The 143,775-nt window shown below is 38.2% G+C and overlaps 9 protein-coding genes and 1 long non-coding RNA gene across 13 annotated transcripts; 4 read left to right on the top strand and 6 right to left on the bottom strand.

Moving 5' to 3' along the window:
* The first annotated feature begins 13,469 nt into the window (after positions 1 to 13,469).
* LOC110866971 (microtubule-associated protein RP/EB family member 1-like) lies at positions 13,470 to 15,803 on the top strand. Its single transcript, XM_022116114.1, has 2 exons — positions 13,470 to 14,767; positions 15,104 to 15,803. The coding sequence occupies exons 1-2, from the start codon at positions 13,470 to 13,472 to the stop codon at positions 15,801 to 15,803; spliced, it is 1,998 nt and encodes a 665-aa protein (XP_021971806.1).
* Positions 15,804 to 40,243: 24,440 nt separating this feature from the next.
* On the bottom strand, positions 40,244 to 41,309 carry LOC110867344 (BAG family molecular chaperone regulator 2). The gene is made up of 2 exons (XM_022116419.2): positions 41,024 to 41,309; positions 40,244 to 40,589 (listed from the first exon to the last, which is right to left on the bottom strand). The coding sequence occupies exons 1-2, from the start codon at positions 41,283 to 41,285 to the stop codon at positions 40,360 to 40,362; spliced, it is 492 nt and encodes a 163-aa protein (XP_021972111.1). The 5' UTR covers positions 41,286 to 41,309; the 3' UTR covers positions 40,244 to 40,359.
* A 3,913-nt stretch (positions 41,310 to 45,222) lies between these two features.
* Positions 45,223 to 49,938, bottom strand: LOC110868672 (mitochondrial inner membrane protease ATP23). 4 transcript variants are annotated; one of them, XM_022117905.2, is made up of 7 exons: positions 49,235 to 49,511; positions 48,649 to 48,672; positions 48,497 to 48,609; positions 48,297 to 48,418; positions 47,096 to 47,233; positions 46,912 to 46,995; positions 45,223 to 45,490 (listed from the first exon to the last, which is right to left on the bottom strand). In XM_022117905.2, the coding sequence occupies exons 3-7, from the start codon at positions 48,591 to 48,593 to the stop codon at positions 45,356 to 45,358; spliced, it is 576 nt and encodes a 191-aa protein (XP_021973597.1). In that variant the 5' UTR covers positions 48,594 to 48,609; positions 48,649 to 48,672; positions 49,235 to 49,511; the 3' UTR covers positions 45,223 to 45,355. The 4 variants fall into 4 exon arrangements, with proteins under 4 accessions (XP_021973597.1, XP_035831186.1, XP_021973596.1 ...); XM_035975293.1 differs by lacking the exons at positions 48,649 to 48,672; positions 49,235 to 49,511 and adding an exon at positions 49,708 to 49,938 and having other exon boundaries at positions 48,497 to 48,607; XM_022117904.2 differs by having other exon boundaries at positions 48,497 to 48,672; positions 49,235 to 49,512.
* Positions 49,939 to 50,556: 618 nt separating this feature from the next.
* On the top strand, positions 50,557 to 53,297 carry LOC110866973 (protein LOW PHOTOSYNTHETIC EFFICIENCY 1, chloroplastic). Its single transcript, XM_035975291.1, has 2 exons — positions 50,557 to 51,938; positions 52,315 to 53,297. The coding sequence occupies exons 1-2, from the start codon at positions 50,815 to 50,817 to the stop codon at positions 53,261 to 53,263; spliced, it is 2,073 nt and encodes a 690-aa protein (XP_035831184.1). The 5' UTR covers positions 50,557 to 50,814; the 3' UTR covers positions 53,264 to 53,297.
* A 744-nt stretch (positions 53,298 to 54,041) lies between these two features.
* On the bottom strand, positions 54,042 to 74,641 carry LOC118480440. The gene is made up of 2 exons (XM_035975290.1): positions 74,082 to 74,641; positions 54,042 to 54,144 (listed from the first exon to the last, which is right to left on the bottom strand). Exons 1-2 carry the CDS (start codon positions 74,566 to 74,568, stop codon positions 54,107 to 54,109), a joined length of 525 nt encoding a protein of 174 aa, XP_035831183.1. The 5' UTR covers positions 74,569 to 74,641; the 3' UTR covers positions 54,042 to 54,106.
* Positions 57,861 to 71,464, bottom strand: LOC118480438. Its single transcript, XM_035975288.1, has 3 exons — positions 70,437 to 71,464; positions 58,807 to 59,022; positions 57,861 to 58,169 (listed from the first exon to the last, which is right to left on the bottom strand). The coding sequence occupies exons 1-3, from the start codon at positions 71,347 to 71,349 to the stop codon at positions 58,132 to 58,134; spliced, it is 1,167 nt and encodes a 388-aa protein (XP_035831181.1). The 5' UTR covers positions 71,350 to 71,464; the 3' UTR covers positions 57,861 to 58,131.
* LOC118480439 (protein LOW PHOTOSYNTHETIC EFFICIENCY 1, chloroplastic-like) lies at positions 72,157 to 73,177 on the top strand. The gene has a single exon (XM_035975289.1). The coding sequence runs from the start codon at positions 72,331 to 72,333 to the stop codon at positions 73,141 to 73,143; it is 813 nt and encodes a 270-aa protein (XP_035831182.1). The 5' UTR covers positions 72,157 to 72,330; the 3' UTR covers positions 73,144 to 73,177.
* Positions 74,642 to 75,842: 1,201 nt separating the features above from the next.
* LOC110867346 lies at positions 75,843 to 76,496 on the top strand. The gene is made up of 3 exons (XR_002551535.2): positions 75,843 to 75,914; positions 76,033 to 76,209; positions 76,281 to 76,496. It is a non-coding gene; the product is annotated as an uncharacterized LOC110867346 (long non-coding RNA).
* Positions 76,497 to 79,702: 3,206 nt separating this feature from the next.
* On the bottom strand, positions 79,703 to 83,669 carry LOC110868674 (serine/threonine protein phosphatase 2A 57 kDa regulatory subunit B' theta isoform). The gene is made up of 3 exons (XM_022117909.2): positions 83,498 to 83,669; positions 81,585 to 83,029; positions 79,703 to 80,412 (listed from the first exon to the last, which is right to left on the bottom strand). The coding sequence occupies exons 2-3, from the start codon at positions 82,812 to 82,814 to the stop codon at positions 80,059 to 80,061; spliced, it is 1,584 nt and encodes a 527-aa protein (XP_021973601.1). The 5' UTR covers positions 82,815 to 83,029; positions 83,498 to 83,669; the 3' UTR covers positions 79,703 to 80,058.
* Positions 83,670 to 86,412: 2,743 nt separating this feature from the next.
* Positions 86,413 to 97,086, bottom strand: LOC110868675 (AUGMIN subunit 6). Its single transcript, XM_022117910.2, has 13 exons — positions 96,750 to 97,086; positions 96,593 to 96,649; positions 96,410 to 96,504; positions 95,508 to 95,658; positions 93,364 to 93,489; positions 93,087 to 93,243; positions 92,204 to 92,264; positions 91,868 to 92,108; positions 91,636 to 91,761; positions 90,786 to 90,947; positions 90,425 to 90,674; positions 89,333 to 89,782; positions 86,413 to 86,980 (listed from the first exon to the last, which is right to left on the bottom strand). Exons 1-13 carry the CDS (start codon positions 96,948 to 96,950, stop codon positions 86,940 to 86,942), a joined length of 2,118 nt encoding a protein of 705 aa, XP_021973602.1. The 5' UTR covers positions 96,951 to 97,086; the 3' UTR covers positions 86,413 to 86,939.
* Positions 97,087 to 143,775: the final 46,689 nt, after the last annotated feature.

The following is a 143,775-nucleotide window of genomic DNA, read 5'->3' as shown; positions in this document are numbered from 1 at the left end:
CAATAAACTATAGTAATTAAATGCTATTGCTTGCTAATTGTCATTCTTATGGATTACCAATATCCTATTACATTATACTTAGTTATACTTATATAAGTAATTTTATCTTGAAGCTTATATTAGGACAAAATTCTTAAGTTCGAGTCTAAATATCATTCAGAGTGCTATCAGATAATATTAAGTTTCTAATTCTCTGTTTAAACTTAGGTATTATTATAACACCTAATTGCGTAAACAAGTGGCTTAGCTTATACTAAGGCATCTTTCTTATGTTCAAGTCTAACTGCTATCGGCTGTGCTACCATTCAACAACAATCTCCTAACTGTTTTTTTTATTTAAGCTTAAGTATTATTATCACAACACTTATAGGCTTAAAGTAGTGGCTTAGCTCTGATACCACCTTCTGTCACGACCACCGACCCACCCTGGCCGGAATCGGTGCCGTGAGCAGTCCAGTGGTACCGGTGATTATTTTGAAAAAAACATTGCAGCGGAAATTTCATCAGGACCGTGAGTTAGGAAAAATATCATAGTTTAGACACCGGATTTTATTTAAATAGATGGAATAAATTCCATGTTTTACAAAAGGTAGCTTTTAATAAAAACAATATTTCTTAAGTTGATTTAATTAATAAAATAAGCCACTTCTTGAAGTCCTTGAGTGTCGGATCCAATCCTTACTCCAATCTACTGTAATTACCTGAAACGCGTTTTAAAAAGGTTTTGTCAGCGGGGAAATACTGAGTGAGTTCATTCAGTTTGCACAAAAACATATTTGTTATAATTTACAGTATTAAGAGTGATTACAATGTTTCTGACATCAACCAACTACCCACAGTATTTGTCACTCGACCGGATCTGTGACTGTGGTCATATCACCATTGGCTACCCCAATGAATGACGTATATCACTGTTAGGGCTTATTTGCCTAACCTGTTTTAGGGCTTATTAGCCTAACCCTGTGATACTTCACTGTTAGGGCTTATTTGCCTAACCTATGTTAGGGCTTATTTGCCTAACCCCGTGAGAAATTAATATTGTGCACAATACCCCACATACCGGCTGTAATTTGGTGATTACAAAGACTTAATCCCTGTAATTATAACCTTGAAACTAAACATGATTTTGAAAGTAATTTGATAAAAAGAGAATGACTCACAGTATTAGCATGCAGAATTGAGTTAACAAACTTCTTTGATTCTATTTCTTCCGATAATTAAGCATGCACTTTATTATTCTGGATCTTCTGATGATTTATTAGTTTGTTTGATTGTGAGTGTGTAGTGGGAAGTATTTTCGGTAGTTAAACATATAGTTTAACAGAATGGAATACGTATTTGTGTAAAACCCAAATCAAACCTTAACGGTAGTCACGAGATTCGAACCTTAACGAATTTCACAAAGTGTAACACTTTGGATTCCGTTTACCGAAATCACAAGGTATAGTACTTTGGCATCCGTTTAACGAACTCACAAAGTATAGTACTTTGGCATCCGTTTAACGAACTCTCAAAGTATAGCACTTTGGCATCCATTAGTTGGTTCCTGAATCGATCGGACAGAACTTCGTTTTGGTGATTATTGGTTATAACACCAACGTATAGAGTAAAGAAGAAGAGAAATGAGCAAAGGAAAATGAATTCCTAAGCTTCTATTTATAGGTAGGAAAAGGAAATTTCTAGGAAGTTTCCCTTGTATTTCTAGGAAGTTTCCTATAGCTTTTCTAGGAAGTTACTTATGCATTTTCTAGGAAGCTTCCTATACACAGATATCTATCCTCTTACACCTTCCTAGCACCTTCCTTTGATATTATCCATTTATATTTATATATATATATTTCTATTTAGGTGATTAGTAGATCTTACTTTGCTTAATTAATCTTGCTTAACTTAATTAATCGTACTTAGCTTAATTAATCTGGTTTAGCTTAATTAATCCCACTTAATTAATACTAAACTTAATTAATAGATTAATTAACCTACTCAGTTAACCTAGCTGCTAGGTTTATTTAACTATTAAGTTTACTTAGCTACTAAGTACTCTACCAGTTTCCTGATTACGAGTTCTAATTTCTAGACACAATGGAACTCGTATTAGTGTACTAACTCAATTCAACTTTAACGACAATCACGAGATAAAATCCTCACAATGATTTACAAGTGCAATACTTAACAATTCTGCGGATTCACAACGAATGACAGAGTATAGCCCGAGTTCGGACAGCACTCAAACATTCAAGTCGAAATCACGATGAATAAAAAAGTATAACTCAATTTGAGCAGCACTCCGACAATCGTTGGATAGTTATAATCGATCGGATAAAGTATCGTACCAGTGATTAGAGTTATTACCCTAATAACGGGCAGAGTTTAGGGATTTAGAGGGCAAAATCCCGAGCTATTATTTACAAAAATAAAAGCTGACGGAAAGAAAAGAATTGAACAGCGATCGAGTTAATACCCGGCATCGTAGCAGCACCCCGCTACACTAATTAGTGATTTGTGTGTTTATTGTGGACTGTTTTCGAAATAACTCAACGTTCACAGAAGGTTTGTGCAACGTTTTAACACCAGAGTTCTAATGCCAAGGTCGGCTATTTATAGTCAAAATTTAGCCTCGCTTACGGACCGTATGCGCTAACCCTTACGGTCCGTAAGGCTGGCCGGTATGCTTACGGTCCGTAAGGCTTACCCTTTACGGTCCGTAAGCTAAGCAGTCTAATTCATAGGCTGCCTAGACTCGGGACTAGCCTTGGTGATTCAACAAATTAACCAATCAGAGCATAGCAACGTTTAAATTTAGATAATTATCAACTAGGGTTTGTCCCCCTCGAGTTTTAGGGGCCCTGATCCTGATTCCGATTGTTCCGGAAATTTCAGGGTTTATGCCAAATCACTTGGGTGTCTCAATTAGGGTTTCCTTATTGAGTAATTATCATCCTAATTATTGATTTTTGTGAGAGTTGTTACATCCTCCCCACCTTAATAAAAATCTCGTCCTCGAGATTTGGACTATGATATTTTTCTTGGGGTCATGCTTCTTCTTTTAATGTATCGTGGAATGGAATCAAAAGATATTTTGAGGGGTTATGAATTTTTTAAAAGTAAAAATGATTTATGGAAACAATTGGATTCAATATCCGAAATTATCTTACTTTGATCAATTGAGGGAGATTCCGAATTGGTAAGTATCTATTTGTGAATGGAAGTATGGAAAATAATTTGTTAATGATTATCCGAAAATCAATATCGTTTACTTAAATGGTACTGGACAATAGAATTTAGTGTATCGTAATCTGAGTACATAATTGTACCAAGAATATGACAAATCAAACGAATGGCGTATGAAGAGGGTTTAGCACAGGCTACGAATTTATTCGGATGCTACAAAGTGTTTGTAATGATTGAAAGAATTCAATAATTATGATGACCGAATAAATTTACCGTTTTTGAAATTGAGAGTTTCAAGGAAGTGAATCTGGATATTTCAAAAGATGAGACATTCCGATGAAATGATATAGTTTCCAAGGTGATTATGTTTTAAGCCAAAAGATATATGATCTTTAGATTTTTAGAATGAATGTGAAGAACTTTTTGGAATTAGTAAAATTCTTTGTCAGAAGAAAACTTACTTGATTGGTACCTAAGGAAGACTTAAGATTGACAGGTTTAAAATGAAATAAAAGCATGGGAGTGATTTGTCACATTATGATATGAGAAAATCAATATACTGAGATGGGTGATTTGTAAGAATACATGAGAAGACAATAAAGTTAGTGTATTTTTGTCTTAATACATAATTGTATTCAGATGACTTTAATCAAATGTTTAAAGATAGGTGATATTTTAATTTATTAAATACCTTTTCCTTTTATGTTATCATAAAGTAGAATAATAAATATAGATAGGTTTAAAATATCAAAACCCGTGGTAATAATGATATATGTTTTATAAATAGGTTTACCCAATATCGTAGAACTCATGATTATCATTTTTTTTTTAAATCAAGTATGTTTAACTATAAGATTTTATAATAGGGTATAAAAGTAAAATAATAAATGTTTATTTTAATATCAATCATACTTAAATATTGGTTGGCGTAAATAACATTTGATATTCTAATATATATATATATATTATAAAAGAATTTTTTTTTATAAGTATTTAATAGTTTGTGAAATATTGATCAAGATGACATTTATTTATAATATGTCTTGTTTATGAATACTTAGACGATTATTTAGATAATTTTATTCGTCCCTTTAATTGTTTTATGAAAATATGTTTTTTCTTTACAGTACGAAGTATATATATATTTCTATATATATAACATATAATTGAAATTTACTAAATAAGTATGATGACTTAATTTATATATATTAATTAGTTATTATCATGGTTGGATATTGGTTAGTGCTGCCTTGTTTAAGCATAGGTGATCAGTCCATGCCTAACTAAGGCTACGCTATCCAATACCTGTCTTGATAATAACCTTAATACCTAAAATAATATTAATACCTACTATTATTAATATTTTATTACAAATATTTACCAAAAATAAATAATTTAAACGAGATTAGCGAAATTTTTCAAATTTTGTGAAAAATGTCACCACAAGGTGATCGTAATCAAAGAAATGATTTGATGAATTCGAAGACTAAACAAGCATGCTATGGTTAAAGAGAATTGAAGTGCTTGTTGGGACTATTTTGAATATGATGGCTTCAATCCATCATATGGGACTTTGAATTGAATACAAAATGCGAGCAAGTTCAAACAATTGAACTTGGTGTAAACAAAATGAGTTCAAGAAAGTTCTGACATGGTTACAACAAAACCATGTATACCATTAAAAGGAAATCGAGTTTTTCAAAAAAAAAATTTATCGATCAAATATCAAAGAGTAATCATTTTGCAAAACGCGGTAATGCAAAGATCAAGTATAACGAAATGATATTTGAGGTTGGATAAAACAATAATTTGGAATGAAGCCTTCCTAGGGTCTTATAACTCAAATGAACCACATGCGCAACAAATAGTGTATGGATTTACCAAGAAACGAAATAGATCACTATTTGCTATTATGAAAGAATTCTTTATGGTATGATGACCATTAAAAGAACACGAAAGTCAACTTATTATCTGCACATACTTTCAGAAATGGCAGTTTTGGTCCCTGTTGCGTATTTAAGCCATTTCCGACACTTCTAAGGCCCGTAAAGCCAACTTTAAGGCCCTAAAATGATGCCTAAACATTGTGGACATGAAACATGCTCAAAAATATGCCGGATGTTGGTTCGTTTGGCCGTACGATCGCGATGTTCGCTTAATTACGACGAAATGCGCATAAGCGCGAAAGACGATCCAAATGACGCGACGAACGGATTTTTCTCATGCCAAACACTAAGGCATAATATAAGGATGCTTACATAAATTTTTGGATGTCCGGATGTATTCAGAACGTAAGTTATGCGCGAAAGTGCAAACTTATGCACTTTTTGACACTTTTAGTCCCTGAATGATCCAAAAGTTTATTTTAGCATACCAAACCCTTCAAAGCCTATTTCTAAGCTATGTAAAGGATATTTATGGTATGTTTAACTTATGGACATGTTCCGGAATGTTCGTTACAGTTCAAATTGGCATACTTTCGCAGTTTGTCAAGTTTAGTCCCTGTAAGCGAATTAACTTGTTTTTGCCATACCAAAGCCTTCAAAACTTATTTCTAAGTTATGTAAAGGTTATTTAAGGTATGTTAAGTATATGTTGATGTCCCGGAGTATTTTTCGCATTAAACTGAGTACGTTTACGCACCAGTTTGCGTATAATTCTCCAGAAAGCGATGTAAAGTTTGAAATTGAACAATAATTGATATGTGCAAAAGATACACATATTTATACAAGATCCCAAGTATGAAATACGATATTTCATCGGCTTGGTATTTGTTTGATGGTCGCGGTGACAAAGGTGTCACAAGTGGTGTGCATAAACAAAGAAACCCACTTCCTATTTATAGTGTTTGGGTTTTCGTAGGATCGTGACAAGTGTCGGGATGATATAACTAGATCAAAACAGATGTCAAGCGGTTTATTAAATCAGGTAGCAGCCCCTAGTATCTGTTATGTGAGTATGGCAGCTGGTTTTAACAAAACCAGCAGCAAACATACTTCTAGAATTTACAGAATTGGTCCCTGTGAGCATATAACTGCATATAACAGCCCTTTATAAACCCGTATATCTTATAAAAAACATATTTAGTCCCTATGACCTCTGAATCAGATGGTTACAGGTTTAAAACAACTTTTGAAGGCTGTTAAGATGAGAAACAGTTTGCTGAATTACAGTTTCAGTCCCTGCATATGTTAAATGTAATTTCTGACACATTTAAAGCCCGTTAAGCCATCTTCAAGGCTCTACAATGATGCTTAAACATAGGGGACATGAAACATGCTCAAAAATATGCCGGATGTCGGTTCGTTTGGTCGTACGGTCACGTTGTTCGGCTAATTACGACGAAACACGGACGGACGCGAAAAACGAACCAAATTACGCGACGAATGGAATTTTATCATCCCAAACACTAAAATATAATATTTTAGTGCTTACATAAATTTTTGGGTGTCCGGATATATTCAAAATGTGAGATATGCGCGAAAATGCAAACTTGTGCACTTTTTGACACTTTTAGTCCCTGCATGACATAAAAGTTTATTTTTGCGCACAAAACACCTCTAAGCCTATATCTAAGCTATATAAAAGATAAATAGGGCATGTTTAACTCATGGGCATATTCCGGAAGGTCCGTTACCATACGAATCGACATACTTTTGCAGTTTGACGCAATTAGTCCCTTAATTGCGCAAAGTAGCGCGAAATGTCGTTTAATAATATCCAAGCCTTCCATGGCCCATAATGGGCATTCCCAAGCATATACTTAAATATTACTATGCTCCCGTTCACTTAAATGGTCACCGAAAGGCGTAGATTCAAAAGTTGACGCTTTAGGCCCCTCTATTGCGCAAACTTGCGCATCTCATCATTTAATAGCATTGAAGCCTTATTTAATCCATATTAGGCATTCTTGAAAGTATTATTAAACATAACGATGCTTCGGGTTCGCTAAAAGGTCATTCAGAGGTATAATTAAACATATTGACACTTTTAGTCCCTCTAACTTGCAAAGTTGTGCGTAACTTTACTTATAGGCATAAAAACCTTAGTCGGCCAATAATTGGCATTCCGGAGAGTATAATCAAATATCATGAAGCTCCCGGTTTGTTAAAAGGTCACTCAGAGGTAAGAATTAACATGTTGACGCTTTTAACCCTTCATTGCGCAAACTTTCAATTAATTCCGCAAACGGCTACACTCGATCGCCAAGTGGCTCATTTGTGAATATAAATATCGTGAGAGGTTATTTAGAAACTTATTTTAGGTATGCTAACACTTCCAGTCCTTTCATAATCAAAGTTTTCGATTTTTCGAAAAATTAGTCCCTAAATTTCAATATTGGACTTTAGTAGGGTTCATTACACGTGTCAATACATCATTGGACGTGATTTTCCGAGGTGTTACACAGATGTTGCAACGACAGAAGCTGAGGATCACACCGGTGATCAAGACATCACGAACTTGCAATCGGAATTTAATGTGCCTGACACCGCAATGCCAAGAACTTTGTCTTATCATCCTTCAAAACAGATAATGGGTGATCTTCAGAGCGAAGTAAAGACGAGAGATCAGATCAACATAGCACTTACTTGTTTTTATACATCTGTTGCTCCTTTACAGGAAGAATTCTCACTTAAATGTTTTATCTCGCAGATTGAATCCAGAACTTATAAGGAAGCTTTAACTGAGGAAAGCTGGGTGAACGCTATGCAGGAAGAGCTGCAGCTGTTTGAGAAGCTGGGAGTATGGAGATTGGTTGACCTTCCTGAAAATCAGAAGCTAATAAAGACGAAGTGGGTTTTTAAATGTAAGAGGGATGATAGGGGAGTGATTGTAAAAAAATGATGAAACACTGCAAAAATGCTAATCATGTGTTGTTGTAAAAAAGATTCTCTAAAGGGAACTCAACGAAAGTCGAGCCATCATCTCTCTGCTGAACGGAAGTTCTGACCTGAGCTCTCATGGCCTCGCACTTAACCCTATACAGATATCATTAGTGTGCACTCACCTGTAAGACTGAATATAGTGATCTGGATACGGGAGTATATTCTGAGGTGGTACACACGTAAAAGTCAAGATCTTAAAAACACTAAATCAGTATCCCGAATAGATTGAACTTTGTGTGTGAATTTAAGAGGAACAGTATATCGACAATCAAAGCAAATTGTTTAATGTCTGTATGAAATAAAAGCTTAACGGTACTCGTATCTTGTCGACAGCTGGTATGATCCCCTAACACGCTCACAAAAATATTGTGTGTACAGTTTATTGCTTATCAAAAACCCAAAAAGATTGTCTGTTTGTTTAGCATTTTATAAAGAACAAAAAGATTTGCATTTCATCTTATTTTCGACAACGGACGTTGGGGATCAGATGATAAAAGTCTGATGTGCTGAATATGTCTGGATCATGAGGGTTGGGTAAGCAGAAGTTTGAAAAAGCGATTGGTAATTGCTTGAAAGTTCAAAAGTTCATTAACTTGAACTTAAAATTGTTTCAAAAAAACAGCATCTTTATAAACTGGTCAGCCTATGTCATTAACTTGGACTTGGCAGACTAAAGAGTTGACCAAGGTCATTAGCTTGGACTTGGTTAACTGGGTGTGTCGGTAAAATCTCAAAAATGTAAAAAATTGAAAAATGTTGAAAATAATTTCGCTTGAAAAGGTAATTTCGCTTGAAATCATAATTCCGCTTGAACATGCAATTCCACTTGAAAGGTAATTTCGTTCGAACACGTAATTTCGCTTGAACCGGGTTTCCGCTTGAAGAAGTGATTCCGCTTGAAATACATCAGTGCTTATTCCACACGGAATTACCCCGTCTATAAATAGGGGTATAATTTCGTTTGAACATATCATTTCTATAATTTCGTTTCAAAGGTTTGTTCAAGGCAATTTCAAACGAAATTCCAAATTCATCAATTTCAAGCCGTTATTCTGTCCGATTATTGATTGAATCTTGATTATAGTTGGTTTACTCAACTATTATCATGGGAAAGGTGAGAGTTTTTGGTCGATTTAGCATAGATCTGACCTAATTTTGTTAGGTTGGCGATGAACAGAACTTAAAACATAGATCTAGGGTTTATTAGTGATGTTTATTGACTGATTAATACACCATTGGACTCGAATATGTTGTAGACATAAGTTAGGGTTTCAATTTGATGTGAACATCTGATTTCGTTTGAAGTCGGTAAACCTGTATGTTTGGACTTAGATCTAGGGAGTTTATGTGGTCAAAAATGAACAAAAAACATACCATGGTGTTCGGAATTCACTAAAGAACAAACCCAGATCATTAATGTAACACCCCGTGTTTTCGAATGTCAAAGTCCAAGTCAACTTTGACTTCTTTGACTGTTAATGGTTTTTTCTTATTTTTGTATTATGTGGAGTAAGTGTTGTCTAAATAAAATGACCGAATGTTTAATCAATGCGACCGATTTACGGCTGTGAATAGCAGCAAGTAACAATGCGATAAAGTTAATCAATCGATAATCAAGTAATCAAATCAATCACCGAACTCGAACCTCGAATTATGTGAATTTTGGTATTGTTATGTGTGTGTGTGTGCTTTATGTGTTACTTGTTAATGTTTACTTTATGTTTTGTGTGGTATTCAATCGAATCAATCGAAACTCAAATCGAAACTCGAAAAGCAATCAAACTCAATCGAAACCGACATCGAAACGTGACTTATAGATGATTGTATGTTAGATATAGTAGTTGGGACTGAAAGTAATTTGACTAGGAACTCTATCGTATCGTTGTCCATCAAAATCGAAATATCAAAAATCGTCGCGAAACACTCGAAAAGGGGGTTCCTGATCGAACAGGAATCACTGATCGAACAGGCTAGCCGATCGAACATGCTGTTCGATCGAGCAGCCCAGCCGATCGGCTATCACTTTCCTCTTTTAGAGCCTATAAATAGCCCTGTCATTGTCACTCTTTCTACTTTTGGAAAGCTCTGACCGAACCAGCCCTTATTCTTCACCTTTTCTCAGATTCCTCTCAACTCCGGTAAGTTTTCACTCTAATCCTTGTACATTTTTTATCATTACACGATTCTACACCTTTCTATCTTTCAAAACTTGAAGTCTAACCGTGAAATCACCAAGATCTAAGTGTTCTTGGATGATGTCATCATGGTGGTCTTGAAGAACATCATACTTTGGCCTCATTCAACCGTGAATAACTTAGATCTGACCGATTTCCACATAAACAAACTAGGATTTGTAAGAATCTTAACATTTTCGTGGAAGGATTTCCAACTTCCTTTCAACTCTTTTACACTCAAAACCTTAAAATCGATAGAAACGGACCTTGAACCAACTAACTAATCATTCTAACAGTCAAGAGGTTCAAGATTCGGATTCTATCTACGAGGTTCACCGATTTCGGGTTAAACATCAAACTACCGTTCTGAACAGTTCACCGGCCGGACTTGGGTGATTCCTGTCCGAACCGGTGAAGCAAGTAAGAACCCACGTTCTACGGTTTAACTCGCTGTCAAAATACCTTAAAATCATGACAAATAATCAAACAGCCAAGTGTTAGACGAAAGGCCGACCAGGTCAGAATTGCTGGCCGAACGACTAGGTTGTTCGAACGAACAGCCCAGCCGATCGGACATACCAGCCGATCGGTCGGGCCAGCCGATCGGCTAGCACATGGTTCCACACTTTTCAAACTTCATGAAGTATGCTATTGACGAGGTGATGTTCGATCGAATATATTAATCGATTGGTAAACATTACTCTTCGGATCATGAGATACTATGCTTCAGCACTTAATCGATTTTGCAACTCGTTCGTAGTATGGAGTGCCAGCCGATCGAACAGGCTGTTCGATCGAGTGACATCCTGCTGAGAACTACCTCTGAAGTTCCTAGCCGATCGGTTAAGCCGGCCGATCGAACAGACCGTTCGATCAATCGACCTGAAAGGTAAGAACACTTCAGTGTTCTCAAACACTACAACGAAAACTTCAAAAGTTCAAACCATCATACACAAACACATCAGAGGAAGAAACAATCCACTCGAATGGCCCAGTCGATCGAGCCTACCAGCCGATCGAACAGGACTGTTCAAACGGACTTTCAAGCCGATCGAACAGCCCGTTCGATTGAACCTGCTGTTCGATCGACCATGCTATTCGATCCATTCACACTTGTTTACATTTCCGCGTTACTCATCAATATACTATCGAACTATTCAGGCTAACCCTACTCTCAGCGCTCCCTTCAATCCATAATCAATCACTGTGAGTATACTCGAATCCCTTTTTGCTTTAGCACTTTTGGTGTTACATACGTATCAAAATCACAATCGAACACACTATTTAAACTATTTGGACGCTAACCAATTGCATGTATTACGTGACTAAATGTATGCTTGTTGTTATGTTTACACGTGGAATGCTGTCTACCTGCCTAGCAACGTAGTACTATAGTTTGGACTCAGCACCTGTTCACTCGGGGGTTGTTAAGGACAATTACTTGCATGGATTACGGTGGTAATCATGTATTGCGAACTGTCTCGGACAGTCAACCCGCAGTCGTTGGTATCGATAGGTCCATGTCGATAATTAACATGCATCATTTTCCCTCTGTGTACGTGCTGGTTATGCGTAAACTATTCAAACTCTATATGCTATGATTAAACTTGTATGCTCACCTTTACATCTTATGTATTGACTTTATTTTAACGTATGTGACAGGTGTTTAAGATATTTGCTTGCTAGGGAAGTGAAGCTAGAATAAAGCTTTAGAGGCCCCCAACAAATAGTTGTCTGTCAGGAACAAGCAACTAGGGCATAGTTGTCTGTAGATCTTGTCAGGCTGGGTCTTTAGGAGCATTTGAACTATACTAATGTTTGTAATAACTTAAATCTGAGTTGTCGGAACAGAACTACTTGTTTGGATGTTATCTGTAATAATGTATTTGTTTATTCGGGATACGGTATGGGAGGTATCTTTAACTGGATTATATAGATAGTTGTTATGGAAACTTATGAACAATCTGTTTCGCTCAGTGCCATGCCCCGATGATTCCGCCATCGGTTGGGGTGTGACAATTAATTTGATCATCAGTTCTTGAAAATTTGTTGTTGGTTAATTTCGTTTCAAACTGACAATTCCGCTTGAAATGGATATTTCGTTTCAACTGAGATTTCGTTTGTAATGTGATAATCAGTTGAAATGTGATTCCGTTTTAAAGTGTAATTTCGTTTGAACTATGATTCCGCATGAACTATGATTTCGTGTAAATGGTTGATTTCGTTTGAACAGTGATTCCGTTTGAGATGTAATTCAGTTTGAGATGTTATTTCGTATGAGACTTGAATTCGTTTGAAATTGTGATTCCGCATGAAATGTTTTTTCGTTTGATGAGTAATTTCGTTTAAATGTGTTGTGAATTGAAAAATTTTCTAAGTGTTTGATTTGTTTGTATGTTGGTGTTTTTCAGGCTTCGAATGTGCTGTTTGATCCATTGCACAACACTTGTTGTGTTTATGATAAAGAGATTCCGAAGATGGCTGGATTCACAGGAATTCTGGAGTTCATGGAAAGATTGTCGATTCAGAAAGCATTGACGAACCAACACTTGGTATTCAGATCTCACATTAAACATTTTTGGGAGAATGCAAAATATGATGAAGCAAACAAGACAATAAATTCGATTGTGAGCGTAAATGGCAAAGATAAACCAATCATTATCATTGAACAGCTTGTACGTGAAGTGATTAACTTTCCAGATGAGCAGAATTCTCCTACGAAGTTTCCGGAAAGGATGGTGAAGGGATGCATGTTGAGGTTGGGCTACAATGGTCCACTAAACAAGGCAAACTATTTGAAAGCGTGTTTTCCAAGGCGTTACAAGTTTCTTATCCATTCAGGGGTGAATGCTCTCAGTCACAGGAAGGGAGGTTATGATGCTATGTGCGATTATTAAATGAATATGGTGACTGCTCTTGTATTAAACAAAAAGTACAACTTTTCACACATTGTGTTTCATTACATGGTTGAAAATATCACGTCGAAAAGCAAGACTTGGGTTTATCCACGTTTTATTCAGATGATATTGGACCATGCATATCCTGAGTTGGAGAGAGATGAAAATAATGATCTGTTGGTGCAGTATCACATGGATAATGAGTCTTTGAAACAATTGGCTAGATATCATCCAAAACATCCAGAACCGAAGACAAAAGTAGAATTCTCTGGTTTCATCAAAGACAAGAATTATCAAGATCCAGATCCAATCAATCATTAGAACTGGAGGAATGGGAAGAAATGAAAGAAAAGAGTTACGCTGATGAGTTGAAAATTCTTGAAAGTTTCAAAGATACAAGGAATGAACGGTTTGTGAAAGAGGAGAAAAAGAAAAAGAGCAGAAAAGCAACTCCGAAAGTTCAAACTGAGGAGGGTTCGTCATCTCAGCCAAAGAAAAAGCGTCAAAAGAGAAGTGTTGAGACTATGCTTGTTGACGAATCTGAAGAAGAAGCTGAAGCTGAAGATGAAGCTGAAGCTGAAACTGAGGTTTATGTTGAAAGAGATGCTCGTTTATCTCCTAATTCTGCAGAGTTTTTGAAATCTCTTAATGCTTATAATGCTGAGAAAGAAAAGGCAGCTGGTGAGGAAGAAGGTGACGATGCAGAGAAAAGTTCGTCAAGCTCGTCTGATGAAGAAATTGATGAAACAGAGCGTATGAGGAGAATTCAAGCTGAAGTTGCAAAAGAAAAACAGCTTAAAAGAAAGAGGAGAGAGGAGAAGGATGATGATGTGTATGTTCCATCTCCTGAACATGTGATAGAATCTCACACGCCTCCATCTGGTGGTAGAAAGAAAGTCAGTGCCAGAAAGAGTGTAGTTTCTCCAAGAGCAGCAAGGAAGAAATTGATTGCGAGGTTGCCTAAACGCACACTGAAAACAAAATCTAGTCAACCACCATCACCACCACCTGAACCATCACCACCTAAATCACCACATAAATCTCCACCAAAACAACCTACACCACCACCATCACCTCCACCACATCTTTCACCATTACATCTTTCACCACTACATCAATCACCACCACATTTATCACCACCACACCAAACACCAATCCAAGAACAACCTGTCCTTACTTCACAACAAATTTTCCAAACACCACCACTCACACAACCACCTATCCAAACTACACCAGGTTCTTCAGGTTACAAAACCTTTCCAAATATTCCAGAAGGTATTACTCTTGAAGAAATAGGTGATTTCAACTTTGCAAGTGATGTTCAAGTAAAGAGTTTGGAAAAGAAAGTAGAAGAGGTTTTGGTTGAAAACAAGAAGTTGTTGGATAGAGAAAAGAAGTTAGAGAAGCGTGTAAAGTCTGTGGAAGCTGAGAATACTTCATTATTAAAGAAAATTGAAGCTGATCAGACAGAAATTGATATTCTGAAAGTCAAAGTTGCAGAATTAGAAGAAGAGAAAGCACGCCGAGATGAGCGGAATAAGTACTTTGAATTGAAAAACAAAGAATTGGAAGCTGCCAAAGCTATGAAAGAACAAGAGATTTATATGATGAATAAAGTGCTAGAAAATATGCTTGGAAAGTCTGTAGAGTAGAGGTTTGAAGAGATAGAAGTAGAAGAGGTTAGAGCGAAACGTCAAGCTGAAATTGATGCTGAAATGAAGTTTAAAGGCAAAGGTGTTGAAGGTTCTGAGGTCACAGAAAGATCAATTGTTCCATCCACTGTACCTGAATCTCCTATTTAGAATCCTCGTCCTATTTCAGCAGTGTCTGCTATTTTTGAGGAAGACGTGTTGATAGATGATGTTATAAATGATGAGGAAGATGTTGATACGGATAATGATGATGAGGAAGATGACGAAGAGGATGATGATGAAGAAAAAGTTGATGATGCACATGATGTATTTTCTGCAAGCAGTCACAGTGATGATGATGACGATGGTCAAGGCGGTGCTGGTATTAAAGTCACTAAAGCGTCAAATGAACAGAATGTCGATGATTATATGCATGATGATGCGAATGAAGAACATGAAAGTGCTGAAGGTGAGGGGGAGCACGTGGATGATCAAAATGTTGATAAATTTGAAAAGTTGATTCTACGTCTGGAGCCTGAGGTAGAGGAAAGGGAGTTCAGGCATACGTATACAATGGCTGATATTAAAGAGATGACGCGTATTGTTGATCCAGATTTCAAGTTTGACTTTGAAGAAGAGTTGAACGCACTTGATATCAACCAACAGCCTGAATATGAGTACAAGTATGTGGATGAAGCCGATAATTATGATCGGGTTGAGGTTGAAGATTGTACTGATGAAGAAAGTGTGAATGAAGACACTTCAAACTTTCCAACTCTGGTTGAGTTCTTCAGTCAAGAGAACAGAGATGAACTGAGGGGAAAAGTTGCTGAATGTTTGAAAGATAAGAATTTTGATGGTACTACAAAAGATCCACAGCGAGAAGAACGCAAGAAATGGTTCTGTAAAGACACTGAAAGAAAGTTCAAGCGTCCTTTGAAGTTTTACAAGAGAGATAGAGATGTATCACTTGGTGACATCATCAGCTGGGGTTTCTTGCCACAAGTGAATGCATATGCGATCAGAAGGGAATATGGTGTGTAATATTTTGCATATCTTTATGATGTCATGTCATTACCCTGGTGGGATGTGGAAGAATTGTCGAAAGTTAGAACGCTGGATTATCCTGTTAGAAAGCTTGATGTACCCATGTGGGGTCTGATAAAATTTGAAGCCTTAAAGGGATTCAAACACTGGAAGCCTCACTACTCGAAGAAAGTGAAGAGGGTAGATCCAGTGACTGGAGTTGAAGAGACAATCCTGCATGTGAAGAAACCAAGAGTGATGAAGAATATTCCGGTGCCAAAGATGGAACAAGAGTTCTATAAAGGTTTTATGTGTTGGGTATACAGCTGTATATCGACTGAAGCTGTGATTACTTACAGAGCAGAGAATGAAATTAGAGAAATCTTTGTATATGATCCGCTATGGTTGGTGAACTGCTCTGCTAAAGACATAGAATGTTTGTTTGTAAACAAAATCTGGTTCAAAGCTGAAGATAGAGATCAGGCGATGCAATTTCAGAGAGTTGTTTCTATCTGCTTTCAAAAAGTTATCAATGCTGAAAGCAAATGGTCATCAAAGTGGCGAAAGATAGAGAAAGAAGAAAAGTTGAAAGCTGAGAAGAAAGATAGAGAAAGAAGAAAAGTTGAAAGCTGAGAAAGATCGAAAGGCTCGTGAAGATAAAGATAACATGCTGAGGCATACAGTTAATCAAAGAATGGCTGCTGAAGACAAGAAAAGGGTTGACGAGAACGAGAAGCTTAGGAAGCTGCTGTTGAAAAAGCCAAAGCCGAGGAAAGAGAAATTCAAGTCGCTGTGAAGAAAGCGCTGAAGACCAGACTGAAGACTCCGGCAATATCCAAGGGGGAGTTTGTTGGTGCACGATGTCTATAGCCTACGTCTTATGTCTAGGTCATGATGTATAGGGGTCAAAAGTGTCAAATATGTAAAGTTTAGGAGTGTTTAATGTAATTCCGCTTGAAATGGTCTTGTGTAATTCCGCACGGAATTACATTAGGTAATTCCGTTTGAACTGTCATGTTATGTTTCAAGCGGAATTAGGTTGCCTATATATAGGTGTGTTTAGCTTCTCATTTGGCACGGAATTAGCTAGTGTGTCACGAAGTGCTGCTGAAATTCCACTGTGTAATCAAGTCTATTTTGAATGAGAAGCTTGTTTTAAAGTGAAATACTCTATTTCTACTCAATTCTTCACTGATTCTAAGCTGTTTGTTTGATTCCACCTCTCAAACAGTTGTGTATTGCCTCTGATTGACTCATTTGGTCGGTAAAACGATCCTACAGATGGCAATCTGTTGATACTGAAAATGTTGGAAATTGTTTAACTATTGAAATCTGAACATTACATGGTCGAGCAGTAGTCCGATCGGGTGGTAATCCGATCGGGCAGTACTTCGTTCAATGTTTTATCCTTCAAAGTTAGAAAAATAGGAGTTAAGTGTGGGGCCAGGGTGCAAGTCGATCGGGTGACAACTCGATCGGGTGGCGTTCCGATCGGACAGTAATCCGATCGGGCAACACTCCAACCTGGTCGGCCTGATCGTCTTCTTCCTTGATCATTTTGGTAGTTTGTTTTATTGAGATGTTTTGATATCGTGTTAAGCAACAGAAACCTCGTCAATACTTGGTACTCCTAATCGGACAGGAATCACCCAAATCCGACCAGTAAACTGTTCGAGACGGTGTTCCATGTTTAACCCGAAATTGGTAATCTCGTGGATAGAATCCAGATCTTGAACCGACACAGCCACAAGAATGAGTAGAAAGTTGGTACAAGCTTCGATTCTATCGGTTTTGAGTGCATTGAGTGTAAAAGAGTTGAAAGAAAGTTGGAAACCATCTTTCAATCCCTTTCACCGTGAATATGTTTAGATCTATGAAAGATCTTTATTTATTTGTGTGGAAATCGTTCAGATCTAAGTTGTTCTTGGTGGATTGAGGCCAAAACATGAAGTTCTCAAGAACACCATGATGACATCATCCTAGAACACCTCAAATCTAGTGATTTCACGGTTAAAATTTAAGATTCGAAAGATAGAAAGGTGTAGAATCAAGTGTTGATCATAGAAGTACAAGGATTAGGTTGAAAACTTACAAGATTTGAGAGAAATCGGAGAAAAGAAGCTTGAGTGCGGCTGGTTTGAGCAGAGAGATGTCACTACCAAAAGTAGTAACAAGTGAGGTATTTATAGGGTTTCTGTCACACCCCGATTTCCACGTGTCTCACCGGTGGGCCCGGTGGGGGATTACCGTGACGATGTTGGCAACAATATAGTCAAACCACACAATTATATAATGCACAGCGGAAGCATAATTTAAATATATAATTTCAACCTCTGATTGTAATATCAAAATGTATTACGGAAGTTGAATATCCACAGTGGATCGTAAATACAGATAAAGTATTGTTCCATTAGATACTGCAATCAAGCTTGCGAGGCTTATCCCGACGCTAGGGAGCTAATACCAGCCAATTACGTTTAGGTACCTGCACTTAATCTTTTTGGGGAAAATACGTCAGTTTACACTGGTAAATACATTCAACTGACACATTTGAAAATGTTTATTAAAATTGATTTGAATGCACAAGGCACAAACTCTTTTATAACTTGGGAAAATTCATAATGATCTTGTGAACGTTTTACATGTTCTTTTATGCGTTCAGTAGCCCGGGTCGTGCCGGGTTAAAGATTTATAGACACACCACGTTTGCGTAAAACCGTAGTATAAAAACCAACGGCTACGTCTTTTAATTTTAATGTCGACACTTTATACCGGGTGTACGCCTACACCGGGATGTCGAAGGTCGTGGCCATTTCGTAAAATGATGTCAGGGATATCCGGGACAACGGTCATTAAACCCCCCAAAGGCTTATAAGCAACAAAACTGTTTAAATGAGCCGATCATATTTAATCAATTAACCACCTCAGCGATGGAATTATATAATGCTCAATCAAGCGGTATTAATATACCGTAACCCAAGCCCATATAGGGGAAATAAGTCAAAAGTATTTACCTTTGCAAGTATTAATCCTTATTTTAGATCAAGTCACCGATAGCTTTTACTGGGGCTCCTAATCTGGAACGAAGGTTTTAATTAACCTCTTAGAATCCTAACGGTCCTTGTATTAGCCGTAGCTTAAACCGGTTGATTCCGATATATAGATATGGTTAATTCGCATGAACAGGCGAAAACCGAGAATGGAGTACGATTTGGACCCAACAAGTTCAGTGACTTGTTTTATATGGGTTTATGGTTCATACTCTGGATTTTGGGGTTCAAATAATATAATTTGACCCATATCGGCTATTGCACGAAAACTAGTTCCATGAGCCGTACCGTGTGCGCAAATAGGCGAAACGGTTAATCATAAGAGTCGTACGCTTATTTCCTAAGTCAATATGCCTTAAAAGTATTTTGGTATCAGTAGGATACCTTCCGTAATGCCCGTAACGAGTTTAAGTTTATATTATGCCCCGTAGGGGCTTTTTGGTCATTTTAAAGACTTTAAAAGGGATTTTCGAGTTCTACAGGAAATCTGAGTTTCCCGAACAGCTTATAAAGCTTAAAATACATTATTTATTATTTAAAACCAGTAGCAACTGGAATCGGGTCAAAAGACCTTGTAGAACTCTCGTTTTGGCCAAAAAGGGCGTATTCGGTATTTACCGAACCGTAGCCATAACCGCAGGTTATGAGCAAGGTAAAAATTATTAAAAATCTTTAAAATTCCCAAAATATTATTTTACCCCAGTGGGTAAAAGTTTTGGTGACGAAAACTTGGGTTAGATGGGCGTTATGCTAATTGCGCCGTTAATTACAAAACTTTCTTAAAAGTGCGCCTTTTAGCATAACTCTCATTCTAGACCTCGGATTGACGTGAAACTTTAGGGACATGCTTATAATTTAATAAGCAAGGTTTTGGTCCGTTCACGCGTCCGAAATACTCGTTTTAATTTTAAAAGGCCGTTACGGTCAACTTTTAGGCGAATGACGGAAATACGTAAAAGACTCGGATAACTCATGAACCGACCACAGAGGCGTATACCAACATGTGACCTGGTCCTAAGAGAGTCCTAAGGTATATTTATACCTCACTAAAACGGGTCAGAACTGAAGTCAAAGCAAAAGTCAAACTTTTGCGACTTTCGGCTCCGAACCGGTTCAATATAGTAAATGATCGATTCAAACGAGCGCAAACATGTTTATATACTTATTATCATGTTTTATGATTATCAAAACAGGTTCCATAACATATATATTACAGATTATGCATAAATCGCCAAAATAGCTTTCTGTTGACTTTTTAACCGCACGTTTGACTCGACATTTGACATAGTTAGAGTGGTGATCAGGGGGAACCATTTTAGAGGTTTAATACCCACATAAATACCAACTCATAACCACTTTTGATTCGTCATAAGACTGAACCATTTGCAAGATATTGTAATGACAACCGTTAGTTACGACGGTTGCGTTTATGAGCTATAACTATGGAAAAGTGAAACCAAAATGGTTATCAACGACTTACAGAAGTTGCTTCTTGATTATAGAGCAGAAGAGAAGGCTTGGGAGCACTTAGAATGATCAGTAGTTGTGTGTTTTGATTGTGTGAATGGTTATGCACACAAAGGTGCTATTTATAGCCAAAAACAAGCTCCTATGATCATTACAACTACCACAACAGGTCAGGGGTGATGGGTAGATGTCCCCTAAGTGTTATGGGTCAAATGTAGGGTGCCCATGCTCCATTAAGTGGTGTTTGATCGTTCAAAGGTTCCAAAAGCCAAGTAGTTACTACATTTCTGCATCTGGGCACTTTACGCGGCCCGCATGGGAGTTTCCATGCTTTTTAACGCGGGTCGCCTAAAGGTGAAGAAATCAGGCGAATTAGTGAGGAGGCTCGCGGCCCGCCTCAACTAATCCTTAACCTTTACGCGGGTCGCCTAAGGTTAAGAAATCAGGATTTTTAAATCTTTTTGTAATTATTACAGAATCTGGCCATTAATAACGAAATCTTTCGTAATGATTTGCCTGACCTTTCGGTTTTGAAGGGGTAACTTTGCGGTTTGGCCCTCGGTTATTTACCGATAGGGGCCTCGTGTTAATTACCCGCATTATTAAGTCCCCGGTTTATTTATTTATTATATTGGAAAGCCTTAACTTTCACTGTTGACGCTTTTAACCCTTCTTCTACGAATTTGATCGTAACTTTCTCGTTTCATATCGAAACTTCGCGAAATTTATATATATTATTTTAGTGAGGGTATAATACCGTTACAAAGTCTTTGGAACGTTAAAGGGTCACTCAGAGGTATTATTAAACATGTTGACACAGTTAACCCCTGTAGTTTGTAATCTCTCACTTTCTTCCGCGTTTTATTTTTGTACGATCTATAATTTATTCGTTTGAAGGTTTAAGCATTATTTAGGGATACTATACAGTATATTTACCCTTGTTGACATTTATAACCCTCGAATTTATATACTTTCAAGGTTTGTCAAAATTAGTCCTTTATTTATTATAGATGCCACGTGTAAACAAATGACACGTGTTAACACATCATTGGACACAAAATTTCGAGGTGTTACATCCTCACCCCCTTAAAATAAATCTCGACCCGAGATTTACTCAAATAAATAGGGGTATTTTTCTTTCATTGTAGCTTCGACTTCCCACGTATATTCAGGACCTCTACGAGCATCCCATTTGACTTTTACAATCGGTACGTGCTTTCTGCGAAGCTTCTTTACCTGTCGATCTTCAATCGACAAGGGTTTTTCTATAAACTTTAAGCTCTCATCTATATGCACATCTGTGTGTGGGATCACCAACGACTCGTCGGCGAAGCACTTTTTGAGATTGCAGATGTGGAACACATTGTGAATTCCATTGAGCTCTTCAGGCAAGTTTAGTTTATAGGCAACTGATCCGACTCGTTCAATGACCTCAAAAGGCCCTATGTATCTCGGACTCAGCTTGCCTTTCTTGCCGAAACGCATCACCCCCTTCCAGGGCGATACCTTAAGTAATACCTTTTCACCCACTTCAAAGTGAAAATCCTTACGCTTTGGATCAGCGTAGCTCTTCTGCCTATCGCGGGCAGCCTTGAGACGTTCCCGGATCTGGACAATCTTGTCCGTTGTCTGGAAAACAATCTCTGGTCCCGATAATTGGACCTCTCCTACTGCCGCCCAACAAACAGGCGATCTGCATTTCCTACCATATAATGCCTCAAAAGGCGCAGCCTTTATGCTGGTGTGGTAGCTATTATTGTAGGAGAATTCGATCAGGGGTAGGTTTTTATCCCAGTTACCACCTAAATCGATTGCACATGCACGTAGCATGTCTTCCAGCGTTTGGATAGTACGCTCACTTTGACCGTCCGTCTGTGGATGGTAAGCCGTACTAAAATTTAAACGCGTGCCCAAAGATTGCTGGAAACTTTTCCAGAAGTGAGATGTGTATCTAGTATCCCTGTCGGAGATAATAGACACAGGTATGCCGTGTAAGGCTACAATCTTATCAACATAAAGTTGGGCTAACATATCGGAGCTATACGTCTCCTTGATGGGTAGAAAGTGAGCTGATTTAGTCAGCCTATCAACTATGACCCATATTGTATCGTTTCCTTTCCTGGTCTTGGGTAACTTGGTTATGAAGTCCATAGTTACACATTCCCACTTCCACTCGGGAAGCTCAGGCTGTTGTAGCAAGCCAGACGGCTTTTGGTGCTCGGCTTTAACTTGAGCACAAGTTAAGCACTTTACTACATGGGCGGCAACAGACTTCTTCAAGCCTATCCACCAATAATTTGCCTTTAAGTCTTGGTACATTTTGTCAGCACCAGGATGGACTGAGTATTTGGAACTATGGGCTTCCTGGAGAACAACATCTCGTAGTCCCCCATAAATCGGAACCCATATACGTTCATTCAGCCTAAGAATTCCATCCTTGCTAAGAGTCAACTGCTCCGCAGTTACTCCCAGCTTTTCATTAGGATAATTAGCTTCCAACACAGCCTCTCGCTGTGCAGCCAAAATCCTTTCCATCAAATTATTTTTAACTTCAATGCTCTTGGCATTGATTCGAATGGGTTTTACCCTTTCTTTCCTGCTCAATGCATCGGCGACTACATTCGCCTTGCCGGGATGGTACCTGATTTCACAGTCATAATCATTCAGGGTTTCCATCCAACGGCGCTGTCTCATGTTCAACTCCTTCTGGTTGAACAGGTGCTGAAGGCTTTTGTGATCTGAATAAATCACAAATTTAATACCATAAAGGTAGTGCCTCCACAACTTCAGTGCAAATACAACGGCACCCAACTCCAAATCATGGGTGGTGTAGTTCTTTTCATGCACCTTTAATTGCCTTGAAGCATAGGCAATTACCTTGCCCTTCTGCATAAGCACACACCCCATGCCCGTGTGTGATGCATCGCAGTAAACCACGAATTCATCAGTACCCTCCGGTAGTGTCAACACAGGTGCGTTGCTTAGCTTCTGCTTCAGAATTTCAAAGGACTCTTGCTGCTTCGGGCCCCAAATGTACTTTTCTTTCTTCTTGGTCAAGGAAGTCAAGGGCGCAGCAATCCTCGAAAAATTTTCAATAAATCTCCGGTAGTATCCTGCTAACCCCAGGAAACTACGTATTTCGGTAGGCGTCTTTGGCTCTTGCCAGTTCATGACTGCCTCCACCTTAGCGGGATCCACTTGGATACCACGCTCACTCACAACGTGTCCTAAAAACTGAACTTCTCGTAGCCAGAATTCACATTTCGAGAATTTGGCGTAGAGTTTCTCACGTTGTAGTAATTCGAGAATGCAACGGAGATGCTTCTCGTGGTCATCTTGGCTTTTAGAATAGATCAGGATATCGTCTATGAAGACTATGACGAATTTATCCAAGTATGGCTTGCAAACGCGGTTCATGAGATCCATGAACGCAGCCGGTGCATTTGTGAGCCCAAAAGGCATCACTAGGAACTCGTAATGACCATAGCGAGTCCTAAATGCAGTCTTGTGTACATCTTCATCTCTGACCCTTAGTTGATGATAACCCGACCTTAAGTCGATTTTGGAGAAGTAGCTTGCTCCTTGCAGCTGATCGAATAGGTCATCGATCCTTGGTAAAGGATATCTATTCTTTATGGTAACTTTATTCAGTTCTCGATAGTCGATGCACAACCGCATCGATCCGTCCTTCTTCTTTACAAATAGGACAGGAGCTCCCCAGGGGGATGAACTAGGTCTGATAAAACCTTTCGCCAGCAGTTCATCCAACTGGGTCCTCAGTTCTTTCATTTCTGTTGGAGCTAATCTGTAAGGTGCTCTTGCTATCGGAGCTGCTCCAGGAATGATGTCAATTCTGAACTCCACTTGTCTATCTGGTGGCAAACCAGGTAGTTCTTCAGGAAAAACCTCGGGGTATTCAGAAATGACTGGAAGATCCTCGATCTTCGGCTTTGGTTCTTCAATTATCACTTGAGCCATGTAAATTACACAGCCTCTGTTCAAACACCTTGAAGCTTTCAGCATAGATACGTCTTCGGGCAATCCGTAACGCGTATCACCTCGAATGGTAAGAGATTCACCACTCGGAGTTTTTAAAACTATTTGCCTTTTACCGCAAATGATTTGGGCCTGGTTATGGGATAACCAGTCCATGCCTAGCACGATATCAAAACCCGCCAATTTGAAAGGAAGTAGAGATAAAGGAAAAGAATGGTTCCTAATGGATATTTCACATCCTTCTAGAACAGTAGAGACGGTTTCTATCGTGCCGTCTGCTAACTCTACTTCGTATTTTACGCCAAGGGTTTTGATTGGCATATTTAGTAGTTGGCAAAATTTCTGGTCTACAAAGGACTTATCAGCGCCAGAATCGAACAGTTCTCTTGCAAATATATTATTTATGAGAAAAGTACCTGTAAGCACAGTGTCGTCCTTAACCGCTTCCTTTGCATCCAAGCGAAAAACTCTCGCATTCGACTTCTTCGTCTCTTCCGCCTTCTTGGCATACTTCGGGCAATTACTCTTTATGTGCCCCTTCTCGTTACAATTATAGCAGGTTGCGTCCTTTATCTTTTTGCACTCCACTGTCTTATGATCCTTGGACTTGCATAGCCCACAGGGTGGAGTCTTTTGTTGCGACTGTGAACCAGACGCAAACCTACACTTCCCGGAGTGAGGTTTCTTGCAGACCTTGCAGTGAGGTCTTCCATCAGCTTGCCCCTCCTTCTTTGCCTCCGACCCTCTCTTGCCCTCACCGTTTCCACGGTGCTTTTTCCCGGACTTTCGTGAGGTATCATCCTCACGCTTTCGCTTTTCAGCCTCCTTGCTCCTTTGTGCCCTCAGACGGACAGCATCAAGTGTAAGAGACAAGGAGAGGTCAGTAACTGACCTGAAGGTCGTTGGCCTAGAGGCCTTTACACTGGCCTTAATCGCCGGTTCTAAGCCCCCAATGAATCGGGCAATTCTTCGTGGTTCTGGTGTCACAAGATATGGCACCAGGCGTGACATAGTGTTAAAGCTTGTCAGATAAGCTTGACAATCCAGGTTTGTCATCACTAGTGAGACAAAATCAGCCTCAATCTTCTCAACCTCGTGCTGAGGGCAGTAGTTTTCTTTTATGAGGGTAATAAACTCCCCCCATGACATTTTGTACAAGGCAGACTTACCTGAAGCCTGCACCAGAGCTCTCCACCACGCCAGGGCCTCGCCCTTGAATGACTGGGACACAAACTTAACCACGTCCCTCTCAGCGCACCCGCTGATGTCCACAATCGTGTCCATCTCGTCCAGCCAGGTGATACAGTCAACCGCACCTTTCTCCCCTGTAAATTCACGGGGCTTACATGATACAAAGTATTTGTAGGTGCAACCCTTAGCACTGGACGCATCAGTATATTCTCTATCGCGGTGAACGCTGTGCTCAGTAGACGAATGCTTGTCGTCATCTTTCTTGGGTTCAGAGGGTGGTTTGGAGTGTGTCTTTGGTTTAGAGGGTGGTTTTGACACAGATCTGCCTTGAGACTCAGTATGTTGACGATCAATAGCTGCCTGGACAGCATTGTTGATCAGAGCCTTTAGCTGTGCGCCTGTCAAATGTACTGACGCATTGTCATAGTCATCTTCATTCGTGTGGCTGTTCTCTCCATTGGGATCCGCCATTGTAACTTGAATCTGTTACAGAAGATAACAAAATTTTAATTTAGGAGATTATTATATGATTGTCTTTTATGACAATTTGTCAACCATGGTACGGAGACCATATTCGGTTAACTTATTAACTCATTACATTAAATATTAGGATTTGAATAGATCCTATTTTAACTATAAAAATAGTATTGGCGGCATAAGGCCTAATCACGATGATGTTTTATGATACTGGCCGAGATTCCAGAGAATCAAAGGCATAGAGAATTGAACCGTAGTTCTTTTATCTCCTTCTGACAGAGAGTCATAGACTACCACTGCCTTTTGCCTTTATAAGACAATTATTATGGCCCATAGGCACTACACCTCTAATGGATGTTTCAATATGATTAGCCCGTAGGCACTACATCTCAAATGGATGTTTTTAATAATATTGGCCCGTAGGCAACGCATCACTAATGGATGTTTTAATAATTCTGGCCCGTAGGCACTGCATCACTAATGGATGTTTTAATAATACTGGCCCGTAGGCACTACATCACTAATGGATGTTTTAATAATACTGGCCCGTAGGCACTACATCACTAATGGATGTTTTAATAATTCTGGCCCGTAGGCACTGCATCACTAATGGATGTTTTAATAATACTGGCCCGTAGGCATTGCATCACTAATGGATGTCTTTATAATACTGGCCCGTAGGCATTGCATCACTAATGGATGTCTTTATAATATTGATCACCTTCATTGGTGATTTAACCCACGATTTATAAATCATTTAGTTGGGTTTTGAAATCCTTAAAGGATTATTGTATAAGAATGACGTGCGTGATTATAACGAATCACATCTGCCATGAATGTTAACATGCGTACAGAGGTTAACAGGGAATCAGAATCCCTTTCAGTTAGGTCGTACCATCTTGACTAGATCTTAACAGACCCCAAGCTAGGTTTCACCTTAATTTAGGCAGATTAATATAAAAGGAATGGTTTTGATTCATTTTCATATATATTAAAACAAAACTCACAACTTACATTCCAAAATCTCAAATACAATTACATATTGCCCTAAACGGGTCTTTCAAATAGTACATACCTCCAGAGAGGTTTTAAAATAAGTGACAAGTCCACGTAGGGACTAATATAAGATAGGTGTCCATGCAAGGACTAAAGATAAGTCCACGTAGGGACTGAAATATGATAAGTTGTCCACGCAGGGACTTATTTCAAAATAGAAATTACATTCATGCTACTATTAAGGGCTAGTGGTCACGTTTCTTCTTTTTGCCCTTTAGTAGGTTCGCCAAGCCCTTAAGAAATCCTCGGTGGCTTTTCTTCTCTTCCTCGAACTCTCTCTCCACACGATCTAGTCGATGGAGTATTTCTTCCTGTTCAGGAGGAGAAAATCGTGGTTGTGGCGCGTGATGCGGAACTGGAGGTCTGGGAGGTATTGGATACCCATGAGCTGAGTAGTCCGGTGGTCCCATGTTTCCATGTGCTCCGTCAGGGTAGCGCGCATTATATCTAGCCGACACCACATATGGGTCGCGCTCATAGCCATAGTTGTATTGTGCTTGTGACGGTTCAAACGGGTTGTAAGCCGTCGGACCCGTATAAGCAGGTATGGGTTGGTCATACCCAAATGGTGGCGAATTTCGTGCAGTAGGTGCGGAGTTCGCCTCCTGTATAGGACTTGAAGGTCCTTCTTCTTGTAGCGGCGGATAGTGGCTGCTACTTGAATGTCGGGGAGTGCTGAAGTGGTTACCCCCTCCTCCTCGTGTAGACATACGAGCATTGGTCCTCCTACGCCTCGGCGGATCAGGTATTACTGGTTGTGCCGGTGGCGGAGGTGGTGGCGTAACTGCCTCAAAGCGTGAATCCTCAGAGGGATCCTGTGGATGTCTCGGTTGTTGTGTCTGATGAGATGGTGTGTTGTACCACTCATGTCGGTCAAACAAGGCCATAAAGCTATCTGGGCCTTGATACTGCGGACCATGATATGAAGATCCATCAGATACTTCTATCGGATGCGTGGGCGTACCACGAGCTGGTTCAGTTGGATCCTCATCTTCCTCCATGGGATCTTCAGAAAAGTGGTCTTGTGGCCCTAGTGGAACAAAACCTGAAGGTTCCTGTATGTAGTCCGCCGGATTAAACTGAGCTACGTAGTATGGACTAGGGTCGTCATAATTCCGGTGCGAAACCGAACGTTGTAGAGGTATGAAGGAAGGTTGTGGGTTGTTGGGATTATTTTCTGAATCTGGCCCAAAGGAGTGCCGGTAGGATGGCGTCGAGCTGTGCGAAGTGGAATGCCTCGCGGGTTCGTAAAGATCTCTTCGTCGTTGTGGCTCTTCGCTTCGCGTCATCGAAGGATGTCTTGTACCAGATGGTCCAGCTTCTTGATCGTGATGTGTCACGATTTCTCCTCGGCCTCTTCGTCCCCTTCCTCTTCCTCGGAATATAACAGGTGGCATTTTCCTGCTCCAAAACTTATTAAAAATCAAATTGAAAAATAAAGACAAAAGGAGTATTAATCCGAATTTGTCCTAAGTTCTTGTCTAGACTCAAGTATGTGCAATTGTGTCACTGAGATTAAACACAATAGGATAGTGTTTAATTCACTCAATGTTGGCTCTGATACCAACCTGTCACACCCCGATTTCCACGTGTCTCACCGGTGGGCCCGGTGGGGGATTACCGTGACGATGTTGGCAACAATATAGTCAAACCACACAATTATATAATGCACAGCGGAAGCATAATTTAAATATATAATTTCAACCTCTGATTGTAATATCAAAATGTATTACGGAAGTTGAATATCCACAGTGGATCGTAAATACAGATAAAGTATTGTTCCATTAGATACTGCAATCAAGCTTGCGAGGCTTATCCCGACGCTAGGGAGCTAATACCAGCCAATTACGTTTAGGTACCTGCACTTAATCTTTTTGGGGAAAATACGTCAGTTTACACTGGTAAATACATTCAACTGACACATTTGAAAATGTTTATTAAAATTGATTTGAATGCACAAGGCACAAACTCTTTTATAACTTGGGAAAATTCATAATGATCTTGTGAACGTTTTACATGTTCTTTTATGCGTTCAGTAGCCCGGGTCGTGCCGGGTTAAAGATTTATAGACACACCACGTTTGCGTAAAACCGTAGTATAAAAACCAACGGCTACGTCTTTTAATTTTAATGTCGACACTTTATACCGGGTGTACGCCTACACCGGGATGTCGAAGGTCGTGGCCATTTCGTAAAATGATGTCAGGGATATCCGGGACAACGGTCATTAAACCCCCCAAAGGCTTATAAGCAACAAAACTGTTTAAATGAGCCGATCATATTTAATCAATTAACCACCTCAGCGATGGAATTATATAATGCTCAATCAAGCGGTATTAATATACCGTAACCCAAGCCCATATAGGGGAAATAAGTCAAAAGTATTTACCTTTGCAAGTATTAATCCTTATTTTAGATCAAGTCACCGATAGCTTTTACTGGGGCTCCTAATCTGGAACGAAGGTTTTAATTAACCTCTTAGAATCCTAACGGTCCTTGTATTAGCCGTAGCTTAAACCGGTTGATTCCGATATATAGATATGGTTAATTCGCATGAACAGGCGAAAACCGAGAATGGAGTACGATTTGGACCCAACAAGTTCAGTGACTTGTTTTATATGGGTTTATGGTTCATACTCTGGATTTTGGGGTTCAAATAATATAATTTGACCCATATCGGCTATTGCACGAAAACTAGTTCCATGAGCCGTACCGTGTGCGCAAATAGGCGAAACGGTTAATCATAAGAGTCGTACGCTTATTTCCTAAGTCAATATGCCTTAAAAGTATTTTGGTATCAGTAGGATACCTTCCGTAATGCCCGTAACGAGTTTAAGTTTATATTATGCCCCGTAGGGGCTTTTTGGTCATTTTAAAGACTTTAAAAGGGATTTTCGAGTTCTACAGGAAATCTGAGTTTCCCGAACAGCTTATAAAGCTTAAAATACATTATTTATTATTTAAAACCAGTAGCAACTGGAATCGGGTCAAAAGACCTTGTAGAACTCTCGTTTTGGCCAAAAAGGGCGTATTCGGTATTTACCGAACCGTAGCCATAACCGCAGGTTATGAGCAAGGTAAAAATTATTAAAAATCTTTAAAATTCCCAAAATATTATTTTACCCCAGTGGGTAAAAGTTTTGGTGACGAAAACTTGGGTTAGATGGGCGTTATGCTAATTGCGCCGTTAATTACAAAACTTTCTTAAAAGTGCGCCTTTTAGCATAACTCTCATTCTAGACCTCGGATTGACGTGAAACTTTAGGGACATGCTTATAATTTAATAAGAAAGGTTTTGGTCCGTTCACGCATCCGAAATACTCGTTTTAATTTTAAAAGGCCGTTACGGTCAACTTTTAGGCGAATGACGGAAATACGTAAAAGACTCGGATAACTCATGAACCGACCACAGAGGCGTATACCAACATGTGACCTGGTCCTAAGAGAGTCCTAAGGTATATTTATACCTCACTAAAACGGGTCAGAACTGAAGTCAAAGCAAAAGTCAAACTTTTGCGACTTTCGGCTCCGAACCGGTTCAATATAGTAAATGATCGATTCAAACGAGCGCAAACATGTTTATATACTTATTATCATGTTTTATGATTATCAAAACAGGTTCCATAACATATATATTACAGATTATGCATAAATCGCCAAAATAGCTTTCTGTTGACTTTTTAACCGCACGTTTGACTCGACATTTGACATAGTTAGAGTGGTGATCAGGGGGAACCATTTTAGAGGTTTAATACCCACATAAATACCAACTCATAACCACTTTTGATTCGTCATAAGACTGAACCATTTGCAAGATATTGTAATGACAACCGTTAGTTACGACGGTTGCGTTTATGAGCTATAACTATGGAAAAGTGAAACCAAAATGGTTATCAACGACTTACAGAAGTTGCTTCTTGATTATAGAGCAGAAGAGAAGGCTTGGGAGCACTTAGAATGATCAGTAGTTGTGTGTTTTGATTGTGTGAATGGTTATGCACACAAAGGTGCTATTTATAGCCAAAAACAAGCTCCTATGATCATTACAACTACCACAACAGGTCAGGGGTGATGGGTAGATGTCCCCTAAGTGTTATGGGTCAAATGTAGGGTGCCCATGCTCCATTAAGTGGTGTTTGATCGTTCAAAGGTTCCAAAAGCCAAGTAGTTACTACATTTCTGCATCTGGGCACTTTACGCGGCCCGCATGGGAGTTTCCATGCTTTTTAACGCGGGTCGCCTAAAGGTGAAGAAATCAGGCGAATTAGTGAGGAGGCTCGCGGCCCGCCTCAACTAATCCTTAACCTTTACGCGGGTCGCCTAAGGTTAAGAAATCAGGATTTTTAAATCTTTTTGTAATTATTACAGAATCTGGCCATTAATAACGAAATCTTTCGTAATGATTTGCCTGACCTTTCGGTTTTGAAGGGGTAACTTTGCGGTTTGGCCCTCGGTTATTTACCGATAGGGGCCTCGTGTTAATTACCCGCATTATTAAGTCCCCGGTTTATTTATTTATTATATTGGAAAGCCTTAACTTTCACTGTTGACGCTTTTAACCCTTCTTCTACGAATTTGATCGTAACTTTCTCGTTTCATATCGAAACTTCGCGAAATTTATATATATTATTTTAGTGAGGGTATAATACCGTTACAAAGTCTTTGGAACGTTAAAGGGTCACTCAGAGGTATTATTAAACATGTTGACACAGTTAACCCCTGTAGTTTGTAATCTCTCACTTTCTTCCGCGTTTTATTTTTGTACGATCTATAATTTATTCGTTTGAAGGTTTAAGCATTATTTAGGGATACTATACAGTATATTTACCCTTGTTGACATTTATAACCCTCGAATTTATATACTTTCAAGGTTTGTCAAAATTAGTCCTTTATTTATTATAGATGCCACGTGTAAACAAATGACACGTGTTAACACATCATTGGACACAAAATTTCGAGGTGTTACAGTTTCCCAAAGTGGAAAGGGCTAGCCGATCGAGTGGCAGCCTGATCGACTGGCTGGTCGATCGGCTGGTCACTTGGTTGGTTCGCCACTTGGTTCAAGTGTTTGGTGCGACGAGTTTTGCCATTTCGATTGCGATTGCGAGCGTTGCGATGTGATAGAGTTTCCTATTCAAATTACTTTTAATCCCAACTACTATATCAACATACAATCATCCTTAATTCACTTGCGTTTAGTGTTTGGGTTTCGATTGCGATTCGAGCTTCGATTGCGTTTCGATTAATCACCACAACATAAACATAAATAAACATGCACAAGTAACACATAAGGCACACACACACGTAAAACAATATCCAGAACACGTAATTCGAGTTGCGATTGCGATAAGCGATAAAGCGATCAAACATGCGATAATCATCGAATAAACCTCGATTATTAATAGATACTCCACATAATACAACTATCGTAAAGCATAAAATAGACTAACTACAAGTCAAAGAAGTCAAAACAGGAATTGAACAATGAGTGACAGATCGCAATTAGAAATCTTGTCTTCCTTTGACTTCAATCTTGCCTTTGACTTTGACTTTCGAAACACGGGGTGTTACAGAAATAACCTCCTATCTCACCGGAAATAACCATCGACAACCCTTTTCTTACACTTACATCCTCAGCCGCTGCTCACCATCACCATTCCCTAATCCCCACCATAACCTTGGACCACCGAACCACCACATCACCGCTCAAACAACCAAACAATCGCTCAGCCCACCACTATTACCACCATGGAACCGTCCACCAACAACAACCACCGCCGGGGAATCAAATCCATGAACAACTGAACCAAAACTAGTCGTGATGTCGGAACCATCACTCTCAATTGTAACGAAATCAGCGGCTATAGATTAAGATCCGATACCACATTCTTCAACTCTAGATGGTGCCACCGCATACTTCATTAACTTCCTTTTGTTAGTTCCCCTTCAAACAACGACACTGTTTAATCTAATCCAAAAATTTCGAATTATCTGAACAGAATCGCCGCCTTCAACTGTTGAAATTAAAGGGGGAAAACATTACAGAGGTGTGCGACAATGGCCATGGGTATGTTCGAGGAGAGATTTGGGATCCTGCGAAGAACGATGCTAGAGTGTGGTTAGGAAACTTTTCATACGAAAAAGATGAAGACTTTCTGGGTTCCAAATTCCAATTTAGGGGGTTTCTAAAAAGGGGTTTAAAATGAAAATAAATAAATAAATATGGAAAAGGTCAAAATTACCCCTGAGTTAACGTTGTTTTTAAATGAAGTTAGTGCATAGGATGAAAATGGTAAAAAATGAAAAACTCAGGGATCTAGAGGAGAAAAAAATTATTTGGACTAAAATGGCAATTTGGGATAAACATAAAGGACTAAAATGACAATTTGCTCAATCTATAAATTTACATACCCTGCAAAAAAAATATTTTCATACATGTAAATGTATTTTTAATACAAATTTGCATTTCATACAACAAAAAAGTCTCTAAATTTCCACTCGCCAACAGATCTACAAATTTATATTGATGTAAGTCACCAAAGAATGTCCTGAAAAAGTAAATGCACCAAATTCGCCTTTATTTCTTGTTCGTTATCCTCGTCTTTGAACATAAAAGCTCCAGCACCTGCGAAAATCAAATAAAAAATATGGTTGTTTTTCCAACATTAGTACTAAAAAGGGTTGTTTTTATACCGTATTTGATACAATTTATATGTTGCATTTTGCGCATATCAGTAATCTTGTCGTAGCAACGACAAGACTGTTTTCTTTAACTTAACATGATCTCAAGAATACAGGCGGTGCGTTAATCCTATAGCACTATACATGTTAAGGGAGGCTTGATCGAAGTTAATGACATAGCATAGTGCAGATAAGTTCTAGCATGTATGAGTTCCTAGCATAACGTATTAAACATGTATAACGGATTGTTTGTTTGTGTTTTAAGCATAAAGTATGTGATTGTGTGAGTTTCATAAAGTATACGTATTGCACCCAAAGTGACGAAAAGTAAAAAGGGGTCATGTACACTCAAGGTTTTGCAAAGCTTTCTGATTAACCGCAAGATTGACGAGCGTTGAGAGTTGGAACACCGAAGTTACCCTACATTGGGGAAATGAAGGTGTGTGAGTATTCGGATTTGGCGAAGGATCCGGATTTGGAATTTAAGTATATAAAAAGTATGTACACGAAAGTATTTATCTTGTCTTAAACACTCGTTTTGACACTAAGATTTAAGTGATTTCATGGGTCCTAACTTGCCCGTTACAATCATAAATGAGGAATTTAGAGCAAAGATAAAATAATCTAAGTTCATAACAACCATAAACCGATTAGTGTCATGAATTCGATTAAATATACGTTATATATGATAAGTTATTTATTTGTCCATCATGTATAATCGTAATTTAAGTGGTGTGGATGACAACAGGGACACTCATATCAGCATTGAAAGGCAAGTAGTCCTAGAGAAAACAAAGTTTACGTATTTAGGATCGTTTGTACAGAGGGATGGGGAGTTAGATAGTGACGTATAGCCCACCGCGTCCAAGTTGGATGGTGAAGGTGGAGAGCAGCCACCGGTATATTGCGCGACAAGAGATTCCCAACTAAATTAAAGGGAAATTTTACAAGGTTGCAGTTAGACCTGCTATGTTATACGGAACAGAGTGTTGGGACATCAAGAAGACACAAACGCGTAAGCTAGAGGTAGCAGAGATGAGGATGCTGAGGTGGATGTGTGGGTACACTAGGTTGGATAGGATAAGAAATGAGGTTTTTAGGGAGAAGTTAGGGGTAGCTAGTATATTAGATAAGATAAGGGAGGGAAGGTTAAAATGGTTTGGGCATGTCAGGAGAAGACAAGCGACATCCGCGGTTAGAACAATAGAAAGTCTCATTGTGGAGGGGCGAAGAAGTAGAGGTAGGCCGAAACTGACTTAGAAGGAGTGAATTAGAAAGGATTTGTTACATTTACACCTCTCTGAGGACCAAGGGCGGACCTAGAGTGATAGAAGGGGTAACCTCCGTTGCCCCTTGATGCTCTGGTGACACTCCGACGGCAGTGTAAATTTTGGAAAAATTTGACGTTTTTTTCGATTTCGTTACCCCTTTTTATTGAAACGTTACTCCTATGCGGATCTTCTAGATCCGCCACTGCTGAGGACATGATTGAGGATATGAGTTCATGGAGACGTAGGATTAAGATCAAAGACTTTTAGTGGGTATTACCTCTTTGTATTAGTTTATTGTCCTAGGAGCTTAGTAGGTTTTGTCAGTGTCTTAAAAGGATTGTGCATGCTATCTCCTGTCTAATGTGTTATGAGTGTGTTAATTTTCTGATAGTTTACTAAGATATTTATTAGTACAATACAATTTTTTTGCGCTACCTTTTGTCTAGTTGTGTGCAATTGTAGGTTTGCTATGGCTCTTATATATGGAATCGTCATTGGAGCCAAGGGTCTCAACGGAAGCAGCCTCTCTGTCCCTTGGGATAGAGGTAAGGTGTGCCTACATCGCACCCTCCCCAGACCCTACTAATAGCTGTTATGGCTATGGGTGGGATTATACAGTATATGATTGATTGATTGATTAATCATGTATAATCGTAGAAGTCATGTATGTCAGGCATGGAGGTAGGATGATTAACATCCATTAAATCTCTTTGTATGAATTCACCAACGCAGAAAGTTTACCAACATAGTTGGTAAACCCGGTTGGTCATGAAGGATAAGAACACAAACTAATCTACTAAGATACTAAGTAGCCAAATAAGAATAACCTGGGCGTGTCATATCCAACATGGAAAATGTTGGAGGCGAGGCGGGGTTAATTTACTTTGGGTCTAGGAAACTACTTAGTTGAATATGAACAAAACATCAAGTGAGGTGGTGGAACAAGTTTGGAAAGCCAAGGCTTCCATGTTTCACACCTTTACCAAAACACAAGTCGTGCCATATGAACTATGGTAAACTTAAATGGTCTTAACACTTGTAGGTTGTTTAAACCTTGTCAAAACAGAAAGTTTAGAGGGTGTACGCACCTCTAAACTCATAAAAATCAACCTTATACAAGTCCCATAACCATAGATGGGTTTAGGCAAGATAGACACAAGATTCATGCAAGAAAGTTAAGTTTGTAAAGAGTTTGCAATATAAATCTTCAAACAGAAAGTTTGGTCCTCAAAATGGTGGTTTTCCACCTTAGTTTACCATGGTAAACTTGTGGTAACACTCCTAGAGGTGTTCTAAGCTTTCAAGTAGAAGAAAAGATGAAGAAAACATGAAGAAATATGAGTTTGGGCTCACTTAGAACTTAGAATAAATCTGCCTTTTAGTGTGTTTGCAACCGATTTGCGAGTGTTTTGAGAGTGTAAAGGGGTTGGGAAAGTGAAAATGGGGTAATTGAGGCTTGGTTTTATAATGGCGAGGTAGCATTTTGTGTTAAAGAAGGTTTAAAGGTGATTGGGGAAGGAGAAAGGTGACCAATGCAAGAGCTGAAAACAACTCACTGCGGATTCAGCCCCATGGGCGTCACACGAAGGTAAAGGGGGTTGGCTTCGCGTGACGTGACGCCCCCTTTGACCAGCAAGTTTGTTTTTGTTGCACTTTGGCCCCTGAACTTTGGTTCGCTTATCATTTTATGCTAAAGCTATGCAATTTGATATGTTTTCAAGTATGGAATGCGCATGTATGTATAATTCGTGTATCGTGAATGTATGTATGAGTATTTGCACGTATAACAAGTGTCGCTTTGCAAGTAAACACGTATTTGATGATTGATTGTATGTTAACACGTATGTATAAAGCATGAAATTCATTATGATCAAAGCCTCGGATTACAAAGTTGGAAACGAAATACGAATACAAGATGATTACAAGAAGTGGCGGACCCAGAAATTTTTTCATGGGGGTGCGGAACATTTTTAAAAATTTTAGGCCCCAAGGTATATAAGTAAAAAAAATTGGTTCGTATCGGGTCGGTTCGAGTCGGGTCAGGTCATGTAAAACAAAAGAACATCAAACTAAATTTATATAATCATCAAAACATGTCAAACCTTGTTATAAACATAATTAAAACGTCGCCCTACGGATTTTCAGTAGTTTTTGAAATCTATCCAAAACATCATCTAAACCTACTTTCTTAAGCACACTAAAAATCATCTAAACATCATATACATCATTAAAAAAATCAGGTCTGATCGTATATAACGCACCTAAAAAATACAAAATATCATCATCATCATCGCTAACAAAATATACATATATAACCCACCACAAAATAACATATCATCACTAACAAGAAGCACACATGTCTCCTGCCATAAAAAATTCACTTCCGGTGGCTACCGGTTCCGTCCCACCCCACCAAAAATCAACCAAAAAATCATCAAAAAATCAACCAAAAATCATCAAAAATAACAAAGAAACGTACCCGTGTTCGATCGGCGGTGGTATGATGGCTGATTACGGAGGTATGCGGCTGCTGTTGTCATTGATGTTCTAATCGCTGGCGTGCATGCAGGGATGATATAGAGCGGCAGAGAATATGTAAGGGTTTTGGGCTTGTTTATTTTATTTTAGTTTGAAATATTGTTGATTTGTTGGGTTTGTTTATTGGGCTAAGACTTAGTGGTGGTCTAGTTAAAGGTATTGGGTATTTGGGTTTAGTTATTTAGGTATTAAAAGTTATATAATTTAGGTAGTGTTTTAAAAAAAAATAAGAGTTTACTAAAAAAAATTTAAAATATAAATTGATAACACTTTTTACCTAAGGGGTGCGGACGGAAAATTCCAAGGGGTGCGGACGGAAAATTTCAAGGGGTGCGGACGGGATTTTCGACGGAACTTAACACTAAATTTTTTTTCCCGGGGGTGCGCCCGCCCACCTTGGGCTAGCCTTAAGTCCGTCCCTGATTACAAGTTTCCAAAAATAGAAGTACGATTACATCTTTCTAAATAAGAAAAGTACAAAATGCGGAGCGTTACAAAAATACCCGATGAGCACAAATTTATGCCTTCAAAGATAACAACATAGAATACCCGGCAATCAGAATCTCGTGAGTTTTCCATCTAGATAGCCTCTTCTAAAATCGATCTATAGTCACATGCCGCCCTGAATTCGAGCCATGTTTAACCAAACCGTAAGTCACAAATAAAGAAATGGCAACTTTTCGTGTCATCAAGCCACTTGTGACATATTTAAGATTGGCTCGTTAAATGAGCTAGAGCTAGTTCTAGCCTCTACTGTAGCTCATCTGATAAATGAGTTTGGGCACATGTTTCATATATTAAGCTCAATTAAACTCGTCTATATAATTTCTTAATGAGTTTTGAGTACAACTTAAATGTGCTAGAATTAGTTCTCTTAATTTAAACAAGCTAAATTCATGATTACTCAATAAACCAGGTTTTAAGATATTGAATATTTTTTTTTTCGTTTTAATTAAGAGAGTGTTGGTGTTATGTCTTCACAATGATTAAAATGAAACAATAATAATATATCCACTTGGATACCCTATTTTGTAATGATTTTGTTAAACTCGCTTAAAGGGCAAGATCTTATTGGTTTACACCTAACATTCAATTCTAAGCAAATCGTTCATTATTCTATGTTGAAAACGTTGCACGAATTTAATATTTGTATTGTCTCAAAGTTTGTAAGGTTTTGAGTTTTTTCTTTTTTGTACGTTAAATTAGCTCAAATTTGATGTTGGTTATACGACCTTGTAATTTGCTCTTTTACATAGCATGGCTCTAATCGCTGCATAGATAACGTGTGTAATATTTGAGAAGGTAAAAAATGTCTCTTTTTAAATTTATATGGTGAAGTCTATTTCTTTTAGAGAAAATAATATAATTATAATTAATAAACACATAAAACTGCTTTGCTCTACTTCATACTCACGTGTTTTTACTGAATATATTGGTGATTTTTATTTTATTTTTTTTTTATTTATTTTTTTTTTATTTATTTATTTTTTTTTTTGCAAAACTATTTGTAAATGAAGTTATTGTAGGCTTGTAGCATTTTAGAATATGTTTTGTTTTTCATACAAACGATCAAAATTTAAATGATTATTAGAAGGCAAACCATTTGCTCAATATTCTGTTTAATCAGTTTGATTATTAGAAGGCAAATCATATGGTCTTTTGCTTCTCAATTGAGGTTGTACAAAAGGACATCATCATTTTTTACAAGAAATTTGCTTTAAAAGGAAGCATTTTATTGAGAAAATAATATAAGTGTATTAATTTTTTATAAGCACATAACATAATAATCACGTCTATAGGCATGATCTACACGACGTATTAACCTTTTACTCGTGTATCTGCAAGATTATTCGTCGTATAGATGGTGTGTTGTGTTTGCATTAGAGGGAATATAGTCTAATACGTGAATGAAAGGTTAATACACGACTAGGTGTCGCATATTTCATTTCTATAGACGTAACTTTGATTTGACAAAAGTATTCCGTGTACATGGGACTAACTCACTTGGTAGAGGTACTTGACTCGTAGAGGGAAGGTCACATGTTCAAACATAAACAAGAGAAGTATTTTGTATTATTTGATGTAACGTAAAGTTGGGTAACAATTACCTTAAAAAAATAATATTAGTATTAAATTTAAATTTAATAATTGTATCATCTTGGTGTTGGTTGTGGTGTGCTATCAACTTCTAACAGCAATGGTTTTCTTAAAATAAATAAAAATCCATATCCAGAATTGTGGGCCTTTGTTAGGGCTTTAGACGAAGCATGCGCGTTGGGGCTTTATGTAATCACAACTTGGGAGTACTCATAGTTAGATTCGTTTGCAAATTTCCCTTTAATTTATTACTTCATGCACTTTTTATTTTGTTAGATATTAACTATTGTATTTATTAAACAATATAAACACGACCTAGTAAATCATTTTCATGAGTGAATGCAAAAGAGCATCCAAGTTGTGGTCCTTGGAAATACTCTAAGATTAGTATGTTATTTGAATAATTGTTTATTTAGAGAAATAAACGAGTTGAAAAATGTACTTCTTTTTATGTAATTGTTTTTCGTCCGAGTTAGGGTTTTGCTAACCGTGTGTGTGGCTTTATAAAGTTAGCTTTCGAAAAAAAAAAAAGAAGAGTTATTGAATGTATTCATGACATTACAAGTACTAAAACGATATTTATGGTAATAGTAAGCTCTAACATATTAAAGTATCGTAGCACGATAACTCATCACTTGTATTGATTTAGATTGACCAAATGAATACCAAAAAACAACTTCGATCAATCATCAACATGACATTAGTATCACCCTTAACTAGGGTTTTGTTTTTTTTTTATTAATTAGTGGTATTACACACTAATTGCATGATTAGAAGCTCCACTGTCATTTGTGGTAGCTAATAATCCATGAAGTTTCCTATCCTTGATGGATGGATCTTCCAACATTAGAACCTTGTCTTTGTCTCCAACTCCAACCATGTGTAGGTGTTCCACATCCTCTCTCTCCTTCCCTTTGAACAATACCCTTTGCTCCTTTGGCTCCATGCCGGTCACCATTGATAATATAATCTTCATTTCTCCTATTTCAAAGCAAACAATTACATATGCAAGCATGCAAAAATGGAAGGTGAATGTTTGTGTATATAGAGTTAAAACGAAAGAGTTTTTGGCGTTTGCTTAAAAAGAATGTTTCTTTAAACGCTTTGTTTCTTCGAATGCTTCTAGTATGTAATTTTATGTTTGCTAAGAGCCATTAGTTTAACATTTAACTTGAAGTACGTATTATGACATGTATAATTCAAAATTGGGTAATTTTATGTTTGCCAAGAGCGATTAGTTTAACATTTAACTTGAAGTATGTATTATGATATTAATTCAAAATTGCGAAAGGGAACATGGAAATCCATGCATGTAGTGCGTTTTTTGACCTTCCACATTAAATATTGTTTACTCGAATGATTTAGCCATAAATGGCATCACGCAAGACTACATGCCTTTTCGCAAGCCAACGTACCAAATGTTGACGTTGATTGAATGGATATGTCATGCCATCGTGAACCTGCCGCAACTCTAACCAATATAAATCCTTCTTTTTCAATGTTTTGGCCCTCCATCTCTCTCTTTTGGACAAGCATCCCACCAGGCCTCAATTCCCAGTTGATTTCTCTAACGATGGTGCCACCACGCTCTTTGTTATCATTGTTGCTACTGTCATCGCCACCACCAAGAAACTTGGAAAGAGTCCTGTGGAGTCTCTTTGACTTCAATTTCATCATCTTTAGTTTGTAGTCCTTGGGTGGTCTTTCTAATAGAGAGACAATGGACAATAGAGTTGGAGGTGCTTATATAGTGAATGGGGGTTTAGGTTTGGAGCCTTCATTTTGGCAAAAGGTTACTATCAATTGATTTTTGAATAACTTTATGTATTTACCAATACTCAAATGATAGTTTAGACAAGTATTTTAGGTTACTTTTATTTATTTTTTTAATTTTTAGCATTTTAATAGTATTATTTTTTAGTAAACACTTGATAACTAATATATGTTGATCAAATTTTATACGGTTTTCAACTCGTGGATATTTAGAAAACAAACCTTGAGAACGAGAAACGAAATATTATATTTCTCTCTTTAATTTAACCCTCACATAAAAAGTAAAAGTAATATCTCTAATAATAAACGATTCATCATCATCATCATACTCAGTAAATCCCGTCAATAGCAAAGTTAAGGTAAGATCTGAGAAGGGGAAGATGTAGATAGTCTTACCTCTACTTCATAGAAATAGAGAGGCTGCTTCCAGCGAGACCCTCGGCTCAATAGTAGTTTTGCATCAAGCCTTGGACATAAGGCACATAACACGCAGCAATTAAGACAAAGGTCGATTAGTGCATGTACTCCCTTGTCTTTCGGCTATCAACACCACCACATGATACATGATTAACCATCCCCTTCTTTTAACGTTATTTTCACGAAACTAGTAAAATAACGTTAAAATTCGTGCACTTTCACTTTTGTCATCAGCGCCCACACATATATTATATGCACAATCCATACTTCCTTCTAATATTTGTATATTATCTTGTTTTGTTTTAATCTTTAATATATACACAATACTATTTATTATGGTATTATGTACACAATACTATTTATTATGGTACTATATATATTATTATACATTTATACTATACAAATACAAATGTTATTACATTCATTTCAGTAACAATCTTCTTAGGAGTTGTAAGCCTAATTAAACATGGTATATAAAGATCAAGGGCAAACTGGTTAACCTTGTTTTTTTTTTAAGGATAACTTCCTTAAAACAACTACAGCCAGCTCGAAACTGAGCGGCCGACCACGAACCACAACCCCAATTACATATTAACAAATCTACACCAATCCTTCTAATCTATACATCTATCTTTCGATCTATTCTTATAAAAAACAAAACTCAACGACCTAATTTCGCTGAAAACCTCTTCAATTTTAAACGGCTTCCCCGAAAAAACCAAACTATTCCTAGCTTTCCAGATACTCCAACAGGTCAGGATGGCAAAGCCGTGGAACACTTCCTTCTTCTAACTACCGAAGCCGACCCAATTATGCATCTCTAAAATACCCCTCATCGAGAAGACAAACAGATTTGAAGTTTTGCACCGTGCCTGAATTTTCTGCCAAATAACCGAGGAGACCCCACACGAAGTAAACAGGTGTTCCACCGTCTCGACACCCAAATTACATAGAGGGCGGCTCCCGTCTTCGATATGAATGCCCCTCCTTTGCAACACCTCCCTAGTCAGGATCCTATCCTGCTCGGCTCTCCAAACGAAAAGGTTGCACTTCTTCGAAAGGAAGACAGACTGCAACAAGGTACATAACCGGCTCCATTCAGCAAGCTCTTCGTTCGAATTAGGAGCCGACCTCCACACCCATTTGCCGATCGGGTTCGACACAGGTCTAACGAGCCGTTCCATAACCTTGCACTTCTTATTAGATTCTAACCGGAACAAGCACGTCATCTCCTCTTTCAGTGGCTTCGAAAGCAACCATGGATCCAACCAAAACATAATCTCCCTCCCATCGCCCACATTACCACGCATTAAACTTCGAAGAGAGATATTATCCTCCACAAGATTCGAACAAACCTTGGCAATGTTTCGCCAAACCCCATTAAGAGAAGACCGGATAGGCAAGAAATCCCAGCACAACTTTTGTCGATGAACCGCATTGATCATTTTAACCCAAAAACTGTTATTCTCGATCTTAAATCTCCATCCCCACTTAGCAAGAAGAGCTTTATTGATATTCCCAAGACTACATAAACCCAACCCCCCGGCCCAAGTCGGCGAGGCCATACGATCCCACGCAACCCAATGTAATTTGGCGCCATCATTAGAACCTCCCCAAAGAAACCTTCTAATTAATTTTTCTAGGTCCTTAATAACTCTCACCGGGGCTTTATAAAGGAAAAAGAAATAATTCGGAAGACTTTTCAAAACCGCCTTTAACTTAAATTAAAGTTTTTAACAAACCAATTTTGAATAGCCAACTAACGATTAGATTCGTTTACACTCTATAAATAGATAATATGTAAAAGGTTTTATATATAATGCTTGAAATGTAAGCTTATTATTGACTTTGAAAGTTATGAGTTGGGTAGGCAAGTTGGTCAATTGTAGTTGGATAATTATTAACTTCTCATATCAAATCATACATAAATCTTTACTTCTATTTTTTAATTATAATTATGTAAATGATTAAAGTGGTTTGAACAAAATTAGAGATTTGATTTCTCGTTAAACTATTTATGGGTTTTGTCTTAATTCTCATGTTTTCTTACTCATATCGTTACTAGGGTGTTTATGGTTCAATTTGGCCAATTTTAACGAAATTTTTGGGCCGTACGCTAGGAAGTACAGTTTTTGGAAAAACTAATCCTAACCGAGTTGGTTGGTTGGTTGAGTCGGCCTCGCCGCCAAAACAGTTGGATTTTGCCAATCTGGGCCTTTTTTCACGATCATACCGCTAGATCTTCAATAATTCAATAAAATTGTAGGTTTGAAAAATATCAATTCGAGCATTAAAGGGTTTAGGAAAAAAATAAAACAAAAAGTTAATAGCATGAAATCTAATTAAGATCAAATGCGTAGTGGTAAGGGTGAATAATACCCCACTTATGGACGTTTTTCGTCACGTGTCATCCTAGTCAGCAAAGACTCAAAGAGGCGTTTTCCACAAAAGGGCACAGAGGTGATAATGCCAATAATGCCCCATCAATCATTAAACAATTATTAATTTTTTTAATTAAAACTAATAAAATTCATTAAATAAAAACATTACATTCTTTAAAAAAAATAGAAACCCAAAATAAGAAAAAAAAAATCCTAAAAAAATAAAAAAACCAAAACAAATAAATAAAAAATATTAAGCTAGAGTTCGTATTTTTGAAAGTATGGTTGCGAACTGCCCGATGCTAGTATTTGGGCGTACGCAAATACATTAGGATCCATGTCTTGTAGGTTGAAGCTCGGTTGCGGTTGCGTGGTGTTCGGCCGATATGCATTGAGGTTACCGGGTCTCGACGGCACACCGAATGGGGGTCAGAAGGGATTCATGATTGTGAGTGAAAAGTGGAGAAATTTTTAAAAAAAATAGAGAATGCGGGTGAAAAGTTTATAAAATATGAGGTGAAAAGTAAGATTTAAATAGGGTAAAAGGGAAATAAAAAAAATATTTTTTAATGAATTATACCGTTGTTCAACGGTAAAGTTTTGAAATTCGTGCGGGCTCGAGCGTTTTTAAAACAACGCTTTTCATTTTTTTTTTTTTTTGGTTTAAAAACGCCCCGGGGTGGTTGGGTGGGCGTGCTTGGGGATGGATTTGTAAAAAACGTCCGAAACTTGATGATCTTAATAATATACGTATGTGTGTGTATTATAATAGAAAGATACTTATACCTATCATATCTGATTGATTCATATAGAAGAAAAAATATCATATTATTATGAAAACTATATCGATTAATAATAATATATTTATTCACCATTTCGGCCAAAATCGTTTTGACGGTTAGTCCCAAACCGTAAACCAAAGCGTTTCACTTCTAACTTGGCCAAATCGGCTTATTTATCTCAGTTTATACGGTTTAAATGGTTTTAGCTTTCAATGATTTTTGAACATCCTGCACAAATTACTCTTTGCAGTTATTTAAATATAGGGAAAGAAAGATTATTGGGTTTTTATTAGGGGTTGATGCTTCAGTTGTCTCAGAACTAACTTGTTTTGAATAAAAATGGTAAAGTTTATGAGCCGGAAATTATGTTGCTCAAAAGCATAGAATTCTCTCGTTAAGGGGCTCTGTCGAATGGTTTCGTATCATTATAACACGTGTCCCAAACGGCTTCCATTGCATCTTTAGCGGCTGCTTGTGAACAGTAAGGGTTGCACGCCAATGACTTCATTACTCTTCTTCTCACACAGTCCTATATTAAAAACACACAGAATCGGTAATTTGTGAACTTAAAAAGAATTGATTTGATAAAAATAAGATGAGGCAAATGAATCCAGCCTACCATTTATTCAAGAAATAGGAACAAGATACGTTGGGTCGGGTCGACACAAAACACCTTTTGTCCAAAAATTTTACATCCTTTCAATTATGAACTTTTTGAATAAGATGATTAGGGAGGTTTCATGAAGTAAAGATACACTTTAAAGTTTAAAGTTGGGCAAATACCATAATAAAACCAATATACTTTCTCATTTTTCTCACAAAAGTCCCTCAACAATTTTTTCACCTAAAAAACCAACATACTTTATGTTTTGTCTCACAAACGTCCCTCAACAATTTTTTTGAACATTAAAGTCCCTTCACATGTTAAATTTGACCAAAGTTATGACAAAAACTTTTTTAAAACTTGCTACATGAAGTTATGTTTCAACTTTCAACCTAAGACATGTTTGAAAACTCATTGGTCATTGCTAAAGAACCGAAAACAGTCAAAAACGAAAATTGAACAAAAAACGATTAAACCCGAACTGAATAAAATGAATTCGGTTTATATGTAGCCCAATAAACCGAGTAATCAAAGTAAACTATACTTTATATCTAGTCGAATGAACCCAATTGGCCAATTATATGAATTTGTTGTATTCGGTTGAAACCGAAAACCAAACCAAATTCGAATGCGGTTTGTGATTTAGTTTTGATTAAAGTACTTAAATTCCGTTTAGTTTGGTTCAAATTTGGTTTAACCCAAAAAAATTCAAACCGAATAAAAGAAACCAAATAATTGAAAAGAACCAATGGACACCTCTAACAGTTCCAAGTTGTTTAAATTATTTTGTCATAATTTTGTTTAAATTTAACATGTGAAGGGGGACTTTAATGTTCAAAAAATTGTTAAGGGAACTTTTGTGATACAAAACAGAAAGTATGTTGGTTTTTCATATGCGAAAACTGTTGAGAGACTTTTATGAGAAAAATGAGAAAGTATGTTGGTTTTTTATGATGTTTCCCCTTTAAAGTTTAAACCCATTTGACATGTTTACCTTTTAGCTACTTTTTTATAATACTAATTTGACCTATATAGAGATTAACCATAACCTTAATCCACTCATTCATAAGTAACTGGGTCGAAATTACTAACTCAAATTAAAACATAATTAGCATCATTGTTATTGCAGTTTAGGCGAGCTCAGTCTTGGCTTGGCTCGGCTCATTTAGACCCCTACAAATGATAACCAATCAGATAGTTTTTGAGGCTGCTTCGAGATAGTTTAGCTTGCCTTTCATACAAATAAAGCATGAACTACAAGTTTCTCTTAAGTAGTTTAACGTGCAGCAAAAGATAAAACTAACCGGGCTAGATAACTGATCGTAAGGCATTAAAAACAGACTTACTTGTTCATGGCCTCTTATTTTGACGAAACCCCGCAACAGTTCCCTCTTATAGTGGCAGTCACCACTAAGATGTCCAGCACGGATCTGTTTCAGATAAAAACAATTAAAACCGGAGGCCGTTCAAAGATCATGATCTTCAACACACAGATTAACAAACAACATAACAAGGTGAGTAAATTCGGACCTCACTACAGGCATGATGAGCACAGTTAGTCCAATCCAAGTTTGCGGCGCGACAGTCATCATACGCATGAATCAACTCATGGATAACCACTTGAGTGACCTCATCTTGAATAGTCAAATGATTACTACACACCACTATCTACAACATTCAAAGATTGAAAGAATTCCGATCAACACGACCACATTTATACGTGTTCAAATTGCTTATATCAGCTCTATATTAAACAAAATCATACTTTAGATGGGAAAATTGTATGTTGAGAGTTTTAACTAGTGGGGTTTGCCCGCTCAATTCGACTAAAAGTTATATCGAAAGTCAAAACAACATGTCTCAACGGTCTAATCGGAACTTTAAAAGCATTAGGTCGTTGTGGAATAAACTAAAACTATATTACATATGACTCGTTGGTTTTTGCGGGGGCTCAGTTTTGAATATAATTTATACCGAAACTAGGTACAAAATAATCACGTTGCAGCAGTCAGACTTTAGGAAAAAAAACATTAAACTGTTCCATAGTTGTTAAAAGCCATCGCCTCTTGCGCCTAGGCCCATTTTTCAGGCGAGGCGAGGCAGTTGCGCTTTAAGTTGAGGAATTTGCGCTTTAATTCTCCAGGTGATGGTTCAGGCGCACAAGATTTTAGCCAAATTTCTACTTTTTATTCAAGGAAACCTACTTTTCTACACTAATACTTTGGTACTAATTAGATGATATAAAGTGTTACATAATAGACTTTTATTATTTTATTTGAAGAATAGTATTCTTTTCTAATACATAATAAATATATTTTTTTCATTATGCCCTTCATTTTTCTCAGGCCCAGGCGAGGCCTATGCGCCTTGAGTGCGCCTGGCGCCTTTAATAACTATGCACTATTCAATATATTATATTTGCCGGTACCAAAATTCAGCAGAAACCAAAACCAAATCTCGTACCGTATATGTACGGTTTGGTACGCGTTTATAAGTCTTGACCCTGTGTTGTACCGACTGCATAGTACCCATACCGAAACTGAGCTAATTTCAAAACCGTATATGTTCAGTCCGTAGTGTTTTTGGTACAGTATCAATAGTTGAATACCGGTCTAAAATTTCTGATCCCTAGTACGATTGTCTAAGTATAAAGCAATCAAATATCAACCATTGATATTTAGTAGTCATAGATAACAAAAACAATCAAACAATAAGAAAAGAAGTTACCCACCCCTTCTCCACGAGAATATCCACCACTCATCCGCTGGCTGCAGTTAACAGCCCTGATGAAATTGGGGGCAATACCGCAACCACTTTTCTCCAAATGCTCCCGTAAAAACTTCACAGTTGGAGCTGAAACAATTGAGATGAATAATAATTTATATATAAACCCTAAACCCTATGAATAATATAAAAAGGTTAGGTAATTACTTCTGAGGCTTCCTTGGATCATGTTTTCGCACTCCTCCACCGTCATGCCGGCGTTAGCGGCGGAGAAGCTCTTGCCGGAGGCGGATCCGGCTGACATTTTGATACCTCAAGGCAGTGGCGGATCTAGAAATTTTTTTCACTGGGTTCACTTTTTTAGGTACTCCAATTTCATATGACTGAACATAAAAAATTTCGGGTCGGTTCGACAGTTCGGATCGGATAAGGTTCATCACATAATAAAAGTACGATACAATAACGAAAAGAAAATCGTTTTTAGAAATTTAAAAACACATAATATAAAATACGATAGTCTTTACAAATAAAAAAAAAACTATCTAAAGTTGTTGACGACGAAAGCTGATCATTCTCAACCCAATAAAACATCAAAAGCTGATTTAAAACAAACGGATGGTTAACCGAACTGTAATCATTGATGTAATCAAACCAATTTTCACAGATTAGGCAAAAAGACTATAATCAAATATTAGTTTTTACTATTAAAACAAACAGATGGTTAACAAGCACTTGGTAATCAAACCCAATTTAAAACAAACAGATGGTTAACAAGCACTCGGTAGGTTGATGTTTTTACTATTACAGCCATCCGATTAAATAACAAACCAAAGTGTAAAATTTTGTGAATCAAAGATGAAAAAATTATAGGTAAATCTATCAATTTATATAACAAACAGATGATTAACCGAACAAATGAAATGATGATAATCGTATAAAACTAACCTTAATCGCTGATGATAATCGTGAACCAAACTGAAGCCTTTCGGCGGAGGCGGAGCTGCGGAGGAGGACGGCGGTGTCGGCAATCGGCGGAGGTGACTGGTCGCAGCCTGAAGGTGGAGACGCCTCTGCAGTTTTGCTGATGTGGTTTCACTTCGTCACTTGTTCGACTGTGGAGGCTATTTGCTTTGTTATAACCCTAAATGGGTTTTACATTAAAGAAAAAAATAAAAAGAAAAATTAAAAAAAAAAAACAGAACAAAAAGTAATAATTGTGTCTCATACGGGAATCGAACCCGGGTGTCTAATGGGGAATAATGCGGATATAACCGGTGGAGATCCAAGGCTTTTTGTTTATGGTTCCCTTTATATTTTACTTATGGGTTCCTTTTCAGTTTGTTATATATACTTACACTAAAAATTAAAAACCGACTGGGTTCCTGGAAACTCGTACTTTCTTAATAGGTCCGCCCCTGCCTCAAGGAATGAAATGGTGACTGCTTATTGGGTGGGTGTTGATGGTATGTAGATGTCGGGTATAAAATTCGTAATAGGTTTAAATCTGGTGGTCAAAACTATCGTTTATGAATGATGAAATTGCAAACTGTTCTTTGCAAATCTGAACCATAACTTCATATGGTGGCGGTAGATGGCTTATGGTGTGGCGGAGGTGGTTGTAGTTGTCGGCCAGAGACGACGTTTGGGGACAATCTAAAGAGAATGGGTCAGTGGATAGACGGAAGGGCTTTAAGGATTTATATATATTTCTAATATTCTTTAAATACTTTTTGTTTATTTTCTTATCTTTTATAAATAAATGCGTATGAGCATTCACAATGGATCCTCCATGTTATTATGAGTGTAACCTCTATATTTTTTAGAGTATTTGTAAATGGTTGTGAGTATGGGGGAGAGAAAAAAAAGAAAAAGTTATTATTTACTAGTAAATTTGGAGAAGATACTATTCACCTCTATATTATTATTTAATTGAAAATGAGAGAGAAAATGTAGTGTTTTTTAGTATAATTATAAAGATGTAGAAGAAGACTCAATTGTGAATGCTCTAATATGACTAAAGTGTCCTCATGTGCAAGACACATAATCAAAATTAACTAAAATTTTTAACTGGGTTAGCGTTAAAGGACGCCCGATGCAAGATTTTTAAAATGTAAAGATGATTCTTGTAATTTCGAACGGTAAATGGCATCTACTACAAATTGGTGTAAACATAAAAATACAGAAAGCATATTTTTTTTGTTTTTTTTTTATTTAATGATGCTATTTAAGCCATAAAAAGTAATTTGCATTCGAATTTTGTCTACTCCCCAATTGTAAGGCCCTGAAACTGCCAGCAAACACCACACAACACAACCAAACAACATCTCCAACAATCTCACATCAAACTAAACTCTTCATTCTTCAACACTTTCAACACCAATCCGCCATTGTTATCCTCTGCTCAATCCCCCAGGTACAATTCTTCAATCTTTTCATTCAACAAAACACTTTGATTCATACCCACTTGTGTAAACCATGATCTCCACCTCAATCCCCATATTTTCAGCTTCAAATCTGTAAAAAACATGCAAACTCTGAGTGTATGCCCATCAAAATCTAATCATATATTAAACTTAGAATCTATACCTCATTTAGTGAAGAAAAAAAGTAGAAACCATAAGGTTTTAACAAGTTTGAGAGGTGAATATGTTTGCAGATACTCTAGGGTAAATGCTTATGCATTTTGGGGACTCAATAACAACTCATTTGCTTCATCTGTTGGTTCATCTGTTGTACCTTTAGCTTTAGCATTTGAAGAACAAGTAGTTGTAGGCAAAAGTTTGAATTCGGTAGATGATATTGATACAGATAGAGAAAAATTAGATGAAAATTCGCATCCGAAATCGACGAAAACGTCGAAAATTGAAGGCGAAAACAGGGGGAAACGGGTGGATACCCGCGCGTTAGCGTCGAGCTTACGGGGTGCGAAAACCGCAGACGATGTAGAACTCGTGTTAGGTGACAAAGGGGATCTTCCGCTACAGGTTTACGTTACGATAATTCGGGCTTTTGGGAAGGATAAACGGGTGGATTCGGCTGTTGCGGTTGTAGAATGGCTGAAACGGAAGAGACCCGGGCCGAATTTGTTTGTGTATAACAGTCTTTTGGGCGCGATTAAGCAAGCCGAAGAGTTTGATCACGTGGAAAACGTTATGAATGATATGGTTAGCAGTGGTGTGTGTCCGAATGTGGTGACTTACAACACATTGATGGGGATTTCGTTAGCGCAAGGGGACGAAACCAAGGCTCTCCAGGTTTTTAACGAGATTAAAACGAAGGGTTTGTCTCCGTCTCCAGCTTCGTATTCGACAGCATTGTTGGCTTACAGACGAATGGAAGACGGGTTTGGAGCGCTTGAGTTTTATGTTGGGTTTAAAAACAGTTACCGGAATGGTGAAATCGGGAAGAATAATAAGAGTGAAGATTGGGAAACCGAGGCGAAGAAGTTGGAGGACTTTGTGGTTCGAATTTGCTACCAGGTTATGCGAAGATGGCTGGTGAACAGCGAGGATTCGAGCCAGAAAGTGTTGAGACTTTTAACTTGTATGGACCAGGCTGGGCTGCAGACGGGCCGGTCTGAACACGAAAAGCTCATATGGGCTTGCACCCGTGTGGATCATTACACAGTTGCTAAAGAATTGTATAACAGGTAGGGGCGTGCATTCGGTTTTCAGTTTTTCGTATGAGTTCGGTTCGGTTACGAGTTGGTTTTCAGTTTTACATATGGGCTTAAAGTGAAATTGGCCTAAAATTTTTGTTAACCACCTATTAATGAATTTTTGTATTAAATTTTTGGCTCAAAATAATAATATGGGTAACAAATCTACAGATATTCAAACAAGTTCGGTGCGGTTTGGTTTTATAGTTCGGTACGGTTCGGTTATGAAGCGAGACATAACTGAAACCGAACTGTAACTTTCGGTTTCAAAGAAAACAAAACCGAAACCATCGAATTCAATTATTAGTATTGGTCGGTTATTTCGGTTCGGTTAATCCGTTTGTTGCTCACTTCTAATTATTAACAGGATACGAGAAAGCGGTTCAGAAATCAGCTTATCGGTCTGCAACCATGTGATTTGGTTACTTGGTAAAGCTAAGAAATGGTGGGCCGGTCTCGAAATATACGAAGATTTGCTCGATAAAGGACCGAAACCGAACAACATGTCGTATGAACTCATCGTCTCTCATTTCAATTTCTTACTAACTGCCGCTAGAAAGAAGGGGATTTGGAAATGGGGAATTCGATTACTCAACAAAATGCAAGAAAAGGGGTTAAAACCGGGAAGCAAAGAATGGAATTCGGTCCTGATCGCATGCTCGAAAGCTTCCGAGCCGTCAGCCGCGATTCAAATCTTCACCCGAATGATCGAAAACGGTGAAAAACCAACGATCATATCATACGGGGCGCTTTTAAGCGTTCTGGAGAAGGGGAAACTGTACGACGAAGCACTTCGGGTTTGGAAGCATATGATCAAAATGGGCGTGGAACCGAATTCGTACGCGTATACGATCATGGCGTCGGTTTACGCAGCACAAGGGAAGTTTAACATAGTCGAATCGATCATCCGTGAAATGGCAGTGTCAGGAGTTGAGCTAACCGTAGTCACTTTCAATGCGATCATAACCGCATGTGCTCGAAACAACGCAAGTGGTCCCGCTTATGAATGGTTTCAACGAATGGAGGTTGAAAAGATCGAACCTAATGAGGTTTCGTACGAGATGTTGATCGAAGCACTTGCGAACGATGGGAAACCAAAGTTGGCTTATGATATGTTTTTGAAGGCTCAGGGTAAGGGGCTAAGCTTGTCTGCGAAAGCTTATGATACTGTCGTCCAGGCGGCAGTCGACGGTGGTGCGACGGTTGATTTGAGTTTGTTAGGCCCTCCGCCGCCAGCACCGGTAGCGGAGAGTACGAAGAGGGTAAGGACACTATTTGATATAAATCAAGAGGATATGGGCATTGTAAATGACTAGTGTATCAATTAAATAATTTATGTTTGTTATTTTTTGAGCCATGTAGATGATTTAATAGGAGAAATGATATATGTGGCAAACAATACCATTGTAACAAAGTAAAAAGTTGTTTTTCTTGTTAAAATATTTAAAGAGTTTATTTTGTAATAATTTATGAGTTTATCAACTTATCTTTCAGAGCATATTTGTTTGTAAACTATATAAAAAATAAGTTTATCAGCTTTTGAAAATTTAAATCAAACCAGCCACCATCGCTTCACGCCTTAGCCACCAAAGCGTTGCTTCGGTCGCTTCATAAGATCACTCGAAGCTTATCATGATTGAAGCGCTGCGTTTGCCACCTCTAACGCCACTTATAAGGCACACTACTAAAACCAAGCTATATATGTGTTTCTAATTTTCGACTTGTACTATTGAATGTATCTTGTACATATCTCCATTCGGATCGGGTCAAGACCATATCTTCAGGATCCACACATTGTTTTCAATTGAATGATAACACAAACACTACTTCAGGATCCATAGCTTCCGGAAAGCCCATCAATAGGAGTAATCAGTAATCACTGACAATGGTTTTTACTATAGTGGGCCTTCAGGTGCTTGATTTTCTTTGCAATGGTGGCGGAACGGGTCACCAGCGCTGTCTGTGTTCAAGGGCATGGGTGGCTTTTTGCCATTTGGTTTACCCAGGTAATTGGGCTTCTGTTGGCCGTTAAAAAAACGAAAAAAAAAACATGTCATTATTCATTAATCAATCAAGAAGTTCAATCTCTTGAGTTACACACCTTAACAAAACAACATTACAAATCACAAACACAAACATCCCCAAATGATCAAAATCAATCACTCAAAATGCCCAACCAAATACCATTCATCCTCACCTTCACCCCCCTCCCCCCAACACAACCCTACATCACAATAACTCACACACTCATCCTCAATATGCTCCTCCTTTACAATCCCCCCAACCCCAACCCCAACCCCATCACCATATTCATATTCATATTCATCACCATCATCATAACTTTCTTCATTAACCAAATAACCAAAAGCGCGTGTAGCCGATGCACCAGGCTGACAACAAACCAATTCATGATCGAATCCTATCGATCTCAACTTCATGGTACCCTTGGCCTTGTCTTTAGATTTAGAAGCCGGGTGAATATGGCAACCCATGCATCTTGCAGTGCTACATTTTCCTGTGAACTTTGAGTGGTTCGTAGGCTTCGTTGAGACTTTGGTGAATACGCCTGTGACAGATGAGGAATCAACAGTTTTTACGTATCTGCGGTTAGATAAGGGGGCCGGGAGGACTGCGAAGCTGCGAACAACGCCGTGTTGACGACCCTCTCTCTTCATTGGTGTGGTGGTTATGAGTTATGGGAGGTTGATGGTTTTGGGTGAAGTGTGGTGTGGTTTTGTAGTGGGATTGAAGATGAAGGTGGTTAACTTGGGGAAGAAGGTAGTTAGATTGTCAACTGTACGTGTTCCACAAGGTAGTTGGTACACAAATTCAACTCATCACTAAGAGCATTCTCATCCAAACCACCAAAATCTGTGTGGGGGGTTTTTAAAATATAAAAATTATAAAAAGTGGTTGTGAGTGGAGGAGAGAGAAAATGTTACTGTTCATCTGTATATTTGGGGGGACACTGTTTATTGTTTTGATAATCAGAGAATGCTTGAAATTGTATTGAATATTGTTGTACATCTTAGACAAAACAAACAGCCCCAATATATAGGGATACAAGGATCAAAGATAAAAGGAAACATGAGCTGGATATGTCCCTAACGGCTAAATGATTGAGATAATTATGGTGCAGGAAATCTCTTAAAAGGAAATGATGAATTTTTTCTGATCCTATAATTTTATTTTCTAACACTCCCCCTCAAGTTGAGTAGTAGGGTCTCCGAAGCTCAACTTGTTGAGGCAACTATTGAATAATCTACCGTTGACGGCCTTGGTTAGAATGTCTGCAAGTTGATCCTTAGATGGGATAAATGGGAGTTCTACAATCTTTGCTTCGAGCTTTTCTTTGATGAAATGTCTATCAACTTCCACATGCTTTGTACGGTCGTGTTGGACAGGATTTTCTGAAATCTGTATGGCGGCTTGATTGTCACACATGATTTTACTGGGCTCAGTTTGGAGAAAACCAATCTCTGATAAAAGTTTGTGTATCCAAAGAACTTCTGCTAATCCTCGTGCAATGCCTCGGAATTCTGCTTCAGCGCTAGACAAGGCAACAACCTTTTGTTTTTTGCTTTTCCATGTAACTAAGTTTCCACCAACCAAAGTAAAGTATCCTGAAGTAGATCTCCGGTCATCTTTGTTTCCTGCCCAGTCTGCGTCTGTATAGGCTTGAATCTTCAAGTGTCTGTTTGGCCGAAACAAAATCCCATGGCCTACAGTCCCTTTAAGGTACTTTATGATCCTTAGAACTGCATCCATGTGATCAGTTTGTGGTCGGTGCATGAATTGACTGACAACTCCTACCGCGTATGCAATGTCAGGACGGGTATGCGAGAGATATATAAGTTTGCCCACCAATCGTTGATATTGTTCCTTGTCGGCCAAATCTTTGCCTTCCTCTATGCAGAGTTTCTGGTTGGTCATTATGGGAGTGTCAACTGGTTTGCAGTCAATCATCCCTATCTCAGCAAGGAGATCAAGAATATATTTCTTCTGACATATGAAGATCCCTTGCTGGGATCTAAGAACTTCAATCCCAAGAAAGTACTTCAGTCTTCCTAAGTCTTTCATTTCAAACTCGGTGAAGAGACTTTTCTTTAACTTCTTGATTTCTTCTTCATCATTACCTGTAATAATCATATCATCAACGTATATAATTAAACAAGTCACAAACTTACCTGTCTTTTTGAGGAAAAGTGTGTGGTCAGAATTGCTTTGTCGGAAGCCATATCCTTTCATTGCTAATGTAAATCTGCCAAACCAGGCCCGAGGGGACTGTTTAAGACCGTAAAGAGTCCTTTTTAATCTACACACTTCATTCGCTTTAAAGTCTTTGGCAAAACCGGGAGGAGCCTCCATGTACACTTCTTCTTTTAATTCTCCATGCAGAAAGGCATTTGTGACATCAAATTGATGAAGGGGTCATCCTTCATTTGCAGCGATGGAGAAGAGAACACGAATAGTGTCAAGTTTAGCAACAGGAGAAAAAGTTTCGGAATAATCAATCCCATATGTTTGGGTGTAGCCTTTCGCTACGAGTCGAGCTTTATATCTTTCAATGGTTCCATCAGCTTTGTGTTTGATTGTAAAGACCCAACGACATCCTACGGGTCTTTTTCCTGAGGGGAGAACACATTTTTCCCATGTATCGTTTCTTTTGAGTGCCTGCATTTCTGTTTCCATAGCTTTTTTCCAATTTTTCAAATTCAAGGCCTGTTCTATGGAGGTTGGTAGTTGCTCCTTGTATAAGGAAGCGGTGAAGGCTTTGGCTTCTTTCGATAAGTTCCCATTTGCAATATTTGCCATGGGATATCTAGATGACTTCGTTTCTTTTTCTGGAGAGTATCGTTTTGGAGGAATCCCTCTATTCGCTCTTGGAGGCAAGACATATTTTCCTGTTGTTTCCTCTTCCATATTGTGTTCTTCTTGTTCCTGTGTTGGTTCTTCTTGTTCCTGTATAGACTCTTCCTGCAAATTTTGATATGCAGTACTCTCATTGTTGTTAGTTTCAGTATTTTGAGTTTCATTTATTTCGACATGACTTACCTCAGTATCTGGATGAGGGCAATCTTGGTTAGTGGCACTAACGGTGGGATCGATTTGTGGACTAGGAGTAGGTGCTGGAGCCTCGTTCTGGTTATTGTGACTGACTTCTTGTGAAAAAATCTTGGTTAGCCAGCTTAGTGTGTCATAGGTCTTCTCCCCCTGACCACTGTGCTGGGGGGTATAGAAGTATTCGGTTTCAAGAAAGTCACAATTAAGGGTAGTGTACATATGTCGCCGTTTTGGACTATAGCATCGATATCCTTTTTGATCGACCCCATAGCCAACAAAAACGCACTTCTCAGCGCATGGGCCAAGTTTGCCTCGATCATGTTTAGGTATATGGGCATAGACTGTGCATCCGAAAACTCGTGGTGGTAACGTGAGAGGTGGAGGAATTTTAGTAAACTCGGACAGAACTTGTATGGGAGTTTTTGAATCAAGAGCTTTAGTTGGGAGACGGTTGATCAAATAGGTGGCAGTAGAGGCGGCTTCAGGCCAGAAAGATGTAGGAACCCTTGACTCAAGCAATAGGGCGCGTGTGATTTCTAAGAGGATTCGATTTTTTCGTTCCACCGTGCCATTTTGTTCGGGAGTATGTGGACATGTTTTTTGGTGAATAACGCCTCTTTCTTGACAAAATTGTTTTATGGAATTATTGACATATTCTCCTCCATTGTCAGATCGTAGGATTTGAATATTAGTTTTAAATTGTGTTTGTATCATGGTATAAAATATTTTAAATTTTTCGAAAACTTCATTTTTGTTTTTCAAAAAATAAATCCATGTCATACGAGTGCAATCGTCAATAAAAAGAACAAAAAAACGAAAGTTTTGTCCTCCAATGACCTCAGCGGGTCCCCAAACATCTGAGTGTATAAGAGAAAAAGGTAACGCAACTTTGGTGTTATTTAATTTATAGGTTTGTCTATGACTTTTAGCCAAGACACACGTTTCACAATGGAAATTATTATTATTAGAAAAAAGTTTTGGAAATAAAAGACGTAAATAGCCAATAGATGGATGGCCTAATCTCCTATGCCAGAGCCAAGCTTCCCTATTTGTTGTTCCATGGGCAAGCATCACATTTCCCGGTTGAGTTACTTCGTCCACATAGTACAATCCCAATCGTTCAGTGCCACGCCCAATGATCATTCCCGTCCTGATATCCTGAAGAATACAAAAGGTTGGATGCATCAAGACGGTGCAATTTAACTCTTTTGTAACATGACTAATGGATAATAGTTTATGTGACAGGGATGGGACGTAGAGACAGTTTGAGAGTTTTAAAGTAGGAGATATCTCAACAGTTCCTCCTCCTTTGACAGGAACAACCCCCCGTTAGCGGTTTTGATATGGTCAATTCTAGGGTTGTTTTTATTTATAATATCGGATAAATCATATGTCATGGTGTCAGTAGCACCACAATCAAATATCCAGGATTCATCCGAGTTTTCACAAGTTTTAGCTATATTGGCTTGGGAGTTCGGCACATGTTTTCCTCCTTTACAATATTTAGTTTTAAAAAATCTAGATTTTCTACATTTATTAATATTTTCCTTAGGAAAAATATTAGGAAAAACATTATCCTCACGTTCCTTATTACTATTCTGTTTAAAAGAATTTTTATTATTTCTTTGTTCCTTATTATGATTTTGTTTAAAAGAGCTTTTATTATTTCTTTCCAATTGACCAGTATCATTATATTCTAAAGGAGGAGTCTTGTTGAGTAACTCTAAATATCTATAATCAAAAAATCTAGGGTTCAATAAAGAGGGATCTGAGATTAGTCTCCCAGACCCATTACCTCCTTCATTCGGCTCAGACTCTCCGGCGAAGGCAACTCCACCAAATCCTCCACTGTGCTGCTCGTTGCTTCTGCCGGAATCTTCGCCGCCCCTGCCGGAATCTTCGGTACGGTTGGTGGCGACCGCTGCCTTTCCTCCATCCTTATTACTCTTGGTACCTTTCTTGTGGCCATCGCTCCACCATTCGGGATAGCCAACGATTCTGAAGCATTGATCTTTTGTCACACCCCAACCGATGGCGGAATCATCGGGGCGCGGCACTGAGCGAAACAGATTGTTCAGAAGTTTCCACAGCAACTATCATATAATTCAGTTATATAACACGTCCCATACCGTGTCCCAAATAATAACAAGTTATCATAGAAATCAACTAAACAATATGGGAACTGTTCCGACAACTCAAATTCTTAATTATTACAGACCGAATGTAAATATTGTTTTAAGACCTCTAGACGGCTATCCGTAAATCTTACTGACTACAGGTGCCAGTACAAGACCTACAGATAATTATGGCCCTGGAACAGATACGTGGACACTGTCCTAAGGTCACAGGCTCCTAAAAGCTTATTATTGCCTCGCTTCCCTAGCACGCTAGTAGCTTAAACACCTGTCACATACGTTAAAATAAAAGTCAATACATATAATGTAAAGGTGAGTACACAAGTTTGATATAGCATATAGAGTTCGAATAGTTTACGCATAACCAAGCACGTACACAAGGGCAAACGATGCATGTAAATTATCAACATGGGACCATCGATACCAACGACTTCGAGTTGACTGTCCGAGACAGTTCGCAATACATGATTACCACCGTAATCCATGCAAGTAATTGTCCTTAGCAACCCCCGTGTGAACGGGTGCTGAGTCCAAACTATAGTACTACGTTGCTAAAGCAGGTAGATAGCACTCCACGTGTAAACATAATAAACAGCAATCATTTAGACAAGTAATACATGCAAATAGGTTAGCGTTCAAATAGTTTGTGTTGTTTGTGAATTTGATAGATTACGTATGTAACACCCAAAAGTGCTGAAAGCAAAAAGGGATCGAGTATACTCACAGTGATTGATCGTGGATTGAAGGGAGCACTGAGAATAGTTTAGCCTGAATAGTTCGATAACACAACGATGAGTAACGCGGAAAAAGTAAACAATGTACTTGGATCGAGTAGGCCATTCGATCGGACAGCAGTTCGATCGAGTGGGCTGTTCGATTGGTTTGAAAGTTCGTTCGAACATCCATTCGATCGGCCGGCTGGCTCGATCGGCTGGTTCCTTCAAGTGGATTGTTTCTTCCTTTGATGGGAAGGATGTGTTTGTGTATGATGGTTTGTACTACCTTTCAAGTTGGCCGATCGAACAGCTGTTCGATCGGTTAGCCCAACCGATCGGTTAGCATTGCAGACTTGGCAAGATGTCACTCGATCGGTTAGCATGCTCGATCGGGTGACATTCCATTGTTTCAAAAGTCTAAGTGTTTTTAAAGTATAGTATCTCATGATCCGAGCAGTAATGATTACAATCGAGTGGCGTAGTCGATCGAACAGTACCTCGTCAATACTACACTTTTGTGAGTTGGTGGGTCTAAGTGCTAGTCGATCGGTTAGCCTAACCGATCGGCTGGCATAGTCGTTCGGTTGGGCTGTTCGATCGAACAGCCTAGCCGTTCGGCCAGCTTCTCGATTCGGTTAACCTTCCACTACACACTTGGTTATTCCCGTTATTTGTTGATGTTTTAGAGATATTTTGACTACGAATTGAACCACAAACTGAAGTCCCCACCTAGCCTACTGACTCGAGCAGGAATCACCCAAACCCGGTCAGAGACGGTTTGGAACCCAAGTTTAACGTTTAACCCGGAATCGGTATATCTCTTGGTAGAACCCGAATCTTGAACCATGTGTTTGTTTAGATTGATTTGTAAATCGGTTCAAGTCTCGTTTTCACCTTTTTGAGTATAAAAGAGTTGAAAGATAGATGAAAACCCATCTTCCAATCCTTTTCCACCGTGAAATGTTAAGATCTTTGGAAGATTTTAGGTTATTCATGTGGAAATCGGTTAGATCTAGCTTATTCACGGTTGAATGAAGTCAAGAACATGAAGTTCTTGATGAACACCAAGAACACCATGATGACATCACTCAAGAACACCTAGATCTTGGTGATTTCATGGTTGAAATTCAGATTTTGAAAGATAGAAAGATGGAGAATCGATTAATGAACAAAAACGTACAAGGATTAGAGCGAAATACTTACCGGTTTGAGAGAAATCTGAGATTTAGTGAGAAGAAGAGGCTGGTCGGTCAGAGCTTTTCCAAAAGTGGAAAGCTTGACAAGGACAGCCCTATTTATAGGCTTCCAAAAGAGGAAAGGGTCAGCTGATCGAACAGCATCCCTGATCGAGCAGCTGTCCGATCGAACAGCCTGTTCGATCGGCTAGCCTGTTCGATCAGGTTGCCCTGTTCGATCGGCTTGCCTGGTTTTGAGTGTTTCGCGACGATTTTTGGTATTTCGACTTCGATGAACGATGATTTGAGGATGATAGAATTCCTAATCAAATTACTTTTAGTTCCAACTACTATATCTAACATACAAGCATCCTTACACCATGATTTGGATTCGATTCCGATTGAGTTTGATTCACCTTTGAGCCTTGATTGATTTGATTGATTCACCACACACTTTAACATAAAAGTAAACATGCACAAGTAACACATAAGGCACACACACACGTATAAAAGTACTAAAATCCACACACTTGAGTTTGATGATTGATTCGATTAGCTTGATTATTGATTGACTAGCTTTATTGCGTTGTTACTTCCTATCATTCACAGTCGGTCGTTGATTCACAGTTCGATTATCGGTCGATTAGTTTGATTATACAACACTTACTCCAAATAATACGAAAATCAAAATGAAACTAAAATGAAATTAATCTTTATTAATCTTTAATTCCAATAACAGTCAACACTTGACTTTGACTTTGACTTTTGGAAAACACGGGGTGTTACAGTCTCCCCTCCTTTAGGGAATTTCGTCCCGAAATTAGGCCGAGAACCGTACATCGCCGTGTGATTTTACCAATTTGAGGCTTCAGATCTATCTGAACAACTGCGGGTACTTGGCCTTCATGTCACTTTCGAGTTCCCAAGTGAACTCCGCGCCTCGTTTGCCTTCCCATCGTACTTTTACAATAGGAATGCGAGAGCGTCTGAGTTGCTTGGTCTGTCGGTCCATGATTTCGACAGGCTTTTCCACGAAGTGTAGCGTCTCATTGACCTGAAGATCGTCGAGTGGTATTATTGCGTCGTGGTCGGCTACGCATTTTCGAAGGTTTGAAATATGGAAAGTCGGGTGGACATTGCTGAGTTCCTCCGGTAATTCGAGTTTGTAGGCCACTTTACCGATCCTTTCCAGAATCTTAAAAGGTCCAACAAATCGAGGCGCAAGTTTCCCTCTTTTGCCGAATCGGACTACTCCCTTCCAAGGTGATACCTTTAGGAGCACGTAGTCGCCAACTGCAAATTCGCGGGGCCTGCGTCGTTTATCGGCGTACATCTTTTGTCTATCCCGGGCCTTCACCAAATTTTCCCTTATCTGGTGGATCTTGTCAGTCGTTTCTTGCAGAATCTCGGGCCCAGTCAATTGTGAGTGACCGACCTCGTGCCATACAATAGGCGAGCGACATCTCCTACCATACAAGGCTTCGAAAGGTGCCATTTCGATGCTGGAGTGATAGCTATTATTGTACGAAAATTCGACCAACGGTAGGTGTTTGCTCCAACTACCACCAAAATCAATAACACACGCACGGAGCATGTCTTCAATAGTGCGAATCGTTCTTTCAGTCTGCCCGTCGGTTTGCGGGTGGAATGCGGTACTCAAATTCAGCGTCGTACCAAGAGCTGCTTGAAAAGTTTCCCACAGTCTCGATGTAAACCGAGCATCGCGATCCGAAATGATGTCTCGAGGCGTACCATGATTCTTAATGATCTCGTCGGTGTAGATTTGGGCTAGTTTGGCCACCTTATAGTCTTCTCGTATTGGCAAAAAGTGGGCTGATTTGGTTAGACGGTCGACTATAACCCAAATACTGTCGTGACCTGATGGCGTGGTCGGAAGCTTAGTTATGAAATCCATAGCTATGCTTTCCCACTTCCATACGGGTATCGGCGGTTGTTCGAGTAAGCCTGAGGGTCTTTGGTGTTCAGCCTTGACTCTTGCACAAGTTAAACAGCTACCAACATATAGAGCAATATCCCTTTTCATCCCAGGCCACCAGTACTTGTAGCGAAGGTCCTGGTACATTTTGTCCGCACCGGGATGAATGGAATATCGGGACTTGTGGGCTTCGTTCATGATGATCTTTCGCAAATCTGTCCTCCTCGGAATCCAGATTCGGTCCAGATAATAGAATATCCCGTTGGCTTTGCTCACGAGTTGAGTTCCATCGTGATAGATTCGTTCTTTCTTCAACGTACGCTCGTTAAAGCAAGCATGTTGTGCTTCGCGGATGAGAGCTTCGAGGTTATACTGAGCCTGGATGTTTCGAACACCTATCACGTAATTCTTTCTGCTGAGGGCGTCTGCAACTACATTCGCCTTGCCTGGGTGATAACGGATCTCACAGTCGTAATCGTTGAGAAGTTCTACCCATCGGCGTTGACGCATATTGAGTTCTCTCTGGTTAAAGATATGTTGTAGGCTCTTGTGATCAGTGAAGATCGTACACTTTGTACCATACAGGTAGTGTCGCCAAATCTTTAAGGCAAAGACAACTGCGCCTAGCTCGAGGTCATGGGTGGTATAGTTCTTCTCGTGGATTTTGAGCTGTCGAGATGCGTAAGCTATAACCTTGTCTCGTTGCATGAGAACACAGCCAAGTCCAAGGTTTGAAGCATCACAATAGACAACGAAGTCATCGCTTCCGTCCGGCAGTGTAAGAACTGGTGCATGGCACAGCATGTGTTTGAGGGTTTGGAAAGCAGTCTCCTGCGCGTTTCCCCACACAAAAGGCTTGTCTTTATGAGTAAGGGAGGTAAGTGGTACAGCAATCTTTGAGAATCCTTCGATGAATCGCCGGTAGTAACCAGCTAATCCGAGAAAAGAGCGAACTTCTGACGGATTCTTTGGCGTAACCCATCCCTTGACTGCCTCAATCTTTGCAGGATCAACGTGTATACCCCGACTATTCACAATGTGACCCAGAAATTGAACCTCCTCCAACCAGAACTCACACTTGGAGAATTTGGCGTAGAGTTGGTTTCCCTGAAGCAACTCGAGAACCAATCGCAAATGCTGCGCGTGTTCGGCCCTCGATCTGGAATAGATCAGGACATTGTCGATAAATACAATGACAAAACGGTCTAAGAACGGTTTACACACGCGATTCATCAGATCCATAAAGACCGCGGGTGCGTTGGTCAAACCAAAAGGCATGACAACAAATTCGTAGTGGCCGTATCGGGTTCGAAAAGCGGTTTTGGGTATGTCTTCCTCTTGAATCCGCAACTGATGGTAGCCTGAACGTAGATCAATCTTGGAGAAACACTGAGCACCTTGTAGTTGGTCAAACAGATCATCGATTCTTGGTAAAGGGTATCGGTTCTTGATGGTCAGCTTGTTCAATTCCCGGTAATCGATGCACATTCGGAACGACCCGTCCTTCTTTTTGACGAAAAGGACTGGTGCGCCCCATGGAGAAGTGCTCGGGCGAATGAAGCCTTTTTCAAGTAACTCTTGGAGCTGGTTTGAGAGTTCTCGCATCTCGGATGGAGCGAGTCGATACGGAGCCTTGGCCACTGGGTTGGCTCCTGGAATAAGGTCGATTCGAAAGTCGATATCACGACTTGGAGGTAATCCAGGAAGATCATCAGGGAACACCTGAGGAAATTCTCGGACAACGGGGACATCCTTGACTTCAACTTTCTTTTTCTTGTCCGTCTCTGCTACAACAATGTTGGCCAAGAAGGCTCGATATTCCTTGCGGAGATATTTGCGAGCTTGAAGACAGGACATGAGCTTGAGATCTTTTGCAGTAGTTTCACCATAAACACATAGAATATCACCACTAGCTAGCACAAAACGAATCATCTTATCGGAACACACAACTTCAGCACGGTTTTCACGAAGAAAGTCCATGCCTACTATGACATCGAAACTTCCGAGTTGCATTGGAATGAGGTTAATCGGGAATACATGATTGTTGAGCTTGAGAGTACAATCACGGAGCACAGAATTGACGGCAATGGTTCTTCCGGTAGCGACTTCCACTTCGAAGGGTGTCGAAAGATAAGAGCGCTTACGTCTAAGAAGTTTCTCAAATTCAAATGACACAAAGCAGTTATCGGCTCCAGTATCAAACAAACATGATGCATATATACCATTCACAAGGAACGTACCATTGACCACGTTGTTATCAGCTTGAGCCTGACGTGCATTGATGTTGAAAGTTCTGGCGTGAGCGGCTTGTTGTTGAGGCTGTTGTTGTTGTTGCTGGGGTTGTTGAGCTTCTTGTTTCACCACCCTGTTCGGGCACCGGTTTGCGAAGTGGTTAGGGTCACCACATGCAAAGCAGGTCCGAACATTGGTTGTTGGGGCCTGTGCAGCTTGAGGAGCTTGAGGAGCAGGGAGTAGAGCCTGGTTGACAGCGGCTTGAGCTTGAGCTTGACGGGGACCATAGCGACAACTCGCAGTGAAATGCCCGTAGACGTTACAGTGAGCGCAGAATCGGCAAGCCACACCCGCTGGGTGATGATAGGAACACGTTGGGCAGAGAGGGTGGGGTCCGGTATACGCGCGCTTAGCTGGTGGCGCATTGATCACTGGAGCAGTGCGCTGTGGTTGCTGTTGTTGTGCTGGCACAGACTGAATGGGAGCAGCAGTGGTTGCGGCAGCGCAACTCTTGTTCTTCTTTCTTCTTCTCGAAGACTTGGAGGCTTGGGCAGTGGTGTTATCAGTTGATGCGGCAGTAACTTGATGCAGGGGCTTGACTTGCTTATCCCAGAAACCAGCCTTCACCCGCTTGTCATTAATCTCGGCAGCGAGTAGGTAGGTTTCCTCGATTGATGCGGGTTTGGCGGCGTGAACAAAATCTGCGACACAATCCGGAAGAGCACGGATGTATTTCTTGATGGTCATGTCAGAAGTCTTGACCTGGTCGGGACATATGATACTCAATTGCTTGAAACGGGCAGTGAGACCAGCGTTGTCTCCCTCCTTTTGCTTGATACTCCAGAACTCATCCTCCAACTTTTGGCGTTCGTGGGGAGGACAGAACTCGTCCATCATGATCGCTTTCAATTCCTTCCACGTCAGCTCGTATGCAGCGTCGTTCCCGCGCTTGTTCCTTTCTGCGGTCCACCAGTCCAAAGCTCGCGACTGGAAGACACCGGTAGCATTGAGAGTACGGAGGTGATCTGGGCATCCGCTTTGACGAAGGGTGACTTCTACCGAGTCAAACCAATGAAACAGAGCCGTAGGGCCATCTTCACCGGTAAACTCTTTTGGCCCACATGCCTTGAATTGTTTGAAGCTAAAAGTAGCTTTGTTGGGATCTTTGGGCGTGAGGGTTCGGGATTCCTCAGATGACTTGCTTGCGTTCTCGAACACATCACTGACGGCTTTTGCCACAGTCTTAGAGATGATAGCGGCCAGACGTCGATCCCTTTTTTCCTGGCGGGTAAGACGCGAGTGTGATCTAGGTTGTCCAGATGACGACATGGTCTGCAATAGACATCGTCACAGGCTCAACACAACGAATTCGAGTCTCACACGTCCTTAGATCTCTAAAGCTTAGAATCACGTCGCATCTCTCGTCACGTAACACATATAATCACATAAGCACATAATCATAGAGGCACATAAGCACCGAAGCAATTAGGGCACATAAGCACAGAAGCAGTTAGGGCACATAAGCAATTAAGCAAATAGAGCACTTAATTTCCTAAACACGTACGCAATTTTATCACAGAGGCGATCAGAAAACAGAAACCTATAACCACAAGTCGAGTGTCGTTCGTTTTGCGTATCGGATAGCATCATATTATATCGTCTAACTTAGTCGTATAGCGTAGCATAGCACACTGGTTTCGTTTAGATCACATCAACAGGGATTTGAATCGAGATAGGATAGCAACAAAAGTCACGCAGATTGATAACAAATGGAGTAACCAACAAATCTTAAAACACTTAAACAGGTAAATCATATAAAATCAACAAAACAACACTCAAAATTGGAAAATGGATTGTCTGCGGCTACTAGACTTTGACTAACCATGGCAATTTAACTATTCACAGTTGACTTGTCGTCACTTTCGACTCTAGGGGACATGTTTCTGCCTCGATTCTTGGGCATTATGCATGCGCATTCTAGGTCATACTCGTGAGTTCAGGTCGTTGGAGTCCGTCAATTGCCTTGGCGAGATAAAATAAAGTCGGAATAACTGCCAAGGTTAGGGTTTCACCCCTAGCTTAGCAATTTCTTCCTTGTTTTAAGAAAATTTAGAGGAAAGTTTTCATCAAATTACGGGTTTCAGCCCTAATTTGGTATAATTCTCCCCCGTTTGTTGATAGAAAATCGCACAAATAGTTGGCAAAAATTCGTAATTTAGGCAGGAATTTGCGGGTTTCACTCCTAATCCCGTCCAAATTACGAAATTTGGCTCGGAGTTCGGATGTAATGATAGAATAGAAGGAAACAACATAAAATAAGCACATAAACTTGGTCTCTTGGTTCCTAACTATAGTCTAGGTCTCTACGACAGCGATCCGGACTAGATCGTGTCTAACCTAATTCCCTATAGTTATGGCTCTGATACCAAATCTGTCACACCCCAACCGATGGCGGAATCATCGGGGCGCGGCACTGAGCGAAACAGATTGTTCAAAAGTTTCCACAGCAACTATCATATAATTCAGTTATATAACACGTCCCATACCGTGTCCCAAATAATAACAAGTTATCATAGAAATCAACTAAACAATATGGGAACTGTTCCGACAACTCAAATTCTTAATTATTACAGACCGAATGTAAATATTGTTTTAAGACCTCTAGACGGCTATCCGTAAATCTTACTGACTACAGGTGCCAGTACAAGACCTACAGATAATTATGGCCCTGGAACAGATACGTGGACACTGTCCTAAGGTCACAGGCTCCTAAAAGCTTATTATTGCCTCGCTTCCCTAGCACGCTAGTAGCTTAAACACCTGTCACATACGTTAAAATAAAAGTCAATACATATAATGTAAAGGTGAGTACACAAGTTTGATATAGCATATAGAGTTCGAATAGTTTACGCATAACCAAGCACGTACACAAGGGCAAACGATGCATGTAAATTATCAACATGGGACCATCGATACCAACGACTTCGAGTTGACTGTCCGAGACAGTTCGCAATACATGATTACCACCGTAATCCATGCAAGTAATTGTCCTTAGCAACCCCCGTGTGAACGGGTGCTGAGTCCAAACTATAGTACTACGTTGCTAAAGCAGGTAGATAGCACTCCACGTGTAAACATAATAAACAGCAATCATTTAGACAAGTAATACATGCAAATAGGTTAGCGTTCAAATAGTTTGTGTTGTTTGTGAATTTGATAGATTACGTATGTAACACCCAAAAGTGCTGAAAGCAAAAAGGGATCGAGTATACTCACAGTGATTGATCGTGGATTGAAGGGAGCACTGAGAATAGTTTAGCCTGAATAGTTCGATAACACAACGATGAGTAACGCGGAAAAAGTAAACAATGTACTTGGATCGAGTAGGCCATTCGATCGGACAGCAGTTCGATCGAGTGGGCTGTTCGATTGGTTTGAAAGTTCGTTCGAACATCCATTCGATCGGCCGGCTGGCTCGATCGGCTGGTTCCTTCAAGTGGATTGTTTCTTCCTTTGATGGGAAGGATGTGTTTGTGTATGATGGTTTGTACTACCTTTCAAGTTGGCCGATCGAACAGCTGTTCGATCGGTTAGCCCAACCGATCGGTTAGCATTGCAGACTTGGCAAGATGTCACTCGATCGGTTAGCATGCTCGATCGGGTGACATTCCATTGTTTCAAAAGTCTAAGTGTTTTTAAAGTATAGTATCTCATGATCCGAGCAGTAATGATTACAATCGAGTGGCGTAGTCGATCGAACAGTACCTCGTCAATACTACACTTTTGTGAGTTGGTGGGTCTAAGTGCTAGTCGATCGGTTAGCCTAACCGATCGGCTGGCATAGTCGTTCGGTTGGGCTGTTCGATCGAACAGCCTAGCCGTTCGGCCAGCTTCTCGATTCGGTTAACCTTCCACTACACACTTGGTTATTCCCGTTATTTGTTGATGTTTTAGAGATATTTTGACTACGAATTGAACCACAAACTGAAGTCCCCACCTAGCCTACTGACTCGAGCAGGAATCACCCAAACCCGGTCAGAGACGGTTTGGAACCCAAGTTTAACGTTTAACCCGGAATCGGTATATCTCTTGGTAGAACCCGAATCTTGAACCATGTGTTTGTTTAGATTGATTTGTAAATCGGTTCAAGTCTCGTTTTCACCTTTTTGAGTATAAAAGAGTTGAAAGATAGATGAAAACCCATCTTCCAATCCTTTTCCACCGTGAAATGTTAAGATCTTTGGAAGATTTTAGGTTATTCATGTGGAAATCGGTTAGATCTAGCTTATTCACGGTTGAATGAAGTCAAGAACATGAAGTTCTTGATGAACACCAAGAACACCATGATGACATCACTCAAGAACACCTAGATCTTGGTGATTTCATGGTTGAAATTCAGATTTTGAAAGATAGAAAGATGGAGAATCGATTAATGAACAAAAACGTACAAGGATTAGAGCGAAATACTTACCGGTTTGAGAGAAATCTGAGATTTGGTGAGAAGAAGAGGCTGGTCGGTCAGAGCTTTTCCAAAAGTGGAAAGCTTGACAAGGACAGCCCTATTTATAGGCTTCCAAAAGAGGAAAGGGTCAGCTGATCGAACAGCATCCCTGATCGAGCAGCTGTCCGATCGAACAGCCTGTTCGATCGGCTAGCCTGTTCGATCAGGTTGCCCTGTTCGATCGGCTTGCCTGGTTTTGAGTGTTTCGCGACGATTTTTGGTATTTCGACTTCGATGAACGATGATTTGAGGATGATAGAATTCCTAATCAAATTACTTTTAGTTCCAACTACTATATCTAACATACAAGCATCCTTACACCATGATTTGGATTCGATTCCGATTGAGTTTGATTCACCTTTGAGCCTTGATTGATTTGATTGATTCACCACACACTTTAACATAAAAGTAAACATGCACAAGTAACACATAAGGCACACACACACGTATAAAAGTACTAAAATCCACACACTTGAGTTTGATGATTGATTCGATTAGCTTGATTATTGATTGACTAGCTTTATTGCGTTGTTACTTCCTATCATTCACAGTCGGTCGTTGATTCACAGTTCGATTATCGGTCGATTAGTTTGATTATACAACACTTACTCCAAATAATACGAAAATCAAAATGAAACTAAAATGAAATTAATCTTTATTAATCTTTAATTCCAATAACAGTCAACACTTGACTTTGACTTTGACTTTTGGAAAACACGGGGTGTTACATCTTTGGTGTGCCTCATCATTCCACAATGTTCACACTTGAGGTTAGTTTTGTCGATTTTGGGTTTGAATGGGACATCTGAGCGGCGCGTCTGCCCCCTGGCCGCAAGCCCTAGGGCTCTGTCATTGTGGTCGGGTCGAGTAGTAGCAAGTCCCGCTCCGATTCCTGATTGAGTTCCGGCGGTGGTCCCAAGGATATTTTGGTGTGCGGTTTCCTTCCGGACCGCCGCATATGCTTCTTCGGCCGAGGGGAGCGGATCCATCCTAAGGATTTCCCTCTTGATAGTATCATACTGTCTGTCGATTGCATTAAGGAACTGAAACAGTTTTTGTTCTGTTCTCAGTTTGTTGTAAGTGGTAATATCGGTTGGGGATGTCATGGGGTTTGGATCTCTTCGATCTATTTCTCCCCAGATTCCTTGCATTATGATCCAAAACTCCTCAAGGGGAGTTCCATTTTGTTTAATTCCGTTCGCTTTGACATGTAAGTCAAAGGTTTGGAGTTTATCTTTACCACTGCTGTATGTGGTAACGAGAGCATCCCACAAGGCTTTGGCAGTGGGAAACTCGGTCAGATTGCTTGCAATTGTTGGTTCAATATTTTGTATAAGCCATGAGAACACTACGAGGTCGTCTTGTTCCCATCGCTCATACCCATCTTCGGATGGTTTGGGGGGTGCCGGATTTCCTGACAAATGACCAAGAAGAGTTTTTGATTTACCTCCGATAGCTACACGAATCATACGAGCCCATAAGGCATAGTTTTGATTGTTGAGTTTAAGACTGATCGTGAGGCTATCGGACAGATTGTGTTTGGTGTTTTGGTTTTGGGATGATTGAAAACCATTGAGAAGGTTGGCTAATTGGGTTGAAAGATCGGTATTATTTTGAATAGTGGGGCTGCCGTCGGGATTCATGGTGGCCTTGACTATGGTTTTTTAAAAAACGAAAAGGGTAGGTGATGAGCAGTTCCCTGAATCGATTCAGGCCTGCTCTGATACCATATTGTTTTGATAATCAGAGAATGCTTGAAATTGTATTGAATATTGTTGTACATCTTAGACAAAACAAACAGCCCCAATATATAGGGATACAAGGATCAAAGATAAAAGGAAACATGAGCTGGATATGTCCCTAACGGCTAAATGATTGAGATAATTATGGTGCAGGAAATCTCTTAAAAGGAAATGATGAATTTTTTCTGATCCTATAATTTTATTTTCTAACACTGTTCACCCCCTATATTTTTTTAATATATATTGAAAGTGGTTGTGAGTGGAGGAGAGAGAAAATGAAATATATATTGAAAAGGAGACAGAAAAAGTGTTTGTTTTTAGTGGAAATATATTGATATAGGAGTTGTTTTTTAGTGAAATGTATGTATATTTTTAGTGGATTGGATGTGAATGCTCTAAGTCACATTTAATTATAAAAAAAAAATACTTTAAAAAATATTCATTGTTGTATAGTCCTGTGATTATGGTTATATGTATATAAACAAACAGAAAATCAAGGAGTCTACTTTGCTATGAATGAAATATAGAGTAAAAATGGAATACATTACAATAGAAAATTGGTGTAGTAACCAATTAACTGAATCGTAGTGAAATATTTGAAAAAAAAAAAATCATACATAAATAACCGAACTGTAACTTTCGGTTTCAAAGAGAACAAAACCGAAACCATCGAATTCAATTATTAGTATTGGTCGGTTATTTCGGTTCGGTTAATCCGTTTGTTGCTCACTTCTAATTATTAACAGGATACGAGAAAGCGGTTCAGAAATCAGCTTATCGGTCTGCAACCATGTGATTTGGTTACTTGGTAAAGCTAAGAAATGGTGGGCCGCTCTCGAAATATACGAAGATTTGCTCGATAAAGGGCCGAAACCGAACAACATGTCGTATGAACTCATCGTCTCTCATTTCAATTTCTTACTAACTGCCGCTAGAAAGAAGGGGATTTGGAAATGGGGAATTCGATTACTCGACAAAATGCAAGAAAAAGGGTTAAAACCGGGAAGCAAAGAATGGAATTCGGTCCTGATCGCATGCTCGAAAGCTTCCGAGCCGTCAGCCGCGATTCAAATCTTCACTCGAATGATCGAAAACGGTGAAAAACCAACGATCATATCATACGGGGCGCTTTTAAGCGTTCTGGAGAAGGGGAAACTGTACGATGAAGCACTTCGGGTTTGGAAGCATATGATCAAAATGGGCGTGGAACCGAATTCGTACGCGTATACGATCATGGCGTCGGTTTACGCAGCACAAGGGAAGTTTAACATAGTCGAATCGATCATCCGTGAAATGGCAGTGTCAGGAGTTGAGCTAACCGTAGTCACTTTCAATGCGATCATAACCGCATGTGCTCGAAACAACGCAAGTGGTCCCGCTTATGAATGGTTTCAACGAATGGAGGTTGAGAAGATCGAGCCTAATGAGGTTTCGTACGAGATGTTGATCGAAGCACTTGCGAACGATGGGAAACCAAAGTTGGCTTATGATATGTTTTTGAAGGCTCAGGGTAAGGGGCTGAGCTTGTCGGCGAAAGCTTATGATACTGTCGTCCAGGCGGCAGTCAACGGTGGTGCGACGGTTGATTTGAGTTTGTTAGGCCCTCCGCCGCCAGCACCGGTAGCGGAGAGTACGAAGAGGGTAAGGACACTATTTGATATAAATCAAGAGGATATGGGCATTGTAAATGACTAGTGTATCAATTAAATAATTTATGTTTGTTATTTTTTGAGCCATGTAGATGATTTAATAGGAGAAATGATATATGTGGCAAACAATACCATTGTAACAAAGTAAAAAGTTGTTTTTCTTGTTAAAATATTTAAAGAATTTATTTTGTAATAATTTATGAGTTTATCAACTTATGTTTCAGAGCATATTTGTTTATAAACTTTTAAAAAATAAGTTTATCAGCTTTTCAAAATTTAAGTCAAACCAGCCACCATCGCTTCACGCCTTGGCCACTAAAGCGTTGCTTTGGGTCGCTTCATAAGAACACTCGAACCTTATCATGATTGAAGCGCTGCGTTTGCCACCTCTAACGCAACATACAAGGCACACTGCTAAAACCAAGCTATATATGTGTTTCTAATTTTTGACTTATACTATTGAATGTACATATCTCCAGTCCGGTCGGGTCAAGACCATAGCTTCAGGATCCACACATTGTTTTCAGTTGAATGATAACACAAACACTACTTCGATTCGATTAGCAGACAGTGGGCCTGATCCATAGCTTCCGGAAAGCCCAGCAATAGGAGTAATCAGTAATCACTGGCAATGGTTTTTACCACAATGGGTCTTCAAGTGCTTGGTTTTCTTTGGAATGGTGGCGGAACGGGTCACCAGCGCTGTCTGTACTCAAGGGCGTGGGTGGCTTTTTGCCACTGGGTTTACCCAGTTAATTGGGCTTCTGTTGGCCGTTTTAAAAACGAAAACGATTATATAAAAAAAAAAAAAAAAAAAAAAAAAAAAAGGAAAAACATGTCATTATTCATTAATCAATCAAGAAGAGTTCAATCTCTTGAATTACACACCTTAACAAAACAACATTACAAATCACAAACACAAACATCACCAAATGATCTAAATCAATCACTCAAAATGCCCAACCAAATACCATTCATCCTCACCACACTCACCTTCACCCCCCTCCCCCCAACACAACCCTACATCACAATAACTCACACACTCATCCTCAATATGCTCCTCCTTTACAATCCCCCCAACCCCAACCCCAACCCCATCACCATATTCATATTCATATTCATCACCATCATCATAACTTCCTTCATTAACCAAATAACCAAAAGCGCGTGTAGCCGAAGCACCAGGCTGACAACAAACCAATTCATGATCGAATCCTATCGATCTCAACTTCATGGTACCCTTGGCCTTGTCTTTAGATTTAGAAGCCGGGTGAATATGGCAACCCATGCATCTTGCAGTGCTACATTTTCCTGTGAACTTTGAGTGGTTCGTAGGCTTCGTTGAGACTTTGGTGAATACGCCTGTGACGGATGAGGAATCAACAGTCTTTACGTATCTGCGGTTAGATAAGGGGGCCGGGAGGACTGCGAAGCTGCGAACGACGCCGTGTTGACGACCCTCTCTCTTCATTGGTGTGGTGGTTATGAGTTATGGGAGGTTGATCGTTTTGGGTGAAGTGTGGTGTGGTTTTGTAGTGGGATTGAAGATGAAGGTGGTTAACTTGGGGAAGAAGGTAGTTAGATTGTCAACTGTACGTGTTCCACAAGGTAGTTGGTACACAAATTCAACTCATCACTAAGGCACATTTAATTATAAAAAAAATACTTTAAAAAATATTCATTGTTGTATAGTCCTGTGATTATGGTTATATGTATATAAACAAACAGAAAATCAAGGAGTCTACTTTGCTATGAATGAAATATAGAGTAAAAATGGAATACATTACAATAGAAAATTGGTGTAGTAACCAATTAACTGAATCGTAGTGAAATATTTGAAAAAAAAAATCATACATAAATAACCGAACTAGTTGACAAACAAATGATTTGGTTGTGATATTTTGATAATCGACCTTTTATAGTGGTTATGGTCATGGGCGGAATCATAGGGGGGTTAAAAGGGTAAGCTAATCCTCCGATCACCAGAATTTATTGAATTTTTATATATAAAATCAGAGTTTTAAAGAAACAAACATAAAGTGGACCCCTAGTTATAACATGTAAAGAAAATAAGCTTATGATGACCCCCGACTAAAATGTTCTGGTTCCGCCACTGGTTATGATTATATATATATAAATGACCAGATTAATTGACATTAAAAGAAACCTTTTAAATTTTTTCATAAATAATATGTTATATTTTGGAAAAGTTTTGTTATAAATTTTTCAAAAATGGCAAATAGTTGTGGTTTAACTTTGTTTCTAAGATAAAAAAAATGTTAATATGATATATTTGACCAAAAATTTCCTGGATTTATTAATCAAAATTATCTTGAATTCACTCACGTTCAAAGTCGTAGTTAACCATTAACCGAATTAACTATACAAATATATAACTAATATTTAAGAAATAATATGTTCGATTACTTCAAAGTTGAGCCAACACATGCTTAATGAAAGACTATTAAAAATAGAGTATAACTGAAATAAACCTTATGAATTTGATTGATACCATTTTACCTCCAATTCCCTTTTAAAAAAAATATTTCTGTCATCTTTGTCATTAATATGCTTTCTTAAGAATTCATTCAGATTTTTTCTTATCATATTCGAAACCTTCAAATGTGTTCTTGTTCAATTTCATCATCCATCAAAAGAATACTTGAACCCCAACCAATTAATCTAATCATCTTAATCAAATATCTGATTAGTTAGTTATAAACCCAACCTTGATGGTAAGATCAACGTTTCTTGCAACACAAGGCACCCGTTATCGTCGTTGATTCGAATTCATTCCTACACCATCTTATGACGTCTGTAAGTTCATCTCTTTCAATCCATGAACCCACCCATGCACAATTTATTTAATGATGATGTGAAGATTAAAAAAAAATCAAAATTCGAATTTAAGATTTTATTGGTTTTTAAAATGTAGAGACCCCCTCAGCCATTGCCAAAATTCGGCGAATGGGATGAGAAAGATCCTGCATCTGCTGATGGATTCACGGTAATATTCGCAAAGGCACGCGATGAAAAGAACACCAAAGGCCCTCCCAACAAAGGCCCCCCTCCACCCCCACCACGGCCACCACCACCCGAAAAGGAGCCCACGGTATGACAATGATCAACATCCTCTTTTCCTTTATTCATTAACATAATTCTTTTAATATTATTTGTTTGCAGAAGAATAGATTTTGCTGTTTTTGAATAGTTATAAGACGGCATTGTCAACAAAATCGTGGTATGGTTATTGATGGGTTCGTCGAAGATTCAAATGTATGGTGGGTGGTGTATGATGGCGACGCCGAAGACAACAACGATGGTGGTGGTGGTGGTGGTATGCCTATAGCTTTTACCATCCACCATGAATCCATGAACTATAGGGGGTAGTTAGATTGTTGGATTATGTGTTTTTTTACTTTTATGTCATGTTAGAAGATTTTTGGTGCTTAAAACTTGCATATGTGCTCATCATGTCTTTCCTTTGACAATTATATGACTTTGGTCAAGACTTTCTTTGTGACATTGTTGCAAGAACTCTATTGGTATGACCAACTAACAAGTATAAATTCAGTGGCGGATCTAGAAAACGAGTTTAGGGGTATTCTAGATTTTCTTCTTGGACCTAGGGATATCTTAATATTCTCTACGGACCTTCCACGTCTTCGGGTTGGAGATGGTATTACTAACTTGTAATTAACAAAACAAGAAATCAAGAACTCAAAAGAAAACATGAATGGAAACTTACGGTGTAAGGATGTCTTTTGTCGTTTGACACTTTGATGTTAAGATGCTACACGTTTAAGTGAAGAAAGCCAATGTTTCATTAGTGATATTTGGTGTGACTAATGTGCAATTCACAATTCGGGCTCATTAACTTTCGTATCTTGCTTTTTTTTAACGGCCAACAAATACTATACAAGCTCGGTCACCTGAGCAACCCATTTGCGAAAAGCCACCCACAACCTGTGCGAACACAAGCAAAGTTGGTGACCAGACCCACCCACCATTCTAGGGGGACCCGTTTCCCAAAAGCCCACTATGATAAAACCCCTGGCCCACCTGAAAAATATCACACCAAGTGAGACTCCAACCTATAACCTTCACATTGGATAGCTATAGGATGTCTCCTCTCAAACTAATTGATCTAGGACTCATTGACTTTCATATCTTACTTGCAATTATATAAGAAAAAGAATCTAGATTATATATTTTTTGAACGGCAAATTTGGATCATTCTGACGGTCACTGGAGTATCATCGTGCCCATCTCGCCAGCGTGCTAACGGACGAAATAGCGGAAGAATGTGGGATTCATTCCTTTTCCACCAATCACATTTCCCTCTTTTTTATTTCTTTTTTCTTTTTCTTTTTTTATATTGTTTAAAAGGGCTTTAAACTATTGCAAGGATGTTAAAGGAAGTGGCTTTAAAGCCCTCCATATGAGGTGGCGTCAGGCGTCTACGTAGCGCTTATTTAGCGTGATAAAACCTTTAAGGGCTTTATATCACACCCTACCATTGGAAACACAAGTAGGTTTGAAACATATTTTGCATAATTAACAAAAGGATGTGGATCGTCTTTTACAACTCGTGGCATGTTTTTAATTTTAAATTAGGGATGACGTGCCGTAAGTAATATGGGACATTGGAGCATATCACATCACATGGTATTGTTCACTTTCACTTTCTTTTTTTCTTTTTCTTGTATTTTCAAACTATAATCATATGTATGACAGTATTATAAAAGTGGAATAAAACCGACAAATATGGGTGTCATTTTCTTGGTCAAAGTAAAAAAAAAAAAACATCAATTCATGCATGAATGAAATAACATTGAATGCCATCAATGAATGATGAATGATAAGGCCGGTGGGTGTGGCTTAACGCCACCCCGCCATCTCATCTTCCATAGCGCCCTGGGGGCACCATCGGTCACATCGCGACAGTGAAAGGGGGGTGTTATCCTATGCTCGCCAGCACGTTAACGAGGAGAAATTGATTTGAACGATGAAGGTGTTGGTCAAACAGGGGTGCTACAGTGTAAAGGGGGGCTTTATACCACACTCTGCAAGTTAAAGGAAAAGACTTTAAAGCCCCATGTGTGACGTGGCGGTGAGGTGGCGTGATAAAGCCCCTAGGGGCTTTATACCACACCCTCCAGCCTAACAACTAACAAGTTTTTGTAATAAAAAAAATATTGGATTTTAATAATCTCAACTATTCGTCGTTGGCCGCCAACAGTCTCAACTTCAAAAATAACCACTGGCAGTCCCAACTATTGACATATTGGCCACCAATGAACCCTGACTAACAGAACCCTAACATCGTTAGTCTCCGGTCGCCGGAAAACCAATTTTGTCTAGAAAAAAGTTTCTAAAGTTCCGATCTAAGGTTACAAAGAGGTTTGGGACGAAAATGTTGAGTTTTCCGGCCAAAAAGTTGAGTTTTCCGGCGAAAAAGAAGTTTCCGATGAAAAAGGAGTTTTCCGACGACTTTAATAATTGGGGCTTTTACTAGAAAAAAGTTCTCAAATGTCCATAATAAGGTTACAAAGAGGTTCGGGACAAAAATGTTGAGTTTTCCGGCCAAAAATGAGTTCTCTGGCCAAAAAACGTTTTTCCGACAGCCAGAGACTAACGGCGTTAGGGTTCTGTTAGTCAGGGTCCATTAGAGGCCAATATGTTAAAAGTTAGGACTGCCAGTGATTATTTTAATGTTGAGACTGTTTGCGGCCAATAACGAATAGTTGGAATTATTAAAATCCAATATTCCTAAAAAAAACTATCCATACATCAAAGATGTGTGATTGATTTGACGGCAACATTTCAAAATAGAATGATACAATTTACATAGTTACACAAGACAAGAAACCTTTGAAGCATCTACATTCGAACAATCACAGATGTCTATGGACTTAACTGGGAAAGAAGGGCGACGAACATCGCTGGTTTCTGTGTGCTACGATGTCCACGAATGTTTTTTTTTTGTGTGGAAGGCTGGGTCTGTGGGGTTCTCATTGAAAAAAGTCTGACGTAGAACTCCTTAGCCTCCAACACATTGCGGATGCTCTAAATACGAGATTCTAATGAACACAACCACCAAACCATATGCAGTCAAAGTTTTAAGCTTCACGGACCGTAGACGTTAAAGAAAGATGTAGAACGTGGAAGAGGGTTAGGACTTAGGAGAGAGAAGAAAGATGTAGAACGTGGAAGAGGGTTAGGACTTAGGAGAGAGAAATGAGAGGGGCAACGAGAACAGGTTTTCGTCGATGGGAACAATATATGCATGTATGTGTGTGTGCTCAAGCGCGTAATAATTGGAAGATATACTATCAACATAACAAACTAACGTTTATGTTAAAATAAAAATATGTAGAAAATTGTAAACTCGGTTAGCTTTTGACCTCAATAAGACTAACGAGTTTAACGAGTTTTACAGGTCAAGTATTTTAGTATGTAAGCGCGGCTTGAAAATCTTTAAGCCGATCCAAAGTATCGCATGTGACAAGAGTGCCCATATTTAATATAATACATATTTCTTACTGCATGGGACAAAAGATGTGCAGAAGCAAATGGTGATGCACAAAAGTTGATAGGGGAAATAACAAAAGGGTAGCAATTAAGTCAACCAGATCAAAACCACAAAGTAATATGATACAACATTAAAAGTGAGAAATAAAGGAGTACAATAATAATAGTATAAATTCAGAAAAATATATATTAAAAAACAAAAGTAACCAAATGCCTGAAAAAATTAAAGCTTTTTCCAGTCACCCTTTTGAAACTTGCAACAAAATGGCCAGATTCAATCTCTAGAGGCAACCCATTCCAATATATATCTATTATATATAGATATAAGATATGCATATACACATTCTTGCCATTCAAATCAAACATTTAAAAACCCAATAAAATGAGTTTTCATTTTTTTTCAATACGGTTTTAATTTAGCCAGTGGTTAGGTCACCTTATTTGTAGGAAACAGCATGGGTTGACAGGTGGCACCGGAACCAGATCTCTTTTCAGCAACTTCTTCTAGACGTTTCCATATCGCTTCACGTTTAGACTTCATTTCTTCTTTTTTAGATTCGTCTTCTTGATACTTTAACAAGCATTCCTCAAAGAGTTCAGGGTCAGCGTCTGAGAAGATTTTTTTAACGTTTAAAGTCAAACTTCTGACCGCTTGATTCCAGTGGCTTTTTGCGTTTCTCTCTAGAGCGGGGAATATGATCGGCAGGATCACTTTGCGGTTTTGTTTTATTAGGTTCTCGATATGATCATTGTTCCACAGGAACAATGCTCTTTCAGCCACCTACATATTACAAGAAAATGTTAGTTTTTGTTCAATAAAGATATGTGTTGTCGTTAGGGTGCAAATGAACCAAATGTTCAGCGAACAGTTCGTGAACCGTTCGGCGGGAAGTTCGTTTGTGTTTGTTCATTAATTAAACAAACAAACACGAACAAGAAATTTTGTTCGTTTAGTTAAAGGAACAAACATGACAGAGGCCATGTTCGTTCATTTATGTTCGTAAACGTTCAATAACGTGTTCATTTATGTTCGATAGTTCGTTAGCGTTTTTAGTTTGTATATTTTATTTAAATACTTCAAAATTCCAACAAATATATATTCTGTTCATGAACGCTTGTTTGTGTTCATTTCTTTCCATTTGTGTTCATGAACGTACGTTTTCGTTTGTTGCCTATAATTAACAAATGAATACGAACACGAACATTAAATCCCGTTCGGTAAGTGTCGTGAGCACATATATTTCTTAACAAACGAACACCAACAAGGTCTTGTTCGTGTTCGTTCGGTTCGTTTGCAGCCCTAGTACTTGTCGTGTAACTGATGGCGAATTCAACTTATATACTTATGAATGGGTTGATTTGGTTTGTTTTAACCCTAACGGGTCAAATAAAAAAATAACTTTATAAGAAACCTAAACGGATCAAAATTCGCCTTTAGTTTATTTTGATGTACAACTGTACATGACCTCCTAAATCATTTTATTCACAAAAACTAGATAATTATTCAAATATTATAGTTTTATCACATGATTAATTATTTATATATAGTTTTATTTTATCAACAATAACTATTTATATATGTAGGCCAAAACTTAGTAGAAGACTTGAAGGTATTTTATAAAACTTAAGCCGGGATGAAAACTGCAACATTGCATTTTAAGCTATGCAGTCAATATCGGTACCGATATTATCGGCGATATTGACTGATATTTGACCGATATTTGACCGATATTTGACCGATATATCACCGATTTTCCCGATATCAGTACCTTTCATCTTAGTTCTACACTGTTAAGTTGCTATATATATGAATTCTGCATGATATTAAAAATTCCGATATCCCGCCGCGATAACCTACATCTCAAATATCGGTCCTTGACCAATATCCGATATTTTACCGCATTAATTGCTTAAGCAGAATAATAAAGAAAACAAAGTAGCAAAATTAGTTACCTGGAAGTGTGAACTGCTCAAGCAGTTCGAAATCTGTCGAAACAACGGAACCATACATCGTTGAAACTCCGGAGGCTGCGTCGCTTCTAGAACTTCCTCAAGCTCGCTCAAGAACATAACCTCTTTAGAACTGTTTGTGATCGGCCAATACTTTAACAAACCTCTAATAACAGTATCAGCAAGTTTACAGTCCTTTTCAACAAACTGAGTGATGCAGTAAGACAACTGCTGGTGGTACATCGGTATGCATTTCGGCTTGTGAAGTGGTATTAACGCCCTAACGAGAAACAGCTTGTGTTCTTCCTTTAACGGCAAAGCGAAACCGTTAATAATGCTGCCTAAAATTTCTAACAGCTCCGCAATTCCGTTATGTTTTTCCGTTTCGAAAATGAACCGAAAGAATATGTTGTTGATTGCTTTCCGGATAAACGGTCTGTGCACCATAAACTTTCCGTACATACGATGAAGTACGAATTTCAGATACTCGCGTTCTCTCGGATCTTCGGAGTCGAACAAATCTAACCAGCGTAAGATAAAACCGTGGTCGATGTACCGTTTAGCGAGCTTCGCATCTGTCTCCGGTGACGCTACGAATCGCAGAAAAAACTCGTAAACTAACTGCAAATGAGGCCATGCGGGATCCATCGAAGGCTCTTCTTCTTCACCGTCAAAAGTTTCTAACATCTTGTTATCGCGAGGTTGCGGTGTGAGCCTTCTAAATATGTTTGCCGACACCATCTTAACTATCTCTTGCATAACAGTTTCCGAAAACTTCCCGTTCGCAGACGACACGTAATCAACAAGCTCAGCCAAAGTCTGTCGTTTGATCTCTTTTTCTTTCAAATTCTTTGTCGGGTCCGTAAAATCAAACACGACACAACACATGTTTAACTTCCGGATAAACAAGTTCTGTTTTTCGGAATTCGGCACGTCTTTAAGGCTAGGCAAAGCCTCGTACGTGGTCGAAACGACCTGATTACCATTCAGTTTTGATATCAACGCGTTATCAACCTTATTCCCGCCACTTTTCGACGAAGGGTTAAGACTTTGACCATGACCGGATGCAGGATGTGCGCTATTAGACCGATTAAGTGCTGCATCATTGCTGTGTCGAGAACTTGTTGACGTACTCGAAGCTGAATTCGCGTTCCCTCCATCTCGATTATCTCGATTATCGGATGACTTATGTCCCTTCCGTGACGGGATCCTATTAAGTATATGTTTGATCATCACTTACACGACAAGATTCCAACATTCAATGACGAAAATCCCTAAACAAAATTATTCTTCCACTCGAATGTTTCTTATAAATACCTAAAGAACAACATCAAAGAACTATATGTCCTTGAAAACAACTACGAGCCAGCTTCGTAACATCATCAGCACCCGAAAAACACGTGATAAATCCCGAATACAAATATAATCAATCCGAAAATAGTCTTCTCCTGCAAGCCAACAAATTAAACAAATCCAGCAATTAGGTTACAAAAAATAAATAAATTAATTAAAAAAAAAAACCTAAAATATAATCAATCCAAAAACAGTCTTCACCTGCAAGCAAACATATTAAACAAATCCGCCTATTAGGTTACAAAAAAATAAAAAAAAAATACAAATATAGATCCAATAATGCAAAAACCTCATAATTCAAACATATCATACAATTCATTGACCAAATTATTGACCAAATCAACTCATAATGAAAGAAAAATAACAATACAAGCCCTAATTGAAATAACTTATCTATTGAGAACAAAATCAATTCCATCAACATACAACAAGATCTGAAGACGATCTAGAACACGTAAAATACGTTAGAATTGAGGGGAAATTTAGGGAAAATAGATGAATCGAAGAACAATTGTGCAGTAAATTGTGAAACAAATTGAGAGGATGATGATGAGGATACTTACGTGAGGGCGAAGAAGCAGATAACGGAGAATATCATCAGAGAGAAAAAAAAAAAAGTCAAAAAGAATAAAAGTGAGTGACAAAATTCTGAAACCCGATCGCAATTGAGGAGAGAGAATGAGAAAGCAATCTCTGGTTCTTGTCTAATGTGTGTGTGTGTTTGGTTCGCTCAGGAAATCATATTTTATATTTTATAAATAAATAAATAAAGGAGTGGGATAAGTTGCGCGGTGCGGCGGGATTTTGGTTGATATGGTATCGATACCTGTTTAGGGATGAGTAAGTGCTACAAGGTACTGGTACCGGTTTAGTTCGATACCGGTTTTTACCTTCAAATACCGGTATCGAACCGTGTGGTACCGTGTATTTTCGGTGCTGGGACGGATACCCGTTTTTGGAATTTTTGGTACCGGTACGAGTTGGTACTGAGCTCATCCCTAAACCTGTTATAGAAATTAAAAAAGAGAGGCCCAAAATATAAAAATGTGATTTACCTGAAAGAATATTGATACGTTGTTTTACGTCAACTGTATACCATAAAAACGAATAGTGGTACTTTTAGTATTGACGTTCTTCAAACAGCAAATTAAAAATCTTAAATGTTTATTGTGTAGATTGAACATGAGAAAAATAAAGGGATATGTAATATGGGTTGTTTTCATGATCAAATTTAGATAGAGAGTTAGGAGAAAATGTGCTAAGTTGGTATATAAAAAGAGAGTAAGGGTCTGTTTAGTTCACATAATCCTTTGAATTAGAATTGGAATCAAAATTAATTACTTTAAAATTGGTTCGCATACGAGTAAAAGTGAATTAGAATTCTTTCCATCAAATTCCCTCAAATGTAGGATTTCAACTTTTTAGTCATGGAATTCTAAAAATTCCGATGGAAAGTCCAAAATTACCTAGAAAACCCTTCAACCATTTCTTTTCCATACACTCTTCACATCCATCTATTATCTTTATTCTTTATAAAACGATTTTTAGAAATAAAAAAAAAACTATGAATTTGGGTTAATTGTACTTTCGACTTCGTTCTTCACCATCCAGATGTTTATAACTCAAACCCTATTTAAACTAACCAAAGATCCCACAAGAGGCTAGAATAATCTAACAAACTGTTTCCGTTTGATGTCACAAAACGATCATGGATCTAATACCAAGTACATTAACAAATAACGAGTTAAACAAGAGTCGCTATAGCTATAGCAAGAACGTCTGAAATACATAATAAAAAATTGGTATACAATCCCAAACATAAGAACCACGACTAGTGACATAGATCAACCACGTGACAAAACTATAAGAATGAAACACGGCCAAGTATTAAGGTCACCTGAATGACGTCTACACCTATAATAGGGTTATTGGATTTTATCACTCTCAACTATTGGATATTAGCCGCTGCCACTCCCCAATAGTTAGGATAGTTAGGAGTGATAAAATCCAATAACCCCTATGAAAACATATACAAGCCTTGAAAAGTTTAAAAAGCCTTAGAAGGAATTTAACCATAAGAATTAGAATCTTCAACTCCTTTGTTGTTATCGCCTCTGCCTCTGCCACTGCCACCCTACACACAGCTCGTATCATCATCCCATCACGTTGCCCCCTCTCCCGTAATGGGTAGGTGTTTTTTATTGTTGTCACATAAATGCATCACAAAATTCCAATTTCTTCAAATTCCTAAGTCTTTGATAAATTTAAATTCCAAAGCTAATTCCTTAGAATTCTCATTCCTTTTAAAATAACCAAAAACCAAACACACCGTTAGTGATTGATTTCTCAAGGTATTCTCGTATATGGAAATAAGCTTTCAAACAATTTTTATCTTATTGCAACGAATAAAAATATTTGGCAGGGAATTAATTACTAGAAACCCAACACGATTGGTGCACGAACCATAATAAAATTTTATTTCTCTATATCTTTCATCTGATTAAAGTAGCTCCCTTAGAGCACTTTCCTCGTATAATACAAAAACTCATTATTGAGTGGTTGATCACTTATGCACCTTGGAATATAAATTTTAAAGAGAGAAAGAGAAGATCATAAAAGGAATTGCATTCTCTTTTCACATTTGTTCACTTTCTTGAGAAGCTATTGATTATCCATGTCATTGTACTTTAGAGAGAATATAAGGTATTCTCTCTCATTAGGATATTCAATATTTATATATGGGTAATGATCATCTTTTTAGTGAGACGAGAAGAGGTGATCACCATCTTATTAGTTGAACATGTTTATGTCGGTTCGTTTAAAGAATGTTTAGTGAAGACAAACTAGTTAACATAAGGTTAATTCGTAAACAACATCCACACAATCCATTATGTATCCTTTGTTTATGAAGGGATAGAGATGCCATTGCCATCCACATCTATTACGTATAACATATGTTTTATTTACCCCTCTGTAAGTTTTTATGTAACATATTCGCCCTGGGTTATCGTATTGTAGTAAAGTTTGTCAACTTGGTAAATGCTGGAGTTGGTGGAGAAATTGCGAAACATAATTGATACTTTGATATTAAGAATTAAGAATATAATATAATATAACGATTATTAATGCCATAAGGTGAATATGGGTCAAGATTATAACTATGCTGCTTGTAATTCAAATTGTAAATTAATACAGGCCTTGTCATCATAATTAACATCCTAATCATTTAATTTAAAAAGTTGAAGGATTACTAAAATTGATATTATTTCTATTATAATCATAGTCGCAAATACAAATGTATATTACGGTTCTCCTAGCAACATTCATTGGTTATGAATTGAATGCTTATTTATTACATTAACTATTTCCTACGTATAAGACTAAATGTTTTGACCCGTTACCCAACCCGCTCATTTTTTACACCTAACAAACATCATCCAAACCACATCATATAAAAATCAAAGCTGCAAAAGCCAAATGAGGACACAATATGGAAGAAAATTAAGCACAAAAGGAAGGCAGTGACATAAATTCATAAACAATTAATAACAAGAAACAAAGAATGGGGATTGATACCATTTCTCTTCTTTTACATTGACTTCTAAGATTACCCAACTAAAGAATCAACCAGATTTTACAACTCCAATCTTCACCAAAAGCTTCACATATCCAACATCTTTCCATGTTAAGTTGCCAGTTGGTCAACAACATTGGTTGACTTTACAGTGCCTGCCATCCTTAATCTCACAAACAACATGAACCGATAACTACCGTGTGTATTATATCAGCTATATGCCAAGATCCAACAAAGACGGTGACTACGAGCCAGTTGATGGACCTTGATGTTGGTAATGTGAGCCAGTTGATGAATGCATCGAGCACAAAAGCACCATTTATATCCAAATGATTAGTAGAGAGAATAATATCACAACCCAAAACTAGACCAATTATAGAAACTATATCATCTCAACAATACAACACCACCAACCACACTTAAATTTCCTATTAATGCTCCATTAACGCCGCTTCAGTTTCTGATAGAGGTGCTGCAAATAAATACGGTAGCAAATTTTATATAAAAATAATGTTTATGTAATTATTTAGGCATTAGTAGTTTAAACAAAAAAAAAGCAAATATTCATATTCCATAGACGTTATCCCTAATAAACATATGCGTCAAAGATGAATATGAAAATATTATATTACTATAATAATAATCCAATCTTTTCAGTTTTCATAAGACTATTTAAGATGCAAAAATTACAAATACACTTTTGACGACTTTCAAGTTTTGACCCGCTTCATTTTAACGAATTTTAGTTACCTTTTTACCTGTCAGAGATGATGCAAAATAACCACCGCTATGTTCAATTGCTAGAAGGCATATTTATGTGATATTAACAGTTGATATGAAGCTTGCATAGCCTACAGGCCAAATCCACTCCCTCTCTTACACATTTATGAAATACAAAGTTTGAAAAAAAAAATATAGAGTAAATTACAAGTTTTGTCCTTTATGTATGTCCCAAATTGCAGGCGCTGTCCTTTAAACCAAAACTTGACAGGCGGTGTCCTTTGTGTTTTCAAAATCTTGCACGTTTTGTCCTTTAGGCCAAACTTAGTTAGATTTTTTAGTTAAATCTGGTATCAAGGGGCTATTTTGTAAAAAAAATTTATTCAGGGACTAAATTGTACAAAACTTAAAAATAAAAAATATATAAACTTCCTTTTTCTCATTTAGATCTCAAACTTCTCTCTCCTCTCACTCTCTTCTCTCTCTCTAACAACAGTGGTGGTGGAGGTGCTTTGTGGTGGTGATTATGGCGGGTGGTTGTTGTAGGTGGTTATGGCGGGTGGTTGTGGTGGGTTTGGTTGTAGGTGGGTGGTGGGTGGCCGTGGTGCTAGGGGCGACGGTGGAGGTGGTGTTAAGGCCGGTTGCAGGTGGGTGGTGGGTGGATGGCGAGTGACTGGCTGTGGCGTTATTGGCGGCGGTGAAGGTGGTGTTAAGGTCGGTTGCAGATGGGTGGTCAGTGGGTGGCAGGTGGGTGGTAGGAGATTCGGTGGTGAAGGGGTGGTTTGTGGTGGTGGGGTAGGTTCGGCGGTGGAGGTGATGTTATAGGCGATTGCAGGTGGTGGTGGTCGGCGATTGCAGGTGATGTTATAGGCGATTGCAGGTTTTTGATATTTTTGTTTTTAGGGATTTTTGGGGGTTTTTGATTTGTTTGATTTTGGGGATTTTTGGGGGTTTTTGATTTTTGGTCAGTGGGTGGCAGGTGGGTGGTCGGAGAATCGATGCCGGAGAATCGATGCCGGATATGTTTGGTGATGGTGGTGAATCGATGCAGGTGGATATGTTTGGTGATGGTGGTGAATCGATGTTTGGTGATGGTGGTGAAGGGGTGATTTGTTTTTGATTGCAGGTGGATATGTTTGGAGAATCGATGCCGGAGAATCGATGCCGGATATGTTTGGTGATGTTTCCGTTATATGATTCCGTTTAAGGTGTGTTTGATGGTGGCGGTAGTGGTGGTGGTGGCGGTGGTGGTGGTGGCGGCGGTGGAGGGTGGTGGTGATGGTGATGAAGGGTGGTGATGGTGGTTAGTAATTTACTCAATATAATATTATTAATAATAATAATAATATTAATAATATTTTTGTACAATTTAGTCCCTGAATAATTTTTTTTACAAAATAGCCCCTTGATACCAGATTAACTAAAAAATCTAACTAAGTTTGGCCTAAAGGACAAAACGTGCAAGATTTTGAAAACACAAAGGACACCGCCTGTCAAGTTTTGGTTTAAAGGACAGCGCCTGCAATTTGGGACATACATAAAGGACAAAACTTGTAATTTACTCAAAAATATATGAGGGTATTTTGGTCATTTTTAAGATACGTAAGGTCAATGTAATAAATGAAGTTTAGAGATGAGATTCGTAGCTTTGAGTAAAAAGCCAATGTCGTCCCTCTGAGGTTTGGCCAGTTTTGCGACTTTAGTCCAAAGGTTTGTTTTTTCGCATTTGGATCCAAAAGGTTTGAAATCTTGCCGGTTTCATATGGCTCGTTAATCCATCCATTTTTCTTTGTAAAGTCAGTGGTATTTTTGTCGTTTTTGTTAACTTCAAGGGCAATTCGGTCTTTTGAATACTTGTACATTATGCTAAATGCTTGTACATAAAGTGAAAAAGACCCCCCGACTTAACGGAGAAAATGGATGGAGTTAATGAGCAGGATGAAAATGGCAAAATTTCAAACCTTTTGGATCCAGATGCAAAAAAACATACCTTTGCACGAAACTCGGAAAATTGGCCAAACCTCAGGGACGAAAATGGCATTTTACTCCACAGGGACAGAAATTTACTATAAAGTAATATATAACCATTGTAAGAAGAACATACCAAGTAAATCCTCAAACGACTCAGCAGACAGAGATGCATCCATTAGAAATGGAGGCGAAAAGACTTGATCATGAGTTTCCTCCACATCGTAAAACGACAATCGTCCTTCACTATCCGCATAACTCGAAGCAGCAGCAGACATAAAAGCATTCACCCCGTCATATTCATTCACCATATCCAGTGACTCAATATATTTCGTCCCATCCGAAACACGGTTATCCACCGAAGAACCTTTTGATTCAGAGGCAAAAAGCTGTTTACTTCTCGATGAAGTGGGTTTCTTTTCGGGGCGGGGCCACGAAAACCCAGTTCCCGAAAGGGGAACGAAGAAATGTTCAGATCCGTCGTCAGATTGATTATCTTGTAACTGGCTCATATTGCTGGCCTGTGTTGATAAAGCTGCTTCTCTTACAGATTTCTTTAAGTTACGGATATAATCGTTCTCATTGTCTGCAAAATAATAAAATATGGAATTACAAACTAGAAACTACAAACTGGGGGTGTGCATGGGTCGGTTTGGGTTGGTTTTGGCCTAAAACCATAACCATAACCGCGATGTCGGTTAATGGATAACCATAACCGATCGGTTATGGGGGTTTCAGTTAATCGGTTTAGAAGGTTATAGTGGGTCGATTAACCATGAAATTAGGCCTAGCTAAAAATAGCTCTAATTTGTTTTTAACCATGGAACAAACTGTTATAACACATCGAATATTCAAACAAAATGATATGACATAATCCATAAATTCAAACAAACATTCAACCAAAACGATATAACCCATAAGTTTTAACAGACGTTCAACCAAAAACATCAAAATTGAAAAAATGGTGAAAATTCCAAAATCCAATAAAGATTTTAGTCATTTTACTACATGTCGGTTCGGTTCGGTTATGGCGGGTATGGAAACATTGATAACCATAACCAACCCGCTACTTTCGGTTTTCATAAGAAGTTAAGAACAATTAACCAACCCACCGGTTTTTTACATGGTTCGGTTATTTTGGTTTGGTTTTATCGGTTAATTCGGTTTTTTGCACACCCCTACACAAACTACAGGTTAAAGCTTAAAAACAAAAGGAACCATATATAACCTGTTTGTGGTGTATTTACTTGGTTATTTGATACGGTTTGTTCATGAGGCAACTTTTCGGAAACGTTTTCTAAGTGGTTGTTCTGAGATTGAGTCTGTCTCTTGTAGAAATTCCCGCTTTTCGCAGTTGAATTTGGTGTCAAACTAAATAGAGGCGGTAGTTTTAACGCAGCAGTACTAGACGAAACTTTATCAATGTGGACTGATGATAATCTTGACGTAACATCTGTGACTTCATCGCTGCTACTTTCCTGAACATTACATATGCATTTAAAACATCCGGTAATCAGAAAAAAAAAAAAAAAAAAAAAAAAAAAAAAAAGAAGGCATGTAATGTCAAAAAGTAGTTAAAAGATGATTACCATTGTCCTTCCCGTGCTTTGTGCTTGAACGGGTGAGGTGGATCTACCGTGGTGATGTGTCGGTTGAGGAAGCTTTGTGGAGATATTGTTGACTTCCTCAGTCAACTCGGATATTGAGTTTTGTATAACTGGTGCAACGCCTTTCAATTGATTAACAAGAACCTGCACAACAAAAAATGTAAATCGGAAGCTTTTTTTTATGTATTTGCTGCACCCAATATCACATAATCAGGGTGAAACAGCAAGAGAAAAAGGGTAGAACTGTGAATATCGAACTCAATATTAAAAATTTTAGTAGGATTGGCTCAAATCAATGCATGTATTTTATCTCCAACAGCGAACATAGTCGGAGGTCGAGGTGTACAAACCGGGTTTTTTTTTTTTACAAACCGAAGTACCGAACCGGTTTTTTATGTTGTAAACAAACCGGTTTTTTTTTCAAGCAGTTCGGTTTTAAAATCGGATTTTAAGGTTCAAACCCTAAACTGGTTAAACAGATTTGGTTCGGTTTATAAACCGGTTAGGGACAAAAATAACCGGTTTAAACCAGTTTTTTACAACCGGTTCGGTTTATAAACCGGTTTCAAAGTATGGGAATACGAACCAGTCTACAAACCGCCGGGTCGAATCAGGTTGAAACCGGTTTTTCAAAAACCGTTTATTTTACAGGTCCGGTTTTTTCGGTTTTTTTGCCCACCTCTAGTCGGAGGTACTGTAATCACTGCAGGTTCATATAAAAATATGCTCATAGTGTTACTTTTGAGACAAACAAACCCTTTTCCACTTGAAGCTAAAAAATTTAAAAAGTTCATATATTTCGAATTTTGGAAAGTACTAGGTTACAACATGCCTGTATGCTAGCTAAATGTTGTCGGTGTTCAGCAAGTGTTGCAGCTAACGACTCAGCATGACCACTTGTACCACCATCATTTGCGCTTCTGAGAAGATCCGGACCTTCACCATCATTTGCTTTTGCCTATAATAAATTCAACGGTCAACCATTACCGTATCAAACACATTACTGATTTTTATGCTACAGATGAAACTTGGTCATTGAGAACAAATTATAATATATAGAATACCAGGTGAAGTGACTGTTTATGTATACGCTGTAGGGCATGAGTCCACCGCCTCAAGACTTCTGCAATATCAACTGTGGGCTGACCTCTTCCACTTCTATCTGTTTTTTCATCCGACGAGTTCGCGTTTTCTCCGTTTATCTTCAGTTGTGATCTATCTGTTTGTTCTTTGTCAGGATCACTAGAAGAGAGTTGAGTGCTTTCATCCATAGCTGCAAGAAGTGATGATCCCGATATACGGTACCTGACAAACAAAGATTTTATATTACTTAAATACACGAACAATGCCACTAACAGACCCAAATGAGCAACACATGATATGATTCCAGGGATAAATACCGATGCTCCCGATGTGCTATCAAGTCCTCAATTGGGCCAGAGGCAAGAACTTCATGTTGACCTACATTGAAACATGACAGAAATTGAACCTTATAAAAAACCATGTATGTTAAAAGTTAGAAGCACAAGAAAGATAGGTTTTTAATAGGCCTGTAAACGAACCGAACGAACACGAACAAAGGCATGTTCGTGTCTGTTCATTTAACTTTAACCGAACACGAACATATAATCGAACACATTTTCTGTTCATGTTCGTTTATTAAGAAAATGGGCATGTTCGTGTTCATTTATGTCCGTTCGTTTAAAACCTAAACGAACAATTCAAGAACATAAACGAACATAATTTAACAAACAATAAAGAACACAAATGAACATAAATGAACACAAATGAACAAAATTAAACGAACATAGAGTAATTTTTTGTATAAAGTAGTGATTAATTACGATAAATGATTAATTAATTACGATAAATTCCGTTGGAAAACCCATTTTTGTTACTAGAAAGTCCAATTACCAATTAGTTATATTTATATAAGTAGTTAGAAAGTTCCTTATATGTTTAATATAGATATATAAATATAATATAAATTGAAATTGAAACAAATGTAAATAAACGAACATAAACGGACGTTCACGAACATAAATGAACGAACAAAACGTGTGTTCATGTTCGTTCATTTAATTAAATGAACAAAAAATTGTATTCGTGTTCGTTCATTCACGAACTTCCCGCCGAACAAGCTCATGAACGTTCGGTTCGTTTACAGGCCTAGTTTTTAAATTGAAGCACACGTGTGAGACAACAATAACGTGGTTTAGGGATAAGCCACATGAGATTTATTAATCATAACTAACTAACTATAGATTGAATAATTTCACTTACTTTTACGGGATAATAAAGAATCCCACAAACGAGTGGCTCGCTGAACCAGGTGAGAATTCTGACTTGAGCTAGATACAAGTTCATCCCATGGTTCACCTTCCATCTTTACTTTGTTCCTCAGATCATGTAACTTCTCCAACTCTTGCTGCAAATATGCCTGAGCTTCAAAAGTACCAATGAAAAACACGGCGTGTGCATTAGAAAAACTGTATATGATCTTTTAAATATTCTTTAGCTGCAAGGTGAAGTATAAGAACAGTCGCATTTACGGTTTTACCTCTTCAGCACAAAGACCACGATACTCTGCTGTCATTTCATGGGCCAAATTTGACCACATAGCCTGTCTCTGCACTGCTGTTTCAGCGTTTTTTAGAAACCTTCTTCTCTCTAGAGCTATTCTCGCCTGTTCGATAAGCAAAAAATTTTGGTGTCTCAAAAAATCGATAACTTTATCCATTTAACCTTTATTAGAAAAGAAAAAACAAAATCTTAGAAGATTAGCAGGGGCACGAAATAGATATGAGTATATGACGCATCGGTATCTATGTTTTTTCTAATATCAGGATGTAATTTCATCCACAAATGCTATATGCACAATGCACTATGTGTACAAGTACAGCTAATAGAAGTGTAGCATTCAATGGCACAATTATAGGTCATAGGGCTACAAACGAACCGAACATTCAGCGAACAGTTCGTGAATTGTTTAGCAAGAAGTTCGTTTGTTTAATAAATGAACGAACACAAACAAGAAATTTAGTTCGTTTGGTTAAATGAACAAACATGAACAGAGGGCAAGTTCGTTCATTTATGTTCGTGAACAATCGGTAACGTGTTCGTTTATGTTCAATAGTTCACTAGTGTTTTTGGTTTTTATATTTTATTTAAATACTTCAAAATTTCAACAAATAAAAAATTTGATAAGTATTAGTGTAATATATTTTATGTTCATGAACGCTTGTTTGTGTTTGTTTATTTTCGAGTTAAATGCTTGGTTGGTCCCTGTGGTTTTCAAAAATTGCAGACTTGGTCCCAGTGGTTTACTAATTACACGCGTGGTCCCAAAACTTGTCAAAAATGCACTCGGTTGGTCCGCAGCCCTAACATCAGTTAAATTTCTCAGTTAAGTCCATGTTAAATGACCAAAATACCCTTGCCTAACTATAAAAGGGTAGTGAACCCTGTCTCATTCATCAGACCTTGAACCCCAAACACGCACACCACACACTCACCTCTGCTTCTCTCTATGCGAACCAGTCAAGGGAGCCCGATTTCCGGCGATCTCCGGCAACAGGTTCCTCCGGCGAACACCCATAACCACCGTCCTCCTCTTTCTCTCACACATACACACCCCTGAAGCCTTACATCACTTTCATGGACCACCCTCAGCCCCTGTTATCTTGGAATAGACAGCCGGCCACCACCAATCGGTGGTGGCCTACGACGATGAGAGGGAGAGAGAAAGCAGACGGAGAGAGCTAGAGGCGACGGGACTGGCCGCGGAGCCGATCTCCGAGAAGAAGAGAATGATGATGTTTCACGGCGGCGGCGGTGGTGTTCCACTCCGGTAAGTTTTTTTTTTTGTTGTTGTCTCCCTTGTTCTATTCCATCACAGCTCCTTTAGATCCCCAAGTTTTCCCCGTCAGATTGGTTGTTTCAGGTAGGGACGGCGGCTGTTTCCGATGATGCCGCTGACGTGATAATGATGAGGGTGACGGAGATGGAGGGCAACGGCAGTAGCAGTAGCGAAAGGGCAGTAGAAAGAGAGATTTGAAGTGTGAATCTTAAACAATTGTAAACATGGAGTGATTGGAAACAGGGATGAAGCAGATGTCAACTCTCTGCTGGATTGGAAACATGGATGAAGAAGGTGGAGGTGGGGGTGGGGTAGAGTTAGAAAATGGGACCCATTTGAATTTATTAATAGGCAAGGGTATTTTGGTCATTTAACATAGACTTAACTGAGAAATTTAACTGATGTTAAGGCTGGGGACCAACCGAGTGCATTTTTGACAAGTTTTAGGACCACGCGTGTAATTAGTAAACCACTGGGACCAAGTCTGCAATTTTTGAAAACCACAGGGACCAACCAAGCATTTAACTCTTTATTTTCATTTGTGTTTATGAACATTAGTTTGTGTTCATGAACGTACGTTTGTGTTCGTTAGTTTGTGTTCATTTGTGTTCATTTCCTTAGCGAACGAACACGAACATAAAATCCCGTTCGATAAGTATTCATGAACACATATATTTCCTTAACAAACAAACACGAACAAGGTCTTGTTCATATTCGTTCGGTTAGTTTGCAGCCCTCATACACTCTCTTATCGATGGTAAATCCTGTGTTAGTTAAGCTTTATAAACTCACTTTACATTACATTAATCATCTTTACACAGAATGAAAACGTGAGTATGATGTACCTTTGTCACAGGAAGAAGAGTAGCTGCGTGTGAGAAAGCCACATCAGTCAGTGAAGCTGGAAGTGGATTTGAGGCTACATCGGCTGCATATGTTCGTCGGTGAACTTCTCGTAAAGCATGCAAAGAAAGTTGCCATAATAGTTCCACAAATCTGCAGTTACCATTTATCATATCAAATTATTATTGGCTTCAATCTACCTAGGTAACGTTATTATTAATTAGGATAATCACGTTTACATTCATACAAAATAGTGAAATAAATCAGTCATGACAATATACAGGTGTCACAGGAAGTGACATTAGTAATCTTAGATTTAGCTCCAACCAAATGTGATCTTTTAAGGTAAGAATAAAGACAGCTCAGGATGTCCATGCTGATGCAAGTACTATTGAAGAAACTGAAAGATTTGATTAGATAAACCTTATAAATAGATAGGGACTGCCTGTACTACTGATGTATAGCAATTAGCTAAATGTTCTTTTAACTGCAAGCTAATCATGCATTTGTCTTTCCACAATACAACACATGATTACAACACAGCCCACATTACAAATACATACGATTTCCTTTTCCCCTCTACTACAAGTTGTGCCCTTTATTACGTGCATTCTAAACATCTTTCTTAAAAGTTTCGGTCCATCTTCGATTATTACAGACAACACAGCAACACAATGCCAATAACTAAATCAAACATCATATATCCAGTTATCCACCACAGTTCTGACAGCATATAGAGTATACGACTGTCAGTTTTATCCACCTCACCCTTCCACATCCCCAAAATCTTTCGAATTGATTCGAGATTAATAACATATAACACCAAGAGTTAACATCATGCAACCTCCATTGAACACAAACCAAAAGCATTTGAATTTACAAACGAATCCGTATAGAGACCAACCTCGGTCCACAACACGTAGCCAGGGACGAAACCCTCGAATTACTCCTCGGAAGCGCCCCTTGCGATTCAAGCTCACTTATAATACTTTGCACAACCTAACAACAAAACAAAACCCCAAACAATCAACACCAAACCCTAAAATCATCCAAAAATATCCAAAAACCAAACAAAACACAACAATACCTTCCGAAAATCTCGAGACTGAGTCGAATCGAAAATCGGCCACACTTTATCAAAATCCTACAAGATCGATCTCAATTTCAATCAAACAAAACAAACAGATCACAATTACACAACAAACGGTAGCAAAAACCTAAAAAATAAGCAAATTTAGACGTACTTTTGGACCTCTGAGAGAGGATAATATGAAGTATAACAGCTGTTCGCCTAATTTAGGGTTTGAGTGACGGAAATTGCCGACACGAGGAGCACCGTTATTGGCTCCGTTGATGATCGACGGATCAAGCCCTAATAATAAACAGTTGGTGTACATCGCACTCTCTAGCTCTGTTTCTCTCTCCTTTTCTCGGTCCATCGTCATCAACCATAAGATTTCTGTGAATGTAGATGGATAGATAGATATATGTGTATATACGATCTCTGTGTCTTTCTCTCTCTACATCTACAGCTTTCTCTCTCTCTCTCTCTCTCTCTCTCTCTCTCTCTCTCTCTGTTTCGATTTGGTTTTTTGGTTAAGAAGATTTAAGTTTGTTTTGTTACAAATCAGGTCCCTTGAAAATGAAGAATGGTGCAGAGTGGTCCTGTGGTTTGGAGTGCTTTTGAAATTTGAAAGTGTTTTGTGCCCTTTGTGGTGGGTGTCCGTCTACGCGATACGGTGGCAAAAACAAATCGTGATAATTACGTAATATGTTAATTTTTTTAATTAGAAAAACGCTCTAGCAATACCATGCTTCAACTAAAAATAATAAAATGCTTATTTATATGGTGTATTTTTTTAATATTAACATATGAAATATCATGGGCGTTTAAAAATCGTTGTGAAGTTAACAAGATTTTTAAGGATTTTATAATTTACCATACGATTCAAAAGCTGTAATTACTTTAAACTCTTATGATTATGTAAAATTATATTTTGTCATCTTTATATGTATTACAATTTAGTATAGATAATACATATGAGGAACAAAAAAAAAGATAATTTTAAAAGTTTAAATAATTACAACATTGTCGATTTTAAATCAATACTCTAAATCAATACTCGCGGTTTTTAAACTATCATAACTTTTTATGTGTTAGATTTTTCTTTTAAATTACACCATAAAAACCAATAATTTTTTATCTTTAATTTAAATATAGTATTACTATAGTTTTTTTTAAATTAAAAATAATAATTAATACGTTATTTAATTACTATTACTATTACTAGTATCCATATTTCTCAATGTATCACACGAAGTCGAACACCACACTACCACATGCATATATTTCCCTCCCCATCTCGATTTGGTATTTGGTTAAGAAGATATAGTTTTCTTTTATTGCAAATTAGGTCCCTTGAAAAATAAGAATGTTACAAAATGGTACCTATGATTTGGAGTGCTTTTGAAATTTGAAAAGTGGTGGGACCGGTTGTTACATAAGGTTGTCACGTTTGTTTGTGCCGGATGGGAGAATTTGAAATGAGACAGTGTTGGTCTAACGTGCGCCGGGTGGGTGTACTTTAACTGGTTGTTGCCGGCCACCTTGGATTATTTTATGGGAAATGGATTATGGATTATGGATTATTTTTGGGCCCGTTGACCCACGGGCTTGACGGCTGCGTTCATAGAATCTTCTATTTAAATTACAAATATGGATTAAGGATTCTAATTGTAAGAAGGGTATAAAGGCTTTAAAAAAACTCACTATATAAAAAAAAAAAAAAAAAACCTTAAACATCCACCACCACCCAAAAACCTAAACCCCCACCCACCCCCTCCCACATGCCACATGCCTTTGTATAATAACTTGACCCCGAAATATATGTATATACTATCAATTTTTAACAATCTTAGGAATTCGTTGTTGTATTGTTTGGTCTCAAAGTTGTACAGTGGTATAAGCATAGTATGGGCTGATATATACAAACAATAGGCTGTTAGTCTTATGACAGCTACACTGTAATGAGCTGTCCCTAAAACCCACTTGTCCCCTTGTAAGTTGTAACAACCCTTGCCAAAATTGTTATTTCTTATTTTGATAATGCACATTAGGAAACCCTAATTGAGACCCCTAAATGATATGGCACAACCCATAATTTTTAAAAAACGGCCAAAACTAGGATCAGGGCCCTCTAAAACTCAAGGGGTATCCCCTAATTGATAATTATCCTTATAAAACGAATGTAAATCATGAAAATTCGTTAAACTTGACTCACCCAGGCTCACCGGACACGAGGCTACCCTAGCCTAAACTGGTCGCCGTCGCAACACGCGCCAGAGACTAGGGTGCCTGGCGCGACACGCGGGGGAGGCCAAAATCCAGTATAAAACCCAGGGGTTTGGCACTTGCATGGGGTGACTGTTTCGACGTAAAAATTCATTCTGTACGTTAAGTTGTGCTCTGATCTTTCCAATTTCACTTAAATGTCCCGAATCTCTGCTGCGACAACAGGGTAATAACTTGATCACTGTTACGATACAATGTCCGATCGATTAAAACTGATCTGATGGATGTACAAGTGCTGCCTGAATACGGGCTATACTTTGTCATTCGTCGTGAGGGTTTCGATCTCGTGAAATTATCGTAAATGTTGAATTAAGTTACTGACCTAGTTTCGTTTGCGTTGTTATATTTAAACTAGGTTACCAGGCTTAATCAGTAGGCAAACTCTGTTCAGTAAACTTGCAATGTGAGTCGTTCTCTTTTTACCAAATTGTTTGCAAAACCTTAAATGTTTTCCAGTTATACTTTGCAGTGATTAAGTCTTTGCTAATCTTTAATTACTGGCAGTAAGTGGGGTTTTGTGCACATTACTGCTAATGATTTATCACTTTAAGTGGGCGAGCCTAATTATTGATATGTCCACAGTCATAGATCTGGTCGAGTGACAACTGAACCAGCTAATTATAAGATAGGGGCAAATATGAAAACTGTTAATGCTGTAAATTGTAACCATGTGTCATTTTGTGCAAATTGAATGACTTGCCAGTATTTCCCCGCTGATAAAAAATTTTTAAACATGTTTCAGGTGATTTACTGTGAACAAGGAAAAGTGCCGTGTAGCACCACCAGCTTGGATAAAGTGGCTCAGTAAATAAATAAACATGTTTTTGAAAACAGGTGATTTCCCAGTGAAATTCCTTTATTGTAAATTACGGGGTTTGTCCCGAAACTTGAAATAAAATAATTGGGCGTTTTCAGTTTTAAATGATCCTGTTAAAATTTCCGCTGCCAAATCAAACACCAATACCACGGGTTTCTGTTCCGTGACTTCCGAACCGGGAAACTGGGTCGGGGGCCGTGACACCCCTCCTCTTTCATCATACGTATTCTTTAAAGCGATACCCACTTTTTGGCTTTTTCGGTATCGGTACCGGTTCGGTACAATACTAGTAAAATACCGAATTTTACCTTAAAATACATGTATCGTTCCGGTCCCATACCCGTATCACACCGAATATTTTGGTACCAGTACTCATTTTAACGAATTTCAGTACTGGTATTTTTGGTACCGTTGCCGGTTCGGTACGGTACGGTAACAATACCACGCTCATCCCTCATAAATGACATGGTAAAAGGCATTGGGGAGCAGCCCATCGGCTAACAGGGATAACGTTTGTATTGTTGGACATGGTTTTATCTGAAGATTAGTTGAAAGATATAAAATGTATACTTTATTACATGGTTATGAATCCTATTCCCAATTGGAAATTATCCATCGAGTGAATGTAGTGAAGAGTGAATGTAGTGAATCTGTCCGTTTCGTGCATTTGTTTGTTTTTACCCGTTTTTAATATCCACTATATGTTTTGATATCCATGTCAAGTACGTGGGTTTTTTATATGATAAATAGAAAATGTTGAAGAGGTTAGCGCGCGGAAACGAAACACGAGGAGTGTGTTGGGGTTAACTATCAGGCAATCGTGGTAGAATCCGCAGCACAACGCGTGGGGGGTTATATCTAGTTAATAATAATAATAATAATAATAATAATAATAATAATAATAATAATAATAATAATAATAATAATAATAATAATAATAATAATAATACGGCTAGTATATAAGACCAACGCACTACGATGGGACCGGTCAATCATACACAAAGTAGAATTAAAAAGATGTGTCACGTCGTGTTAATCACAAAAATTAGACTGAAACGTAAAATATAAAAATTGACAACTCGACTAATGACCCGCGTGTTGGGACGGGACTGCTAAACCGGAAAAAATAAACATAAAAACGTTAAACTATACATGCACGTTACATCATGTTAACTTGCAAAATTTATACCGAAACGGTAAACATTCTCCGAAATTTTTTCATTTCTATAAAAAAAGAACGAAAGAACTAACAGAAAAAGTGAGATGAGAACATGGCAACCAAATTAATGCTTCGCCAACTTATCCTATACAAAGTAGTAAAAAATTGAATAGTAAAAAGTAAAAAGAAAAAAATTTGCAAATTAATATTGGGTAAATAAGGTTTTATTACTTTTCTCTCTAATTTTTTATGTATCATTTAAACGTGAAGTTCTCATACTTATCTATTTGAGTTACTTGTCATTTTCGTTTCTGTGGTTTGATAGAAAATGTCACTTCAGTAAAAAAAAAATTGTGTCAGTTCCGTCCTCAACATTTTTTAAACGTGTCACTTCAGTCCAAAAAGATAACACCTTGCGCTAGTTCCGTCCTCAACGTTTTTAACGACACGTTATCTTTTTGGACTGAAGTGCCACGTTTCAAAAATGTTGAGGATGGAACTGACACAATTTTTTTTAAACTGAAGTGACATTTTCCACCAAATTACAGGGACAAAAATAACAGTTAACTCTATCTATTTAAACCGATTATATATTAAGCATAACTTATATTACATTGTTGAATCGACCTATTTAAAAACAACCACATGGTGACCGTCCACAAGTATAAATATTTTAAAATTCGTTAATAATGATTTTCATACAATGTACATGTCTGGAAGCTCGGAGGCGAATATATAGGATAAAGATCTTGTACAAATATAGCTTTATCTTACAAAACGTACGAAACGCATGAAAAAGTAAAAAAAAAAAAAAAACGCGGTGACATTTTCGTATTTATTTTACTCGTAGTTACCCTACATGATCAAAATTACCCTACAAGTTCATTTGTAGACTAATTATGATGCTCTATAAAATTACCCTACAAGATCCCAATTACCCTACAAGGTCATTTTACAAAATTATCCTATTACTCTACGAGTAAATAATTACGAAAATGCCACCGCGTTTTTTAACTTTTCATGTCTTTCGTACGTTTTGTACGATAAAGCTATTTGTATTTGATCTTTTACCCAAATATATAATGTACACAATCGCCATTAATAAATTAAAAGTGATTTTGCTATATTATAAAATTTGAATTTTAAATATAACAACCTATTATTAAGTGTCTTTAACAGACATGATGTTGTGATAAGGTGTCTCTATCTTGTCTAACGTATAGAGGGTTCAAATTTTGCAAAGTGTATAGAAGTATTTAGCAATAGCTTAGTTTGTCATTAAAAAAATAATTATATTTTTTTTGTTATAAATCATAACCTAGTTTAAAACTGTATCATTGTATTTTCATTGTTTTAAAAACAATATTTTACATGTTACTTGAGCCTTCTTTCTCTTTCATAAATCAAAGAAGTTTTGTTAGTTGACTCAAAATTTGATTATTTTATTAACTGATATGTCTTTACATCCAGTAGAACCTATAGCAAATCACACCATCCGGCTCAAAAAGCCCATGAATTTTTAAAGGAAAACAAACAAATGAGTTCTTAATAACTAAGATCAATCAGCTATGAAAATGTAAAAACCAAAAAATGGTTAACCATACTTACTCTTATTGAGTAAAAGGAAGGGTATATACAGAGAGAGTAAGGAGTGTAGAAATAAAATAACCTAATTAAAATCAATCAGCTATGAAAATGTAAAAACCAAAAAATGGTTAACCCATACTTACTCTTATTAGGAAAAGGGCAATTTAACCCTTTTATTAATAAAGAAATAACGAGTTTTTAGGATCTGCGTCTTGCGGTGAAACCGTCAAACGAACCAAAATAAACGTACAAACGTTAAAATTATCGTGAAAAGAAATAAATAAGTCAAAACGATAACAAAACCAAAGTAATTATTATCTGAAAAAAATTATAGAACATAAGAAATTAATCATTAATAAATAGATTTCGTCGTTGAAGAAACACAGAACTAATTTTAGGTTTATTAGTTTGGTTGATGTTTCAACCATAAGGGTTAGTCTTCTTAATCCTTCCTAAGCTTGGCTGGGATCCTTCCTGCAAAACAATCAACACCTCGTTAAATTCGTTAAGAGGGGAATCTGGGGGTTTCCCTCTTAACCACTCTCCGACGTGAGAATAAGTACTTGTTTTGAGGAAATAAGGGTGTGTTTATAGTGAGAGAGTAGGGAGCAGAATGGTTTAACCTGTGTTTGAAGGACCCTGTTTATAGCCGGAGTAGTGTAGGAGGAGATGGGCTGATGGGCCTTGGGCCTGAAGACGACAACAAGGAATATACGTCTTGTCTCTTCGGTGACAATCGTTAGCGTCTTCAAGAAGATCTTTGGTGCTGGTGCACCTTGATTGGAGCCACGTGTCCGGGTTGTCGTCCTTGTTGTCTCTCTAACATTAGCAGGCGAGTGGATGTTGGAAATATTAAAGATAATATTAAAGAGGAACATACAAGTTGGTATGTTTCCTCCATCCCACATTGGTGGAATGAGTGAAGTTTGAGTGGTTTATAAGGGATTACCCCTTATGGGCCTCCACAGTGATAAATGGGTTGAGAAGTGGGTGAAGCCCACACGCGCGCCGAGCCGAGCCGAGCCGAGCCGAGTCGCGAGCTCGCGAATGGTCGCGTTTGAGGCGCACTTCGCACTTCGCACGTACGCATCGTCGCTAGGAGCTGAGGAGCTTTTATTTTTAGCTAAGGTCTGGTTACGCATCGTCGCTAGGAGCTGAGGAGCTTTTATTTTTAGCTAAGGTCTGGTCAGGTGGGCCAGATCTGTGGTTCAAATGAGATAGGGAGATAGAGATTAATTCAAAACAGTGGGGGTTATCCCATACTGATTCGAATTCGTATGGGATAACTATACAGTAACCGAATTCGTATGGATATACATCCAGAAAACGAATTCGTATGGGATTGATATATCATTCCCTATTTTTCTCATTCTCTGGTATAACCCACACCTATAAATAAAAGCTTCATGTTACCCATTCATATACTGATAATTTCGCAGCCTACTCTCCTCCATCTGGGTGTTCGTGTTTTCGTTCCAGCTTCTGCGTTTTCTGGTTTCCATTGCTGTTGGAATACCAGATCAGTTCTGCATTAAATCCTGGGAGTTTACGCAGCAGCTCACAGCAATACGAGCGCGTAAAATCCTTTAAGGACAGGAGTTTTTCCGTGCAGTTCAAGGCTTTCGTTCAAGGATCTTCGTCCTCACTCGCCAGGTTGGTTTTAATTTACTTGTTCTTTAAATTCGTCCGACAACGGGACAGTCTCCTTCTACCTTTCTTTAATCAGTTTGCTCAAGTTGGAACAAACTGGTTTGGCTGATAACTCGGTAATTAATAGATTAATTGTTTGATTAAATTAATTTTTCAACAATCTTAAAGGATTTTAATTTGTGTTTAATCAACAGAACAAATGGACTCTGAACTACCAACAGCCAATCTGAGATTCATGAATCAAGAGTTTGTCAAGTTGGACTGATTCGATGGTCAGAACTATACCCGCTGGGCGGACAAGGTTAAGTTCATGCTAGTTGTGCTGAAACTTTACTATATCCTTGATCCTGACTTGCCTGCAATCCCTGATGACCCTCCTGGTGAAGCAGGAGAGCTCCCAAATGAAGATTTGGCAAGGCAAAGACTTATTCATAAGGAAGCTGAAGATCTTTGCCTGGGTCACATCAAAAATTCCCTTTCGGATCGTCTCTATGACTTGTATGCGCCAATAAAAAGTGCTAGAGAATTGTGGAAAGCTTTGGAAGATAAGTACAAGGCTCATGAAGAAGGTACTAACAAATATCTTATTGCCAAGTACCTTGACTTCCAAATGGTCGATGACAAGTCAATCCTGGAGCAGGTGCATGAACTCCAAGTTCTTGTTAACAAATTGACTGCACTTTCTATTCCGCTGCCAGAAATATTTCAAGTAGGGGTCATTATTGCAAAATTGCCTCCTGGTTGGAAAGATTTCTCAAAGAGAATGATGCACAAGTCTGAGGACTACTCTTTGGATGAACTGTTGAAGCACCTTCGAATTGAGGAGGAAACGCGCAACAGGGACAAAAGAGGTAAAGTCGGATCGAGTGTGAATCATGTTGCTGGAGGATCTGGTCAAAAGGGAAAAGGGGCATCATCAAAGAATAAGAAGTTTACAGCACCAAAGAAGAAAGAATTCAAGAAGTCACAACACACTAACAACCATCAACCAAAGAGGTCTGGTAAATGTCATGTTTGTGGAGAAACAGGGCATTATGCACGAGAGTGCTCTCAAAGGAAATCTGGATCTATGGTTGGTTCTACAAGTGCTATTGATGTTGAGAAAGTCACCAATCTAGTGGCCAATGTGGGTCTTGGTGAAGTCAACATGCTTTCTCAATATACACGCATTGTGGCATGTAGAGGATGGTTTTTGGATTCTGGAGCCACTGTTCATGTTTGTGGGAATCGTGGCTCGTTTCTTACTTATGCTCCTGTTCCTCAAGGAACAGTGGTGGTATGTGCTGATGGACATCGTGTAGAGGTTCGAGGTAAAGGCACGGTGCGGCTAAACTTCAGAGATGGTCAAGTGGTTACTCTTCAGGACGTGTTGCATGTTCCTGGTATCACCAAGGGTCTTGTTTCTGATGATAAGTTTGATCGGAATGGTTACAAGTTGGTTATCAAGAATCTCCGTGTGAAGTTTTCTCTAAACGACATCTATGTGGGTCAAGCAAAGAACACGGGTGGAATGTATCGTCTTGACTTAGCTGAAGATGGGATTGGTGAAGAAGAAGATTCAGATGAAGGGGGCGTTTCAGTGATTGATGGGTTTGGGAATGAAAGTGATAGTGATAGTGGTGGTAGTGTTAGTTCTAGTGTTGGTGAATGTAATGCAATTGGTTTTGATTTGAATGAAATTATGTCTTCTGATTATATCGCTTGTTCAATTTCTTTATGGCATAAACGTTTAGCTCATACAAATATTAAAAACATTGAAAAAATGCAAACTAAAGGTTTATTAAAATTAAATGATAAAGACTTTGAAAAATGCGAAACTTGTGTTAAATCAAAATTCACAAAGAAACCTTTTCCAAGTGTTCCTAAACGCAATACATCACTACTAGAACTAATTCATTCAGATATTTGTGAACTGAATGGAGTTCTTACTCGTGGGGGTAAGAGATACTTTATCACTTTCTGTGACGACTCGAGCCGATACTTATATGTTTATTTGTTGCATTCAAAAGACGAAGCTTTTGAGGCATTCAAAATATATAAGGCTGAGGTTGAAAAACAAAAGGAGAAACGCATTAAAATTCTTCGCTCAGACAGAGGCGGAGAATACTTTAACCGAAAGTTTGATGCATTCTGCGAAGAAGAAGGCATCATACATGAGAGAACTGCACCATATACTCCCCAACAAAATGGTTTGGCTGAGAGAAAGAACCGAACCTTGGTAGAGATGGCTAACTGTATGTTAAACCAATCAGGTCTACCTCGTAATATGTGGGGGGAAGCTGTGTTAACCGCATGTTATGTTCATAATAGGATCACTAGTCGTGTGATACCTACGAGTCCATATGAGTTATGGAAAGGAAGAAAACCAAACCTAGAGCATTTGAGGGATTGGGGTTGTCTTGCTTACTATCGCGTACCTGATCCAAAGACACTCAAACTGGGAGAACGAGCTTTCAAGAGTATATTTATTGGATATGCTTCGCATAGTAAATCTTACTGATTGTTGGATGACGAATCAGGTATAGTTGTAGAATCCAGAGATGTGGAATTCTTTGAGAACAAGTTTCCTAGAGATGATGAAAACTCAAATGGCACCACAACTTCTAGTACTTCTGAGAAAAGGGTTCAACCCTCTCCAATAGTTGAAGAACCAAGGAAAAGTACTAGAGTTAGAAAAGAGAAAAGTTATGGAGATGATTTCTTTTCTTACCTGGTTGAAGGAACTCAAAAGAAAGTGACGAGAGAGGTCATTTTTGCTGTAAATTTGGATGATGATCCTAAAACTTTCAACGAGGCAATGTCATCAAGAGATGCTCCTTTGTGGAAGGAGGCAGTCAATGATGAAATGGATTCCATTATGGGAAATGGAACTTGGGAGTTAGCTGATCTACCCAAGGGAAAGAAACCTATTGGATCCAAATGGATTTTCAAAAGGAAGTATCATCCAGATGGATCCATCTCTGCCTATAAAGCGAGATTAGTCGCTAAAGGGTATAGGCAGAGAGAAGGGGTCGACTATTTTGATACCTATGCACCTGTGGCTAGAATAGGTTCTATTAGAACTCTAATAGCAGTGTCTGCTTTGAAAGGGCTTTACATCCATCAAATGGATGTAAAGACAACATTTCTAAATGGGTATCTAAATGAGGAGATTTATTTGGAGCAACCAGAAGGGTTTGTGATGCCTGGACAAGAGAACAAAGTGTGTAGACTTATTAAATCTCTGTATGGTTTGAAGCAAGCTCCTAAACAGTGGCATGAGAGATTTGACACCACTGTGACTGCTTTCGGGTTTCGACACAACAGTGCTGACAGATGTATTTATACTAAATGCAAATCCGGTTATACACTCGTGATTTGTCTCTATGTTGATGATATGTTGATCATCAGCACTCACCTTGAAGGTATTTCTGAAACTAAGAAATATTTGTCCTTGAACTTTAAGATGAAAGATCTAGGAGAAGTTGATACCATTCTTGGGATCAAGGTGAAGAGAACTGGAAGTCAGATTTCTCTTAGTCAATCTCATTACATAGAGAAAATTCTGACTAAGTTTCAACACTTAAATATTAAAGAGTTTAATACTCCGTTTGATCCAAGTGTGAAACTTAATGTGAACTCTGGAAGAGCAGTGGCTCAACTGGAGTATGCGAGTGCTATTGGAAGTATGATGTATGCAACGCATTGCACTCGTCCTGATATTGCTTTTGCTGTAAGCAAACTGAGTCAGTATACTGTTAATCCAGGGACAGAACACTGGAAGGCAGTGGGTAGAGTACTTGGATACCTGAAAAGGACCAGTAACTTAGAACTGACATACACGTCTTCTTCCAGAATACTTGAAGGTTATTCTGATGCAAGCTGGATTGATCGCACCAATGATTCAAAATCTACAAGTGGGTGGATTTTCACTCTACCATGAGGAGCAGTTTCTTGGGCGAGCAAGAAACAGACGTGTATTGCCCACTCAACTATGGAAGCTGAGCTCATAGCGCTGGCTGCGGCTGGTAAGGAAGCAGAGTGGATTAGAGATCTACTTACTGACATCCGTCTGTGGGATGTTCCAATGCCGTCTATTCCCATGTATTGTGATAGTGAGGCCACACTATCTAAAGTATACAACGCAGTGTATAATGGGGGATCAAGACACATAGGTCTTCGGCACAATTATGTGAGACAACTGCTTGAAAGTGGTACCATCAAGGTTGTCTATGTCAAGACAAGTAAGAACTTGGCAGATCCATTTACTAAACCTCTGACGAGAGATTTGGTTGTGAACACCGCGAGAGACATGGGTCTAAAACCACAATAGAATCGTTAGTGATGGAAACCCAACTTGAACTTAGTGCTCCTATTTCTCAAGTTTAATGGGTAACAACGAAGTCACTTAACGATAGAAGGTACTATCATATTTGATAGATCCATGTGAGGTATGATAGTACGTCCTTGCCGAGAACAAGGGTGAGCTTATGCTCTTAACAAAGTTTTGGAGGCATCCAAGCAACGTGGATGATGTAAAACTTTGCCTATATGATCTAGGGGTGGTGCCGCCTCGAGTGAAGATTAGTGGTTTATCTTCTAAAGGGTCATGAAAAGGATTTATAGCGCACGGCCATATTCGCGCTCAGTGAGAACGCAAAGTCAGCTGGTGATGTGTGGGGGTAAACCGAAGGGGGCTATCAGGTTAATGGTTTAATTCCATAGGACACCATCTAATCTGTCTCTTCTTGTTTATCAACATAAACTGGGTTTAATCTCCGTGACACCTAGTGACATCATTAGTCTAAGTGAAAGGAAACATTCCAACTTGGTGGGGGATTGTTGGAAATATTAAAGATAATATTAAAGAGGAACATACAAGTTGGTATGTTTCCTCCATCCCACATTGGTGGAGTGAGTGAAGTTTGAGTGGTTTATAAGGGATTACCCCTTATGGGCCTCCATAGTGATAAATGGGTTGAGAAGTGGGTGAAGCCCACACGCGCGCCGAGCCGAGCCGCGAGCTCGCGAATGGTCGCGTTTGAGGCGCGAATGGGCGCGTTTGAGGCGCACTTTGCACTTCGCACGTACGCATCGTCGCTAGGAGCTGAGGAGCTTTTATTTTTAGCTAAGGTCTGGTCAGGTGGGTCAGATCTGTGGTTCAAATGAGATAGGGAGATAGAGATTAATTCGAAACAGTGGGGGTTATCCCATACTGATTCGAATTCGTATGGGATAACTATACAGTAACCGAATTCGTATGGATATACATCCAGAAAACGAATTCGTATGGGATTGATATATCATTCCCTATTTTTCTCATTCTCTGGTATAACCCACACCTATAAATAAAAGCTTCCTGTTACCCATTCATATACTGATAATTTCGCAACCTACTCTCCTCCATCTGGGTGTTCGTGTTTTTGTTCCAGCTTCTGCGTTTTCTGGTTTCCATTGCTGTTGGAATACCAGATCAGTTCTGCATTAAATCCTGGGAGTTTACGCTGCAGCTCACAGCAATACGAGCGCGTAAAATCCTTTAAGGACAGGAGTTTTTCCGTGCAGTTCAAGGCTTTCGTTCAAGGATCTTCGTCCTCACTCGCCAGGTTGGTTTTAATTTACTTGTTCTTTAAATTCGTCCGACAACGGGACAGTCTCCTTCTACCTTTCTTTAATCAGTTTGCTCAAGTTGGAACAAACTGGTTTGGCTGATAACTCGGTAATTAATAAATTAATTGTTTGATTAAATTAATTTTTCAACAGTGGAGATCATGGGGCAGTTGTCGCCGCCCCCTGATTGGTGCCACGTAGGCGTCCTTGTATACTTTTTGTCTCCTGCACGATTGCTAATCGTGGAGCATGATAGAATACAGCCTGTTGGACGCTGATTGGCTTACTCTTCTGCCACTCGTACCTTTCATGCTTCCTGGAATGAACCTGCGCCGCTACCCTCGCGCGGCCCTTGGCATGTGTCCAATCAGCCGGCGCAAGGTCTAGGGGTTGAGGGCTTTCATTCAGGATGCTAAGTGTGGAATCTGATCTTAAATTTTGCTTGGACCTTGCGCGTGGTTTAGGCTTTGCCTAAGTAGTCCGCGCGGGGTCTGTAGATTAGTCAGATTAATGTATAAGGAGTATGGTCTTGCGCGCGACCTGATTGGTCTGCGCGGCTTTTTGGGACCATACCCCTTCAGTTGTTGCTACCACAGTTATGAAAGAGGGGGGGGGGTGTGTTATTAGTAGATGGGAGGGATGACATGCACAAATAAAAAGTTAAAGAAATCGAATAGTATTATTGTGAGGAGAGTTAATTTTGCCATTTAATATTGGGGGAAATTGTCAATGATCTCTAAATCAAGTGGTAGAAGGCTTGCATTTCTCTTGAGAGATGCAGGTTCAACTCTCACTTAGTGCAGAGTGAGGCACTGGTGGGCAATGATAGAAGACACAGGAAAACTTGGGTTCGATCCTTGAGCCAAACGAGTTTTACCGGTAATTTCACAATCGTGCCTATGGGCGGGTGGGTTACCGGGTTTTCCCCGAAATTGGTGGTGGATACGGGTTACTCTCGGAGTACTCCGTTTGGTTCAGTGGATACCTAGAGAGTGCTTAGGATTGAATATGTTGGCCGTTAAAAAAAAATATAGGGGGAATTACATGGACTTCCAATGTGTTGTAATCATACATGATACATATGAGAAAACACACGTTTGGTTCTCATTGTTTGTTCAAACGAATCATAGATGTTGCTTTGTAGGGGTTTATTTTAGTAGGAAAAGATCAAATAGGAAGTTTATTTTGGCTAGGAAGTGTAGGAAGCAATAGGATTAGGACATGTGGCAAAATTTAAAATAAAGAAAAGGGTATTTTAGTCAATCCAACTCTTTCTTCTTCCTTTTCAAAACCCAGTAACTTCAAAACCCACCATTTTCAAAACTCACCATCTTCAACCATTTCTTCACTTTCTATCTCAATAATCACTACATTATAGTGCGATTTTCATCACCAATCAATGATTCAAACACCCGATCAACGTGTTCTTCAGCTTTTTTGAAGAAAACACAGTTTAATTTCATACAAAATCTCGTTTTTTCCGGTGATTTTGAAGAAAATCACTCGATCTGTTCGATTCGAGCGCTGATAAGTGTTTCAATCATTAAAAATTCGTCAATTGTTGAAGAAACCACTTCGATTCATGTAAGAAATTCTTTAATTTCATTTTTATGATCTGGGTTTTTGATTTAGTCATTGCGTTTTACGATCTTGGCGGGGGTCCGGGGACAGCGCCCCTGGTAGCGGGGTCCCAGGGGCGGCAGCCCCTGGCGGGGTCCAAGGGGCAGAGCCCCTGGCTGGGGTTGAGCTGCATCAGAAAAATTAATTTTCTGTAAATTGCCTCTGGAAACTGCATTGGTTCAGACAGTTCACAGCACAGACAATTCACAGCACAGACAAAACTATTGTCATGGTTCAATGCGTTTTAGAGACAACACTTTCTTTGGTGTTTTTAGGCAATCGCGTTTTAGAACTAAAACATTTTTATGTGTTTTCTGGCCATTGCGTTTTAGAAAAACACATTCTTGAAGTGTTTTTGGTGCATTGCGTTTTAGGTAAAACACTTTTTTAGGTGTTTTCAGTCCATTGCGTTTTACAGAGAACACTTTCTTTTGTTTTTTAGGCAATTGCGTTTTAGAATGAGTCATTTTAAGTGTTTTCTGGCCATTGCGTTTTACAAATAAGACATTTCTTTGTGTTTTTGATGCATTGCGTTTTAGGTAAAACACTTTTTATGTGTTTTCAGTCCATTGCGTTTTAGAAAACAGACATTTTAATTGTTTTATGGCCATTGTGTTTTACAAATAAGACATTTCTTTGTGTTTTTAGTGTGCGTTTTAGGTAAAACACATTTTTATGTGTTTTCAGTCTATTGCGTTTTAGAAAACAGACATTTTAAGTGTTTTCTGACCATTGCTTTTTAGAAATAAGACATTTGTTTATGTTTTTTGTGCATTGCGTTTTAGGTAAAACATATTTATGTGTTTTTAGTCCATTACGTTTTAGAAAGTTCATTTTCTTTTGAGTTTTTAGGCTATTGCGTTTTAAAAATAAGACATTTTTTTGTGTTTTCTGGCCATTGCGTTTTACAAATAAGTCATTTTTTTGTGTTTTTGGTGCATTGCGTTTTAGAAAAATGTCATTTTTTAGGTTTTTTTCATTGCGTTTTCCATAACTGGGGGTTTTTCTATTGCGTTTTACGCAACTGGGTTTTTAATTTTTTTTTTTGAAAATATAACAATAGTATACTCGATTTAAAGATAAAAAACGCTCGTTTTTTTGTGCATTTTTTATAAAAAAATAATGTCGTATGAAAGAGTTATTAACGTTTAAAAAATGGGGGGAATTGGAGGAGAGGGAAACTATTGGCTTGGATTGACTAGAATGCACCTAAACAAACTCACGCGCCTCTTTTCTTCCCTTCAATTTCTCTGATTTAATCTTAGCCCTTGAATTACTAAATAGATGGTTAAGATCACTTCCTAACCTTCCTAACAAAATAAATTTCCTATTGTATCTCCACCCTTATTTTAGTTGCTTGAATCCTTCCGATTGTTGTTCTTTGAACTGATACAAGTTTACCCTTTGATTTTTGGCATCACTTATCTTTGTTTTCACTTTTGACCAATTGATCCATAGTAAGGCTCTATCATCTTAAATTCTTCAAATCCTTTAAAACTGTTGGAACCTGAAGGTTTATTCATGTAGGTTAACAATGTTTAGGGATTGATTATGTAATTAGTTCTTTATGTTTTGGGTTAATCATTGTGGGTTGGGCTAGATAAGTGTCGCATGGGCCACTAGGTTGATTTCGGTCCAATGTATTTAGTATATAAACAACCCTAATCATTTGATTAGGGGTTGTTGGTTGCGAGTAGAAGATAGGCGACACAAGCATTGGAACCTAGTTCCATTCGAAATCTTGTATCAGTCATCGATCATCGTTGAATGCAAGTTTCGGTTTGTCTTTGTTATCTATTGTTTCTTATTTGATCTTATATTCGTTCTTGAATCAACCTTGTGTTTGAATTCCGCGCTTACACAAGTTCAGATTGATATCATTAAGAGATCCTCACGGGTTTTACAATTGGTATCAGAGCCATTGAAGCCATTCAAGGGCTCGGTTTGATATCATTCGGATTCAAGAATTATCATATGTTACTGATCTGGTTTTTGTTAAGTGTTTTGCAGAAATATTTAACAACTGTTCTTGACAGAATCATCGAGAAAAACACTGAATTTGGTTTGTTGATTTCAGTGTTTGGTGTTTGCTGATTTTTCGGGAATTCGGTGGTCAACAGATTCAAAGATTACAATATCTTTGAATTTTGGAAATTGCTGAAAAGTCGGGATTGCGAGTAAACAGTTCTTATCACTTATTGTTTTGCAGGTTAAGACTCGCAATCACTCAGTTGCGGCTCATCACGTTCCAGTTACGACTCGCAACCATTGCTGGTTTCGGTTCATCCTGCCTTAGTTACGACTCGCAACCAGAAGATTGATTTCCACTCGCAACCTGATTTCGGCTCATCCTGTTTAGTTACGACTCGCAACCTTCCTCAGTTACGACTCGCAACCAAAAGTTTGATCTCCACTCGCAACCTTGGTTTCGGCTAATACTGCTTTGTTACGACTCGCAACCTTCCCAGTTACGACTCGCAACCACAGCAATCTTGACTCGCAACGACATTGTGTTACGGACATTTGGACTGTTGACTTTGGACTTAATAAAATTAATTAATTAATCAACCAATTAATTAACCATGTCATCAAACAACAGTGAACTGTCTGCCCTAACTCAACAACAAGAACTGGATTCAAAGCTTGGAACCACATCACGCATTCCGAGGTTAACTGATGCTAATGACTTTCCCGAGTGGAAGTGGCGTTTTGAACAGCATCTGAAGGTTAAAGATTACAAGCTATGGCGCAGTATCTTGAGAGGACCTAGGGAAATTATGATGGAAAGCCCTACAGATCCAGATGTTAAAATAAAGAAGCCTCGAGAATTGTACACTGAAGATGATGTCCTCATTGTTGAAGAAGATGATCGAGCTTTTTCCTACTTGACCATGGGTTTGGGTCCAAATATTGCTATGGGTTTTCGCACCTGCAAATCTGCTAAGGAATTGTGGGATTCTCTGGTCGAGGTGTACGAAGGAAACGAAGATATGAAAGAAAGTCGAAGGAACTTGCTGCAACAAAACTTCAACAACTTCAATCATATTTATGGTGAAACGGTAGATAATCAGATTCAAAGGTTTGTCAAACTGGCAACTCAAATGCAAATGGAAGAAATTCATACGTCAAACGCATCCACCAACAGACAACTTCTCAATGCACTGCCCAAGAGTTGGGATCATCATGTGGCGATGATCAAGAAAACCAAAGATCTTGCAAGATGTACCCTGTCAGAGATGATCTCACATATTAAAGCTTGTGAATTGGATGATAAGCAGAGAGAGACTAACTACAAGAATAGCATGCTAGCTGCAGGTTTCTCAATTACTCCCACCACATCTAGCGATGGCAACACAGCTCTTCTGTCACAAGGAGGTTTTCAGATGTTTCGCAACACTTCCTCCGTCTCTCAAACTTCGGGAAAGGTGCACGCATCTGGATCCTCAAACCAAATCGTCTCTTCAGCTTCTCCTGCTTCAGTTCAAAATGCTGGAAATGTCTCTACTGTTGCTCCTGCTTCCGCCCACTCTACAAACAATGAAATGATGGCTTTCTTCGCAACTCAGTCAAAGGAAAAGCTAGACATAGCAGCTTCAGTAATCAACTGTTTGAATGCTTTTATTGCAGGGAAGCTTGATCCACCAAAGTGGAGTCCTGATGATCTGTCACAGATTCATCCAGACGATGTTGAAGAAATGGACATTACCTGGCAGATGGCAATGGCGGCATTCAGAGCTCAAAAGTTTGTAAAGAAAACAGGTAAAAACAGGTGGGGTACTGCTTGGAATGGAGCTGCCAAAGTACCCTTCAATCTTCGCTGTTTCAACTGTCATGAGGAAGGACACTATGCTCGAAACTGCCCAAAGCCACTTGTGAACAGAGATCAAACTCCTGCAACTCCTGTTCAACCAGCTACTCCTAATCGAGAACGGGCTCTTGTGACCACTACAAGTATAGCAGATGCTGCCGCTTCTGGAAGTCCACAGCCGCAAGGATTAGCACAAGCACTGGTGGTGCAGCCCAACATCAATTTTGATTGGTCTTCAGAAATTGAGCGTCTGAACATATCAGCTCCAGAGAATCAAACTACTGCTTCCAACATTGCTTTCATGACCTCAAGCGAGCATGACCCTAAGCCAGAGGAAGAGACTGCAGCTGACGATTTTGCTTTCATGACTCAAATCCTGTCAGCACCTGTCAAAGGTCTCACCAAAGAAGAGGTAATTTCAGTTTTCTGCACTCCTGAATGTAGGGAACGAGTTGAGGCTTATAGAATTCACAACGCTGAGCTAATCGAAGACTATAACGAAATTAAACGGAAAAATTTCACTTTAACTAAAAATGAAAAACTTTTCAAAGAGAAAGTCGAAGCTCAGCGTAAAGACATTGTTCAACTCAAGGACGATGTCAGTGTAGCTAAAGCTCAACTCATGATAGTTAAAGAAAAATTGTGTGAGGTGACTAAAGAACTGGAGAATGTAAGAGATAAATACCAAATAAATCAATTAAACATTAAGAAATTCGATTCCTCCAGTAAATTAGTCAAAAATCTGTGTGTTGAACAATTGGCTTACTCTAAAAGGAAAGGGTCGGGATTGGGTTATCATCAAACTCCTCCTCCATACAATAACAATTATACTTACTTACCAATGACTGAGGAGGAGATTTTGAAAGAATGCAAAATGACTTATGGCTCACCTAGCAAATCACCTGTTCATAACAAACCTGTTGAGCCACTAAAGTCCTCACCTTTAAAGTTTGTTCCTAAAGGCACAATCGATCCTAACGTTTCACCGTCATGTGCAGATTATAGCTCTGAAGTAAAATGTGATGATGTTCATGGGAGTGAACCAGTCGGTGTTTCAAATGTTTCTGAACCATGTTTTGAATATTATTCTGAACCAACTGCGTCTGACATTGCTTTTACTAGTTCTTTATTTGCGTCGTTTTCTGCATATGTTTCGTCTTGTGAGCCTGTTGTTTTGGGCAAAACTGATACTGTTTGTGTGGATGATTTGAACAATGCATGTGGTGATGATTGTTTTTCAACTAATGCTTGTGATACTAACATATCAAATGTTTCAGCTTGTGATAATGTTACAGGTGAGGTCCCTCAGGATGCATTCAGTGAAACCACTGAAACGACTTCTCAAGAAAATCAAGTGTATCCTGATTCTTCTTCTGAATCTGTCTCAGTGGGTGTCCCTAATGTTGAATCTAGTGGGACCCCATTGGAAACTGTGTTAAACAATGAATCAGAATCTGTGACACAAGATAAATGCTCTGAGGAAATACATTTTGATGAAACTTCTTCAGGACCAGAAATGGAATCTGAATCAGTTTCACACGATAAATGCATTGAGAAAGAGCATATTGTTGAGACTTCCTCTTGCTCGGAAAGTGAACCTGAATCAGTTTCAGATGATAAATGTGTTGATGAAACGCATTTGGATGAAACTCATACATGTTCAAATTCCGAATCAAGAGTAAGTGAAAATGAAAAGGATGTTGGTAAAACAGAGAAATCATCAGAAGAAACTCTGTTAAAAGAAAAACCACAAGTCAAACATGTTCAGAAAACTAAAACGTTGAAGCACACGCAATCAAGCAAACAGAGTCATAATGTCAAAAATATTCAAAATGTGAAACGTCAAACATGTTTTAACTGTGGCACTGCCGGTCACATTGCCAGAAATTGTGGTAAACTCCCAAGGACACCGAACAAGAAAACATCAGGGCGAAATCAGAAGGTCACGTCTAATCGATATCACTATTCGGAGTACATGAAGTCTGCAAGGACTCAGACGATGAAGAACAACGATCATCATAGGACTAGACCTTCTGATCAGGATTGGAATGCAGCCAAACGCCAGAACCGATATCGTAATAGACACACAAATTTTCAGCGTAATCGAAGTAATTCTTTTAGTAACGCATTTGAAAATTTAAATTCTAACTGGTCAAGACCGTTTTGGAAACCTAAGGTCAATGGCATGCAATCCAATCCAATGAAATCACATCATCAAAAAGTCGCCAACAGAAATGTTTCAAAATTTCTGAATAAAGACAATTTAGTTTGGCAGAGAGTAACGTATTTCGATGCTCAAGGAAAACCCAGATCCACTATGGGCTGGGTTCCTAAATCTAACTAATCCCGCTACTCGTGCAGGAACAGCTGTGGAGGACTACCGTGCGCCTCTGGTACATGGATAGTGGCTGTTCCAGGCACATGACAGGAGACTTATCCCAACTAGTGAATGTCAAAGAATTTAATGGTGGATATGTCTCATTTGCGGGAGGTGAATCTGGCAGAATCACTTTGAAAGGAACTGTTCAAAACGGTGTTCTCAGCTTTGAAAATGTCAATTATGTTCCAGAACTGAAACACAATCTGTTAAGCATTTCGCAGATTTGTGATAGAGGGAATTCAGTTCATTTTACGAAGAAGGGATGTCATGTTCTTAAGCCTGGGATTGTTATTCCAGAAGACTGGTTCTTGATGACAGCTGAAAGAAAGGGAAACGCTTACGTCATTGATATGAACAAGAAACCATGTGAAGAGATCACTTGTTTATTCTCGAAGATTTCAGAGCATGATGGTCTATTGTGGCATCGTCGACTCGGGCACGTGAATATGAAAAATCTGAATCGTCTAGCTAAAGGTCAATTGGTACGAGATCTTCCGATTAAGGATTTCATGTTGGTGGAAAAATGTGTTGCTTGTGCGAAAGGAAAGGCTCATCGAAAACTTCATAAGTCTAAACCAGTTCCCTCGACGAAAGCCGTACTCGAACTACTTCACATGGACCTTTTTGGTCCAGTGAATGTGCTGAGTATCGGGAAGAAAACTTACTGTCTGGTAATCGTCGATGATTACTCTCGCTACACTTGGGTGTATTTTCTCAGTCACAAAAATGAAACTGCTGCATTGGTAAAACAATTCATTACTTTGGCTGAAAATCAAGCGAGTACTAAGGTGAAGGTTATTCGATCAGACAATGGGACAGAATTCAAGAATGTTACTTTGGATACGTTCTGCGTTGAAAAGGGAATCGATCGACAGTTCAGTGCGCCTCACACTCCACAACAAAATGGAGTGGCTGAAAGAAGGAATCGTACTCTAATTGAGGCGGCACGTACCATGCTGGCTGATTCAAAGCTTCCTAGCTTCTTTTGGGCTGAAGCTGTTAGCACGGCTTGTTATATCCAGAATCATGCTTTAGTAAATAAACGTCACATGAAAACCCCTTATGAGATTCTGGAAGGACGTAAACCTTCGGTTTCACACTTTCGTATTTTTGGTTGTCCATGTGTATTATTACTAATGGACTCAAATGGAAAGTTTGAAGTCAAAGGTGACGAATGTTACTTTGTTGGATATGCTAAAGGCTCTGCTTATAGGGTATACAACAAAGTAACTAGAAAAGTTGTTGAGTCGTGCAACATCGAATGGCTTGAAGAGAATGCTACGGACGCTAGAGTCGGTCCAGATTGGTTATATGATTATTCTGCTCTGTTTAAATCATTTAACATTTTGTCAAGTGATGTTTCAGTTGCAGGTGAGTCTGTTCCCAAACAACCATTGTCATTTGAAGATACAGAAGACGAAGCTCAGATGGAAGAACCAGCTGTAAACGCATCAAAAAGCCACACTGTTGATCCTCCGGTGATAGTTTTTACTCCTCACCCTTCACCACAATAGATGTCCCATCACTCCCCTGAAGGTGCTTCAACAAGTGGTGCTTCACCCAGTGTTTCAGGAACTTCACTGTTTCCTGATCTAATTCCTGAGGATTGTACTGTCACTTCTCCTGTAGTTCACACTACAATTGCACCTAATGGGGGGGAGTCTAGCAACACCACCACTGATGAAGAGATTGTACCTGATTTGGCTATACCGACAAGTGTTCAACGCAATCACCCAATCGAGAATGTGATTGGTCCTGTAAATGCAGGAATTTTGACCCAGAGTCAATCAGGAACCATTAACACTTGCTTATATTCTTGTTATCTTTCTCAAATCGAACCTAAAACCATTGATATAGCTTTGCAGGAACCTGGCTGGGTAGATGCTATGCACGAAGAGCTGAACCAGTTTGAAAAACTTGGAGTATGGAAGCTTGTCAAGTTGCCTGCAGGAAAACGCAAGCTTGGAACTCGATGGGTATTTCGAAACAAGCAGGATTCTGCAGGCGTGATAGTTCGAAACAAAGCAAGGCTGGTGGTTCAGGGATTCAGGCAAATCGAAGGACTGGATTATGATGAAGTATATGCTCCGGTTGCACGACTTGAAGCCATCCGGATCTTCTTAGCCTACGCGTCATACATGGGATTCACTGTTTATCAGATGGATGTCAAGACTGCGTTTCTCTATGGAGATGTGAAGGAAGAAATTTTTGTCGAGCAGCCGCCAGGGTTTGTGCATTCAGATCATCCTGAGTACGCCTATAAGCTAGACAAGGCGTTGTACGGGTTACATCAGGCTCCTCGAGCTTGGTATGCCACACTGACAGTGCATCTGTTGGCTCATGGGTACACGCGTGGCACCATAGATCAGACTCTGTTTATCAAGAGGGTAGGACGTGATCAAATTTTGGTTCAAATCTACGTTGATGATATCATTTTCGGATCTACAAGCGAGGACCTTTGCAAGGAATTCGAGAGAGTTATGAAGAAAAAGTTTGAAATGAGTGCTCTGGGGGAGATGACACTGTTTTTGGGCCTACAAGTCAAGCAGAGTTCTCAAGGAATTCTGATTCATCAAGGGAAGTATGTGGATGATGTGCTGGCAAAGTTCAAGTTCACGGACGCAAAGCCTGCTGAGACACCTATGGCTGAGAGACCATTATTGACTGAAGATGAAGAAGGAGAGTCTGTAAATCAACGTCAATATCGGTCCATGATCGGGTCATTGATGTATTTCACAGCTAGCCGTCCGGACATCATGTTTGCTGTTTGCAACTGTGCACGCTATCAGGCTAATCCTAAAACTTCTCATCTTATTGCTGTTAAACGGATCTTTCGGTATCTTAAAGGCCGACCTCGGTTTGGCCTGTGGTATCCGAAAGATTCCAATTTTGACTTGTTTGCTTTCTCTGACAGCAATTTTGGAGGTACTGACAGTGACAGGAAATCCACTTCTGCGGGATGTCAATTTTTGGGTGATCGGCTCATTTCTTGGCAGTGCAAGAAACAACAAACAGTGGCGATATCCACAGCTGAAGCTGAGTATGTTGCTGCGTCTGCTTCTTGCTCTCAAGTGGTGTGGATGCAACATCAATTGCAGGATTATGGTTTGACTTATCTTAACACTACTATTTACTGCGATAATGATGCTGCAATACAAATTGTTCGAAATCCTGTTTTTCACTCCAAAACCAAGCACATTGATATTAAAGTTCATTTCATTCGAGACTGCTTTGACAGAGGTCTGATTACTCTTGAACAAATCGACACAGATGCAAATGCTGCTGATTTGTTCACCAAACCTGTCAGCAGCTCGAAATTCAGAGTGCTTGTGGATTTTCTAAAAATGATCCGTTTTACCGATTGAGCATGTTTTGTTTTTCGTAGGTAAATTTGTTCATAAAGTTTTCTATTCTTAGGTAGTTTTTTATTTATGCACAAATTTAGGGGGAGAAAAATCGAAAAATACAAAAACATTAAAAAATCGAAAAATACAAAAACATTGAAAAATTAAAAAAAATACAAAAAGAGGTTCAAAAGGAAGTGTGGCTTGACTGGGAAATGAAATGAATTTTCACTTTATGGTCGAGGGCTGACTCATGTAAGACCAGTATCGAAATAGTTTGACTCTAGTATGATGTGTTGGTAGGCTCTATCCTTAAGATTGGAAACATTAGCTGTTTCTGTCTAGAACTAAATTAGTACATGACCTCAGGAAAGAAAATCACTTGGAATTAGCTCATGTCTATTTGAATGTCTGTATGATTTCCCGATACACACAATTTTGATCTGATTCTGAAATCTTATCTGAAAAAGTCGTGTACCTCCTCTGCTGCATCCAGATACATGCTGACCTGGAGGTGTTAGGCAACGACAGCTTCTGCTGCATCCAGATACATGCTGACCTAGCTGTCTGTTGTCGCGCTGTAGATCTAAACACCCGAAAGAGGCCCTCTAGTGCCCAAAAGAAACCCAAACAAACCTATATCAAATTGAGAAAAACTCCGTTGATCTGTATATTATATCACCTCTGCAAAAGATCTATTCTGTTCTCTTCTCAATCCGCTCCCAGTTAAGATTTCAGAAATCTGGATTGGACTTGTGAAATATGTGGTAGGGAAGATACTTGCATGATAGAATGTGCTGTTTATATTTCCAGGATTTGATTAGTATTCGTCTGGGTGTTCATGGTTAAAATATCAAAACATGATAAAGTGAAGTACAGGCAGTTACATGAAAAAGGTCTAGGGAAATGAGTTTAAGAGGACAAATATACTGGCAGTTGTCTAGATCATTCTAGAATAGATCAGTGTTGATAAGTGAAGTCATGCCCGAAACCTTGTGATTTGATCCCTGAGCATCTATGCAAATTTCCTGATTTTATTTTGTAAATAATATTTTATTATTTATTTTTGTTTTAGGTTTTTGTTTTGCAAAACAAATGCTCAAAGGTTAATGGGTAATTTTTATTAAATCAGATTTTTGAATTGGGTTTATTAAAAATGTTTATTGAAATTGGTTTGAGCCCAAGTCCATAAGGCCCAGTCCATCAGACATGGGCCCATGGAAAACTGTTGAATATAAATGGTGGTTACGAGTCATTGTCCTCATTCACTCGCAATCTTGTTTCAATTCTCTCTCATTATTCCGGCTGCAATCACGACTCCGACTGACTTCCGATTGCGACTCGCAATCTGATTTGACATTCATCAAGGTAAATGACGTCATTATTCAAGTTTTTGCAGGATTTTTGAATTTTGGTTGAAGATTCCGGCGAATATTTGAAGATTCTGATGAAGATTTGATGATTCCGATGATGTTTCCGATGAATATTTGAAGTTTCCGATGAAGTTTTAACTCGCAATCATGAACAACAGGACTCGAAACCAGTGGTTACGACTCGCAACCTCAAGATTGCGACTCATGGTTGCGACTCATTTTGGCTTGTTGTGACTCATGATTGCGACTCGCAATCTACTGGTTGCGACTCATTTTGGCTGGTTGCGACTCATGGTTTCGACTCGAGACTTTGGGTTGCGACTCGTGGTTTCGAGTGAACAGTGACAGTGTTTGTTTTATTTTTAATTTTTTATCACTGTTAAGGTTGGAAACTTATATGATTTGTGTTATTTGTAGAAAAATGGACTTAAAGTTTATCGCATCTCACAATCAAGTAGCATATTTGGCACCTCCACCTGTGAAGCATAAGCAGCTGTTCACGTCATTGATCAAAGGCCTAAGTACATGCCGTATTGCTCACGCTCTTCGTGAAAATCCGGTCGTTTATGAAAGCCTCATTCGAGAGTTTTGGAAGACTGCTACAGTTGAAATCATTGAAGGAAAGGGAGCTATAGCTGCTGAGATCGACGGGACTAAGATTATAGTGACGGAGCAGATTATCAGAGATGTGTTGAAGTTCAATGATCAGGAAACGGATCCAATCGAGCTTGCTGTTGGAACCATTGAAGCAATTCTGCCACGACTGAGTTATGAAGGAAAGTTTCCTCCCTTGGTTAAGAAGTTTGTTCATCCATACTGGCGTCTATTACTGCACATGTTCTTGTTGTGCATGACCAAAAATCGAGGGGGAATTGATCAGTTAAACACCACACAGACGGCTGCATTGATTTGCGTGATTACAAATGAGCCGTTCAACTATTCAAGATATGTTCTGGAAGCGATGAAGAGAAATGCTATTGGGCTTCGAAAGGATAAGTTTCTTATGTATCCTAGATTTGTGCAGATGATTCTCAATGAGCATTATCCTGAATTGAAGAGATCTGGTGATACTCTGGAGTTAAAGCCTATGGGCCCTTCGTGTTTTGGTGCTCTCACTACGAAGAAGGGAACAGAGAAAAAGTTTGAAGGTTTGATCGAGTTGGAGAAGTTTGGTCAGTTTGCAGAGACCGAAGACATTGTTGAGAATCCAGTCATGGCACAAGCCGTACCTGCACGTGCCATTGTTGCTGAAGAACATGACATTCAAAGGAGAGCTGAAAATGAGCCTGAGCCAGAGCGTATCACTATTAACTCTGACGATGAAGGTGTTGAGATTACGTGTGATTCAGATGATGATAACATAGAACTTCCTCCTGAAGTTAATGCTGATGCTGTTTCTACAGTTAATCCAGTGATTTCTGCTGAGAGTTTGGCAATGCTGATAAAGAAAGTGACTGACACGATGGGAAATCCTCCTCCCAATCTGTCAGTATCTACTGAAGAGCCAGAAGAAAGCCCAAGGGATTCTGATTCTATTCCGTTAAAAAGGAAAAGGAGGGATCCTAGACCCGGAATGTTTATCGAACAAGGAAAAGATCAATCCGTGACTGTTGCTGATGATACCGAAGGTTTGTATGACTTTGATTTTGAAAAGTACGTTGACGATGCTACCACCACCACTACAGAGAATATCTTTGAGTCTGGTGTTCATACTCAAGGTGATGATACAGTTATGACGAATGTTGAAGTTCAAAATGAAGCTGTGCCTAATGTTGAAGCTCACGTAGAAGCTGGGCCCTCTGGAATTGTTAGTGCTGGACCTTCTGGTACTATTCATGAAGAACCGAGCTGTTCAAGTGGTAAAAGGCCTGTAGAACCACTTAGAATGCCTTTTGACAGTGATTCTAGTGATGATGATGAGTTTATAAGCATGAGGGAAATGAAGAAACGTTTGGTTGTGCTTGAACAAGATTCAATTCATAAAGATGCAAAGATCATTCAGCTTGAAGACACAATTGTGAAGAAAGATCAACAAATTGAGCAACTGCAAGGAGACGTTAGCCTATTGTTCAATATTGTTTATGATCTGCGAGGTAAGCTTGAAAAGAAATTCGGACAAGAGTTTTCTGATCCAACAGATGTCGAAAACAGAAAGAAAGCTTTTGAGAAAGATAATGCTGAAAGGAATGCTGCTATGGAAAAATACTTTGAAAGAATTACTGATCCAGAAGCAGAGAAAGCTAAAGCAGAGAGGTTGAAGAAGAAAAGAGAGTTTGTGATTCTGAAGAACAAGAATGCAAATCCAGATGATGAAGATGCACGTGCTACACATCATTTAATGGATGTTGGTGAAACTCTCTACGATAAGAAAGGTAATCGATCTGGTGTAGTTAGCTGGGGTTATGATCATGATCGTAACAGATGGTGGATCAAGAGGAACGTTGGACCGGTCGAATGGTACAAATATTCAGGACAATTTCAGTCTTTCACTAAGGTGGATTTGACAGACTTGACAAATAAACCTTATGTGGATGATAAGCCTAATGGTCCTGGTTATGCATTCTTCGAGAGATTGAAAAGGGAAGTTGCTAAAGGTTTTCCCTCGATGCGTACAGCGGATTCTATTGTTAAACCAGCGAAAGGGATTAGGGATCCGTATACAAACAAACGAATGAAGATTGTGCACTGGCCCGCTACTGATAAAGAGAAGACGATTCCGTTGGTGAGAAAGATTCCAAAAGGGGCGCTGAAGACATTGCACTTTTGGGCGTATGATGAACGTCTTGGTCAAGCGGTGATTGTTTGTGATGGAGATGCTAGCTACTGTTTGGTAGATCAGATCGACTTATTGAATCTTGCAGTTGAAGATCTTGAAGTATTAGCAAGCAAACAAATCCGAGCTACTGAAAAATATGAAGAAATTGCTAAGGGTTGGACATCTGCGGTAGCCTCTGTCATGCATATTCATAAGAAGGGTTTTGGTGGATACAAATACAATATGAGTGGTGGTAATCAAGGCAGCTGAAGTCAGAAGAATCTACATGCATAAACCTAGGGGGAGATTGTTGGAACCTGAAGGTTTATTCATGTAGGTTAACAATGTTTAGGGATTGATTATGTAATTAGTTCTTTATGTTTTGGGTTAATCATTGTGGGTTGGGCTAGATAAGTGTCGCATGGGCCACTAGGTTGATTTCGGTCCAATGTATTTAGTATATAAACAACCCTAATCATTTGATTAGGGGTTGTTGGTTGCGAGTAGAAGATAGGCGACACAAGCATTGGAACCTAGTTCCATTCGAAATCTTGTATCAGTCATCGATCATCGTTGAATGCAAGTTTCGGTTTGTCTTTGTTATCTATTGTTTCTTATTTGATCTTATATTCGTTCTTGAATCAACCTTGTGTTTGAATTCCGCGCTTACACAAGTTCAGATTGATATCATTAAGAGATCCTCACGGGTTTTACAAAAACACACTCAATTTAAATTTGCTTTCACTTTGACCAATTAATACATATAAAAGGCCATGTTTAAATTCTTAGAATTCTTTTAAAACACATACTCACGAGATGGGGTTGCCGAAAAACCAAAAAAAAAAAAACATAAGGCAATTTTAGGTGGTTCTTGGTGACTGCTACAGTTTCATGTTGTGATTCGAAACCTAATCGTGGTTGCGGTGGTTAAGTGTGAAGTCTAATTGGAAACTTAATCGGAGATCAAAACATTAAGATTTTTTTTTAATCGGGCATAAGTTTTCAACTAACATTTAAGATTTGAAATTTGCATGCTAAATCTGTTATTTAAACCCATGTTCATCATTTGATTTAATTTACATTTGGAGATTTTTCATCCCAAATCACACAAGAAAATATGCAAGTAAAACCATCATGCTAGATTGGTTGCAACTTGCAACCCAACATCTCATGTCCCCACACAAAGGACTCGAGAGATGGCAAGGTATGTGGGTCAAGCAGACTGCCTACCGGGTCCAAACGAATCTGGGTTGAAATTGAACACTTCTACTACCAGAGAAATTGAATAAACCGGGTCGGGTTGGCCCCCAAGAATTCTTGCTTAGTTATTTTTACTAAAAACTAATATCTAAATGGTGGTCCAAATTTTTTAAGATGTTTGAACCATTTGATATTAAACAAAACCCATGCCTACCCATTACTCAACTCCATTGATACGTCCGACCCCTCCCCCATGTTTTCATTTGACCCATTTGAGATAAAACCCAAACCACCACACCCCATGGGCCATGGTCACATGATCACATATACGTAAATAAATAGGTCGAAACTGCTACCAGAGAACCATTAACGGCCACAAGAGGTTGTAGAGAAACAACGCTAACCCAGTGTGGTAAAATGAAATATGTTGATTCCATCTATGATCATGAACTCAAAAGGCATTATAGTATATATTCATACACGACATCGAATTCAAATCCTTCACTAAGCCTCTACCAACAGTGGTACTAGTTATTCTAGTTCCAAAATAAAAAACTTTAATTAGTCCTGACAAGCTGGTCTAGTGGTTAGTCACTTGGTTTCTCTTCTTGAGGTCCCAAGTTCAACTCCTACTAACATCACTTTGAAGGATATTGGTGGTGGCAATGAAGTTTAGAACTAGGCCTCTCTAGAGGTCGCCAGTTCGAAACCGAGCTAAACCGGGTTTTACCGCAGTGGGCCTTCGGGCAGGCGGGTTTTCCCCGGAACTAGTGGCTTGGTGGCTCGGGTATGCATCCAACTCTGACCACTATAAAGGAAGGGATGCATTTGCTCGATTGAGGGCATCCCAAGATGTTTATCCAGTGATTTAGTTGGCCGTTAAAAAAAAAGATTTTAATTACCAAATGGTTAGAAGAGGCATAAGTGTACAAGAAAATGTACCTAGCCTTCATGAGGTCATGCCAAGTAACTCCTGTGACCACAAGAAACAAGTAACCATTATAACATAAATTCAATCACAAACAATTGACATAAAAAATATAATATTATAATAAAACATCCATAATGTTGTTTAAAGAGAAAATCACAAAAACAACGATTTTTGGATATATCTATACAACAGCAAGCATGTAAGACCACATATAGGGTTGGTTCCGGCACATATTACTCTATGTTGTCAAAAGCGCACAAGCTAAGTGCCCACGCGCGGTGCAGCATATGAGCATCACCTGAATATGCGCATTCTCATGTACTCAAACGCATTTTCACGCCAACTTCCGGACAAAAATCGTCTGAGCAGGTTTAAACAAGTATGAAACAATGACACTAGTAAGCCTAGAACCAACGTAAAACAGCCTAAACTAGTACTACCTCCGTCCCACTAAAAGTGTCATATTTTGAATTTTCAAAGTCTTTATTTATAAACTTTGACTTTAGTTATATATTTTTGTGTTATATAAAACTTGATGAAAATTAACCCGATAAAAACACTTGTAAAACACATTCAAATCATATAACTTTCATCAAGTATTATCTAACACAAACAAAATTATTTAAGGTCAAAGTTTTTAAATAAAGACTTTGAAAATTCAAAATATGACACTTTTAATGGGACGGAGGGAGTACTAAATAAGCGTGTGTGCCCTTTAAATGTGCCATGATGAAGATGCATGTAGTTCAGCTTATAATGGTTGAGATTCTGGCCTCATCTCAGTAAGTTTTTTTCGAATACACATATGAAAAAAAATCACAAATCTATCAATCAATGATCAATGCACAAAAACAAATTTCGTTGTTACAACAGAAAAATGAGAAGTTCACAGTTCATCAATGGGCACTAGTAAAAGGACAAGCATATTGATATTTCTCGGATAAGCATATCCGAACGAATCCAAGCAAACCGATAAACTGATAAGTATACTGGGGAATTAAACTTAGACAGAGAGATTACAATGAAAAGAATAACGACTGACCGAACCTCGTGATCGTTGTGGGTAGTGATTGGCCCTTTGCCTCTTCCTCCTCTTCTGATTCTCGGTGGCATATTTCCTGATAAACAATTGAAATAAATAACCAACAATAAAGGACAAACTAAAGCAATAATTTGGATTCGTCCTAAGTTCTTGTCTAGACTCGAGTATGTGCAATTGTGTCATTGAGATTCAACACATAAGGCTAGTGTTTAATTCACTCAATGTTGGCTCTGATACCAACCTGTCACACCCCGATATTTACACGTTTCACCGGTGGGCCCGGTGGGGGATTATCGTGACGTAGTTGGTAACATTACAGTCAAACAACACAATATTTAAATGCACAGCGGAAACAAAAGATAGATATATTTCAACCGAATATAATTGTAATATCAAGTATCACAAACAGTTGAAAATAATCCACATGGGGATCAAAAATAAATAGGAAACATTGTTCAACAGTTTGACATCCAAGCTTGCGAGACTTATTGAGGACGCTAGGAGAAAGCCAGCCTAGTTCGCGTAGTACCTGCACTTAACCTTTTTGGGAAAATACTTCAGTTTACACTGGTAAATACATCCAACCGACTCATTTGGAAAAGTTTAATAAAATTGATTTGAATGCACGTGGCACAAACTTTTATAACTTGGGATAATTATTTGAATATAATACTTGTAAACGAATTACATGTTCCTTATACGTTCAGTAGCCCGATCCGTAGACCGGGTTAAAGATCAATAGACACACCACATTATTTATTCATTTATGCACTGACGGGTATACGCCTACACCCCGTGCTCAGGTCGTGGCCATCTCGTAAGATGATGCCAAGGATATCCGGGACATGGTCATTAACCCCCCAAAGGCTTTAAGCAAACAAAACATTTCAAAACGAGCATATCAATGATTTAATCTCTATTCAATTAAAGATTCAATGCTGGACCAAGCGGTATTTTATATACCGTACCCCAAGCCCGTATAAGGGAAATTAAGTTAAAAGTATTTACCTTTGCAAGTATCAATCACAATAGCAAGTGCCTGTAGCTTTTACCGGGTCTCCTATTCTGGAACGAATGTTTATAATAACCTATTAGAATCCTAACGGGTCTTTAATTAAGCCTAAACTTAGACCGGTTAGTTTTAACGAAAGATACGGTTCGAACGCGCGATTAAGCGAAGATCGGAATAGAATGTGATTTAGACCCGACAAGTTTGAAGACTTGTATAATATGGGTAATCCAATCACATTCTAGATTTTGAGATAAAAACGACAAGGTTTGACCCGTTTCGGCTAAGTTATGCAAACTAGTTACATAACCCGAACCGAACGCGTAAGAAGCGTAACGGGTAACCGTAAGAGTCATATACAGGTTTCCTAAGTCAATATGCTCTAAATATGTTGTGATATCAGTAGGATACCTTCCAATATGCCCAAAACGAGTTTAATCTCATAATACGCCCCGTAGGGGTATTTTGGTCATTTTAAAGATTATAAAAGAGATTATTTATAACTCTGATGTTCGGGTCTGAAGTGATCAGTAAAACCACTTACTTTAACAAGTTACATCAGTAGGTAATAAGTCTTTTTATGACAAAATGGCTTTAAACCTATACTAGGCGTTTAATACGCGTAAAAAAGCCATTTTAAGTGATTTCCAGGTTAAACAAGAAATCTGAGTTTTCTGATCAGGTTACATAGTTCAAAATACTTTATTTATTATATAAAATCAGTAGGAATTGGATTGGTGTCAAAATATTATGTAGAACTCATTTTATAACTTAAAAGGGTATAATCGGTATTTACCGAATCAACGCCATAACCTTAGGTTATGAGCAGGTTAAAAATAATTAAAAATCTTTAAAAATCCCAGAATATTATATCACATCAGTGTGTAAAAGGTTTGGTGTTGAAATTGGGTTTAGATAGGCTTTATGCTAAGTGCGCCGTTTAATTAACAAAAGATTTCTTAAATGCGCTATTTAGCATAACTCCTATGCTAGACCTCTAACTGACATGAAACTTCAGGGACATGTTTATAAATCAGTAGCAAAGATTATTGTCCTTTCACATTTCCAAAATTCTCGTTCTATGGTCAAAAGGGCATTATGGTCAATCATTAGGAAATTAACGGAAACTTGTAAACGAAGCGGACAAACAATGAACCAACCACAGAGGGTTATACCAACATGTAGCCTGGTCCTAAGGAAGTCCTAAGGCATTTCTAAACTCTACTAAAACGGGTCAGAACTGAAGTCAAAGCAAAAGTCAAAGCTTTGCGACTTTCGGTTCCGAACCGGGTCTAAATAGAAAATTGTCGGATCGAACAAGCTTAGACCAGTTCTTATACTTATTACCAAGTTATATGAGTGATAAAATAGGTTACATGCCTTCTACATTGTTAATTATATGTTAATTCATAATTTAGCATTCTGTTGACTTTTTCTAAATAACTTTGACCCGACATTTGATCTAGTTAGAGCGGGAATCAGAGGGTGCCCTTTTAAGGGTTTAATGCCCACATAATTACCAACTTATAACTACCTTTGATTCGACTAATCACTGGACCATTAATGATTAATCGTTAAGTCAACCGTTAATTACGACGGTTTGACTTTTAAGCTAAAACTAAGTAAAAACTTAACTAAGAAAGGTTAAGCATACTTACTGAAGTCCTATGCACGATTTGGGATGCTTTGGAAAGGCACTTGTGCTCCAGAAAGCTCCACAATTGCAGATGAAATGAATGATCACAAGTTGTAACATGAAGGCCTTTTATAGTGTTTAAATCACCTTAGATCATTGCCAAACAAGTCTACTACTGATCATGGATCATCCACAAGTGTCCCTAAGGTCTAAAAAGCATGTAGGGGGCGCCCATGCTGTGAAAATATCGAGTTTATGTCGGTTACAAGGCTGAACAGGAGGCTGTCTACGTTTTTCTGCATCTGGGCGTCTCACGCGGCCCGCGTAAGACTCTTGTTAGTCTTACGCGGCCCGCCTGAATCATTCTGACAGATTCCAAATCTTTCAATAATTGCAGGTTGGCTCTTGGCTCTTCGGAAGGGTATTTCTTGCATTATGAGCCCTTCTTATTTACGTACAAGGGCCTCGAGACTTTTACCCATCTTGTTGAGTCCTTGGTCACCTTGTTATTACCCGAAAGGTCAAAACTTTTAACGTTGGCGCTTTAACCCCTCCTGTACGAATTTGATCATAACTTTCTCATTTTACAATGAAACTTTATGAAATTTTTATCGTGCATTCTAGTGAATATAATTCACTATTACAAAGCTTCGGGTTTGCTAAAAGGTCATTTAGAGGTATAACTTAAACATGTTGACACATTTAGCCCCTTGTAGTTTGTAACTTCTCACTTTCTTTCATATTTAGCTCCGTATGATCCATGATTTATTCGTTTGGAGGTATGAGCATCATGTAGGGTTACTGTAAAGTATATCTATCCCTTGTTGACATTTTGAACCCTTATATTCACATACTTTCCATGTTTGTCAACTTTAGTCCCTCTAGAGTATTCTTTCTCATGTTCAAACTTATGACACGTGTCAATATATTATAGGACGTGAATTTTCAAGGTGTTACAAAAACCAAAGCTGGTTTTCAAAATTCTGGTGCTGGGCATTGGCATACGGACCATAAGGTCCTGTATACGGTCCGTAAGGACCTGGCCTGCACATGGGAACTTTCATTAATTGACAGTTTTGGCCCCTGCACTCCCAAATATCATTTCTGACACGTTTAAGGCCCGATAAACCATTTTTAAGGCTCTACAATGATGCCTAAGCATAGGAAACATGCTCAAAAATATGTCGGATGTCGGTTCGTTTGGTCGTACTGTAACACCCTAGTTACTAATTAACGATTTTATATGTAATACCAACAATTAGATGTGTAGTTAAGACTACACATACTACATAAATACGGGTTTACTAAAACTTTTACAAATTATAAGTTATTCTACATCACGTGATTGAATTCGTTGTTTAAAATTTACAACGTGGCAAAGTGCGGAAGCGTATGTCTTTATCGTGTTCGGTTCTTCACTGAGCTTGATCGTCTTCCGGCATCCAAAAGTACCTACATTTCAATAACATGAAATGCTTTAGTCATACGGGGTTTAAATCATGTCCGAACGATGTCCGGGAAACAATTGATTTTTCAATTTAAATAAAAAAAAATATATAAAAATCTCCACCGTAAATTACAGTGGGACCGTAATTTACGGTGGCACCTGGGTTCAAGCTTTTCTACCGTAAAACAGTGGGCCACCACCGTAAATAATTCATCTCCACCGTAAATTACGGTGGGACCGTAAATTACGGTGGACCCTGGGTTCAGCCTTTCCATTTTGCCGTAATTTGACACGAAATCTTTCGTAACCGCTTATCCGTTTGACCTACCGTTTCTTCCTACATGTTTGTAATTTGATTCTCCATCATATGGAGTTAAAATCCAACATCCGGCTTGATAAAATTCAAGACTTTTAAGTCTTCGGCTTGTTACTCTTTTACCAAAATTTGACCCGTTCGTGATTTTATCAAACATACAAGTTTGTTTGACCCTTATTTCTCATAAACCTATTAAATTCAAAGATGTCTAACATATTGGGTTCCAATTATAGAATTATATACATTCTTTAACCCATTTTCACCCATATGCTTATTTTGACCCGTTTGAGGTATTCAAGCATATTTTAAGCACCAATTGCTTTCATTCATTTCTAAATACATATATCCACATTTCTTAACAAAGGATCTTCCACCACAACTATATTTATGGTGGATTCGATGTGGTGATTTATATATACCAGAAATTACCCTTCAAATAGTTATTTTACGGCAAAGACTCGAATAGAGCCATTTGACTAACGTTTTACATCTTTCAACTTCTACACTCCTCCTAAGTAATCGTTTAATTGTAAAACTCATTTCCAAACAACCTTTAAGGGTTGTTTGTTCAATTTAGCCTACAAGGGCGTTTTGGTCAATATTAGTCCTTCATTTACGACGAATGACTTTTAGTTACTTGCTTAACCCAACTCCGATCTTTTAACTATGATTTTATTTGAAAGGGCACTAGGCCTTTCAAATATAATGACCATCGTCCGTAACATTTGGTTTACCTATTAAAGTAACCAAAAACTTAATTTAGACTTCGTTTAACTCTCATTAGCCTTACATTTAAATGAGAGTTTTTCTTATTATGCGTACCTGGCTCGGATCATTACATTGACCCATTTAAGTACCTTGCCTCAATATTTACTAGGTAATAGCGATGTAAATATCCATTCGATATTTATTTCTGAAATCAAACAACTCATCAAACCATTAGTCGATAATTGGTCTAAATGACCGATGATATTGGCGAGATAAAGCTTATTGCCATCTCGTCTACACGACTCGTTCCGATTTACACCGCACGGTCGTTTTAATTATAACCACCTCTTAACGCTTTTTGGCCTATTAAGGCTTACGTAATATGTATCTTTCAAAACCAATGATTATTGTCAACAAGTGTCCAAATTTCAATTTTACCCTTATGGTTATCTTGTTCCCTATGACTACACACCGGGAACACCATATCTCAATTTCCCATTTGTCTTGTTCGGAATCAAACAACAAAAAGGTCATTTTAAACTATATGACTAGTGTAAGCTATACTTACCTTGCATCCGAATTATGCTTTTCCGTCATTCTTGCTTCGTTTGACCCGCTTCCTTCCCCAAGCCTTCACCTAGCTTGCTAAGCGTCAAACTATCATTTTAATTGTAAGATGGTTAGGTTAGTCATAATCATTTACGACTATCCCATCCTACGAATTGTATGTCGAAACTACTTTTCAACTTCAATGTTGGTTTATTTGACTTTCGATAGTCAACTAACTTCGATCATATTATACACACAATAAGTTCAATCAACATTACGTTTAGAACCCATATTATTCCGTATTACACGTAGTTAGTCGAGTTGGCCAATTACGCGTTTCTTTCATAATTACATTATGTCAACATTCATTCAGGCATTTTAACAAACACCTAATGTGCATAATATTACTTATTTACTAACTAGTCCATAACTAGTTATCTTTACCAAGACTTACATCAAAATCAAACCTTTATGTCTAGTGTTCATGGACTACATCAAGAACTTATTTCAAAACAATCAATATTCATCAAATTAACACTCTAATCCAAGTGTTCTTCATATTGTCAATAAACCCATTTAACACACATGTAGGTAATCACCAAATCATTCAAGTCATAGCATCATATGTATGATTTTCACTTAGGGTTTCGTTCCTAAGCAAGTATTCATCACTAATCTAGCCATAGCTTCTCTAATTCATGCCTAATTCGCGATTAGGATGATTATCAAATTTTTACAACTTCACGAATGTTAGAAATTCAACATACCTCACGATCCCCTTGACTTGGTGATCGTTTCTACGCGTTCATGCATTGATTTGGATCTTGATTCGAGCTTCAATTTGGTGAATTTGTTGATTCTAGGGTTAGCTCCCATGGAGCTTGTCTCCTGCTTCATCTCACGCACGCACACACACTCTTGTGTGTGTGTTGTGTTTTATTTTTAAGTTTATAATTCCATTTTCAAGTTACCCGGCTTTGGTCCCTCGTGTTTGGTTAGTTATTAATTAGGTCACAACCTAATTATTTTCAATAATATTCCCATTTGTTAACTAGGTTTAATATTCCTAGTTAACTTACCGGGTTCGGGAATATTTATGACTAAGTTTATTTTAGGTCCCGTTAACTCGGGCCCTTTATCCATTTTCTTCCTTAAAAGCTTTTATTCACTTCTTATTTAATATTAGGATTAATTATTTAAATCCTAATATTTACCGGGTAAGTTTTACCACTAACGGTATTTTACCCGTCTTTTAGTGCTAATGTGGTTTGACATTTTCGGGGTGTTACACGTACGGTCCCGTTGTTCGGCTAATTACGACGAAACACGGACGGACGCTAAAAACGATCTAAATTACGTGACGAATGGAATTTTATCAAGCCAAACACTAAAATAAAATATTTTAGTGGTTACATAAATTTTTGGGTGCCCGGGGATATTCAGAATGCAAGATATGCGCGAAAATGCAAACTTGTGCACTTTTTGACATTTTTAGTCCCTGCATGACCTAAAAGTTTATTTTTGCGCACCACACACCTCTAAGCCTATATCTAAGCTATATTAAGGTTAAATAGAGCATGTAAAACTCATGGTCATATTCCGGAAGGTCCGACACCCTATGAATTGACATACTTTTGCAGTTTGACGCTTTTAACCCTTCGCATACGAATATTGTCATAACTTTCTCATACTTTATCGAAACCTTGTGAAATTTTTATCACACATTCTTTTGAGTATAATTAACCATTACAAAGCTTTGGGTTTGCTAAAAGGTCACTCTGAGGTATACTTTTAAACATGTTGACACATTTAACCCCTGTAGTTTGTAATTCCTCACTTTCTTTCACAATTAGTTTCGTATGATCCATGACTCATTTGATTAAGGGTATAAACATCATGTAGGGCTATTTTTAAGTATATTTACTCATTGTTGACATTTTGAACCCTTTCACACACGTAGATTCCTCGTTTGTCAACTTTAGTCCCTCTAAATCAATCCTTTGCACGTTTTAAGTCCATGACACGTGTCGATACATTATTGGACATAAATTTTCGAGGTGTTACACAGGGGGTAATGTTGCGATAGATTGACAACGTTGGGGGGGTCAGACACCAATATTGTCCAGATAGGGGGTCAGAGTGCCAATCTGATAAAACCTCAGGGGGGTAAAGTTGAAGTTTACTCTAAAATCAATCATCTATGAAAATGTAAAAACCAAGAAATGGTTAAACCCATACTTACTCTTATTGAGGAAAAGGGCAATTTGCACTTTTATTTTATTAATAAAGAAATAACGAGTTTTTAGGACCCGCGCCTTGCGGCGAAACTGTCAAACGAACCAAAATAAACATACAAACGTTAAAATTATTGTGAAAAAGAATAAATAAGTCAAAACGATAACAAAACAAAAGTAATTCTTATCTGAAAAAATTTTATAGAACATAAGAAATTAATCATTAATAAATAGACTTGATGGTTGCTACCACAGTTATGAAAAAAAAAAGTAAAGTCTTATTAATTAATAGATGGGAGGGATGATATGCACCAATAAAAAGTTAAAGAAATTGATTAGTATTATTGTGAGGAGAGTCAGTGATGGACCCAGAAATTTTTCCATAGGGGTACGGAACATTTTTAAAAATTTTAGGCCCCTAGGTATATAAGTAAAAAACGGTTCGTATCGGGTCGGGTCGGGTCATGTAAAACAAAAGAACATCAAACTAAATTTATATAATCATCAAAAACACGTCAAACCTTGTTACAAACATAATTAAAACGTCGCCCTATGGATTTTCACTTTTTGAAATCTGTCCAAAACATAATGTTTCAATTTTAATCATCATTTTAATTTTCAACTATGCAAGCCCTAGAAATCGTGTGTAATCATCCTAATAATCATTTAAACAACATAATCACCCTAAAAATCATCTAAACAACCATAAACAACGTCAAAACACACGAAATTTCAAACTTATTTAAGAATTTTATTACCCTTTTTCTCCTATAATATGAACTAAAATCATCGAAAAAAAAAACATAAAAACTACATCAAAACACATAAAAGTTTAAACTTTTTTAACCGAGTAAATTTCTATTTTCGTCCCTGAGGTTTGTCAATTTTAACTAGTTTAGTCTAAAAATCTAATTTATAACAAATCCAGCCCTGAAGTTTGCATTTCTTATCGCTTTTCATCCCTAAGGGTGTTTTTTCATTTAATTCTTAGGGATGAAAAGCGTTAAGAAATGCAAACCTTAGGGATGAAAAACGTTAAAAAATGCAAACCTTAGGGATGTTTTTGTTATAAATTAGATTTTTGGACTAAAGTAGTTAAAATGGACAAACCTCAGGGACGAAAACAGAAATTTACTCTTTTTAACCCATCCTATTATCTCATGAGTCTCGAAGAAAATCAAATAAACATCAAAATAACAAAAAAACAAAACATGTACATGTTCGTGGCCGGAATTACGCTGTTCGCAGACGAATTTTTCAGTCGCCGTCGGGGGTGGGGGTATCGCAGGTCGGTAGTGAGGTGAGGCAGAGGGAGGGCAGGAGTCGCACAAAGCTGGCAGTCGATTGGGTTTTTTTGTAAACTGGATTGATTTTGTTTAATTAATGATGTATTTGGGTTGGGCTTATTTTTTATTAACTTATTGGGCTTGATGGAAGGAATTCAAGTTTTATTAAAGGGGTTAGTATGCTAACTTGTTTACATAATTGGATCGGGTTTCAATCCGTGTTCACATTTTTTTATATATAATTCCTAACATTGTTTTCTAAGGGGCGCGGACGAAAATTTCCAAGGGGTGCAGTCGGAATTTTCCAATGGGTGCGGACGGAATTTTCAAGGGGTGCGGTCAGGATTTTTTGCGGAAAATACCACTATATTTTTTTTTTCAAGGGGTGCGGCCGCACACCCACGTTATAGGGTAGGTCCGCCCCTGAGGAAAGTTAATTTTGAGAATTAATATAGGAGGAAATTACATGGACTTCCAGTGTGTTGTAATCATACATATAACATATGAGAAAACACACGTTTGGTTCTCATTGTTATTTTACATTCTGATTGCTTGAATCCTTCCGATTGTTGTTCTTTGAACTGATGCAAGTTTACCCTTTGATTTTTGGCATCACTGATCTTTGTTTTCACTTTTGACCAGTTGATCCATAGTAAGGCTCTATTATCTTAAATTCTTCAAATCCTTTAAATTTAAATTTGCTTTCACTTTGACCAATTAATACATATAAAAGGCCATGTTTAAATTCTTAAAATTCTTTTAAAACACATACTCACGAAATGGGGTCGCCAAAAAAACATAGGGCAATTTTGGGTGGTTCTTGGTGACTGCTACAATTTCATGTGGTGATTCGAAACCTAATCGTGGTCTTGATGGTTAAGTGTGAAGTCTAATTGGAAACTTAATCGGAGATCAAAACATTAAGATTTTTTTAATCGGGCATAAGTTTTCAACTAGCATTTAAGATTTGAAATGTGCATGCTAAATCATGTTCATCTTTTTGATTTAATTCCATTTGATATTAAACAAAACCCATGCCTACCCATTACTCAACTCCATTGATACGTTCGACCCCTCCCCCTTAGATGTTTTCATTTGACCCATTTGAGATAAAACCCAATCCACCACACCCCACGGTCACATGTTCACATATACGTAAATAAATGGGTCAAAACTGCTACCAGAGAAACATTAACGGCCACAAGAGGTTGTAGAGAAACAACGCGAACCCAGTGTGGTAAAACGAAATATGTTGATTCCATCTATGATCATGAACTCAAAAGGCATTATAGTATATATTCATACACGGCATCGAATTCAAATTCTTCACTAAGCCTCTACCACCAGTGGTACTAGTTATTCTAGTTGCAAAATAAAAGAGTTTAACTCTAGTGGTTAGTCACTTGTTTCTCTTCTTGAGGTCCCAAGTTCAACTCCCACTAACATCACTTTGAAGGACATTGATGGTGGCAATGAAGTTTAGAGCTGGGCCTCTCTAGAGGTCGCCAGTTCGAAACCGAGCCGAACCGGGTTTTAACGCAGTGGGCCTTCGGGCAGGCGAGTTTTCCCCGGAACTGGTGGCTCGAATATGCATCCAACTCTGACCGTTATAAAGGAAGGAATGCATTTGCTCGATTAAGGGCATCCCAAGATACTTATCCAGTGATTTAGTTCGCTGTTAAAAAAAAAGACTTTAATTACCAAATGGTTAGAAGAGGCATAAGTGTACAAGAAAATGTAACTAGCCTTCATGAGGTCATGCCAAGTAACTCCTGTGACCAGCTGACCACAAGAAACAAGTAACCATTACAACATATAATTCAAGCACAAACAATTGACATAAAAAATCTTCCTATACTAATAAACAAAAATCTTTTTGTACACGTATCACTCTCTGGTGCCTTCTCCCTTTTAATAATAATATTACATATTAATTTTTATACACAAAATATAATATAATATTAATTAATATAGTTAGAGATAAACGTATAAATTCAAATTTAATTAATAATTATCTATAACAAATATAAATGTATCAAATAATATAATAAGTATAATATTATTTAATATAGTTAGAGATCAAACGTATAATTTCAAATTTAATTAATAATAAATTACTTTTTGAGTCCCTATGTTTTAGTGGTTTTAACCACTTGAATCTAAAATCAAAAAGTTTAACGCCCTGAGTCTCTAACCGCTCATTCACATCCCCCTGTAAAAAATTCAAAAAACTTTTTGTAAGACCGAGTTCTCTAAGTTCTCACAACTTGTAGAAATGTAATAAAGTATCAAATCACATGTACAAGTACTTATAGTATATATCTTAGAAGACTAAAATTACAAGCGGGTTAACTAAATAAAGTACCAAATTATCTTTAAAGCGAACACTAAATGGTTTTTAAAAGACATATTTTTTTTTGTTATTAAGTATATAACATTATATTTACTTAAACCGTGTAATACACGCGTTCAATATTTTATTCCAATTTTAAATTTATGTTAATATCAATATGTTTTCATCTTAAAAAATGGTCCAACTTCCTAATAACATTGAGTTTTAAATATTACACTTAGGGGCTGTTTGGTAGCCTCTGAATGGTCATTAAGAGGCTATCTTTTAATGGAACCATTAAGAATTTTACCAATGAGAAGGTAGAAGAATGTGACATGTGATGATTTACCATTCAGAGGTTACCTCTTAACCATTCAGACTTGAGGTTACCTCTTATTCATTCAGAGGTTTTAAACCATTAAGAGGTAGCATCTGAATGATCATTAAGAGGCTACCAAACAGCCCCTTAGTTTCAATCATATTACGTAACTAAAAACATTATCATCATGCTAAATAAATACATTATATAATATTATAAAAATTTTAATTTGAATATTTAAATGTCGACTACTAATTAAAAAGTTATTGTAGACGCTCAAATTTATAGTTTAAAAACTTTAGTCCTATTTTTTTAAACGTGTACTTTATTTTTAGCATGATTTTTTAAATGTAATATTTTCTATACAATGATGATATTCATATATTGTCTCATGATCCATATATCTAAAAATAGTATTTATATCAAAGAATTTTTTATATCAGTAATATACATAGTAGAATTTAATTACAATTCATTTACCATAACCTAATAACTTATAATTATTTTTAAAAATACTTACAATTTTATGATTATTATTTTTTTTTAATTTTTTAGTGTTACTTCTTTTTAAGACATAAAATAAAATGGATTGTAGTATCTCAAAAGAGAAGTGAAAACTTAGAAAATTATTTTGAATAGCGAAAATATAACTGTTCTTTTGTTTAACTATTTTATCTAAATAAGTCTTTTCATTAATAAGGATTATATACAAGTTTATAATTTACATTTTTTCGTCATTTAACCCGTGTAATACACGGGGGTTGTAAGCTAGTATAATATTATAATAAAACATCCATAATGTTGTTTAAAGAGAAAATCACAAAAAACAACGATTTTTGGATATATTTATACAACACTAAGCATGTAAGACCACATATTACTCTATGTTTATAAAAAGCGCCACAAGCTAAGTGCCCGCGCGCGGCGCAACATATGAGCATCGCCTGAATAGGCGCATTCTCAGGTACTCAGACGCATTTTCACGCCAAGTTCCAGACAAAAATCGTCTAAGCAGGTTTAAACAAGTATGAAACAATGACACTAGTAAGCCTAGAACCAACGTAAAACAGCCTAAGCTAGTACTAAACAAGCGTGTGTGCCCTTTAAATGTGCCATGATGAAGAAGATGCATGTAGTTCAGCTTATAATGATTGAGATTCTGGCCTCATCTCAGTAAGTTTTTTTCGAATACTCACATGAAAAAAATCACAAATCTATCAATCAATGATCAATGCACAAAAACAAATTTCGTTGTTACAACAGAAAAATGAGAAGTTCAGAGTTCATCAATGGGTGATAGAAAAGGACAAGCATATTGATATTTCTCGGATAAGCATATCCGAACGAATCCAAGCAAACCGAAAATGGGTCTAGGCGCAAGAGGCGATAATTTTTAACAACTATGGTTCCAATATATATTCCAAGGCTATGCGTGGTATCATTTAATTGATCTTAAAACTAACTACAGCAGTTAGTTACATACCTAGTTAGCTCTCACAATAATATTCAAACAAGATGCAAAACTATAACTAACAAGCAAATTCAAAAGATAAAGAGTGAATTTCAAGTTTTGTCCTTTATCTTTAGGCCACTTTGCAAGTTTTGTCCTTTATGTTTAAATTTGACGAGTTTTGTCCTTTATGTTTAAAAATCAAGCACGTTTTACCCTTTATGTTTAAAAATCAAACACGTTTTGTCCTTTATGTTTAAAAAATCAAGCACGTTTTGTCCTTAAAAATCAAGCATAAACGACAAAACGTGCTTGATTTTTAAACATAAAGGACAAAACTCGTCAAATTTAAACATAAAGGACAAAACTTGCAAAGTGGCCTAAAGATAAAGGACAAAACTTGAAATTCACTCAAAGATAAATGATAAAACAAATAACAATACCTGCAACAGATAATAGATTTACTCGTTAGCGAGAATCATGGTTGCAAAAGTCGCTAGGCGCTCCCTAATCGGTGGACTGAGGAGTTAAGAGTACTTGGCCTAGGCAGAGTGTACTCGGGGAGTACTCGGACATGTTAAATTATAAAGAAATTAGTTTTCGGAAATTAAATATATGTCAAGTTGACCTACTATATCCCATTCTAGCCGATCCCGAGTAATGATATTTATTCTTTAATATGATAGGCATAGAATAATAGAAATTTACTAATATTTATAACAAAATACGTGAAAAGGATATTTATTCTTTAATATGATAGGCATAGAAATTGTGTTCTTTTTCTACTTTAAGTCAAACTCAGCCCGAGTTGACCTACTAGATCCGATTCTGGCCGAGGTTGACCGCGTTTGATCGATTCCGAGTAATTAGGCGGAGTTGAAGAAAGTCGCATCGACAGCCTACCTTGTAGCGACTACTCGGGGAGTACTTGGTCATAGAGACCTTGTTTTACATTTCTGTTATGAACACATCTAGTAGTTGCCATTCAGTTAGTGTGCATTCTAGCTTCCAATATATATTCAAAGGCTATGCATACATTGTATCATTTTGATTGATCTTAAAACTAACTACAACAGTTAGTTGCATACTATAACTAACTATAATAGATGAAACAAATAATATAACACATATTAACTAACGACAACAGTTAGTGGTGGTGGTGGTTACTGGTTGGTGAGATGAGAGGGGGTTTTAGATGGGTGTTTGTTTTGTTATTGGGTCAGATGGGGAATATCTGGGCCTCTGGGCTACATATGGTTTTTAGGCTTTGCAGTACATGGGAGTAGAGGTGGGAAAAAAATCGCTTAATTAACTGGAACTGAAACTGGTTATTAACACGAACTGGAACTGGTTATTAACTGTTGAGTTAGTAACCGGTTATAAATATTTAGTATGAGAATCGATTATTAACCGGTTTTTTAACCAATAGACCGGTTAATTAAAAAATGCAAAAAAAAAAAAAAGCTATTAACCAAAAATAACCAATTAATTAACCGAACTGGTTAAAGTAATTAACCAGCTCAGTTAAAAAAATATCTGGTTAACGTAGTAATCTGTTAAAGTCAAATTACTTGGTATAACCATTAATGTTACATTTTCTAAATGTAAACAATCCCACTTTTATATCTATTTTTTTATGGGAGGCCATTATTGTTACATTTTTTAAATGTAAACAATCCCACTTTTATATCTAGAAGTGGAGAATGGAGATGATTTTTAATACTTGATACTAGAAGTGGAGAACTGGAGATGATCAATTCTTTTTGTTTGGATCAAATGGTTTTGTTCTTCTAATTATTCGTTATTAAAGATTTTAGACTCGGTTGTAGGTATATAGTTGTAAAATGTTATGGTAAATTAATTGGCCATTGCTTGTCTCACACACATCATCCACCCACACATACATTATTTTGGTTTTTGTATCACTATTTTCACATCCCTAAAATTTTATTTTCACACCCTATATATATACGGTCCGTATAGAGTTATACAGGCAATATACTGATTGTTGCACACAAAAAAATGTCAGAGAATGATTTTTTGTCTCCATGTATACAAGGCGTATAACATTATACAACCCGTATACAATGTTATACGACCTATATAATGTTATACGGCCCAAACCTCATTATTACAATGTTATACGATCCGTATATAATGTTTACACGACCTAATATTTTCTCCATTTATACGAGCCATATAACATTATCCGAGCCGTGTAACATCATAAGACCCAATATTTGTCATGTCAGATTATTTTATACGGGTCGTATAACGTTATACGACCTGTATACAGGGTGTGAAATTAAGATTTTGTGATGTGGGATTATTAGAACCCTTTCTTTTTACTTAAACTTTGTATGAAAAAGTGTAAAAT

Source organism: Helianthus annuus, chromosome 7, assembly GCF_002127325.2.
Source record: "Helianthus annuus cultivar XRQ/B chromosome 7, HanXRQr2.0-SUNRISE, whole genome shotgun sequence".
In the NCBI taxonomy this organism is placed as follows: domain Eukaryota; kingdom Viridiplantae; phylum Streptophyta; class Magnoliopsida; order Asterales; family Asteraceae; genus Helianthus; species Helianthus annuus.
Note: the sequence above shows the minus strand (reverse complement) of the source record. Positions and strands in the feature narration are given on the sequence as shown.

Coding starts and splice junctions, on each gene's coding strand:
- LOC110866973 (XM_035975291.1), top strand. CDS start 50,815: ATGCAAACTCTGAGTGTATGCCCATCAAAATCTAATCATATATTAAAC. Junction 51,939..52,314: donor GCTAAAGAATTGTATAACAG/GTAGGGGCGTGC, acceptor AATTATTAACAG/GATACGAGAAAGCGGTTCAG.
- LOC110868674 (XM_022117909.2), bottom strand. CDS start 82,814: ATGATCAAACATATACTTAATAGGATCCCGTCACGGAAGGGACATAAG. Junction 80,413..81,584: donor TGAGCAGTTCACACTTCCAG/GTAACTAATTTT, acceptor TGTAATATGTAG/GTGGCTGAAAGAGCATTGTT.
- LOC110867344 (XM_022116419.2), bottom strand. CDS start 41,285: ATGATGAAATTGAAGTCAAAGAGACTCCACAGGACTCTTTCCAAGTTT. Junction 40,590..41,023: donor TCAATCAACGTCAACATTTG/GTACGTTGGCTT, acceptor GCTTTGAAATAG/GAGAAATGAAGATTATATTA.
- LOC118480439 (XM_035975289.1), top strand. CDS start 72,331: ATGTCGTATGAACTCATCGTCTCTCATTTCAATTTCTTACTAACTGCC.
- LOC110868672 (XM_035975293.1), bottom strand. CDS start 48,593: ATGTCAGCCGGATCCGCCTCCGGCAAGAGCTTCTCCGCCGCTAACGCC. Junction 46,996..47,095: donor CTCATCATGCCTGTAGTGAG/GTCCGAATTTAC, acceptor TATCTGAAACAG/ATCCGTGCTGGACATCTTAG. Junction 45,491..46,911: donor AAATAAGAGGCCATGAACAA/GTAAGTCTGTTT, acceptor TTTTTAATATAG/GACTGTGTGAGAAGAAGAGT.
- LOC118480438 (XM_035975288.1), bottom strand. CDS start 71,349: ATGAATCCCGACGGCAGCCCCACTATTCAAAATAATACCGATCTTTCA. Junction 59,023..70,436: donor AATGATGAGGCACACCAAAG/ATGTAACACCCC, acceptor GTGTGACAAAAG/ATCAATGCTTCAGAATCGTT. Junction 58,170..58,806: donor GTCTGAGCCGAATGAAGGAG/GTAATGGGTCTG, acceptor TGTATTCTTCAG/GATATCAGGACGGGAATGAT.
- LOC110868675 (XM_022117910.2), bottom strand. CDS start 96,950: ATGACGATGGACCGAGAAAAGGAGAGAGAAACAGAGCTAGAGAGTGCG. Junction 96,505..96,592: donor AGTCTCGAGATTTTCGGAAG/GTATTGTTGTGT, acceptor TTTTGTTGTTAG/GTTGTGCAAAGTATTATAAG. Junction 86,981..89,332: donor GTCGTTTGAGGATTTACTTG/GTATGTTCTTCT, acceptor ATTTATTTGCAG/CACCTCTATCAGAAACTGAA.
- LOC110866971 (XM_022116114.1), top strand. CDS start 13,470: ATGAAAGAAAAGAGTTACGCTGATGAGTTGAAAATTCTTGAAAGTTTC. Junction 14,768..15,103: donor CTAGAAAATATGCTTGGAAA/GTCTGTAGAGTA, acceptor TTCTGCAAGCAG/TCACAGTGATGATGATGACG.
- LOC118480440 (XM_035975290.1), bottom strand. CDS start 74,568: ATGAAGAGAGAGGGTCGTCAACACGGCGTCGTTCGCAGCTTCGCAGTC. Junction 54,145..74,081: donor GGGGGGTGAAGGTGAGTGTG/GTGAGGATGAAT, acceptor AGGGGGGTGAAG/GTGAGGATGAATGGTATTTG.